Source organism: Trachinotus anak, unplaced genomic scaffold, assembly GCF_046630095.1.
Source record: "Trachinotus anak isolate AG129_WGS33_773 ecotype Australia unplaced genomic scaffold, CSIRO_AGI_Tana_v1 ptg000016l, whole genome shotgun sequence".
In the NCBI taxonomy this organism is placed as follows: domain Eukaryota; kingdom Metazoa; phylum Chordata; class Actinopteri; order Carangiformes; family Carangidae; genus Trachinotus; species Trachinotus anak.
Genome location: NW_027273867.1, coordinates 7,678,706 through 7,789,138, shown reverse-complemented (window position 1 = coordinate 7,789,138; position 110,433 = coordinate 7,678,706). Strand labels below are relative to the sequence as shown.

At 41.4% G+C, this 110,433-nt stretch overlaps 3 protein-coding genes across 13 annotated transcripts in view; 1 reads left to right on the top strand and 2 right to left on the bottom strand.

Moving 5' to 3' along the window:
• Window positions 1–16,816: 16,816 nt before the first annotated feature.
• Window positions 16,817–95,364, bottom strand: LOC139633499 (triple functional domain protein). Of its 9 annotated transcripts, none has more exons than XM_071499183.1 (63): window positions 94,936–95,364; window positions 75,620–75,670; window positions 62,395–62,469; window positions 59,425–59,539; window positions 57,562–57,754; window positions 54,858–54,962; window positions 54,421–54,617; window positions 53,527–53,773; window positions 52,626–52,748; window positions 52,016–52,207; window positions 50,036–50,167; window positions 49,214–49,444; window positions 48,368–48,490; window positions 46,685–46,876; window positions 45,861–46,030; window positions 43,033–43,207; window positions 42,405–42,600; window positions 40,135–40,301; window positions 39,877–39,996; window positions 39,567–39,758; window positions 39,336–39,485; window positions 39,102–39,216; window positions 38,471–38,586; window positions 38,210–38,332; window positions 37,901–38,095; window positions 37,662–37,777; window positions 36,736–36,802; window positions 36,427–36,536; window positions 36,107–36,176; window positions 35,721–35,810; window positions 35,537–35,629; window positions 35,342–35,453; window positions 35,033–35,223; window positions 34,565–34,666; window positions 33,371–33,400; window positions 31,973–32,115; window positions 31,733–31,832; window positions 31,370–31,613; window positions 30,966–31,073; window positions 30,423–30,616; window positions 30,151–30,321; window positions 27,385–27,480; window positions 26,908–27,056; window positions 26,736–26,802; window positions 26,404–26,507; window positions 26,234–26,303; window positions 25,509–25,598; window positions 25,315–25,407; window positions 25,078–25,128; window positions 24,907–24,984; window positions 24,550–24,741; window positions 23,818–23,998; window positions 23,450–23,716; window positions 22,848–23,356; window positions 21,784–22,031; window positions 21,504–21,645; window positions 21,386–21,413; window positions 21,104–21,266; window positions 20,791–20,912; window positions 20,611–20,689; window positions 20,196–20,396; window positions 19,868–20,006; window positions 16,817–19,585 (listed from the first exon to the last, which is right to left on the bottom strand). In XM_071499183.1, exons 1-63 carry the CDS (start codon window positions 95,003–95,005, stop codon window positions 19,028–19,030), a joined length of 9,333 nt encoding a protein of 3,110 aa, XP_071355284.1. In that variant the 5' UTR covers window positions 95,006–95,364; the 3' UTR covers window positions 16,817–19,027. The 9 variants fall into 9 exon arrangements, with proteins under 9 accessions (XP_071355284.1, XP_071355285.1, XP_071355280.1 ...); XM_071499184.1 differs by having other exon boundaries at window positions 21,504–21,642; XM_071499179.1 differs by having other exon boundaries at window positions 21,386–21,642.
• A 7,120-nt stretch (window positions 95,365–102,484) lies between these two features.
• Window positions 102,485–108,423, top strand: cfap90 (cilia and flagella associated protein 90). Its single transcript, XM_071499995.1, has 3 exons — window positions 102,485–102,701; window positions 103,177–103,293; window positions 107,439–108,423. Exons 1-3 carry the CDS (start codon window positions 102,585–102,587, stop codon window positions 107,616–107,618), a joined length of 414 nt encoding a protein of 137 aa, XP_071356096.1. The 5' UTR covers window positions 102,485–102,584; the 3' UTR covers window positions 107,619–108,423.
• Window positions 108,424–109,488: 1,065 nt separating this feature from the next.
• The window catches only part of adcy2b (adenylate cyclase 2b (brain)), a 47,540-nt gene continuing 46,595 nt past the window's right edge, over window positions 109,489–110,433 (bottom strand). For all 3 annotated transcript variants that reach the window (XM_071499991.1, XM_071499992.1, XM_071499993.1), the window contains exon 25: window positions 109,489–110,398. In XM_071499991.1, coding sequence (XP_071356092.1) covers window positions 110,246–110,398 — 153 coding nt within the window. In that variant the 3' untranslated portion in view covers window positions 109,489–110,245. The remainder of the gene's footprint in view (window positions 110,399–110,433) is intronic.

Here is a 110,433-nt window from a genome sequence, read left to right as displayed (position 1 = left end):
GAAATGTTGGTCCATCATAAAGGTGGATGGAGATGCTGTAAACATCCATCCTGCAGCCAGTAAGAAGAAGACCTGAAAATGTTTGTTTGGTGCCCCCAAGTGGTGGCGTTGAAAAAGACACTGTAGAGTCACTGAGACTGAATTAGATGAAAGCAGCAAGCAGGTTGCATGAATTTCAGCAGAATGGGCTCATTTTTCTCCAAACAAAACATTATGGCATCAGAATAACTATTTTCACATTCACATCAAAATTCCATGTATGGTGGCTTTAACAGATCATCTGAGTAGTTTTTTTTCTTATATCTGGCCCTGACTGTCTTCATCCAGAAGAAAAGTGAGGATCATATTTGTAAGAATATACAAGAAAGGAGGCTGGGGAAGACATATTTAGGTCTTTTTCTGGCTTCTCCTGCTGTCATGAGACCAGCAAATAAAAAGCTGCAGGCATGTGACATAACACCTGCTTAGTCTTGTCCCCCACCCCTTCTGCCCTCACCTGCACCTCCCCTCCATCCTGTGCCAGGTTCACAGTGAACAGGGTTAGCACGAGGCCATCAGACTCTCTGACAGGCAAACTAAACTCTCTTAAGTACTGTCATTCACACGCACGCCACTGCCGCCACCAGTCCACCATTCGCGTGACTTGACCGACTCACCAGCTCTGTGCTCCACCAGTCAGGCCTTTTCTAGTCAGCCAGGGCAGACTCTTCTCCAGGGATTGGATAATGCTTGAACCCCCCGCCCCCTGTCCCACCTGTGTCCAGCCTGTAAGCTATGACCCTGTGGCGAATAAGTGTGTGTGTATGTGTGTGTGGATGGCCAGACTGTTATTTTCAAATTCAGGATTGCTAAGTCCGCTGGTTATCATACTTGCCTTTTAGAGACGGTAAGAGGAAGGTTGCATGTCGGTTGAGTAAAGTCGAGCCAAGTTGTGGATTTAGAGGAGACAGGAGTGTGGCTGGAGGTATCCCAGCATTCCCAGTCCTCACAGGAGGATTCTTCCCTGTCTATCAGAGAGGGATGAAAAGCCACATCGCAATGGGTCACCGGGGGACGAATCACCGTCCTCTCCTCCTCTCTCAATTTTTAATCACTGTGCTACAATGCAATCCTATACACAAGTCCAAGTATAAGACTATACCAGTGTACAGTATCATTTGTTTTCTAAGTATGTGAAGCTATGGAGAAGACGTAGATCTAACACTGTACCTAGGTCACAGATCACTATGTATGGGGCGTTATGCTTTTGCTCATAACTCCATGTAAAATGAAGAATGATTTATTTTGTCCTTTTTTTCCATTATTTGATTGTGTGTATATTGACATTATTGTGTATTTTCTTTGGTTTGCCACAAATGACCTATATATATATATATATATATATATATATATATATATATATAAAGAATATACCACAATATACAGTATTAAATTAAGCTGTTTTTTTTTTGTTTTTTTTTAAGAGATCAAACTGGATTTCAGTTGTGCATATAAGCTGACAGGCTGACAGAGTCTTTAACTCTGGCAGCATCCAATTCTGATGCCATTTTGCTTCAAAACTACATCCTTTGAATATCCCCTCTCTGTCTGTCTGTCACATCTGACTCCACTCATTTACTTTCAAGAAACACTCCAGTAAATGTTTGGACGGCTATTAATCTTAAAGGTGCTATATGTAAGTTTTATACATAGCCAACATTAACAGCTGTTTACTCACCAGTCTAGAAGAAACATTGAAAGTTTAGAATCAAACTTTACTTTACTCACCAAGAGCTGTCTTCAGTGGTGAAAAGCAATTCCAATTCTTGTTTTGCTTCTATTTCTATTGCATCTTCCACTGAAGTTTGCATGCTAACAAGCTATCCCCAGCCCGTCCTGTGACGTAATGCTACTTTGTGATGGTGAGTCACTGTAGCGTCCAGTCTGAACTCAGTTCAGCGTGAGAGGACGATGAAGTAGTGCTGATCAGAGGGCGTAATCTAACCTCTTGTCTTGGGAACGCAAAAATGACTGAAGCTCTTGGCAAGCAATTATCACCACCACCACCATCACCCACTCCCGGCAAGAAAGCCTGTAGGAGAAAAAAACGCATATATATATATATATATATATATATAGCACCTTTAAACACACACACAAACACTAGTGGGTTTTCATCGAGAGCACACACACCCACTCCTAACCCTTGGGGATATTCTTAGCAGCTTTTGTACACCTTTCATCACAAGTAGTGATATTATACGCTGTAGCTCAAGAGGATTGTGCATTTCACTATGTCCATATACTCTGATTTTAAGGTGCATAACAAAGTTGTTTTTTTTTTTTTTATTCTTTTTCTTAACTAAGCCTATTCCTGCAGCAGGTGCCTCTTGTTTCTGAACAGTAACAAGTCATTAGTTGCCATCCGTCCACTCACTGCATTCATTTACAGTTAGCTGTGACTGTGAAACATAATCCTACTGGAACTAAATCCTAATGTCAGGTCAACATTGCATACAAGTCCCATCGACACTGGTGACTCACAGTGTAGGTGCAAGTAAAACTGACTCAGTGTTGGTTGTGTTTTATTTTTGGGTTGAAGTCATAAGTTGAAGGCAAATAAACATTTCAGGGAAAGAAAAAAAGAGCAAATGAACCGTAATCTTTTCTTTTTCTTTTTTTTTATTTTTTATTATCCCCCCCCCCCCCCCCCCCCCCCCCCCCCCCCCCCCCCCCCCCCCACTGTGCTTTGCTTCATTATGTCTGTACAGCTCCTGGATCTACATTGTATCCTGTTCAGGTATTTTTGTACAAATAAGGGACTGATATATTCTGTGTTTATTGGAAATTAGAATAAAAGACAACATTGCTATAAACCAAAAATGTGTGGACTGGTGATGTGTTATACTCCCCCTCCAAAAAACCCAGAAGTGAGTTTTCTTCCTTTTCAGAGGAAACTACACTATAATCACGGTTTTAGATTTCAGTTTTATTATTAGACAGCTAAAACTTTTAGAGATTGTATTGCAGGTGCCTGAATATTATAACAAATGGAGAATTGTTAATACCTGCAGAGAAGTGTGCAGCATAGAGAAAACTATTTCACCTAATATAAATGTTTGGGGGGTTGCACATCTTTGAGTGTACCCAGATGCTTTGAAGGGGTTTTATTTAGGGTCATATGATTTTGCCCACTTGAACAGAAGCTGAAATCTGGAAACGGTTTGTACTTGTGCATTGTCAAAAATTTGCTCTCTACTTTACATACAGTAGCAGTGACATGACATCAATTGCAAAAGTAAAACCATGTGGTGAAACATAAAGAGAGGCAGATACTGATCAGTACTTTTCTGATCCCTTGGGCAAATTCGAAAAGACCAAAAGACCAAACTGAGATGTTTCTTCTTGTAATCTCTTTGTATTTAAAAAGCTTCTTTTGCACTGTTTGATCAGGACAAACATCTTTGTAGCAACATGGTTCGCTTGTAGTTTATAACAGCTGGTAGTTGTCATAAACTACTAAAGGAGGAGAAGAACATTTCAGAGCAGTCTCAAGTTATTATATGTGCTTTGATAAAGGTGGGAAGAAAGTGTTCAGACCCTTTCAATTATTTCACATTTTGTTATGTTGCAGCGTCATGCTCAAATTAAAAAAATAAATAAATAGCTGAGGTCCCTCCCATTTCTGTTGATCATATCTGACATGTTTCTACACCTTGATCGGAGTCCATCTGTGGTAAATTCAGCTGGTTGGAAATGAGGAAAGACACACACCTGTCTCCATCAGGTCTCACAGCTGACAGTGCAGATCTGAGCAGAAACCATGAGGAGAAAGAAAGGATTTTGTCATCAAAGATCTGAAGGATACAAAAACATTTCTGCTGCATTGAAGGTTCCCAACAGCACAGTGGCCTTGATGAAATGTAAGACTGGTCGTTCTGGCTGAGCTTCATGGAGGTCCCGTGTGCAGATGGAATAAACTTCTACACTCCTGTCTCTGACCTCTGTAGGTAGTTCCTCCTTGTGGCTTGGTCTTTGCTCTGATCTGAAGGTCACCTGTGGCACCTTATATAGACAGGTTTACCTCAGGTAAATCAATCACTGACGTGATCAGGACACCTGTGAGCCGGTTAAACATCACAGATCCACAGTAATGCTTTTATTAACCTGCTCAGACTTGTTTTAATTAGAGTTAGCATTATTCAGTTCCCAGCACACGAGCTACCAAATAACAAAGTCCAAACCTCATAAGATTAACTAAATAAGTACACACTATATTCAAAAATAAATTAATTCACTTCTAACACAGTTTGACCACATTATTTGACTTACTTTTATGAACTTTGAGGGATCCAGCCGTCCATATTGACCAGCAGTTTCCTCGTTTTTGTTGGGCCAAAAGACAAAATTGGCGCACTCGAATTTCCAGTCCAGGACCACATCTGCTTTGACTCACAGATGGATTTCTTCCTGCCCACTGAATTTTGGGCCCGGGAACGGGTCCAGTTAAAGTCATAAAAAATTACATTTCTTATAGCAACTGCTGTAGAGGATGCTGATTTGTCTGAGAATATGGAAAATAAAACATGTACTTGAAAGAAATGAAAGAAATGCTGGATGAGAAATTGCCAGCTAGCAAGCTAGCAGAACAGAGGCTAACCAGAACGTGACCCAGCTTCGTTTTTTCAACCACACTGAATGTTTTTATTTGCAGTCTTTAGGTGAGTTTCCTTATCACCACATCTTAGTGTAATTTTATTGTCTTTTTGTACAAAGTAATGTAAGAGAAGTGCTAAACCCCTGATATTTGTCTGGATGAAGATTAAGCAATCTGCAGATTTATAAAAACAGGTGGGAATTTGAGACTCCTTCATAATTCTGCCTAAAAGTTACCGATGATTATACAACCAAAGCTTCAGACTTCACATCAAATCAACAACCTTTGGCACACATCTGTGGTTAAATCCCTGAAAGAAAAGAAGCATGACAATGTCTCCTTTAAAAAGTCATCTTTTATCGTTTTAGCGTTTTATTGTGAGACCAATAACTCCTGTAACTGTGATCTTAAACTGACTGTAAAAGAAAGTGATGAGAGCCATTTTCTTTCCAGAGAAGGATGAGCTTTAAATGAATGAAGATGTGTCTTTCCAAACATCTGGAATGACAACACAGGTAAAATGAGCCAAGAAAACGTCTTCAAATACTTTTGTAATTAATATCCAAATATCCCACGATTCTGACTGTGTCATCAGTGAATATCTGCTTCTATAATCCCAGGAGAAATTGTTGGAAAATTCTAATGTTGCTCTGGATCTGGCTGTTTAACCTGAGAAAAAACACTCTTTAGGGTCTGCTGCAGCACGAATGCAGATGAGGTCCTTCTACAGAAGTTAACCTTCACGTGGTTAACTTCTGTAACAATGGACCTTTGAAATAATCTAAAAAAAATGTGATTGGTGTGTTTTTGTTTTAAGATATTATCATTAAAATAAAAGCAAGACAACCTTGAAAGGACTTGCAGCAGTAAAAGTCAGCTTCAAGATCAACATCGGAAGCAGTCAGCTTTTACTTTGAGGCCTCTGGCAGTGACAGATAACTGAGACATCATGAAAACTAATGATCTGCATACACAAAGAGAGAGCGAGAGCGAGAGAGAGAGAGAGAGAGAGAGAGAGAGAGAGAGAGAGAGAGAGAGAGAGCGAGAGAGACCAAAACTGAAAATACAGTTTTTACCAATAAACCAATAAATCAAACCCCCAATGGAACAAACTGTTGAAGTTGACAGACAACTTTGCATGTGTCCAAATGAAAGTGAGAAGTATGTCAAACCATCTTGAACAACAAATTTTCTCAAATTATCAATTTAAACTCACCACTCACACAAAGAGGGAAGCAAAAAGCCACGGTGACTTCATCATTATTTAACAATATGTAACGATTTCATGTAGATAGATTAAAAAACCGACATATGCACTAATGTTTGTTTAAAGGTCCCTTAGACTGGATCTTACATCTTGTTTTTTTGACATTCTTTACTGGTTACTTGGTCATTGAAGGAGGTGAAAATAAAAAGATCTTTTATTGTAATCGGTTAAATTATTTATTTTGGGAAAGTACTGCTATATAATGATGTTTTCCAAGAGTCCTACATAGGTTTTGCTTAAAATTACCCTGGGTATTTTATTGAAAATGTGCACGGAGATTAGGAATATCCCCTAATCAACAGTGTTGGAAGACCCTTTACTTAGAAATATCAATACAGCGTTGCAAAATTTACTCCACCACAAGAAAGTCCTGCAATCAAAATCCTGCGTATGATTAATGACAGAGGACAGAAGAAAAAACAATGTTCTGATACAAAAATCAATTTTAATTTTTTTGTGAAATATTTGATAATTTCATGTGTTTGGGCTGATTATTATTCTTTAAACCACGTGAGATGTTTAGAGGGGAAATTTCTCTTTGGTGAAAGTGGTAAGAACTCATAGACATTTAAAACATAAGCCTCAAACAAGGAGCCTCAATCAGACATTGACTTTTTTGTAAGAGGTCACATGCCCAACATGATGGATAACAATGGTACAATCTTTGAAAGTGTTTTGTACATTTATTTTATGTTTTTATGTGTAACCTTAATCTGTGAAGTTACTAGTAACTATACAGTGCAAATGATTGTGGTGGAGGGCAATATTGTCAAAAGTACAATATTGCCCTCGGAAATGTTGTGAACAAAGTATAAAGGGTTGGTAATTGAGAGCATGAGCTGAGAGCAGACCTTTGGATCCAGTACACTTGGTATGTGTGTTTAGCCACAGAGCTGTTGGGACCCTGGGGTACCAGTAAGTACTTTAACCCATGAACACCATTTCTGCTTTGATGCTGTGACTAACAGCCCAGTCACACAACCACTTCCATCACAACTAACCGTGCAGTCATGCCGTTTCTGCTCTGTGTGTCGTTTGCCATTAATGTCATGTTTGTTTTTGAAATGTGAGACTATTGAGGTTTACAAGAACCAGAAAATTGAATGTGTTGTGAGTATCAAAAACACCAACCGTGTGGTTTGTGTCCCTGCTAAAACATGAAGGTCAGTGCATAAAACTTTCTGAAGTTGAGTCATGTGGGGGGTTTGTTTGCTTGTGATGAGAAATCATGGATTAGAGTAGATGGGATTGTTGTAAGCAGCATAAACATAAATCATTTCACACAGAGGAAACCTAAGTGCTTTACATTTCAGTAAAACCAGAAAAGATCTCATTACAGAGGTCAAATCTCTTTTCATCAAGGGCATGCTATTTTTTTCTGTGCCTAAAAATACAGAAAGTCTCAATTAGTTTTGTTAGTAAATGTCTCTCATGAATGCTGTTAAAATAACTTTGAAAATCCAGGTCAGAAATTTATAACCATCACAATATTCCTGTTCTTCCTCACTCCGCTCAGGGATAGGAAATTTAAGGAAGTCACTGTTCACCAAGATCATATAGATCAACATTTGTCTGTATAACTTTCTCTATACACAGTAGCTCAGTGTGGTTTACATAAGCAATAACATGTCTGAGTTTTGGTTGTGAGCGATTACCAGAACTTCCTTTAGCAGGACGAAAATCCTGATACAGGATTTTCATGATGAGACATCAGACACTGATGTTTTATCCTTTTGTTATTGTCGCATTTTCCTGTGCATCTTTTAGTAATAATGTACATTAACGTTTAGCTTTTGCAAAGTCCCATGTAATGAGGAATTTACAACAAAAGTCCAGCAGGTAAATGAATCTTTTAAATCTGTACCAGTGAAGACAGATGTTGATGCTGCTGGATCAGTGATGCCAAACTGAGCTGAGGCCAATTAAATGGGGCAATTTTCCAAGTGACCATACAGTACTTTTTGGCAAGTTCATGTAGATTTTTTTTTTTTTTTTTTTGCTATTCATATTTATCCTTGAACATGCACAGTGTGGAAACATGGCACATTTCTGTGGCAGCAAACATGTCTACATTGTCTGGCTGGTTGGAATGAATGCAGATGTTTTTACCGGTGGGGGGGGCGTGGCCTGAACTCAGGACCTGCTTCATACTTAAGCTAGCAACTAAGACTAATAATGGACTGCTACACAAATAAACCTAAGAATGTCTTTAGCAGTAATTACAAGCTGTACGCATGTGATGAACATTTTAGTGCAACTTTTAACAATCTCCGGCCAATCGTGACCTTTACCTGTCCTCACAGAGAGGTGATACAGGCTGCGCTGCACACATAGGCTGCAGTGAAGAATACAGTTCATGCACACTTACACCTGCCTGCAGAGCTGCAGATACTTTTCAATCAGACTTTCATGTGCTATGAGGGAAGTAGTAAATCCAGACTCAGGATTTACTGACAGAACTTGTCCTATATACATCTATTTTAAAAAATGTCCTGGTTCCAAACACAGCTTTCCTGACATCTGATTTCTTGCCATATTATTATGAGAATTCAAAACTATTTTAATTATGAAAAAGCTGAAAATACTCAGTTCTTGAATTCTCCATGTGGTTGAACTGACTTTGAGAAAAAATAGCTTTTATTGTGTAAATCAAATAACATATAGAATGTTTAAACACAATTAAAAGATACTGTGTTGGACAATAGAAACTCTTGTAGAAATAATACTTTACTAAAGCCTACTGACTTCAGATGTGACGCTGAGTTGTAACATTGAGCTTTTATAATTTTAGTATGTGGTTGATCCTGATGATTGGTTTGACACAACAAACACACTGATTAAAATACACAATATGCGACTGATTTGAGCTGGCAGATACAAACACACACTGTGACTTCATGTGAGACAAAAACATAAAGGCTGCTCCTCATGTGTTTACACAGACAAAATAATAAAAAGATGAAACAATGTTATTATCATTAAATGACTCCTTCAGGATTCCAAACCATGTAAAACATTACACATGAAGCTGATGATCTTCAGGACAGCAAACTGTAGAACTGTGACGCTGCTGCTGCTACAAATGAGGAGATGTTTGGAAAAACAGATAAAGACAGACAGTTAATAACCTCAGCAACTTCTTGAACAGGTACTCATCACTGATTCGTTCTAATAATAATAATATAAAGTAAATGTTTACTCGTCTTTTAGATAAGAGGTTTCACAGTGACTGTTGTCTCCTTGCTCCCTTGATCTTCTCTCTCCTCTCTCTTCAAGACAAATAATAGATAAGGGAGAATAACAGTTATTATATCTTCAACAATGGGATAAAAACTGATGAAGCCTCTTAGATGAGAGGTGAAACGTCTTCCTAGACAAATAACCAAGTCCAGTTGCTTTTGATTTAAAACTCCTTTGAGGTAAAGTGAATGTGTACTTATCTTTTTTTATGAGAGAGTCCTTGGTACTAGCTGTCTCCATGTCCTGTTGTCTCAGCTCCTCTTCTCTAAAACACAAATGGCAGATAAGAGAGAATAATAGGCATTAATTTCAGAACTCTTCAGATTGGAAGAACTACTAAATAATAAAGGAATAATATAGATTATTATGATAATAATGTAAAGAAATTGTGTATTTATCTTTTTTAATGACTTCACAGTGCATACTGTCTCCTCTTGTTTCCTCTGCCTCATCTTCTCTTTTCTATCATGAACACAAACAGCTGATGAGGAAAGAAACAAAACTTCAGGTGTTTGTAATACTTTCTACACCATAAACGCAAGTTATTGAAATTACAGATTCTCTGGAAATGACTACATACCAGTGTGTTCGTCCTTGGTGATGTTTCAAAGGAGAGTTTTTGACTCCCAGGTTTTCATCCTTGATGAATCAGGGTTTGTCACTCTATCCACAGAGATCATCACTGGCTTCTATTATGCTTTCTGTCTTCTTCTTCTTCTTCAGTCAGTCTGTTCTTCCTGCTTGTCATTGGATCAGTAGTATTGCAGCTTTGACTCTATCCCTGCAGCTGATTTGTTCCCTGTTGTGCTTCTTATTCCTCACTCAAACTAAAATCTGAGCCTTGGAGTCAGCAACGTTAAATAAAGTTGTATGTGTTTCTAGCTCAAGAAAAACACAATCAACCTCTTTGTTTGTGTGGAGAAGAATGAAGAGGTCCATCCACATCACTCCTGCTGTTCAAGGCTGCAGGGGAGACTGGTGATGTAGAGTTTCCAGTTCATCTTGCATGAAAAAAAATCAAATTTAAATTCCTTGAATATTTTTTCACTTCAACAGTGAATTTAAAAGAAGAAGAAATTCATATAGTAACACAGAATGATATACTTATTTTTTTGTATAAGATGATTAACAGTGCTTCTGTCTCCTCTCCTTTAAAAGACAAATAAAAACACAAGAGGAAATGACAAGTTAATAAGTTCACCAATGAGTTCCACAGAAAAACTATTGATCCAAGACATTCTGATAATATCAGAGAATAAATGTATACTTATATGTCAAGAGGGTTCAGAGTTGAATATTCCTTGAATATTTTTTCATGAGAGCTCCTATCTCAGGAGTTCTCCGTAGCTCCACTGTAGCTTCCACCATGTCAGACACACAGGCCAGCTCCAAGAAATAAAGTAAGGTGCAAGAAGCACCAGTGCAAGATGCACTGAAAATGCTGACCTGTGTACCACAACCATAGCGAAGAAAATATATACACATAATACAAATGTAGTCCTCAGGCAACCATATTGTTATGTTGCCACATGTCTACATGGGCCCCGGTGCAAGACGCTACCAGGGGCCTGCAGCAGGCACCATCAAGCCAGCTGCTTGTTCCATCAGCGGAGATGGCGTGGTGTTCTCCCTCCGCTCCTGCTCCACAAACGGTGTCTCCAACTGAAGGGAGCGGAAGGAGCCCCTGAACAGAATGACAGGGAAGTCCTCAGAGCCTGTGATGAGGTTGTGACACAGGCTCAGGGTGGTCTCCCTCAGAGACTTGATGTGAGTGGTGCTGAAAGGACAGTTCCTCAGGTTGGTTATGAACATCTGAAGGGCTTGTCCTGACTGAAGCATATCAGCTAAATGGGAAGAACAAAAAGGAATACATTATTTACATTAGGAAACAAAATATCTTTAGTTATGACTTTTAAAGCACAATAATTTCACACAGAAGATGAAGACTCACAGTTGGACTTATTGTAAAGATTATTCATGTATTTAAGCTTATTCATGTGGTTCAAGGACAGCATGAATAGTACGAACTCTTCTTTATATCATAAGTGTTAAAATACATTTATAAAGCACAATGAATTTGTCTATCTCTGCCACAATAAAATATAACCACTTCATTTCTATAATTTTATTTCAACATGATCAGATTAAAAGATGATGATTCTTTTGTTGTGAGGCTTCTCACATGGTCCAGAATTATTTAATAATGAATATTTTTTAATGTACAACTCAAGTAGCTTAAAGTAGAACTATATTTTTGCAGCACTTATGTTGACTGGTATCCCGAGCAGAGTTATGAACGTCTGAGATCCATGATACATGCCAGCTGCATTTGTGATAATTAGTACAATAAATCACTTTTTTAGTTATAAGGGACAGTTGAGGCAAGCATTTTTGCATTCATAATTAAAACTGATGTTAAAACTGCTTTGTTTATGAAGACACTGTGTGTTTAAGACAAAGATTTATCAAATGTATCCAAAGTAATTACAGTCATAATTCTGCTATCATGTTCAATAAAATGTAATGTTAGAAACAGTGAACCTGTGTTGATATTTCAGCCCAGCCTGAACAGTGTCAACACACTAACACACAAACACACAAACACACAAACACATCAGACGTCACACCGGACGTCGTCTCCATGGCGCCTGGAACATATAACAGTTTTAGCATTTTATGAAAAATGGCCCGGTCGCCATCTTGGTCCTATACTTTCAATGTTGAATTCGTCGACCCTGACCTTCCGAAAAAAAACTAGTTTTTCCCACTCACTGCCTGTTTGCTCCTACTCGTTCACCTGTCACTTGCCCACTCAGTATGAAATAAATCATCTGTGATAATTTCACACCGAAATAACCAGTTTAATGCAGGTGTGTTATTTTAATGCAGTTCTGGGGGAATTTTCTACCAAACAAAATAAAGTAACATGAATATTATATTTATTTATTACTTACTTTATTATCAAAAAGGTTACAATAGTGACATAGACCTATAAAAGAAATGTTCCAACAGGAGGTAGATGCCAGCAGTCAGCAGAAACCGGAGGAGGCCATGTTCCCCTCACTGCTACAGCTGCTTTCAAACCTCCAGATGTCACAAGTTCAGCAGAGATGTTTTCTGAATTCCGAGGTTTTACTTTCCAACAGATCAACACTTGGTCTCAACTGAAGAGTTTTACTTGTCAGCAGCTCTGCTCCTGTCAGTCAGCGCTCAGGTGACGAATGAAGTCAGAGTCCTGGGATCTGCTTTATATAGGGACACGTCAGTCCTCATCACCATGACTACCCCTCATCACCATGGCTACCTGGTAATTTAATATTTCGTTATATTTATTTAGTATTTCGTTGCTGTCTTTTTCTTTTTTTATTAATGTTAATAAATAGGCTGTATCTTACTTTTATTCCAGGATTAACGCTAATTAGTTAGTCCTTAACTGACTTGATGATTGAGATTAAGAAAAAAAAGGTCAGGGTCAACAAAAACTGGACAGCATTGATCCCATGAATCCGTATCTGCTGAGGCACATGGGGTAATTTAGCATCAAATCTCTGGAGAGTGGTTATTTTTTGGCACACTTAATACCAATTTATTATGATTTCAATGCCACAACCTAACTGAATAAAAAAACCCTCACACATTGTCCGTCTGCATCTCTTCTCTGAGCGTGTGTGAAATGAATGGATTAATCCGTCCAGCAGACCGATTTGTTCTGTCTTCAGGATATAAAAACATGAGGAACATGTAAACCGGAAGATTAATACTTTACCCTAGAAAGTGCATCTCGTCCATGCAGTTGGGCAAAAAAACCAAAACAAACTATTTTGGCTTCAGGTCGTTGATTGAACCTGTTGATTCATTTTGCCCTGAAACCCTCAAACTCTTGGAGAAACTCGTGTAAACTTTGCAGGACATGTTGAGGGAGGCGAGGTGTGGAGAGAGCAGTCTGCCCGGCGGTGAGAGCCTGGTCTGGCCCTGAGTGCAGCCCCAGCGACCCCCCTCCATAGCACACTGGCATTTTACCGTGACCGCACAGAGCCTGAGGGGCCGTGGAAGTGGGGCTGCATCCAGGTGCTTTCTGGGGAACAGCTGGTGTGAAGCCAACGCAGGCTGCCATTCATTCAGTCCTGTCTGCTGCTGCTGGTCCAGACCAGTGGAGGATGAGGGGCTCTGCCAACTGCGAGGTATACAGAAAAGTAAAGTAAAGAAAATAAAAAACAGTAAAGTTATCATGACACGAGAATGAACAGGTAATTATATCGCTTAAATGTCATAAAAGCAGGTATAACAGTTTTCCATTGTAAAGTTTTATCTTGGCACCTAAAAGGAGCCACATCATCTTTTATTTTGTTTACCAACTACTACTACTACTGCTAACTAATCACAACCTGTTAATCATTCTGTCAATGAATCAATTTTTTGTTCTAAATATGTTAAAAAATTATTTAAAATGTCCATCACAGTTGCTCAGAGCTCAAGGTGTCATCTTCACATTTTTTTTGTCCGACTACACAGTCCAAAACCTAAAGTTAATAAAATGCATTAACAATCATGTTATGACCATTAATAATGATATATAAAGGTGATACCAGGGATTGAATGTCAGTTTGTTTGATAAATTGCATAAGATCAGTCAATTATCAAAATGACTGTATGAATCCATCACTCCTCTCTACACTGGTTTTGTCTATTGGCTTTCATCAACATGCAAGTATTTACATACTGTCCATACAGGTTTAGGGACAAAGCCACCGGATCAAGATGCACTCAGTTTCTCTCAGGAATGAGTTTTTATTTTTTTATTTTTTTATTGATTACCTCTCATCTTTGTTTTGTTTAAAAAAAAAACAAAAAACTTGCCAGTGACATCTTTAAACTCTAACAGACCATTTCAGGTTTGATGCTGAAGCAACGGGAGGGTTAATCATTCTGGACAACACTGACATGTGTGTTGTTTATTTGGCACTTGGGTCCTAAGCGGTTTGTTCACAGACAAAGTGGTGGCTTTGCTGGTTGGTGTCGGACGGGCCCAGTGTCAACGTAAATGTCACAAAGAAAACTTCTAACTGATGAAGGATTCTTCCCTTTCGCTCTGTTTTGTTTCTTCACTTCTCTATTGCCCCATGTGCCTTCCACATGTTTCTGAATTTGTTAATATTTAATGCTGAAATACTTGGTCAATTGACGGAAAATAATTTGGATCACGGATGGATTTGGCAAACTGGTTCCAGCTTCTCATATGTGAAGATTTTCTGCTTTTCATTGTTCATCACTGTAAATGAAACGAAAGGTGGAAAGGTTCATGGGTCTAAAACTGTTGGCTAGACAAAGCAAAACTCTGAAGACAACACCCTGAGCCATGCAAACTTGTGACAGGCATTTCTCAGATTAATATACTGTATAATGGAAATAATAAAAGTGTTTTTTTTTAATTAATTTTTAAAATCTTTTTAGAAAACTGACCTAAACTCCTTCCTGTGGACAATCAAACAGGATCCTCCCTTGTATTTCTATGGTATAATCCATGCATTGAAACGTGCCCTGTCTGTCTTTGTTAATATACTTTTTAAGTAGTAGTAGTAGGAATTTGTCAAAGGTCTGTTGCCTGCATTTGACATTTGTTTTCAGCTCAGTAAATATGTATATGAGCTTAGTCAGTAGTAAAGTGTTTGAAGTATTTTTATTAATGCGACCTCTCATTTGACTTCTGCTGCAAAAATTACCAAAAGGTTATAAGATGTACAGTGACACTGTTTTTCAATTGTTCATTTATATGCAAAATAAATTAGTTTAATTTTGTATTTGTGTTTATCTGTTTACTGGCTACTAAACAGAAGTTGCAGTAATTCCTTGCAACACTTACTTAAATCATGACTTTTTCTTATTCAGGGGTTTCAAGTTGAAGCTTACAAGACAGAAACATTCCCCTGTATTTACTCATCACCTTTACGTATTAGTGGCTTCAGTAAATAAGACATTTAATTTCCTCATAATGTTTATGTGAAGAAACTTGAAATTCTAGAAATGTGTGCCACTACAGTTTGATTCAGTAAAAGTATTGACTAATTGTAAAATTCATATTGGAGCCAAAAGCATACGAAATGAGACTTGACCAGGTCTGGCTAAAGTCTGGATCAGATCCAGTACAGATCTGGGCCAGATTCAGTAGGGATCAAATATGGATCTGGGCCAGAACCAAAGCAGATCTGGTACTGGTCTGAGCCGGATCCAGTAGGGATCAAATACAGATCACCATGACAGAATCTTGATCTGGTCTGAAGCTGGCCCAGTTCTGGCCCAAATTCAAAAAGCAGATCCGTGCCGGATTTGGCCCGTTGTGCCAATGGACACAGGCCTGGGTCAGATATGTGGATCTGGCCCAGATGTTATGATGACTCCAGGCCGGATCTGGGCCAAGTCATATTTGCTATCTGGGGTGTTTTTGCGACTGTTAGAAGGTTGTTTACTTTTATATGACGCCGAGTCCTAACTGATGCACCTGGAGACCAAACATGGCGACCTTGGACTCTTCGCTCTGTTCCATTAACATGTCTGCTCTAACAAGCTCAAGTCCAAAGAGCAGTTTAGGTGTCCAATAAATTGTAGGCATCCTCGCGAACAGGTTTATTTATCCAGGGTCAGCACTGTACATCAGTTTTACGCACAAGGAAGCTTTAATAGGTTGAGGATGAAAAACAAATGGCCGTAATATTACGACAGACAAGACGGAGAGATGATGATGGTGATATTGCCTAATGGACATAATAATGTCCATCTATAGATAAAAGCTGACACCAACAAAATAATACATAAATGTAAAAGTCCCTTTTGTGCACATCATTAGATCATCTTCTCTTACTGTGAGCTAAGAGCCACTTGAGGGCAGTGCAGACATATTTCTGACCAGACATGATGGGGGACCACCTCTTTAAAAATATTTTTTGATGTTACTTCTTGAACACTGCCAAGAAAAATCAGGTTGTTTCATTCACCTGTCACAGACAATGGCCAAGCCAATCACATCAGTTAATACCAAAATTACATTTAAGAAATCTGATTATAGATCAGCCAGCATTAATGTTTCAGCATAAACAATTAAGCTAATATTTTCTATGAGGACTCATTAAATTTGGTTAAAGAAAATTTGACCAAGATATAGTGACAAATTAAATGATGAGTCATTCTGTTTGTGCTGTGGCCTTCAGTCAACAAACCTATGAGAGATTCTCTTCAGGAGAGTTTCAGAGACTTGTAGCCAAGCAGCACATTTTACAATTGAAGGGTAGATCAGTCATGGGGGAGCAGAGATGTCAAAGTTGTTCATCATTATTGTTTTTTTTAAACTCTTAAATATCAATATTGATATTGGCCTTAAAAATCCAGTACCACTCATAGGTACCACATATAAGATGACTCATTTGATCATTGAATGGATAGTTGATTTGAGTAAAATAATCAGTTTCATCACCAAAATGTCACCTGGTCATGAATGGTGCAGGTGGAAATGCCTTTTATCTCCTCTTATCAAAATTCATCTTCATATGTATGCTACTCTTCCATTTCAGCTGTAATTAAATCTGTGTAAAATGTAGCTGTTCAAATGAAAAAAAAAAAACAACTTAAAAAACAAAACCAAAACAAACAATACTTAAAGATAAAATGTCAAACAACATACATGTGTTCATTATGTTTAATTTTCAAATAATTGATGGCAAAATGAGAATATTTACATGTGAAAATATGTATGACCTGTACAAAAAATATACATGCAGAGATAAAAAAACCCCCATAAAAACAGCAAATAAAAATAGCAAACATGTAATTTATGAAAAGGGAGACAAACATGACAAATAAGGAAAAGACAAACAATGAAAAAACAAAAAACCCTAAACTGAGGTATCCAGTCCAAGTTTCCTTGTTTCAAAAGGTCTGTGCACACCTTTAAAATAAATAGAAAGGTAACAGAGGACTGTGACTTCTGTTCCTGGTAGAATCCATTTAAACTCGACACATCCTAACCCCCATACTGGATTCATGTATCGTTTGGTGGTTACACTATGGCTACCCTGCGTTTTCACTTCCAGGAAAGCAAACTAATCACGCTAAAAACAATTTGTTAGTCGCCGCTTTCAGGGTAGTTGTTTTTTTTTTTTACTAAAAGAACAGGAATTTATGGAAGAAATATTTTGGCAACAAGTATCTGTACATAAAGTTAGAACACCATTTAGTAAATGATGCACCACAATCTCCCATCAGCATAAATGTCTCTCAACTGTATAATCCCCTGCCTTTATATTAAAGGGCACATGAGACTAAATAAACTAATTGTCCAATGTAGTGTTTTTAACTAGTGTAAACAATCATTTGACATAGTCATAGATTATCTAACTCAAGTGAAACATTATCACAATAAAACATTTTTATTAAGTACTATAAAGCTAGAGCAACTTTGGTGTACCAATACTACAGAGGCATACAGTACAAAAAGTGTTAAATTATTTTTGATCAAACCATATTGATTGTAGATTTGTGACCTCTAACATGGCTTGGCCTGGAAGTCGTAACACTCAGAGATCAAATAAACACAAACTACCAGCAGTGCTTGCAGTACCAAGTACATGCTTTTCTCTAGATTTATTACAGATACAACAGATGTCTTCATAAATAGTTGCATAAAATGTTAAAGCCGCAACATTGCACATGATAATCAAACATAACATACAATGAGTGCATTTACAGTAATTTGTCTTCCTCTGCCTCCACATTCACTCCCATCTGATTGGCAATCACCACTGCCAGTTAGGCTCCGACAGTCTCTCATCCTGCCGTCCAAAAGCAGGAGTCCACTGTAAATGTGAGGGGGAAGAAGGCAGAAGTCTATATACAAGGTAAGGCTTAAACATCTCATATCTGCGCAACACAAGTTTGTTCTAGGAAAAGCAAACAATGGATGTCTAGTGTTTCTTCTCAGATTGGACAGTGCAGCATTGTTACTCGCAACATCATGGTCATCATGGTATCTTAGATTAGGTACATTATGTAAGCGCAGCCATCAAAAAGCTCTGATCGCACGTATAAATCAGTAAAGTCAAGAAGCTCAGTCACTGTCTACAGAGTCCAAAGTAGCACAGCAACTTTCAACTGATGAGCATTTTCTACAGTTATTGTTTTTTTTTTTTCTTCTTGGAAACGTAGAGACAGTACTTTTCCTTTCTATACATTGTTTCTATAAGAAAGGGCTGCTTTTCAAATGTCTTTGAGTTAACAGTTTAGTGTAAAAGAGCAAAAACGCACAATGTCTGTTTCCCTCTCTAGCAGCAAGAGGGAGGGCAGTTTGCTCTCAGCGCTATCACTAGCTTCATTGGCATCACTTTCTCCTGAAAGCTCTGCGTCTGTGCAGTGGTGTCAAGGCTCGATCAACTGGCTCTTCTGATCAGCTTTAACTCTTGCAAAGGAAAATAAATTACTTCATAAAGTTTTTTTTTTTGTTTTTTTTTTAGATTTTTGTTCACTTAACTAGAAAATCTGTTGAGTTGAATCCAGCAAGCAGCAGTAGACAAGGGCATCCATTAATTTACGTGTTAGGTGAGAACTCCGTTCTCTAGGTTCTGATTGGGTTAAGACCTCAACAGGTCTGTTTAATTGATAAAAGGACTACAGGACTTTAGTGAATCAACATTCTGTGAAAGAGGATAAGATCAGCATTCATTGTTTCTCCTTCTTTTACATCTAGACGACCAAGATGCTCATTTCCAAAGGAATCTGCAGCCCCTGTGGACACAAGCTGTAGTGTGTCCAGTTTTTCCTGCTGAGGTCTGTTCTGCTCAGACTGCTGAGGTGGTGAGGGGCTGGGAGTTGGTCTGGAATCATGGATCCTTGCTCAGGCCTCACACTCGGGGCTGAAGGCGACTTTGGATGAAGCTCCTGACGCCTCCGATGGGCCGGGCGTCAGTCTGGTGTTTCCTCCTGTCTATGAAGGAGATGAGGCGGGAGGTGTCCAGGCAGCCCTCTGCTCTGGCCCGGCCATCAGCCTGACCAGCCTGCAGCCACGGATCCTGAAGGCAGAGCCCGGCTGGAGGTCTCCTGCTGGGATCAGTCCTCAGAAGCAGGCAGACGAAGTCTCGGGCTGCCTGGCTGACACCCTGGAAGTAATCCCTGGGGAAGCTGAAGTCCAGCCGGCAGATGTTAAGGCAGGTCTCCTCGGCACTCTCGTCAAGGAAAGGGGAGGCGCCGCTCAGCAACACATAGGTCACCACGCCCAGGCTCCACAGGTCAGAGGTCAGCGACACTGGCTCTCCAAGGACCAACTCTGGGGAGGCAAACTCAGGACTGCCCAGCAGAGGGTGAACATAGTGGGCACTGTTGAGCTGGACAGCATCACCGAAGTCTATGAGTTTGACTGTTGGCTGGCCGCTGGAGCTGTGAGCCACCAGCAGATTCTCAGGCTGCAACAAGAGCAAAGAAAAAGTTAGTATCTCCGTTAGTCTTGTTTACTTGACTCTCATTATTATATATTAATTCCATCCATCGGTCACGACTCACTCAGTTTGACCCTCAATATTCAAAGGAAAACAAGGATCCAACTAAGACTGGAAATGCACAGCAAACACTCAGTCAATTCTCATCCAATTCTCAGCAAGAAGGCGAATAAGCGTATTTCACAAAATGTTGAACAATTCCTTAAATGTAGTGCTGCGGTAGGAGTGTGTCATGGTGAAAGTACTTACTTTTACATCCAGATGTGCTATCCTGCAGTTGTGCAGGTAGTGTAAAGCTTCTAAAACGTCCCGTAGGTAACAGGCCACTTTCTCCTCTGTCAGATTCCCCCAGCTCACAACGTAGTCCAGCAGACGACCTTGGTCAGCCCTGAAACACACATAAACGTCTAATAAAAGAAATGCAAGATTTATCTACGGTGGCCCCTGAGGACAAAACCCATACAAGAGTGAAAGCATAAATGTTTGGGGAAACAAGCTTCAGATCCAGAAATGCAACAAAAACTAATATGGAAAACACATGCAACAAGAATTATTACACATGCATGTCTGTACTCACATCTCCAGGATGAGGACGTAGCTGCTGGGGGTTTCGTACGTGTCTATGAGGCTGACTATGTGGGGGTGTTGGAGCCTCTGGAGCAGATTGAGTTCCTGAGTCACCCGGTCCCTCCTCATCAACTTCTTGTTCACGTGTTTGACCGCCACCGTACGTTTGGTGCCCTGGTGATCACAACGCTTGACAACAGAGAAGCGACCCCTGGTGAAGAGAAACAGGACGGAGGACGGACGTCCAGCGGTCAGTTAGTGTGTGTCATATAGTTCCTATGGTTGTCATGTTATTAGCAGAGAGAAAGCTGAATGCTGGGAGCTCGGGGTGTAACTGAAAGCTAATTTGGTGTAATGTGTTGATGAAATCTATACATGGGCACAGTACAGAATGACGATAGATAGTGTGAGTTAGATTACATTACCTTCCCAGTTCAACCACCTCAGTGTAGTGAGACTCAAAGTTGTCCTTCCAGCTCACTCTGATCCCGTCAGTGGACACAGCTGACAAATAACACCACAAACAGTCAGTTAATGTCAGTAAACTGTCAGTTCTCTGTGACAGAGTTGAAACTGTCTGTTTTATTTTGTATCTGGGCTCTTACCCAACACTCTGAGGCTAGCAGATGACGTTACACTGCCCAGCTCATTTGTGGCGACACAAGTGTAAACGCCATCATCCTCAGAGGCTACGCCAAGTATCCGCAGCGTCGCTTCACCCGTATCGCTGAAACAAACACACAAGTTAATGTACATTTCATTTCAACAGTAAACTGCTTTAACTGTGCTGCAACAAACGAGTGGCAGTCCTACTGCACGGTGCCATGCAAAAAAAAGATGATCTAAACTGCGGTCTGATTTATTATCTAATACCAAATGAGACTCCTGCAGTGACACTCTGTTTTGTTTTTTTTTTACCTGTAGGCGATGCTGAAGTGACCGTTGTTGGTGAGGTTGCTCTGGTTGGGTCCTTTCCAGGTCACAGTGGCCCGGGGTCGACCACAGACCTTACACCTAAGGGTGACACTCTCTCCGTTGTCACACGTCACATCACTCAGGGGTACGAGGAACTCTGGGGGAACTGGAAGGGAGAAAAAGTCAGAGGTAAACAGTCGAACAGTTCTTTTGATTATATATTTAATTGTTTTTATTTTATTTGCCGATTTGCAGATTTGTTGATTCCACAAAGTTCACACTTACCATCGTAGATGTAGTTTGGATTTAGAAGCTGAAAAGAAAAAACAAAGCATGAGTGAAAAACACAACGTGGAGCAGAAGCACAACTTAATAGTTTCCTCAGATGAACTGATGAACTCACCTTTACAGAAACTTTATTGGCCAGGCCATCTCTGGACTTCCTGTAACCGTTTTCCAGCTTGGTCTCTTTCTTTGCCTCCTTCTCCTTCTTCTCAGACTTTTTACGGATGCGCAGGGACGTGTGCCAGGATGAAGACTTCCTGCTGGGACAACAAACGGACTTGAGTCAAATCAAAGGGTTTAATTTAAACCAGCCTTTGTGGGATTGCAAAAATAATAATTCCTATCTGCAGAGAGCAGTAAAAATAATTCATACTGGTACAATTGTTCAGAGCTCTTACTTGATGGATCCGTCGGGACAATCAGGGACGATGGCCGAAGTGTGTCCCAGCACAAATCCGGGGATCCAGCCCTCGGCGGCGGGGCCCTGCTCGGTAGCCGCCCTGAACACCAAGAACATGTTTTGCTGGTTGCTGGCCAAGATCTGGACCACCTCGCCCTGAATGACGCTGATCTCATCCTCCTTCACAGCCATGTAGTCCTGGGTCACCAACATGGTGGATACGCTACTGCTGCTGCTACTTTCACTCTGCACCACAGGAAGGAAGCATGGACATGTGGAAAGTAGTAAGTACAAATTCATCTGGTTCATTGCAGTTAAGTGTAAAATCTCTTCAAGATTTGGAGGCAATAGTATGATAACACCAGAAATCTTTAAATCTAAACTATGGGATGAATTCTCAAGAGAAACACAGGTGGACCAGTTTTGGTGAGATAAAGCAGCAATAAGGTACAAGAAGTAGTGAAAACAGTCTTTAAAAAAGATTTAGAGTGCAGTGCAAGAAAGACAAAACACAGCGATTCAATATTTTCTTCTTGAAAAAAGTAAACTGGATGAAGAAAGGCAGGAAAAAGATGAAGATTTCCATTTCTTTGCTCTGCAGCTCCAAGCAAAGATGAGAGGAGGAACGTTAGCTTGAATGAGAGGATCTTGGTTGAGTACGTTTGTAGGCGAACCACAAACGTTGGAGGTTAGTTGCAGGAAAAGTAGATTTGAGTAACACACCATGAAGACAGCAGGAGGTGAAGAACGGCCAAGAGGAAGTCAGGTGTTAGTATAAGCTTTGTTAGAAGTAAGAAATCTAGAAACAGCCTCGAAAGTGAATCACTGAAGAGCTGAACGAGGTCCACTAGAGAGGTTTGGAACCTGAAAACATGTTGACAAACTTGTGCTAGAGAGGATGATGTTGAAGAGCAGTGAAGGTTGTCAGAGATGCGTAGTAGGGGACAGATTAGTAGCGCTGGCTGCAGCAGGACAGGAGACAGCGGGCAGACAGGACAGACCAGGCCTCCCTCTGCCTCGGTGTTAGTCGGAGCGGCACTGAGCAGCAGGTAGTGGTCTTACCCCGTTGCTCTGGGTGGACTGGATGGACTGCTCGCTGGCCGATGAGCATGTACTCATGCGGTCTGCCTCCTTGCTGTGTGTGGAGTGCCTGTGGGTTTGGCTTCCAGATCCAGAGCCAGTCTGGATCTGGTTCGAGTTCTGGCGGACCGGACTCTCTCCGGCCTCCCCGGGGAAGGTGAACGAGCCAGGCCGGCTGGCTGGAGAGCCTGGCATAGAGCTCCAGAATCCAGATCCGGACTTCTGGCCGGGGCTGGGAGGGGGAGGAGGGAGGATGTCTTTGCCAAAGTTAGGGGTGGCCAGGGGGCAGGCCATAGGGGGCGCGGCTCCAGGCCGTGCTTTGGAAGTGGGTGTAGAGGGCAGCGGCCCAACTGTGGCACGGGGGATAGGGGCTACAGCAGTGGCAGGTGTGGGGGTCTGTGCTTGGTCCTCTGGGGTCTGGCTGGGGCGCTTGCCCTGTGGGCTACCCCCTGGAGGGAGCAGGGGAGGAGGGACAGGACGAGGGGTTGAACCTGGACCATAAGCGAGCAAAACTCACACCTCAGTCACATCTTTCATTTTACCATACAAAACAAATTTCGCAAATACAGACAGAGCTTCCATACCTGACATCTTGTTGGGGCCGTCGGAGTCGGCCCCAGGGTGGTGGCGAAGGGGCTGGGGCAGGCGGGAGGGCTGGGGAATTCTTGAGGGCCGACGAGAGCCACCCTGGGGTCCTGAAGGGATGGAACTGCCCTGGGAGCTTCCACCTCCAACTGCAGGGGGTGCACTGGACCCACTGCTGCCTCCACCCGGCGCTGCCATGCTGGGTACGCATGACCCACCACTCGCCCCTACATGGTTCCTCTGATACTCTATTGGTGAGGTCAGAGCTGGGATGAGGTATAAAAGAGACAACAGCAAACATCTGGTAGACAGTTCCTTCTAAAATCATGTCCTGTGTGTGTGTGTGTGAGTGTGTGTGTCAGTGTACCATTGAGGAAGTTGCGTTGGCTCTCGAGTATCTGGCTGATCTGAAGGGTCCAGACCTCACGCACCCCTGGATGGGAGGAGTGAAGCACGAAGGACTCCACGGCACCATTGGTCGACCGAGAAGTGAGAATGAACTTACAGGGGTCACCTTCCACATTCTCCTCCAGGCCCAGACAGCTCACCTGCAGGGTGCAAACACGAGAGGCGTCAGGTGATTACTGAGATTTAATTGTCTTTTTCTTAGTTTAACAATTATTCATCTGTTAAACATTTTGCCTTTTATTCTCTTTCCTCATTTGTCCTACTTTTCCATGATATACAGACAAAGGCCTAAAGGTTCACCACCTACAAGAAACATGCATCTCTGCCTGCATCTTCAAAATAAAAGCTCCCACAAACAGCAGTGGAGATTCTGTTGATGTTAGATAACATTGCAGCCTTTTTCTCAAAAGAAAATGTGTTTAACTTTGAAATTACTCAACCAAGCAAGTTTACAACACTTGTATAAACATATATCTACATTTGCATGTTTTGTGCATGTAACTTTTATCCAAAACTTTTGCAACTTGCTCAAAGACTGAGTAACTGGTTAACTTGATTAACACAGGCAGAAGTTTCTCCACAAGATGGAACAGAAAGTGTTTCATCTGAGAGCTCGGTGGCCTGATTCCACTGGTGAAGGAGTGAGAGGAATCAGTAACGCACACCCTGTTGTACATCATATATCCATTACCTTAATGCTGTTCTTGTAGAGAAATCCTGGCAGGGAGAAACCTTTCTTTTTGTCGAGGGGCTCACTGAAGATAACCATCTGCTCAAAGAGGAAGACTCTCCTCTCCTTCATCCGGCCGAGCAGACTGCCCTCTGGGTCAGACACCATGAACGTGTCCTGCAGCAAAAGGCGGCCCTGAGCCACGATCTTCCCCTGGAGGGGGAGGTGAACACGTTGGGAAGATGGAAAGATCAGTTGTAGGGGAGGAACTGGACCAATGTAACTGAGAACTTAAGTGTGTGTTGATTCAGGCTTTGATGAGAATGCTGTGTTGGTGTAAAACATAATTTTACATCACAATTTAATATTATTTCTTACATCAAATCCCTGAAGCCGGCCAACATTCATCATGTCATTACACCTTTTTGGCACAATGCACATGACCTCCACTGCTTTCTGTAAGAGTCAGACATGAGCAGAAGATTGATGAGGTTCCTGAATATGTTTTTCTTGATCATTTAAGAAGAGCTTTAAGTTTTGTTATCTTACCTCCAACTCCATAGACTCCAGCCCAGCCTTTTTAGAGTGTTTCAGAAAGTCCTAAAACAGAAAGAGGATATATTAAGAAATTATAACTCAACAATTTACTCTTTCGAAAAGAGAAAGCAGAGACGTATATGCATAAACAGCAGACTCAGACAAAATGTATAATAATATGGATAACAAGAGAAAGAGGGGGCAGCAGGTGGAGCTGTGGCACCCCCTGCTGTACTGTAACACGCCAACCTTGAGCAGCAGCTGGTACTTCATGATCCTCTGGACTGGCTTGATGAGCAGGTCTGTGATCTGCAGTCTGTGTCCCAGCCGCTGCTTCAGGTCCTACAAAGTCAGAGGTTAGTTGAGAGACTGATAGATAAATGGAGGATTTTAGTATCTGATGTGTCTCTGAGGATTAAATCATCAAAATAATGGGCTCGTACCTCGTAGTAGGTGTCAATGTACTCTGAGACGATGTGCTCTGATTTGGGCTTGTTTTGACAGTACACTACGTACATGTTTAGTCTTCGTTCCTGGGTATAGAGAGCACACACACAATTACAACATGACCAAATGTATACAAGTAAAGCAGAAGTTGGAAATAAAATTGTTCCGATAGCGATACTATTATCAGTAATGCCCCAGATACTGCAGTATTGAATATCGGTGACTACACATGTCCACGCACTGATCCGATACCATGTAATTTATAAATAAACCCAGTTAAAACAGCAGTTTTCCTGAAAATCAATTCTTCTTCACTGCTCTAAAGCAGTAGCCTACACAGGAAGGTGTGCTGTGCAGCCACTGGCAACTACTAATATATAGTGATGAAGAAAGATTGATTTCAATAAACAGTGTAACTTTAGCCATTAGCCAAACATCAGCAATTTGGCAAAATGTTACACTGGAATGTCCCACCATAAAAAAAGCAACATGTACAGTAGGCAAGACAGTCAAATTAGATAATAAGAGATTCTATGGCATTCATGTATTTGCCATACAACAATGACAGAAATCATATCACATCCATACAGGGTCAGTGTACAGTTGTTCAATTCTTTTTAATGCACTGGTATCAGATCAGTAGTCGGTATCGGAATCAGTAGTTTGTATGGAAAAAAATGGGATCGGCACATCTCTAGTTGGAAAGTCACTGTGGACGAACCTGTTTGAGAAAGAGTGGTCCCAGTCTGTCAGGGTCCTCCAAACATTTCTCCAACTCCCCGAGGAAGAAGCTGAGAACGACAGGGAGAGGAAAGAGAAGGAAGTGAGATACTCTGCACGTGAATCTGCTCTGAGGAAGCTCAGTATCATCAGGATGTGTGCACCACATACTCTTTGTGCCAGTCGTAGATCTGGTGGATGTTGCCAAACACGATTTTGTCTTTCCCTTTCATATCATCAGGGACGCCCTCCTCCCTCATCCGGCTCATGTAGCCCTTATGATGGAAACACACGTTAATACTACTAACTTATAACAGGGAGTCTACGAAAGACAATTAATTCATTCCAAAACTTTGAGTGACATTTTAAAATGCCAGGTAGAATAAAAAGCTGAGCTCAGTTTGACTTACTGGAGAACTATTAAAAACTTTCATATTTTCAGATCTGTTTGACAGAACAATAATCTCAACTAATTAACCACTGCTCATAAAGCATCGACCCACCTCCACCACCAGGCCCAGGTCTCTGACATAATCTCTCTCCGTCTCCACCAACTCCAGCAGAATGTAACTACAGCACAGAAAGAAAGAAATAAAAAGAAGACAAATTAAAAATGTAAACAAACACCGAACATCCAAACATCACTGTACAGCACGTAGGTGGAAGCAGACATACTGTCTCTTCTTCAGGATGCTGGTCCTGCGTTCATCCAGCTCTTCCATGGGGGAGGAGGAGGAGAGGAGGGAGTTGTCAGAGGGGTTGAAGGAGGGAGAGCTGCTGTCGCCCTGTTCTACTGACAGAGAGCTGGGTCTGTCCTCCAGAGCCTGCACCAAGAGGAAAGGGTTAACTATCGTGTGTAAACCTGGGTGAAATAATGGTCAAAAGCTTCTCTGTTTTAGGAGAAGAGTGGCTTTAATACAAATTACAATTAAAATTATTACAAGTATTCATGCTAATTGATATAAATTCTATTCATTATCATATATATATAAAAGATAATATATATATATATATATATATATATATATATATATATATAAGATATATATATATAAGAAATATAAAAAACATTTCAAATGTAATGTAGCCTTCTGAAAGCCACTAAGCTGATACAAATTTCAGATGTGTTTTTGTTTTCCTCTGTTCTCCTACCATCTTGCTTTTGACCAGCTCCTCGATGGCGCTCACCAACTCAGCGGCACTGGGTGTCTCCGAACTGGATGGACGGACCGACAGACGAGAAGAGGTCTGGAACAAAAACAGAGAGATGAGAGGAGGGACAAAGAACAAGTATAAGAACCTGATAATCTATGCAACACAACAACCTGTTCTGCTAACGCTAATTCTGCTTGTTGGCTGGTGTTAATATGACTGTTCCTATAGAGAAAAAGGCGGCGTTTAAAGTAACAAACTATAGTTTAGAAATGACACAAGCTTTACTTCATAAATAAAATGACACAGGTCATTTAAAGAGATCCTGAATTACACAGCACATTCTCCATGTCTAAAAGAGACGATAAATACTCTTATATCTGTTTTAAGTGAAACTTGAAGGCTGATCGAACCCATCAATGTGAACCTATATGTAACAAGTTTAGTTCAAAGATGAACAGTAAATATTATTTTAGGGTTAAAGGTCATGCTTAAGGTTTGATTAAGATTAACTTCAAGATCAGCTTTTGTCAGTAGCTTGCGTTTTTAATTATAACTGAATATGTTACTTCAGTCATTTGTACAGGTCATGATTTAGTGAAGATGCTTGTTAAATGTTCAATGCTGTAATCTAAAGAGAAATTCAAAAAGTTGCTTCCACTAGTGAAACCCCAGTACAAGGGGTTTATAGATAAAGGTTAAAAAACTGCAAAGAAAAAGTATATGAAGTTTAAAAAACTGTCAGTGAAAAGGTAAAAACATGAGGCTGAAAGTGGGGTGAACGAGATGAAGTTGAGAAAGTGAAATGTCAGAGAATAGTGATGAGGAGAAGGTCAGGAAAAAAAAAGTAACGTTTGGATGGAGGATGTTTCCGTTGCTTTCTCAGGTGATGATGAACAGCCTCTGAAATAAAGAAAGGATGCTAACAGAGCGAGAATGAAAGAGGTATATGTATGTATGTAGATATAGTTCAGGAGACTCTCACCCTTGCTGTGCTGTGCTTCAAGACTTTCCCCAATTAGGTTTTCTGGGTGAGGCTGTGTGCCCTTCTGGCCTCGCCAGCGTTTAGAGATGCCAATTACTCGCATGGGTAATGAGGTTAACGCACAGAGGGTAAAAGGGAGATGAGGACGAGTGGGCAGGTCGGGTGAGGGAGGGGGGTAGTGAGGGGGTCGGGGGATGATAGGAACAGGAGGGCTTTTGAATTTTTACCTCAGTGTGGGGTCGTATTTAGATTGATATCTAGGGGAGCTGCCTGTTCAGCTGACAGGGAATCTTACCAACTCTCTTCTTTGTGTTTATATTGACTGTTGCTTCATTTTTAAACCTCACTTACCAACCTCCTCCCATCCTATAAACGATAAACATGCAGGAAAAAAAGTTGCAGTCCTGTGTTTTTCTAGCCAGGCATCATGAAATTCTAAATTTCCTCGATATTTATAGACGTTTATAGCATCATAGCATCGTAGCCTTCTGATCTGTGCTGACACTGGCAGAAAAAAACCTCCACACTGCCCTCCTTCTTTATCTACAGTTTCCCTTCATGCCCTTGCTCATCTGCCAGGCGACTCTCCATTACAGCGGTGTGTTGAGAAAACAGGGCAGAAAGTCCAAGTCAAAACAAGTGAAACTAAAAAAAGATGGAAAGAAAAAAATCCGCACTAAAGAAATGCAGGAATGTTTAAGAGTTCAGAAGAATATAAAAGTTAAGAAGAGTGATTTTTAGGGGACAGAGAGGGGTGTATTCTAAAAAGAAGAAAGTTAAGTCTAAAGAAAAAAAAGCTGCTAGCTTAATTTCCTTTCAATCTAGAGACTTGTAACCAAAGAAAAAAGGCTTCAGTAAGTAGCATTTAAAGCTGAAGAGTGGGGGGAAAAAAAAGAGAGAATTGAAGAATTGACTGAGGGAAGAGACAGAGGGGGGAGAGCGGGGCATTTCAGATGGAGAGGTATGGAAACTGAGACAAAGCAAAGACAGGACATAAATCAAGGTAATGCTACAGCATGGCAAACAGCAAACGATACCAACAGGAAACAAAACAAAAGAGAAACAGAAATTAGTGTCAGAGGCGTCTCCGCTTAAAGTCGAGGAGGAGACCTGCCTGAAACTTTTCATTGCTTTCTGCTTGAGAAGAGAGGGGAGAATATGATGCAACATGCCAAGATAAAATGTTATGCATAACAGAAACTAAGGAATCACTTAAAACCGTGTCAGGAGATGCTCCTTTGAGGGAAAAGTGGGAGAATAAAACTTGAAAATGAACAAAAATGTACCCTTCAAGAACTAAAAATCATAACAGCAATGAGACGGAAGAGAAACCAGTGTAAGTGCTGGATTTATCTTTAAGATAATCATCATGCTGAAAATAGAGGGACGGAGAAAAACAGATGTTACCCTGCTCATAAAGCTAAAAGAATATACATGATGTATGGTCTAATGGAAATTCACTGCTTCAGTCCTTCATATTGGCCCAGATATGATTTAGTTTTAGTCACTGATTTGACTTGAATTCTTACTTATTAGAAATAAAAGCTGAGTTAATAAACTTTTAAAAGTTTCTACTGCTGTAAGTTACAAGAACAATCTGAGAAATAAACTAAACTGCATTTTGTGGAAATTTTGTATGATGAGAAGTTTATAATTCTCATTGTCTTTATAATAGTTCAGTCATAATTTTCCCCTCTGACTCCTCCTGTCATCATCTTTGCCCATCCCTCTGCCTCCGTCCCTTTCTTCTGTCCCCACGGTAACGTCCTCTCTCTCCTCACCTTGTCATCCTGCGAGTCTGGCTGCAGCAGGCTGTGCTGCTGGATGGCCATAGGTGGAGGCAGTGGTACTGAGTCAGCACCTTCCTCGCCCTCCTCCTCTCCGCAGCTCTGCATGCCCGAAGAGCTGGACTTGGACAATGTGCCGCTCGACAGGCCTTCGTTACGGACCCTCTGCAATACAACAACACATGGATTGTAAAATAGAGATTAATACACAATACTGCGCAGAACGACACAGGAACTGCTCACTGGACAGAGTTGTATCTACCCACCTCCTCCACAGTCTCATCTTGAGGTGTAGCGGCACTGTCATCTGAGTCTTTCTGGGAGCCCATTGTCATCTCCCCACTCTTCCTCATCTCACGGCTCTTCTTGTGCTTGTGAGCAAGCTTCTTCACGTGGCCATCTGCCTTGCCGCTGCTTAGCCGACGCACTGGGCTGGTGAGCCACTTGCGCAGGGTGTTACCTGGGACATAACCCAAACACACCACACTCAGTTTGCTGCAGTATGGAGCATTAGCTTTAAACACACTGTACAATAAAGTGTCTTTTATCTGTAAGATTTTTATTTACATTTAACAACTGACATGCATCTCTATGATGTGAAAGATTTCTATCAGTACAGAGTGGCATAGTGGTAATTTTTCAGCTGCTGAAGAAGCACTGTTAATTGTTACTTGCGGGGGAATCTACTCAGTAACTTTTTTTAAAAGAAAAAATTGGAGGCTATTTTTGTGATTAAGCTGTAGTTATTGCATTTTTTAAAAGTGAATTTTGTAACAGACACAATAGACAATATGGTGCAGGGACCATACCAGGTCGTTTTGGTCCTGGTGAGGTGTGGGAGCCAATGCCATGACCAGGCTGAAGCGTGGCGGACGACCCTGGCATGATGGAGTCATTGCTGCACACTGACAGAGTGTCTGTGATACACAAAGCTATTGTTAAAATATTTATTTCATGTGGTGCAGACATCCACAAAGTATCAAAGCATTTTTCCAGCCCCTGTACATAATAATAACAACAACAACAACAACAACAACAACACTTTATTTGTATAGCACTTTTCAATACATGTAACAAAGTGCTTCGCATGAGTCAAAAATAAGATACCCAAACAAATCAAGGTGAAGTATAAATAGAACATAAAACAACCTTAAAACAACCTTAAGTGCAAAACACATACACCCTCCTCCCTCACACCACATACGGCACTGACCTTTGTGGTTGAAGATGCCCTCCATCTCCATGGAGGATCTGGAATGAGCGATACAGAGCATGGAGCAGGGCACCAGGCCCTCCTGGGCTGGTGAGCGGTCTGTGGTCCTGACCAGGCACCAGTCTGGCTTGTCGTGACAGCGCTCCAGAACCTCTACCGTCTGGCCGCGCCGCACAGTCAGCTCATTGCTGTTGCTGGCCATGAAGTCGTGTATCACCACAGTCAGCTCACAGCCACCGGAGAGCTGAGGAAGACAGGATAATCACTAAGACCTGGTCTCTTCAGGTGACACTTGTCCCAGATACAAGGTGTAGTGATGCACAATGATGTGAAATAGTGTCATCAGTGTGCACGTGCTCTCACCTTGTCGCTGTCCAGTGTGTTCTGAGAGGTGCGGGATGCCAGAGAGATGGTGTCTGGTTGGCTGCTCCCTTCACCCTGACTGTCCAGGTCCTCTCCATCCCTAACAAACACACACATGATCAGTTAAAGGTGGAAGTATTTCTGAAAGCCGGTGTAAATGAACCTCAGTGTGTATGCCCTCGTGTGTGCACTACTGCCTGTTTCCATCAAAATCTTAAATTGCAGGTGACTGATGTTTACCGTCGTCCCTTGTGGTGCTTGGCTGTAGTTGCTTTTGGAATATGAATGGGCTCCTTGAGAGCCCCTCTCAGGTGGATGGTGCGCTCCTGGATCACCTCCCTGATGTGTTTGATCCAGTCCTGCTTGTTCTCGATGCTCGACGCCTGTTAAAGGTCAATGACGGAGGGAGTTTAAGAAGCCAAGAGTTAGAGTTCTCAGGAAATTTAATTCCTTTGGAAATGTTGTTTCACTCTGTGTGGTTCACACAAGTCCGAATTTACCTCTTGTCATCTCTTATCAACTGAAGTCATTTGACAGGTACATTTTATTTCACACGAGCCCGTTCCAGCTGTGGACCCTAGAGCAGTGGTTCCCAACCTTCTGTGCCAATCACAGCCCTCTCCGATTAACTCAAGAGCCTCTTCATCATTTGAATTGAATTTATTTGAACCAGATGTTTTGATCCATTTGTACTACTAGCTACTAGCTTGGAGTAGCAGAAGCTGGACATCTCATCCATTTATCTGTAACCTTTAGCCGTTAACCGTTAACCACTACTTTCAGCTAGCATTAAGAATATCAGTTGTCTCTTACTTTTAGCTGTTGATATTATCCATTTCTTCTTTAGCTAACTAGCATTAACTTTTTTTTTTTTTTTTTTTTTAACTGTTTACAACTTGAACAATTTCAACCATGTATTCATCACTTTTAACTATGTTAACTGTTACTTTAACGGCTACTTTTAGCTAGCATTAACACTTTCAAGTGTTTGTTACTTTAGCTATAGATATCATCAATTTCTTCTTTAGCTAACTAACATTAAATATTATTCTAAAATGTTTATAACTTAAGCAATTTCAACCATTTATCCATCACTTTTAACTAACGTTTTCAACTCTTTATTAATAATAATTATTAATAAAGAGTTGTAATAAAGAATTAATAATTAATTGGTGTTACCTTTAGCGAACTATTTGAAGAAGTTATTTGTAACTTTTAGCTAATTTCTAGCTTACTAGTTTTCATGCAGTCTCAACACACAGTCTTCATGTGTCAAGCAAACACAATATGTGGAGATATAATTGTAATTAAATAGTAGTTTTAATTTCTGTTCTTTTTTTTTAATTTGTTGTGGTACTACCTAATCTTTCCAAATGCTCCATGCCAACTGTAGAAAGGTTCTCCCTGATGTGCAAGTACTCTTGGGTGGGAATCACTGCTGTAGACTATTTTACAACATTTCAGCCCCCCACCTTCGGTGGCACTGGATTAAAGTAAGTTTCTGCTATGGATCATATTTAATGATTTTGCCCATCAAGTTCCTAAACTCCTGTTCATGAAGGATAAGAAGTGCTAAGAGTTTGTTTCAGACTTGTGAGAAGTGGCTGAGGGCTGTGTTGTGGGATAGTTTGTACTCACCATTGCTCCATGTTTGGATCCCTGACTTAGCTTTGAATTTAAAATATAAAATAGAGAATTTCACTGGTTTGGTTTTAGAAAATGTTTACATGACATTTCTTATGCTGACAAAATGATTTGACATGGTAGAAACGTACAACACTGATAATTTGCCTTGACAATGTTCTGACGGCCAATTCATTGTGTAGCAGTTTGTAATGGATGGTCTGCATATGTGTGCGTGTGTGTGTGTGTATGTGAACATGTGTAGTTAGTAATGACACACTTAATTTACAATGCACATATCACATGACTGCCTCTTAGCGGTTAGTTTGATAGTCAATGCTCAGAATTCAATGTTAGGATTTTGGCATCATGCTGTTCCAACAGCTGACACACAAACTTTATGACAGTATTCAACAGGAAAACACACAGCAGAAGATTGAAAATAATTAATAAAGATTGAAAAAATCACTCAGCACTAACTAAATTTAATTTCTTCCTCCTACAACGTTTAAATCATTAAAAGATAAGTTTTCTGGTAGAGAAACATGGCTACTCGTCACTTTGGTAAAGTGGCAGAGAGCCAGGATGGATAATTGTGGGCGTTCAGGAGTTGAATTGGTGTCAGCAGCGTTGGTGGAAGCACGTCAGCCCACAGAAAGAATTAGAGATACAAACATCCACAGAAAACACAGCCCCAGAGATACAGATGTGCCTGTGTTTGTTAACGGATGGAACAAAGCAGAATTTAACCAGAAGACAGAGACAGACTGAGGACACAGAGAGAGAGAGGGGAAAGAAATCAAGGAGACAGAGGAGTGTGTGACTACAGAAAGCTTCTGGGACACCTTGAAGCTGCTCATGCAATTAAACAAGATGTCAGAGAGAGCAAGGAAAGCTGAGGGCATAAGAAGAAAGGTAGGGGGCGGTTGAATAAGAAGAAAGGTGAGAAAAAACTGGGTTAGACCGATATAAAGGTTTTCCAACATATTTGGCCTTTTCTTCACCATCAGATATTGATCTTTTCTCAGACTCACAGGGAAGTTTGTTTGATTACATATTGATTCTACAAACCTATAAAATATTATTTTCACTGTTATAATTTTGGGTTTCAAGATTTTACATCCCTATGGATTCTTCTTTTGAAAACCCATATCGGTCGAACCTTAAAGGATATTTGAGAAGGAATCAAAGAAAGGAGGTGTGTTTTACCTTGAGCACAATCTTGTTGTCAGATGTCGGGGTGCGTCCCACCCACAGAGCAAATTTACAGGGATCTCCTTCAACATGCTCTGTCACCCCCAACTCTGATGTCTGGAGAGAGAGAGAAGAACAATACGAGACAACGTCAACACAAGGTTACAAGGGAGCCGTTCATCTTCACTGGAATACGATGGCCATCTGAAATAATCTCGCTCCATATAAAGTGTGATTTCTTGAGACAATGGAGACTTGAGACTGTCTCAAGTGTTGATTCAAGTTGTGGCAATTAGATTTACTTGGATTTGGTAAAGAACAAGTAATGTAGTTAAAGATATGAGGCACAGAGAAACAATAAAAATGCAAATCATATCCTCAAATTGAACTTTCCTTGCCCTTCAAATACACAGCTCTTAATTCAGTTAAAGAAGTGCAGCAAAGACAAACTTCATTATGTTTACTTTACCATCATCTACTTACAAAGAGTTTGCTCTTATAGATGTATTTGCTCCTGCCGTTTGAGTCCTTGACCTCCTTGCTGAAGACGAGAGACATCTCAAAGAGGAAGAGGTGGCGCTCTCGCCCCTTACGGATCAGAGTCTTTGGATCCCAGACCTGGAACGACTCCTGGAGAATGAGCTCGCCCTGGGACTCGATGTTCTCATCAAAACCTGGAGGAAAGAGGGGATATAAGGAGGAAAATTCTAAAGTTGTAATTTGATAAACAGGTAAACATGCTACAGAAAAGGATCACAGCAACATAAATAACAAGCAGTGTGTGTTAATCACCTTCCAGCATGGAGAGGTGCATGGCATCGTTGGCTTTCTTAGGAACGCTGAGCATCACCTCGAGGCCGTCTTTGATCTCTCCTTTACCTTCTTCACAGCAAGTCAGCAGCTCCTAAAGAAACACACACAGAAACCATGACAACAGGAACCATGGAGATGGCAGCCACAGCAGTGTGACATGGTCCGGTGGGCTACCTTCAGCAGGAGCTGGTACTTGGTGATTCTCTGCACAGGCTTGATCAGGTAGGAAGAGATGGAGTTGGCCAGTCGGTGCCTCTGTTGAATTTCCTGTTGACACCCACACAAAGACGTGATGTCATAGGACACAACCGACAATGACAAATCCAGTTTCATTTTAATGACCACAGGCGGTACTCACATCAAAGTAGTTCCCAGCATGCTCCAGGATGAGCTGGGTGGAGTCGGGTTTGTTCTTGCAGTAGTTCACATACATCTGGAACTTATCAGCCTGGAGGAGGAGAGAAACGGGTCACAATAATTGTGACTGAAACTTGATGACTGAAGCATTTGAAGCATCTTTTATGAACATACAGTCATTCAATCATATTTAAAACCTACAACCTGTGAGCTAAATATGTGAAATATCTTTTAAGTAATTCCAGAAACATTAAGGATTTATGTATCTAAACGTCCACTGACATACTGTATGGCATTTTACTGAATGGCAGGTCATTCAGTAAAATGCCATGCAGTATGTCCACTGACATACTGCACGACAAATGACAATAAGCACATGATACAGACCCATGTGACAAAGCAATGGCCGACATCCTCTGGTAGCTGCTCGTATTTCTCCAACTCTTTAAGAAAGATGCTGACAAAACAAGGGAAGAGAGACTGAAATGTGAGAAACAGCAAAGTCGTGAGAGCTTTATTAAATGATAAGTGTTCCAAAATGAAAAATGAAACAAAAACTTTACTTTGTTTCAAAATTTGATTTTACTTTAATCCAGGTCTGATCTGTATCTGATTTAGGACCCTGTGATTCGTTCTTGTAAGCTTGGTTTAAAATTTAATTTTAGATAAATCAGAGAGTGACTGAGCTCTAACAATGTGTTTCTTACTTGTGGTGGAATTCATAGAGGTCCTGCATATTTCCAAAGATGATGTGCTCCTTGTTGATGATTCCTGGAGGAATCTCCTCAACTCCACTGGTCATCTCCCACAGGTAGGTCTGCATGGAGACAAGATTAATACACGATTAAAAAGAAATATAAAAAATATATAAAATAATAATAATAATAATATTAATAATAAAAAATAAAACCAATCAAAAACTTCAACAGGGTTCTGGTACATTTCAGATATCTGTGTGATTTTGTGCGTTGCACATGAAACAGGTTAATGGTGGTGGGTTGGGAGGCTGAACTTACATCCATACACTCCCGCAGGTCTCGTACGTAGGCTTTTTCTGTCTGAATCAGCTCTGCCATAATGAACCTACACACACACACACACACACACACACACACACACACACACACACACACACACACACACACACACACACACACACACACACACACACACACACACACAAAAAGACACACATGCACAATATTAGCAATTGTCATACTGTCCTCATCAACAATCATAAATCACCAAGCCGATAGCTCCCTTTCAGTCTGTCTCCTCCATCCATTTACGCTAATGAATAATGAAAGAGTTACAGGCCATAAAACTCCGTCATAAACCAGCCATGAATGAAGGAAATCATGCTCATGATTTGTGCTGCTCATATAAAATGACACAGCCTCCTTTTCCTGTAGATCCCATGTAGATTCATTTGTTCTCTAGTGGCGCTTGACTGTTGTGTCTGCAGTTCTCGTGCTGACGCAGCAGAGGGGCTGGTGTGTGGAGGAGGAAGTTTAAATCACACAAGTCCATTATGTATGTACGTTTACACTGAACGCACTCAGTCTCTTATTCAGAGCCACTTACAACTGTTCAGAAAGTGGGGGTTTGGCGCTGACATCACTGTTGACAAGGACACTGACGAGCACAATAAATGACCCTGAAGACGTTTTAGCAACCCTGTATTTCGGGCACTCAGCCAGACGTTTAATTTCTTATGCTTTGGGGCAATAAAACATTTCCAACAGGAGGAAAATGCTGGCTGGCTACCATTTGTTTATTTTGTGGGTGTAGCACATACTGCTCACCAGTGCAGCTGTTTGCCAAACAGTTTAATTGGGCACAACCTTTTTAATCTGCTTAATTACTCTGACCCAGCAATTTTATAACTGACTGAAAAAGTCATGTCTGATATCTGAAGTGTGACATGGGGGTGAAGACATACTCCTTTCTGCGTGCCGACTTGCGTTTCTCCTCGTTTAGCTCATGGGCAGCATCCCTCAGCTTGACCTCTGACCCTGGAGCTGTGGCTGGAATGATATCCAGCTGGAGGTCCTTGCTCTGACACAGAAGGAGACAAAGTAAGAGATGAAGTGATTTCAAGAGACAGACGAAAGAAGTGAAAACGTGGATTGGCCAGTGATCTGCGCATGTAAGCTCCTGCCAAAACACACGGCCACTCACCGCCTTGTTCGAGTCCGAGGAGATGCCCAGGGCTTTCTCCAGGCTGCAGCGGTACTTGTCCATGCGCAGGGAGAAGTCTCGGTAACGTTTGTCCACAGCCGTCACCCATTTTTTGATCTCGCCAGCGTGACTGTGGCCTTTCTCGCAGAAGCCGTCAGCCAGCTGGATCAGCAGCTTCACACGCTCCTTGGTTTGCTGAAGAAACGCAACAGAGAGAGAGTGTGTTACAGGCAAGCACACATTAATATGATTGTTTATATATATATATGTGTGTGTGTGTGTGTGTGTGTGTGTGTGAGCGAGCCTGACCTTGGCTGTGATGTGGAAGTCCTCATGTTCCTTCAGCAGCTCCTGTGTGTGGTGGATGCTGGAGCCAGTGGAGGTGTGTGTGGACAGGTAAAACTCCCCGGTGTCGTGAATCCACTCCAGAGCCTAATTACAAACAAAGGATACATATACTGTCAAATCACATGACAACAGGGAGCACCACATGTGTTTATTTGTCTTATTTGTTTCAACCTAAACTGAACTGTGTGATCATGATTGGGTTTTTTTCTTTTTTTTTTTTACCTGTTTGGCACTGCGTTCAAACACCACATACTGCTGACACTGGTCCAGCCGTCGTTTCCTCATGGTCCAGAAGTGGAGAACACGATTCTCTCTCTGCAGCAGCTCATTGAGGATGTCTGCACAAGAGAGACACAGAAAACAATCAGACATTCAGCACCCAAACCCCCACCATAACCCATACAGGCAACACCCACATCTGTTTAAGAGCTTTTCTGTCTTTGCATCTGTTGACAAGAGAGGAACTACTGAAGTCTGCAAGTTACTTAAATGTGTCATTGTAGTCTCTTCATAAATATTACAAACAGTGTTAATTTGTACAGTGGTGATGGGTCATATAATAATTGATTGAGTAATTAATTAATTAATAGTTCATCGTCTGTGATATATTTTGTTGATTTTATGAACAAATGACTACCTTTCTTGAACTTTCCTTCATATGCATTGCTTTAGAAATATATGCACAGATTCCACTGGTTGTAGTACAATTCTTGTTTGTTCTTTGTTTATTATTTATTTAGTTATTTATTATGAATTATTTTAACCTCTCTGCTCGTTTGCAAACTAGTTTTCACACACTCTCGGTTGATGTGTTTCAGCCGAGGTAATGTTGAATGTGTTTTCTGATACTCACTCTTAACCTGCTGTTCTGGTGCTTTGACGTGGCTCAGCATCCCGGGCATGTTGACACTGTTCCTGTGCATGTACTTGAGAAAGACGTCTGCATTTCTTCTGGCCAGAGTGCACGCCTGATTCAAAGATTAACACACACTGACATCAGACATCTAACTTGACGCGTTGCATCGGTTTGATGATGAATTGTGTGTGTGTGTGTGTGTGTGTGTGTGTGTGTGTGTGTGTGTGTTACCTTGAGGAAGGCCTCCTTCTGCTCCAGGTGTTTACTGATCATGGGGGTGACGTGGTCCGTTTCACAGTTGGGTCCCAGTTTGTCTGCTCCTCCGCACCAGTCCTCCTCTCTCTTATACTCCTGCTCCAGGCTCTCCAACACACTGCACACCTGAGCGGACAAACACACTCAGTCAGCTGTCTGAGGAACACTCCGAGTTGTGTTTTTGTGGAATTGAATGTGGTCTCCTACCTGTTCAGATGTCTTGTAAAAGGCCACAGAGGCGTTGACCAGCTTGAGTCTGTCCTCCATCTTCAGCATGAGCTGCTGCCAGTGGGAGGCCACGCTCTCGGCACAGTCTCTGATCAGGTCCATGTCGTAGTGGTTGGCCTGGAGCAGAGCCTCGGCCTTCTGCTGAACCTGCAGGGCACTCTGGTGGGTTTTCTGCAGAGAGGGAAGAGGTGAAGAGAGGAAGAGGTTAGACTAACCAAAAATAATAATTAACAAAATAAAATCTAGCTTCAGACAGTGGACAAGAAGCATGATTGAAACGCTGTCTCACCTCAATAGCGTGTTGAAACTGCTCATGCTCTCTCTGCAGTTGTTCGGCTTCCTGCAGGGAGCTGGCTGTTATCAGACCAGCGTTCAGCATTGACTCTCCGTTACGAATCCAACCCAGAACCTGGAAAAACATCAGAAGCTGTAATCATGTCTCCAACCTCCAACTGTATTTGAATCTGTTTTTCCTGAGAACTTGCAGATATCCTGGTATACTGTAGTTGCAACATCTTGCCCTGCAGGTGGCGCCCTGTTGTCCTACCTGTTTGACCTCAGCCTGCAGGTGCCTCAGCTGGACGCACTGCTCCAGGTGCCTGCGGTGCTGCTCAGCAGCTAAGTCCAGCTCTTGCTGTTTTTCATGGAGGAACTCCAGCAGGTCCTGGACTCTGGTGGCCATGTCGACATCCCGGTCACACAGCAGCTCCACACCTGAAGGAAAGGACACACAATCACTTTAGCTCTAGATAGAGATACACAGCAGACCTACTGTGTAGCTATGCTAGTGAACTTCTTTCTGCCTGCCATATATATTGAAATACTTTTATCCATTTTAATATATTTTCATAATATATATTTTTGAGTATATGTACTTTAATTGAGTACATTCTTTTTTTTGGAAACTTAGAAAGACAAATATTGTACTTTTGACTCCACTACCTTTCTATGAAGTACTCTTTACTCTGAAGCAGAGCTTCTAGTCAGCAGAATGAATTTTATTTTATTTTTGAAAATGTGTTAGACCATACACTGTGTTCATCACAGGAGGAAAAACCAATCACAGCCAACTCCTACGCTGTCAGTCATGTTGTGCTGCTGCTGCATTTTTGAACAGCTCAGTTTGAACCAGTGGCCTAAAGATGGCTACCATAGATAGATAGATACATAACTTTTGTTTTAAATGTTTTCTGTGTTCACCATGGCCAAACTTCATCACTGCCTTAAAAAGAAATATGAAAACGACAATGCCTCCTTTGTTGATTTAATTGTGTTTCTATCGTCTTTGCGTTATATTATACAAGGTTTTTATTCTACAGGTTCTACAGTCAGTCAGCCATTCAGTGGGTTGTTTCAGAGTCATTATGTTATGTAAATGTGGAACAATACAACCATGCACTGACATTAAAAAAATACTTTTGAATACTTAAGTGTTTTTAAGAGCAAGTATCCCAGTACTCAAGTAAAAATGTGACTGAACTTTCACTTGTTTTGGGGGATATATACTATACTTCTATCTATACTTTAACTCAAGTGATCGAGCTTTGTCCAGCTCTGATCATCAGTATGCTCTGATACACGTGACGTGATGTAACCATTCCTTGTGCGATTTTAGAGAACACCTATTAGCATGTGAGATCACAGGTGAGTTATTACTGTTGGTGAGTGGGCGCCTCTCATCACAAACACTGACCGGCTCTGACCCCCCGACACCCACACAGTATCAATATTAAACTAATGTAGCCAACACAAAAATCTGTGCAGCAACAGTGAACATGAGCTGTATCCTGTTTTCACCCTCAGCTGGATGATGTCTGATGTGGCGAGCAGATGACAGTCAAACATCTCTTCACTTCGCCACCTCATACCTCACCCTGCACTCGAGATATAATAGGTTTTGGCCACAGCATCACAAGGGGGCAGATGCACAACAGCTCAGAAAACCAGCAGGGTGTTTCTGCAGTATCAGAAGCTGCAGTTTCAGGACCCTAGTTTTTTGCGACACCACCACCTGAGGAATTGGACAACAGGAGCTTTATTTTTAGCCATCTACCATATTTATCAATAATACACGGCCTGAAAATGCAGCCTTGGGCTACTGCAGGAACACAATACTGACTGATCTTATAATCTGTTAGAGGCTGTGCTATATGTTGAGAACATTAAACTATAGCGCTGGGGAAATTCATATTAAATGAGTATAAATGTTAATTTTCTTGGCCATTTTTATCATTTATATATTATTTTGTACCGTGTACACTGTAGGCCTACTGGTAAGTTCACCTACCAACAATACAATCACATACAATTCGGGGAAAGTCAAATGTCAATAACATGTTCTCTCTCTCTCTCTCTGGGGGTCATTCACTTCTTTCCTTGTTATTGTTCATTGCGCATAAAAAACATATACAGTTATCTTGAATCTGTCCCAAAAGTCGTCCTTGTGTCTTGCCTCTCTACAATTTCCAGTCTCTCCAATTGCAAATATCTGGTCGAGATCGAGTGACCTCAAAGACCATAGCATATGATTCCATCTTTATTTCACCTTATAATTACCTAATTATTCCAATTACTCAAATTGCCCAATATGCAATCGTTAGCAACCACAAGACATTAAGTAGTTTTTGGATGGAAAAGATAAAAAATATTTTTGCTGTCCATGGTCCTAGAAATGCTGTTCTGAAATCAGCCTCCAGTACTGCAGGAAAACTGAGGGAAGGTGACTGTACACGATTTAATAAACAAAGTTGTTTGAAAGAGCAACGGCTGCCCTGGATGACGTGGTGCTGCATTACAGAGTCTGGGGAGCGCACTCACCAGAGGCCTGGACTTCATTGACGTACTGCAGCAGCTCCTGTCCCTGGTGGATGACATCAAAGGTGAGGTTGTTCATGGTCAGAGCTTTGTCAGCGTGGTGCTGCAGCCGCTGCTCGGCCAGCGTCAGGTCCTCTGTGTCGAAATCATTCATTTGACCTGTCAGCTCCTCGTTCCATGACTCCAGGTCAGAGATGATCTGAGGAACGGACAAAAAGATTGTGTTTGTCAGAGGTCACACACACCCCTAATATTTATGGACAATGCTGTAAGGAAACGGAATTGATTTTTTTATTTATTTTTTTTAAATAATACCTATAGTCACTGAAAAGCTCTTTCTTGAGGAGAGTCTGAGGATGCAGGACTAAAAGGCCCAGTTTTGTGTGAGGATAATTCATTTATTAACACTTGATATCATAAGACACAACACAGTGATGTCATATGACACCAAAACATCAAGTCTGAATGGAAGATTATTCTTATTTCTCTAGATTCTGTTTTCTGACCTTGCAAGTATCTAAGGAAAAATATGACTTCATTTCAATCAATTGCTCAAAATGTCACACAACACACTCATAACATATGTACAGTAAAAACTCAGACACACGCCCCTCATCCCAAGCAGACTCACGTCGATGGCATCCCTCTCGAAGATGCGGAGCTGCAGGAAGAGCTCCAGTTTGATCTTCCTCTCCTGGAAGAGTTCCTCCATCTGGGCCTGGGCCTCATCCAGCTGCTGCAGGACGCCCTCGATGTGGTTGATGGAGCTGTTGTGGGGCGTCTTGTTGCTGGAGATGGCCGAGTCCCTGGAACAGAAACACACAATTAAGAAATAAGCTGTACGAGGCAGAGCAGTGCACTTTCAAAAAGCAGCTATAAAGATACTGTTGGGATTGATCCCAAGTGGAGTTAGCTGCTCTTAAAACTGCTGCATAGCTCAGCCTGCAGAAAACCAGAAGATTAGAGAAGAGAGGCTGATTGAAATTAAATGGTGGAAGAAAATTAACCCGATGTCATTTTGAAAATGTGCATTTCAAAACAAAATTTTGGCTTTTCATGTTTTGATTTATCTTCCTTCCTTTTTAAATCTGGTCTCTTGTGTCATATTTTAGTTCCCTTTTTATACTTTTACTGAAAAAACTAATACAGCTCTTCACTCAAATCCCACACACTGTTTATCATTTTGCTCTCTTATATTTTAATAGAAACACAGGTTAAAGAAGGAAATAATACCAAGACATAAACAAGTGTGTAAGTGAGTATAGATAAATACTGTACTAATATACTGTATCAACAAATATCGACACATATAGACACAGATTTATTCAAAACCCTCCATAACTTTTTGATTAGGCATAAACTTATTATACATTAGATCCATGTAGTTTGTGTCTAGACTCTTAATCCACTGCACTGTAAGTACATAATTACATTATTACACACTTATTATTATTATTATTACACTGTGGCTGTATTGTTACTCATGCAATTTACATCTTTAAACCTTTGCTTCCACTGCTCCAGAGTTGGTAGATGTTGCTTATGGTCTATTAGAACCAGAACTCTGAGCATTTCATTTTTATCCAACATGTCTGTAGAAAATTTCCCTGCAATTGGGTTACATGGTTTGAAAGATAAGTCTATATTTAGGTCTGTTTTTATTTCAACCTTCACTTTATCTCAAAAACGACAGAATTTGGGGCAGCCTCAAAAATATGTGCAAAAACCTCCTGTTAGAGCACATTTTAATTCTCCTAATTTCATTCTTATATCAAAACTGTGCATGGAGGAGGAATCCTTTTATTCTTATTGAATGGGTTTCATTTTGGTATTCAATATTATTCCAGATTTTAGATGGTGATGCTTGTTCCTCATTTTATTTTCCATTTGCTTTATTTAATCTGTTTTGATATTTCTCGTGGTTCATGCAAAGTATTTTCTAAGCCCTGTTTTATAATATTAATGATGATCACATTTTCACATCCAGTTTATAAGGTGATTAGATGGGGAAAAAAAATAAAAACTGATTTTAGCAAAATCCAGTCAAAGTGTTGCACCTGAATGGTTTCATACTAAAAGATTTCCTCAGACAATCAGTTATATTGATCAATTAAAAACAGAGAAGAACTCATCATATTGATCACACTGGAGGTGACTAACAACAGAGAACGGCAGGTATTTAAATTTTAATAGAAGGCCAACATTGATTTTACAGAATGTGAAACACAGAGTCTTTAAGGTTAAAAGTGAAACAGGTCGAACAGATTCTGATTCATCCACCTGACAGACGCACACCTGCATGATGCATGATGCATGAACACACACACGCACATGCGCACATTCTGATTGGTTCCAGGTTGATGAATCAGTGTGACAGATGCACTCCCACACTCAAATGCACATTCATGAACACACGTGTGCACACATACAGTACAGTAAGTCACTCTCTCTCTCTCTCTCTCACACACACACATACACACACACACACACACACACACACACACACAAGTAAAAGGTGTGTAGAGTTACAGTTGCCTCCCTGGGAGACTGCCACACAATTAGACACGCGCTTATAAAAGCAGACTTATGTAAGAATTCACCGTGGAGCCAATACACCAGGGAGAGAGAGAGGGATGGAGCGAGAGAGGAATACAGAGAGAGGAAAAAAAGGGTGGTGGATGAAGAGTGAGGAAGAAGAGGGACTGGAACATCCTCTGTGTAAAAATAGAGTTGGAGAATGAGGGTCAACTGCATCCACCTCTCCAACACCTCCTCCCATCCTCTCAGCTTTCTTTTTTGGTTTTCATGCATTTCATTTCTTTCTTTTCAAAATTACCCTGACGGACTATTTCACTGCATATATTATATTCCTTTTACTGTTTACGCATTAAACCCAAACCTATGCATGTCAAAAACACCCTGCCAGAGCTCTATTTGATATCAATACTCAGTGACATATCGTCTGTATCATAGCTCAGTGGCACTTATCTACATCTTATATCATCTTCTGTTGGCCACACCATGTGCACTACTATCTTGTTTTCTTTCACTGCAGCTGGCTTCTCTTTTGACTAGTAGTTTAAGTGATATAAATGATTGGTCGGGGTCAGTTCATCCGTTTTACTCTGTGGTTTCGAGTTCTGCAGATGTTTTGCCTTCGACTGGTTTCACATCACTGGCAGAGGGGGATTACCAGAGTTTGTTTTCAGTATTTACCAATTCGTAGGTTTTGATTTTGCTCTGGTTTGAGTTGCAGACTGTTACTAAACATAGAAGAAGAATGCGTCCACAACTGACGTGCATATGTTGACTGTTAAAACAGAAATATAGGAGCTACATTTAAAGTTTAAAATAAGTAGTCTTCTCTCTTTATGCCATTTCATTTGCTTTTCACAGAAAGATAATCAAGCTTAATGCTTTGCTCTGGTTAAATTGTTAGTAAGGTGTATTGCTCTGTACCTGAGCTGCTGGATGAGGTCCTCTCCCTCCTTGATGACGTTGACGGTGACCTGCAGCGTGGTCTGCTGCTGCTGGCCGAAGCGTTTGATCAGATCTTGGACGGCCTCCACAGACTCTGCATAAACGTCATCCAGCAGCTCCTTCTGTAGCTCCTCCAGCCACGTCCAGAGCTGCAGGAGGAAAAGGTGTTAGTATGATATTTTTTTTCCCTGCAATTTCATTTAATTGAAAGCACACAGTGTTCATTACCCCATACTATGAACTGAATATGTCTGTAAAAGTCATACATATTTTATTTAGGTAGGATTGTGTGAAATCTCATTTTCCCAATTAAAAATATGTAGTTGATGGATAACGCTGGTCTGCACCTCTCAGACTTCTCTCTCTGACCACAAATTAGACACAAATTCACACTGCAGCCACACCTTGCACCAACATGTAAATAAACAGTTAGACACATTTTCCACAGCTTTCATATTTACAAAAGCTGGTTAATGATGGTCCACTGACCTCAATCAATTCTAAATCCGTTGCCTAAAGTGTTAAGGCAACCCTCAACACTGACCTCCACCGAACCCTAATCCTAAATTTAATCATAAATTGTCTTTTAAAAGGTGAGAATTGAGACAGATGTTCACAGTTAGAAAAAAATGTAAAAATGTGCATCTATATGTGACTTACTGGAAAAAAACAAACAAAACACATATATTCCATTTTATCTGGTAATCATTTCCCTCTTGCTCAGAGAGCTCTGTGAAAGCTCTCATCCACACAAACACACAGCCCACCATCCACTTCAGCATTATGTCATCCTCCCTGCCTACCTCTTTGACGTGCGTGTGGAAGGCGACAGACATGTCCAGCAGGACTTTGCGCTGCTCCACGCGGCGAACAAAGTCTTGGATTCTGTCTTCGAGCTGGTGGGCGGCCTGGTAAATCTCCTCTGGGTCGCACTCTCCCGTCTGGGCCAGCTGCTCGGCCGCCTCCAGCAGCTTGTCTGCATTGGTGTACGTGTTCTACACCGAGGCCGGGGACAAAGACAGAGATGGATTGGCTCAGGAAGACAATGTAATGCAAGCAGAAATATATTATATTTTGAAGATGAGCAGAGAGAGAGAGAGAGACAGCAGAGGCAGGGAGAAAATGAAAAACAGGATACGCATAAGACACAAACACTGACAGAGTCAGTGATAGCAGAGCTGCACAGAGATAACTACTGAGAGGAAATAGAGACAGAGTGTGGGTGAAGGTAAGATAAAGAGGAAGAGAAAGATGCTGCAGAAACAAATGTTATATTAAAGGTGGGATATCAGAAGGTTTATATTAATGTTTTCTGCTTAGAGCTGATCAGAAGAGTATTTGATACACAGCTCTGGACGAAGTACTTTTTTAAAATAAGGCCTAAGCAAAGGAATAAAAAACACTTCATTTCAAATATAGACTTGCATTGAAATCACTCAATGGGAGAAAATGGCCCCTGTGTTATAGGATCATATATGATATTATTGGATTATTATTACCGATGCATTAATGTGAAAGTACCAATTTACTGCTGTGGTTGGTTGAGGTGGAGCTTGAATTATTTTATATACTGTTTAGTAGTTTAATCTCTTAGTGTATTACATTTTATACACTTGTGGTATGTTCTGTATGTTAAGTCTTAACCTTTACACAAACTAGTAACTAAAACTATCAAATACATGTAGTAGAATAAAGAATTAAATACTTCCCTTTGACATGTTGAGTCGACGTATAACGTAGCACAAAATGGAAATATTCACAGTAAAGGTAGATTTTACGCCAAACACATTCCTGAAGATTGTTTTAGTTACAGCTAACACAGCATTTAGGTCATAATGTAAAAGTAAACAGTCATGAGGTGTTTCAGGCAGGTTTAGGGGAAACAGCTAGCAAGGCTGTGTAACCTTAGCTTAAAAGCAGCTACAACAGCCACACGTGATAATTCAGGAATAATGTTCATGTTAAATGTTAGTGTTGTTGCTGTTAAACAGCAGCACAAATAGAGAACGAAGAGTCATAAAGTCAGTGAACTACTCAGCAATGTAATTTTACATCACTGTCTATCTAATATGGCTGACATTAAACTTGAGCTAATGAGTTTTAGCTTGTTAATTTAGCTAACACTAGCTACAAGCTACTGCTCGTATCATGAAAGCAGAAAAACTTCAGTGGGTATTGAACTGAACAACTGCTAATGAACACTTCCACCTCCAAGAGGAGGAATGTTATTTCTTCTTTCAAAAGTTACACAGTCTTTCTTTAAAATTTAAGTGTTTAAAAACTTTACTCAACAATTAACTGAACTGATAAAATGGGGGAATCAGAATATGACTATAGATTTTACAGCTGCATGAAAAAAAAACTTGTTGTATGTGAAAAAGTTGCATCTATCTGGTATTTCAGGATCATACAACACCACTATCAACAGTGGCACACCAGCTTGACCCTAACAGAGAGTGAAAGAAGGAGAAATGGAGCTAAACTACCTGCGCCACTTCCTCAAAGTCTTCATGTCGTTTCTGCAGAGCTCGGGCTCGGTGCAGGGACTTTCCCACACCTGTGTGCTTGCTGAGGAAGGCCTCACCATGGTTTTCTATCCAGTCCAGCACCTGTGCAGAGAGATCAAAGATCCACAAAGTTAGTCACACGCTTGAAAACAGGCAGCCATGAGGGGGCGCTCTGAGGTGGCAGTTGAGCCACAAGCGCTGATGATGATCAGAGATAAAGAGAAGAGGAGCGACCGAAACAATGATCAGTATTATAGGAGGAGCTGCACTGAGCCTTTCCTCTCACACTCCTCTCCCTTCTCCGTGTCCTTCACAGCATTAATAGATGAACAGCATCTGCATGGACATATGACCCAATTCAACTGCCATAGCAACAGTTGCCATGGCAGCATTCTCAGGAATGCCCAGGATTTTTGGACAGTAAGCAACTGCATTATCATTTTGGACCATTTGATTAAGGCGTGCTTCATTGTGCTTGTTTTCAGGCCTTTATTTATGCAGAGAACATTTACATTTCAGGCATTTATCCAGCGTTCCTTTCCACAGGAAGGCATGATGAGCGCAGACGTAAGGTTCCAGCTACTTGCTCAAGGACATTTTGATAGGAAACATGGCTGCTGCTGGGATCAAACCCTCTATTAAGAGTACAATCCTTCTACCCAGTAAGCTACCCTGCTATTTTCAAATTACTGTCTGACCCTCTCATGTAATACTGAAAAAAACTGGCAACACTTTCGTCCTTGAAGTACCACGTGTTTGAATGAACATGTGCATGCATATAAACAAATACATATATACAGTGTGTGTGTGTGTGTTTGTGTGTACCTGCTGGACGTCCTGCTGAAAGACGCAGAGCTGCAGACGTTGGTGCAGCCGCACTTTGCGGTGCTGCCAGATGTTTTCCAGCTGTCTCTGGTGGTGCAGCACCTCGTGGATGATGTCCAGGACGTGGTGCACCGCTTTTGAGTAGTTAGCTGATGCTGTCAGTGAATCGGCACTGCCTGGGGTCAAAGGTCGCTGCAATTTGTCCAGCAGAGCTTTGCCATCTTGGCTCACCTGAGGTTAGAAAATTGATTGCATCCTTTACTTACAGCTACTACACAAATACACAGAGGTGAGAGGAAGATATAGGTATTTGACTTAAGCTGCAAATATAAACATCATCCAAATAGAAAAAGCTAAGTGAATGCTATTTTTAAAAGAAAAGAGAAATGAAGAAGTCACAAGACTGAATTAATGAGAATTACACTATGAAATTATATCTCACACTGTGTAGCGTCATTTATTTCAAATTAAATTTGCAGCAGAGTTGTACTGTGCAGAGGCTGATGCGAAAAAGCTTTTATTTGGACTTGATGCTATATGAAGATGCATTTTTCAGAGACTGCCAAAGTAAACTTCATTTTAAAAGTTTATTTTTTCACTAACAGAGAGAAGTTACCACAGTAACTGTGTGTGAATTATGCTCTAGTAACTTTTGAAACTTTGAAACTTCAATAACAAGGATGTTGTTGCAAATGTGTCAGTAACTCAAGCTGTGACATGAGATTTTAAGGGTTTGCTGCTGAATCTGCTTCTATGGACACATGCTGACTTAATTCATTTTTGCACATTTTATATCGGCATAAGTATCAAGTGCGATGTTACCTCAGAATAAGCAGCAGTGATGTGTTCGTACAGGCCTTGGTGATGGTGAATGGCGTCTTCGAGGTCTTGTAGCTCGGAGGGCAAATCCACCTCGCCGCACGCTTTACACCACGAGTCCACATTACTCATGTACTGCAGGGGAAGAACCGCACACTCACATTAACACAAACTGCTCCTCAGATGTAGAGCGTTTCACATGAGACGCATCATGAGACGGTGCTGCTGTATACATCCTTGTGCTCTTCCCAGGAGTCACATGTTAGTCAGACATACCTCAGCGTGCACAAATTCGCCCGAGGAGCATTTTCTTTACTATTCCTGGGCTTAAAAATGAAGGAATGTCTTTGCGTGTGGTTATGAGACTTTTTCAGAGGAATTATCTATGGCTGAATGTGCTGTTTATTGGCGTGTGGTGACTTCCTAGGACTTTCTGTACCCCCCTGTGGGTGGGAAGGGAAACAAAACAACCAGTAAGTCTGCTCTCAGAGAAATATCAAAAAGCTGAAGTGACCTCCATCTCATTATTTCCTTTCAAACATCTCTCCCATGATAACTGGAGTAAGATACAGGAGTAGAACAAAGCTTTAAAACAAGCCTCTCTGTATGGAGGAGAAAAGGTTGGGGTGAAACCTCTGGAAAAAAAAAAAAAGAAGCTGTTCCTATTTCAGCTCACAAGCATGAAAGGCGGGTCTGATGACGGCAATATTCCAGGTCGGAAAAGTCGTACCACCCATGTTCCCTCGTTGGGATTCTGTTTGTGTGCCTTTTCAGCCCATGAATCATTCCACAGAGGTCCGACTAATGAGCACAGACAGGAATAAGCAGCAGATAACAAACGCTTCACTATCATTGTGCATATGTTTATGTAAATATATGTTAATGCAATGCACGTGTGAGGCTTTTATAGATTTAATGAAGCCAAATGGGTATTTTACTACCCGGGAAGGGCGTGCATGTGTGTCCATGTGCATCCATTAGCACAATGAAGGTCAAAACCTCGATGGGTTCCAAAGGAACATCACTGAATTTTACTGAATCCAGTTCCCACCGAGCCTGATTTGGGAAACATAATCTCAATGTCAAATTAATATAAGAGCAAAGAGAGTTTTGTTTAATGAGGAAAACTAAAAACTACAGGTGAGATATTCCAGAGCAGTTACACAAAAATGTAAAGTTTTCGTCAGTAGTTTTTGATAAATAAACAACGATGGAGAGCATGCCTCTTGTTTATCTCAGATTAGCTTCATTGTTCTTAAACATGAGATAAAAGATAAAGATAAAATCATTGTCTGAAAAGAGGACAGTTTGTTTCTGCAGCCCTGTGCATGAAACTGTTGACTGGTTCTGACTTTCTTTAAGATTTTAAAATGGTTAATAGAGAGAAATGATACAACAGTCCCTGCATATATATAACACATCACCATGACTTCAAAATAAAAATCTGTGTCACACGTGGCTGGAAATTCTTGATTATATTCCCTGGAAACCAATTCTGATTATCTAATCATTGTTTAAGTCATTTCCATCCATCCAGCTTCTGCTGCTTATCCAAGGTTGGGTCGCCCTGGCAGCAGGTCGAGCAAAGTAGTCCAGATGTTTCGCTCCCTGGCAACATTTTTCAGCTCCTGCTGGTGGTTCCCAACATGTGGCCAGTGTGTTTAAGTCATTTTTAAAAGGAAAAATGCCAAAAAATTTGCAGGTTTCAGCTTCTCCATAATAAGATTTCTTGCACTCCTCTGTCTTTTGTGTTAGTAAACTGAATATCACTGGGTTTAAAACAATTATTCAGGCAAAACAAGCAAATTTCACTTTGGGCCCTGAGGATCTGTGATTTCACTATTTTCAGAGAGTATAGAAATGAAACAATTCGTCTGTTAAATATGTTGTCAATTCATCAATTAATTGATAATAATAATTATCTTTAGTTGCAGCCTGACTGTTCAGGCCTGATCTGTGTTGGCACATTTGTGTCGAACTCACCTGGTCACATTTCTGGTGGAAGCTAGCGGACATCTCCAGCAGCGTGCTGCGCTCGTCCAGCGCTGCGGCGAAGGCCTTCCACTCCTGCTCCAGCTGGCCTGAGATCTGCTTGATCTGCTGGGAGGCGTAGTGGCCTGACTCCAGCAGCCGGTTACCAACCGACATGATGCGGTTGATATTCACGTACACATTCTGTACAGCAGGACACAGAAGAACAAGAGGGGTGAGTGAGAATAGATTAAGAAAAAAGAGGATATGTAGAGGAAGAAATCTTAGATAGAGGAGGTGAAAGGCTCGAGGACAGGATGAAATTGAGCAATGAAAAAGCAAAAGAGGAGGAGGAAGTAAGGCGAGGGGCTATCAGGCTGTCGCCATCGCTTCTCGTCCGCTGACAGTATCACAACAGTTTCATAATGGTTGCGTAAGGCTGGCTTTAGATGAAGAACAGGATTACTTAATACCTGGTTGTGCTGCTGCTGCTAATGCGCAGAAAGCAGAGGCAGCTCCAAACACCCAAACACAACACTGGAGGATGACACTAAGTGCAATAACTATATGATTATACAGAGCAGGGTCTGGGCTTGTGTGTGTGTGTATGTGTGTGTCTTACCATGCAGTTCATAGCGAAGTGGTTGTGCTGGGTTTGCAGCTCTATGGCGTGGGGGTGGTTGTTGCCAATCTCTGTGTAGCCTGCCAGGAACAAACCCTTGTTGTGCATGATCCAGTCAAACATCTGAGGCATGGGGATGACAGAACAGACAGACAAACACATCGAGAAAAAATAAAAAATGGTCAGCCAGCCAAATCAAAACAAACATGCACAAGGAACGGGCGCGCCATTAACTTTCACAGATCATTGCAAGAGCAGGTAAAAACAAACAGCTGGCACTTCGCCGTGTGGATAGACCCGAGTGTGTTCGTGCACTGCTGCAGTGTGCTCATAGTTGTCATCTTTCCAGGCCAGAATACAGAGAAATGGACTGCCTCTGTTAAGAGTATCCTCTCCGGCTCTCCTAGAGAACAACTCGTGGCCTATGGTGTCCTAGCAACAAGCTCCTACTACTGCAGTGTATCCAAGACTGCAGCTCTCTCTGTTGCTGCAACCTGCTATTTTATTCTACTCACTCAAACATGGATCTGTGAATTTCTCTCCCTGTCTCCTTCTACTTTCTGCCGCAGCTGTCATCACCTGAGCTGTCTGGGTGGCAGCCAGACGAGGTGGCTGTGTACTTGCATATGTTATCCTCCACCTGAGGATGTGGTGGAGGGCGAAGCCATTCAGTTTTTACCTCCTGTTTCATTTGTGAAATGAAGTTTAAGCCGCCGTTTGAGGGCCAAAGTAAAAAGGACATGAATTCATACCGAGCATAAATCAATGCTCCTCTCTGGGTGTAATTATGTTTTTGTTTCTATCGGCAGTTGTCTGCCCTACAGTGATCACTGTGGTTATAGATTACCACTACATCACTGCTCGCACTGAGCGACACCCCCTGCTCCCTTCGTCCACCGACCTTCTCTGCGTCCTGTTCGAACAGGCGCAGCTGGAAGCACTGGTCCAGCTGCAGCTTGCGGACGTGCCAGGCCTGGTGGAGGTGCTGTCGGGTGGAGTGCAGCTTGTCCAGCAGCTGGGTGATCCGCGGCACCAGGCCCTGGGTGTCGGCGTTGCAGACCCCGCTGCTGCTACTGCTGCTGCCGCCGCTGCCGCCACTGCCGTTACGGTTGGAGAAGGACTCGCTGCTCTGGATGCGCTGCAGCAACCTGGAGGTGGATTTAATACATGGTTTAATGTCTGGGCTGCATTACTCACATCTGTGCTGGGCTTTCTTTAAGAGTGAAGTTTGGCATTGTGTTGTGTGTGAAATATGTTACATGAGAGACAGCAAAGAAAGACAGAAGTGAGATACAATAAATATATAAATATATATATTCAATATAATACTTGCAGGGATTGTTGTGAGCACTTAAAAAATGCTAATGTTATGTTCTGAGTCAAGCCTGATGAGCATGTAGCTTCAGGCTTTTTTTGTTTTTTTAACTTTTACATCATATTTTGCAGTTTTAGACTGTTTTCATGCCTGTGCACGAACTGTTTTTTGTGTGTTGTCTGCACATCTGCTGGCTCAAACTGCTCCTTGATGTGACAAATAAAGCATTTTGATCTGAATTGAATTAACATTTAAACTTCAAGCTGACATTTCCAGTGAGCGCACCGAAGGAATCATTTGCATAAAAGATCACAAAAGTCTCCACACAAGTAAAAATAAAACATGCAAAGGGCAGGACAGCAACAGTTTTTGCATGACTGTGCAACAGGAGTCAACATGAAGGACAGAAGGAATAAATGCTAGTTTATGATAGCAGATAGGAAAACATTTGATAATTCCAGCATCAAACTGTCTGCTCACCTCTGCCCCTCAGTGTCCAGCTCCTCTATCGGCGCTTTTATCACTTTCTTCTTCAGTGTGGCGTGCTCTTCTATCATCCTCCTGGCTCCCTCCAAGTCTTGGGGAAAATCTTTCCGTGACACAGTTTCCTGCATCTCCTCCAGTCGTGCCAACATCTGGGTGGCGTGACCGGAGAACTCCTCAAACGCCACACGCACCTGGACAAAGACACGGCAAAAAAATCTGAGTAAAGGCCAGAAAGTAGATAACAATGACTGACTCCTGTTATTTTTCATTCTCTACTTCTCATCACTGATAAATTCCGCCACTTAGTTTCCTGTCTTGTTCTCTGATTATTGATTATGGCTCTTGCGCATCTGAATGTCGTTGGGGATTTCAGGATAGATTCACAGATCAGGCAGCCAGCCTTGACTGACAGGATGGGAGGGCTATCTGACCTCTATCCACTCTTCGTGGTTGTAGTCCAGACTGCCATCGAAGTCCGCCGTCAGCTGGGAGGGGTCCACCACCTTTGTCAGGCCCTCTAATGACACCATGGTGGTCTAAAGGAAGATAGTGGAGGGAAGATATTAAAGACAGGGAAAGCTCACCTGGTAGAGCGCATACCATCAAGTCTCTCTCTCTCTCTCTATGCTGAACGCAAAATCACCTGGAAAAAATAACTCGAGAGAGAAAAAAATTTTCACTCAGCCCAGTGCAAATTTCTTGTGAACCACCGCCCCCTGCTGTGTCTCTTTGCTTTCTTGTGATGTTACTTAAAGAAGATAAGACCAACCACTTGCTCCTAAAAACTAACAACACATTTTTTTTTAATAACAGCAGAGTTGCAGAGATGTGATGTTTAGCAGAGGCTGTGTAACCGATCACTTAATACATGACTTAAGCACATTTTATCCTCTTCGTCCTGACATTTCAGCTCAACTATAAAAAACTGTGAAGGACATGTCGTGTTGCAAACTCTGAACTAAACACCTTGGCACAGTTTCTCTTTGATCCCCTCTGGTTGTCCTTCACTCTAGTCTGATGAAAATAAAAATCCTCTCCACACAACAACAACAACTGCATATTACAATATCAATATCAGAGATAGAGTGAGGAAATGTCTCCCTGTTTGGTTTCAGTGCCTCTGTGTTTCTGCTAAGCCACCTCCGCACAACACCCCCACACACATGTCCAGAGATGGATGGAGACGGAACGATAGCTAGATCGCTTTGTGTAGGCCAAACAATGCAGAGACGCACTGATGTCCTTGGGTAAAAAAAACACTGTGGCTCTTGCCAGGGGAAAATACTAATACCACGTTGTTCGCTATTGTTGTTCAAGTTAATTGATTTGTACTCTGTTGAATGGTGTGAGAGAGAGAGAGAGAGAGAGAGAGAGAGAGAGAGAGAGAGAGAGAGAGAGAGAGAGAGAGAGAGAGAGAGAGAGAGAGAGAGAGAGAGAGAGAGAGAGAGAGAGAGAGAGAGAACTTGTCAGGGTGGTTTGGGCGACGCTTTGCTCCCACAGAACCGCGCGATTCAGCAACAATCAAAACCGAGGTTGCAGTCGGCTCTCTGCTTCCTTTCTGCCCGTCTCAATTCAACAGGAAGGGAGGAGAGAGGAGGAACATGTCCATCCTCCGGTTTTCCATTTTTACAAAGCGAGGAGAAAATCCTTGATGCACATGCAGAGACAAACACACACACACACTTACAGCAGTAGCACCTAATATGAATATCCTGAGAGCTGATTGGTGGAGTGACTGCTAGCGGATCAGTTTATTCAGCCGTGGGAAATTTTGCACACATCGTGCATCAAATTTACTTAACTTGACTCTTCATACAACCTTCAGGAATCTTCATAAATATCCAAGTACACACATACAGTGTGTATGAGGTCAGGCAGCGATGCATGAGGGCGGACATACACACACAAACGTACATGCAGTGGATCCGTTCAATGGCTGCGTGGAAGGGCAGGGTAGCTGGTGATGACCGTAGCCTGCCCCGTGGCATCTGGCTATTCTATCAAATAATCAATAAGCTGTCATCAGACTACAGTGGAGCTGTGTGTGTACAGGCATGTGAGCAATCAGAGCAATTTCCACACCGGTGTGCTCACTCACACGGCTACAGTCAGAGGCCAAAGGGAAACAATTAAAGTTGCTGTATCAGAAACAGGCCTTTACAGTAACTGTATATAACAGTGCTTACACCAGCATGTGTGTCACTACTATGGAAGAGAGGCTGATCATTACCACAGTCATCAAGATTCTTTGATGACAGGTCAAACAGGAGGAAGGGAAGCTGGTATCTCGTCCTCATTAGGAGGCATTTATTAAGCAGGCTTCAAATCAGACAGGCGTCTTTACTCAGTGGAAAACACGCACTGTTTCATCCACGCCGTGGTAAATTCTACATGAGCCCATTACTGCGCATTTTTGTTCCAGGCTATAACTATGAAACAGTCAGAGCATAAAAAAATAAAAATAAAATCAGCCTGTTCCTCTGAGTGCATCATTAAATTAGCTGTGAAAACTCGTTCTAACGCTTGACTGACAGCGTCACAAACACTCGTCCTCGTGATTTGCTGCATGCTGGGTTTTTTTTTTTTTTTGGGGTTGAGTGTGATGAAATTTCTTCTCTGGTAGACAGCTGGCTGGTGATGTACGCATCCAAAGCCGCAGGGAGAGGGAAATAATGAAATGTGCCGACAATGAGCAGCTCGTGGGGATGGGGGGGCACAGCGGTTGTTATCACAGCTCAGCTGACAGAAAATTGAGGGAAAATGGTTGACTTTTTTTTTTTTTTTTTTTTTTACACATGATTTCAAAATGCCAAATGTAAAAATGGGACACTTAATTTCTCCATAACTGCAGGCTTTTAAAATGTATTACAGCGTGCTAAAAATATACTGTCTGTCCTGGAGGAGCATATAATTACATAACGACCGTCATAATCACAAGTTCTTTGAGATGCAGCTTTGAACATAAAGCATCAAGTGTGGCTTCTTTCCATTTAACAGGTTAAATACCATGTCTGCTACTTTTCAGGTGAAGGCAGCCGATAAAGTCGGCAGAGTGGAGGTGACATGGAGATGTATTTGTTATTGTAACAAATGCACCGCAGCTCAGAGAGGACCTGAAGCTTTTCCTCATCTCACCTCGAATTCGAACTTGGAGCTGCCGAAGTTGGTCCTCTGCTTCTGCCAGAAGTTGTCTGGTTTGATGATGAGGGCGACGTGGATGCAGGACGGGAACGACTCCTGCAGGATCTTCAGCAGAGGCTTGATGCTGTCCCACTTGGAGCCGCGCATATCAACGATGACCGTGAAGCCATGTTTACACACCTCCTCGCTGCGAATGGATGGGGGATCGAGGTCAGCGAGAGTGGGAGGAATTAAAGAGAAGAGAGGAGGAGGAGGGGAGGGAGGGAGGGAGGGAGTGAGAGAGAGGGAGGGAGGGGCAGAGAGAGAGATTGGAGAGAGTATAATCCAGGGAGAGAGGAGACAGATGACAGGCGTGGGAAAAGGATGAGAGAGGGATGATGGAGAGAGAGGAGAAAGGAGGGAAGAGAGCGACAGAGATGAAGAAGGGAAAAAAAGAGTGACAGAAGGAAAAACAATCAAAAACAGTGAGATGACGCATTTTCTATACTGTGAGAAGCCTACGCAGCAAACACACCCACCCACCCACGCACCCACACACACACATGCACACACATGCCCACACAGAAACCTGTGACGAATGACTCACAAATGTGTGCACAAAATAAAAATACAAATCAGCACATTTGTGCATCAGCAACCTCAAGTCCCTGTGGTGCTCTGCTCTGGCCGACATCGTTATCACATAACAAACACACACACACACACACAAATCAACTACACTGACACACCTGAAACTAAAATCTGCCGTAATTAGAAAAGATTTCTCTGTCACTTTGGCTGCATCTGTCGAATCTTTCCCACCAAAACCACTCATTTAATCCACAAACCTCGGCTGCTCCTTCACCTTCTAGTAATTCTACACATTAGAAAGATTCAGAACACTCCTCCATCTTTTTTGAGCTTCATTTTTTTTTAAAACTCAAATGTATCACTGCATCTCTAAATACCTCCATCCTTTTCCAAACCTTTCCCTCCGTTCCCTGACAGAAACAGTCTGTCAGTACATAGCCTGTGTGCAGCAGTGTGCAGATGTAGCCTTTCCCAAAAATAGAACACCTTTGGTCTCCAAAAACCACACAGCTGAGAGAGATTAAAATGTGCAAAACGTGACGTGATGAGTGTGAGGATCTGAAAGCCTTTAGTCAAAAAAAAAAAAAAAAAAAGGCGATTTACAGGGTATGTACTCAGATTTTAAAGCATGCAGAGACAATGTGATGACAGAGTTAGACGGAGATGAGAGTGGATGGAGGGAGGATGGATGGATGGAGGGAGGAGGCGGGTGCAGGATTATGGAGAAATAAACAGAGAGGTGGAGAGGAGAGATGTTTTACCTGCGAGGTGAGGAGCTACTCGTCCACAGTAACTGCTGCTGCTGCTGCTGCTGCACTGCTTCAGCTACTGCGACACTTTGTTTTGCTTTCACACACACACTTGCTCGCTTGCTCCCTCGCTCACACACACCTCCTCACACATGCGCTCTCTGTCTCTGTCAGTTTTAATCCACCCTCCCTCCCTCTCCCTCTCCCTCTCTCTGATCCCTCCTTCCCTCATTTGTGTTCTGATATACATCCCTCTCTTAACTCAGGCTTTCCCTCTCCGTCTCAGCATCTCACTACGTCTCCAAAACTGAATTTTTGGCAGCGAAGAAGCTGCAGCAAAAGAACTGGTCCTGAATTATTTCTCTCGCTGCTCCTCTCCGGCCCCTCACATGCTCATCTCAGCTCTCTCACGTGCTCGCTCACAGAGCCTCATCCACTCGCTCTTGTAACATGACAACACACACACACACACACACACACACACACACACTTAACTGCACTCACACACATCACAGAACAAATGTAATGAATGTGTAACCTGGGGATGCCGGCGAGGTAGGCGATCAGTCTCCTCAGGTCGTCCGTTCGTATTCTATCATGGTTGCTGCGTGATGGAAACGTTAACACTGGACCGCCACGTCTGTCTCTGCCACCTGAGGCAGGCGCACACACACACACACACACACACACACACACACACACACACACACACACACACACACACACACACACACACACACACAGCATTTGATTAGAGTAGGCACATGGATACAGGTGTGTATTTATGTCTCTTTTTGTAACAATGTAATAAAGCACCACACTGCTATTAAGTCACAGTGTCTGTTGAACAGGTAACAATGAAAATCAGTACCTGAGAGTTACATTTGTTTCACAAAATAAGAACAAGAACCTGACTGGAGCATAAAGGACATCACAGTAGCAACTTAGCTAATCCAATAAATGAGCAATAGGCTCCACAAGATGCTGAGCCTGCTAAATTCATCGCCGTTGGCAACACATGTTCAATTAATTTGATTAACTATTTGCTCTGCTAGAAATTCAAATAAAATTGGGGGGTGGGGGGAGGGTGGGACTGTTTTCCTAAAGGTTTTTGTTCATGTAAGTTCAGTGCATCTGTTTACAGGTACAAATCTCTGTGTTCATGTCCGAACACAACACAAGAGTCATGCTCGCACCTCTGTACTTAGGCACAGTAGTATTTTGAGCTAGATGCTAATGCTAGCATGAGAACATGCTCACAGTGACAATGCTAACATGCTGATGTTTAGCACTTATAATGTCTATCTCAGTTTAATGTGTTGAATGCTAACCTTTGCTAACTAGCACCAAATCCAAAGTACAGCTGATGGGAATGTTATTGGGGTTTTATTTGTTTTTGTTTTTTTTAAGATATTTTTTGGGCTCTTTGTGCCTTTATTTGATAGGACAGTAAAGAGTGACAGGAAAGGGGCAGAGAGATGGGCAATGACATGCAGGAAAGAGTCGGGCCGGTCCTGCTTAGAGTGTTTGCACCCCAACCGCTCGGGTTATCAGGCCGCCCTGCTGCTGGTTTTTGGTCATGAATGTCACTCAAAACTTTGCCCTGATGATGGGGCTGGATGAAGTGTCAGAGATCACCAGATTTATCTTGCAGGGATCATGAATGTCTGCACCACATTTCATAGCTGTCAGGGGGTCTCCAAAGTCAGTGAGATGCATCATCTGAGAACCACGAACATCTGAGCAATGTTTTGTGCCAATTCATCAAGCAGATGTTGAGATGATTCTTTGACCAGAGGATCACCAAAGCCAGTAGGATTCATCCTCCAGGGATCATGAATGTCTGTAAAACATCTGTCTAATAGTTGCTGAGATATTTCAGTTTGGACTGAGCTGTGCTGCTAAATATATTCAAATTATAAAAAGATCTGCTTGTTCCTAACACATGCAGGCTAAACGAAGGGTTTGTGTTTGCTTTAACCTTATATCGTCTGCAATTTTTGCATATTTGACATTTTGCATGTTTACAGTGTTTCTGCCTCTGTTCCTGAATCCAACCTGATGAATATTATTTTGTCAGTTTAATTGATAATTTGGTAACATTTAATGTTTACACTACATCATCACGAGACGGAATTATGAATTATCTGGGACTATAATAATAATATTTTGCTCAAAGCCCCTCGACCAGTTGCAGAAGCAGGGAGCTGCTTCTCTCACGTGGGAACTTGTAAACACAGGCTGACTGCGCTCAGCCCACAAATTAGTGAGTTCAGTTGGGTTGCTGTGCGCCCGTAGGCTCAACCCGGCTGCTCAGAGGAGAAAATCAAACGCTCACGTGGCAAGTAGGCAAACATGAACGCGGACGAACATGGCCGATTTATTAAGGGGCCAGATCTGGGATAATAGGCTTAGCTCATTTACCCTCCTTTTCACCAGCGGTTCCTCCTCTACCTCCCTCCCTCCTTCATCTCAAAGCCAATTATTCCACCAGCGACTACTATGGGATGCGGTAGCTGACAGTAAGTCATCTCCATGGTAATGCCACTCTGTCTCTCCCTCTCTCAACTTCTGTCTGTTTGTCTGAGTCATCGTCCTTATCATTGTGTTTCTGCCTATGACCTTTGCTGCACACACACACACAAGGGGACCGATGAAGAGTGTGCATATGGCGCGTGCACGTGCACACGTGTGCGCACACACACACACACACACACACACACACACTACACTTTGTTATTCCATTTGGTCCTGCTGTGATCCAATGTATGAAGGTTTTTCCAATGCATCTGCCTGCACATAGATACATGTGATAATAATACACACTCTCTCTCTCTCTCTCACACTCACACACACACACACACACATTTGCACAAGCTGAATAATGTTTTTGTGTGTTGTACAAATAATCCTGCTGGATGTTCTTGGCAGTCTATATCTCCAGCTCGGCCTCCTGTGAGATTTCCCTGGCACGACTCAAGTGTGTGTGTGTGTGTGTGTGTGTGTGTGTCAGACATGGTTGAGCTTTCCAAAGACACAGGCAGCTGTAGCTCTCTATTCTGATACTGACTAAACAATGGATGTCTGTGTGTGTGTGTGTGTGTCTGTGTGTGTGTGTGTGCATGTATGAGTGTGAAGAAGGGTTCAGGGTTACGCGCCTGGACCCCTGTGAGACCCTGTGATTTTTTGCAGACAAAGTGCACATCTTATTATAATGTCCACACTGTCTGTGTGTGTGTGTGTGTGCGTGAGAGAAACAGACTAAGAGAAGTTGCATACGAAGCAGTGAATGTGTGCAGTTCAGTACCTGGGAGCTGTGTGTCTATGTAAATTAAAGACTCCACTTCATGTCTCATTAGCTTTGTCTACCATGATCAGACAGCGGGGTTGGCAAACTTGTGAGACTAGACACACACACACACACACACACACACACACACACACACACACACACACACACACACACACACACACACACACACACACACACACACACACACAATCTTACCTGACAAAAAGGCAACTTTTTCTTTGAGGATGGGAAGCACCTCCATCGCTCTCATCTCCTCATTTCTCCTGAAACCTGGATGGAGAGGGAAAAAAAAGGGAAGAAGAAAAGAGGACAATCAGATTTGAATGAAGAAAAAAAAAGAAGCTTGTCCATTTTATGCCTGTTCCTTCCCAGTTCATCTGCCATTACTTTTTTTTTTCTTACGGGCAGATTATTTGGAACAGAGCAGATTTTGTCCATTTGTAATCTGAGATCTGCAGCTTTTAAACACAAGGGATTGAGCCTCATTTCAGATTGCTTGCATCATGAGGAAAAAAAGTCTCTCCCATAGCAGTCACACACACACACACACACACACACACACACACACACACACACACACACACATATGTGCTCCAAGAGGAAGCACAGAGGTTGTGGTTGGAGAAACAGTAATGGTGAGACAAAATGAAGCCAAATTCAGGGGAAGTGAAACAAAGAGCTGTTGTAGCTCTTGCTGTAACAGAGGTGAAATGGGGTAAAGCAACATTACACATCATAGACACCACTTCAGTTCCCATCAACTGGAGTTAGAACCTACCAACAAAAATACTGAAGAAATTAAGAGGATCCCCACGTGGTGAGTAGCTGGTGGATGTTCACATCTACCAGAGGTGCTGGGTGAAGCTTAAAAAAAGATACTGATGAGGATTAATTAGGAGTCTACTGCCATGCTAGCACCTCTGTGAGGCTGTACTGAGCTAAATGCTAACATTAGCATGCTAACATGCTCACAATGACAACATTAACATGCTGATAATTAGCAGGTATGTTCACCATGTTAACCACATTAGTTTTGGACATTAGTCGCTAATTAGCACTAAACGCAAAGTACGGCTGAGGCTGATGGGAAAGACATACGTTTTTAAGGTATGTGGTCATAAACAAGCACTGGGCAATTTAAATTTTTACCTGATGAAACTATCAGACAAAAAGTCAGGGGATAAAAGTTATTCTAGTTCATCTTGCAGGGATTGTGTATGTCTGCACTAAGGCTGAATGATATGCAAAAAAAAAAAAAAAAAAAAAAAATCATATTGCGATTGATGGGAGTCATGAGCTCAGTTGAATGGTCATTTCTGAATTTCACTTTCATTTACCAAAGAAGTTAGGGTTCCGGTGTATCTGGAGAATATGGTTTTTAGGTCTCTGCAGCACCACACTCTATGGTTCACTGTGACACATTTTACCTTTATCAAAAAAAAAACAAAAAACTGCAGCTCCTGCGATTTGATTATTGCATCTGGCCATGTGGTGATTTCAGTAAGCTCAGTCTTGTAGTTTTTTTAATCCTGGGCATTGTCAACTGACTGCATGTTCTCAATTTAGAAAATGAGACATCTCAGTTTTCAAAATTTCCCTCCACCTACACTACAAACCGCAGTCAGAGGATTTTCTAAATGGCACTGTTAGAGAAGGCCAACAAGCTGTCAGCTGAGAAAAATGAATATAAATAAAGTTACTTTACCCACTTCAACTCTGTTTGCCTTCTCTTAAACTACTAATCTGTGACATTTTCCTATGAATAAACGTCTGCTAGGACTTGCACATACCCACTGATGAATCACACAATAGTGGTTGAACCTTCAGTTTGCTTCATAAGAGGTTTAATATTTCCTCACCACTGACTCTCTAATAACTGCAGCTCTGTCTTGGAAAAGTCTTCTGGTTTAACAAGGACTGATGTGTTTTACATACTGGTTTGTCTGAAGTAAATGGAAGAGGAAGTGGATGGTTGACCATTACAAAAAAAAAGCCACAGCAACAACCTGAACTATAAACTATTACCCTATAAATGTCAACCTGGCTCTCAGGGGTATGACAGTGTCAACGACTCCGCCTCAGCTGTGCTGTTCATATTCTGTCAGAAGTGAATGGATGAGCGTCAGGAGATTTTCAATAAGTGAAAACCTGTTCAAACAACTCCTAAATATAGACGCACAATTCCCTCAAGTGATTAAAGTCACATCTCAGCTTCAACACACACACACACACATATACACACACACATATACACACACACATATACACACACACACACACACACACACACACACACACACACACACACACACACACACACACACACACACACACACACACACACACACACACACACACACACACACACACACACACACACACACACACACACACAGGTGGACAGAGCAGGTCCAGATTTTGTCCTTCAGACAGAGCAGAGGTCTGGTTCGTGTGACTGATGACCCAGACAAGTCATATTACCCCAGTGTCTTCATTTCTTTCACTCTGTCTTTGATTTTTTTTCCTCATAGTCCCCCTTTTCATCTTCAGCCTCAGAGCGAAAATCTTCACATTTAATACAAATTTGACTGAAATGAACTTCTCGTTTCTTCTTTTATGTCTTAGATAGAACCAGGAGAGACAGACAGGAAAACCAGGGAGAGAGTAAAGAGTCGGGGAGTGACATGCAGCAAATGGTCCAGCCTGCTGAATCGAACTGGGGATTCGGTGCTCAGGGCACTGCAGCCCACGTGGTCCCCATCCTGACCATTCGTGCCCCCCCACCCCCCCCCCCCCCCCCCCCCCACCCCCCCCACCCCCCCCCACCCCCCATGAGATAAGCTTCTCTCTGAGGAGTATTGTTCAGTGCACATCATAAACACCCTGGTCGATGTGTGTGATTTGAACTATTCACACAACAGCGTCAGAGAAAAGAAATAAAAGACATGATGTTATGTAATCCCTGTCTATCTCTACATTATAGTGTGATGGTGAACTGCTAAGACACACACACACACACACACACACACACACACAAACAAACTGTTACCGTGTATTACATAACAGCACAATAAGTACAATGTAAAAAGGGAGGAGTAACCTCTCTGTCGGCCTGTACTATTGTTATGATGCCAGTGCCCTCACACACACACACACACACACACACACACACATACCCCTCTTAGTGGATTGTTCTCCAGTCTCTGCTCTCAGCACGTCGCTGTATTTATGACTGTATGCTAATGAGATGCTAATTCTCTTCCACCACCGGAGGAGATCGAGAGTCGGGACTCGTGTCTATTTTTACTTTTCTTCCCTCCTCTCATTTGTCTCCTGACATCCCTCACTGTGCTACAAAAACAGTTACACATGATCGACCACATTTCCCACCGCGCTCCCGTACAGAGCGAACTTGTAGGTCTTTATAGATGAGGCATGAGAGCAGGTTGGTGCAGACAGAGAGCTCCTCCTCTCACACATGGACCCGGTGCTGCTCTCTATGGAGAGAGCAGCAGTGTCAACTAATGATTAGTTTCATGATTGTCGAGTGAATCAATTCTTCTCTGCTTAATCATGTGTTGATATAATGTCAAAAACAATAGTGAAAAATGCAGCAGAAAGGTTTTTTAAAACCCACTGGGAGAATTTTTGTTTGACATTTTATTGTCATTCAAATGAGCTTTTTTCCCCCGACCAAGCATTTAAAGGGAGTCGATTTATAGTTACACAGAGGGAAGACATTTAGGAAATTGATGATGTTATCCTGTAATCTGCTGATTAACTAATTAATCAACTGACAGTTTTTTTTTTGTTTCTAATCATGGGCCACAGAAGGTTTTCAATTTAATCAGATACTATAAAACAAACTGAAAGTAATCAGTCACTGTGGATTTTGGTGAGAACAGAAACATGTAGATTGTGGGTTTCCTGCAGTGTGTCGTCCCTGGTGAAGACGTTGTGCTGTTGTCTCAAAAATGTTGATGCATACACAGCTACAATTTTATGCTTTTCAGATAAATTTGTGAGCATCAATGCTGACAGGACACGTAACAACTGGGAAGCTACAGCAGCTACTCTCAATATTAAATCAGGTCTTTTAGGTTCCAAGCAGATTTTTATATTTGCATGAATCTAATTTGTTGTTTTAATAAATTGCTCATTAGACAAAAACATATTTTAAAACCATTTTCATAATCAATTAACCATTGAAGTCATTTTTGAACATTTGTGATGACAAATCTGAGCATTTGGTGCTTTTCTTTGTCTTATGCGATAGAAAAGTGAACATCATACAAACAGTCTGAGGACATCATCCTGGATTTCAGGAAACTGTCATGTGTTTTTTTTTTTACAGAAATTTTTTTTTTTTATAGAAAATATGATTACATGAGAAAATCAGCAAATTAATTGATAATGAAAATGATCATTAGCTGCTAATTAGCAAAGGCTTTATTTTCATTATTGAATCTATAAATGATTCTTCAGTTGATTAATTGTTCAGTATACAACAGGTCAGAAAATATAAAATCAGCACCACAAATTTCCACAGACCAATGTGGCGTCTTGAAATTGCTTATTTTTGTCTGACCAACTGTCCAAAAGCCAAAAATATTTATTTTAGTATCACATAAAACAGATAGAGGAACAAAACCCTGATAAAGTGGAGCAGAGAATATACAGCATTTAAATAAGATAAATGACTAAAATTATTTATCAATTACCAAAATAGTTGCTGATTGTTTTCTTATGATCAACTGATCAGTTCATCAACTTATTGTTACAGCGCCACAGAGGCTACAAAACATTACTGGCTCCCTGTGTCACTGATTGATGATTTGAAATCAGGAGAAGCTGAGTTGTCTGAAGAGCGTTCGGGTGAATTACAGCTTCCACACAAATGGATCAGTCAGCATCTTTTTACCACGGAGCGATTCATCTTCTGAAGAAAGGACTACCTTTGAAGTTGCCTGCAAACTTGCTGTCTGATTGGCTGGCTGCCAATGAGCAGGAGGATAATCAAAGGTCAATGAAAAACCTAATGTTGACAAGATGACAAGAAGGTGATCACAACACGTACATGTGTGTGTGTGTGTGTGTGTGTGTGTGTTGAGGGAGAGACAGCACACAGTGAGCACTTTGTAGAACAGTGTGAATTTGCTACTGTATAGTAACATTTAACAGCCACTGGATTAAGGTCTGCCCAGACACACATGATCCTCTGTAAACCCCCCAAGAGACACACACACACACACACACACACACACACACACACACACACACACACAAGAAAACCTTTCCCTCCTTTCCAAAACCCTGTTTTTCCTCCTGTGCTGCAGATCAACCACAGTTTGACTCCGTCCATGTGAAACTAAATGATATTTTATCTGGAAATATATGAACATGATGACTTATTTTCTATGACTAGCCTGACTGTGAATATTATGGTAAACCTCCAGTTGAGGTATTTAACTGTGCTGAAGTGTTTTTGCGTGGATTTTCTATTTTACCAAACACAAAAAGGTAACTGTACCCCACACAGACGCATCACTTCCCTGTGCTCTGCAGTGCTCTGGGACTGGAGAAAGTGGCACAGCAGCTAAATATAGAGTGGCCAGGTCACACCCACCCAACACACACACACACACACACACACACACACACACACACACACACACACACACACACACACACACACACACACACACACACACACACACACACACACACACACACACACACACACACACACACACACACACACACACACACAGGAGAAGGAGGGTTTTCTGGATGAATTATGAAAAACAAATAAATAAAATAAAGAAGTGGTCAAGCAAAAGAGACACTACTAAAAAATGTGTGCGATAATGACACATGTCATTGTGTCATAACTCGGCTGAGAGTGTGAGAGTGAGGGGAGGGAATGAAGGTGACAGCAGAGAGCGAGGGAGGGAGAGGGAGTGGGTGGGAAACGACAGGTGGACAGCCACACAGAGGGAGGAAAGACATACATGGTAATGATATATGGACCAATCAGTCACAGTCAAACCTGTCAAACACATACTCATTTCATTCCCTCCTTCTTTCCCTCCTTTCTGTTTGTCGTCTGAGCACGATGAGGAAAGGTGAAAATTAAATTCACCTCTCACCGGTGAGACTGAAGGATGAGAGGGAGGAGCAGAAATGAAGGAAATGACCTCATGGTGGATGTATAATTGCCCCACATTCACCCACACACTCCTGGACGTGGTATTGTACCTGTCAGCTGGATGAGGGCGGAGCCAGTTTGGGCATAGCGCCACTTGTGATTGGTTGCCCAGCAAGTCATACTTGATAATTCTTCCACAAATTGTAAAAAAAATCCATAAATTGCTGTGGATTTGGCTTCATTCGCTGGTGGAGAGACGCAGTCCGCTGCTACCGTCAGCTAATGATAGACTGATGGGCCGATGTGCTGAAGGGTTCCCAATCCATTGCGGGCACAGTCGCAGCAGCTGAGGCTAATCCTGGGATTCCTGAGGGGAGATATTCCAATCCAGCAGACAACCAAAACCACCCATTTGGGTGCCGTCTACACGTCCATATGGAAAAGCTGGTGCAAACATTTCCAAGTAGAAACAGAGCTATCAGTGCAGACTACTTCGCTGTGCCCTAGCAAACAGTGTGGATGTGCACTTCACGTAGGCATTAGGTGAGCTGCTAATCTGCCCGTCTTTTGGATCGGCAGGATCCTGGAGGTAATCCTCAATGTGGAGGAGGAGCAATGATTATAATATGCCTGCACTGCGTTTATGCACCCTGAGAAGCTGCTTAGCATTAGGAGACTGGAGGCTGATGGGGGAAACCCTAACAGTGCGGGAGAGGCTCAGATAAGAAGCCAAACCCACATCAAAGTCTTTCATTGCCTGCTATCACTCCAGTGGCCAACAGTACTGCACTGAAGAGCGTGCACATCTGGATGTGTCGAAATGTGTCAGTGTTTAGAAACTTCACCCAGAGTTCATCATGATGGTGAGTGAAAGTGCACAAATATGAAACCTCCAACTATTTCAGAGCAAATACACTGTAAACCCTGAGCTGATGTGGCTGCTTGTCATTTTTTAAGTCCATTATCTCAAGGTCACAACTTCATTAACTTCTACTGATTAAGACTTAATGGTCTCTACTATTGAGAGATAAAAATGGCTTTATGTTGCTCACAATTGTTTTAAAGTCTGTTATCCTGAGAAAAACAATGTATTTCTGTTGTTATGTAGAAATATCAGACGCTGTTCCTTCATGATTATGATTAAACACCTCATTAATAGAAAACAGCTTCCAGACCATTTAAGCTACACTCTACACTTTAATTCACACAGCTGATTATGTCAGCAGGAGAAACAGTTGATCACACATCACTTTCTACTGAAGAAAGACAACTGTAAACTAAGAAACATTACAGCTGATGAACAGTGTTTTCATCATTATATCTTAAGAAACTAAATAATTGAATAATTGTGTTTGGGGAAACTGACTTAAAAACATACATATGATCACAACAGGCATCTAATTTGCTGTTTAGAAAACAGTGAACACCTTGCAACACTGTCACCTGTTCCTGATAAAATTTTTTCTTTACTGCATGAAGAAAACAACAATATCTGGAGCCCAAATGTGCTCCACTAGGTACAGAGAGGTGGATAAAATGGTCTTAATACAATAAAGAAGAAACGGTGATGTAAGTAGATGATCCTCTGAACTCAGTCTGGACTCTGGACACTGGACACTGATTCTCTGATGTGTCAAAGTCATGATGTTGAGATACTGTGTCTCTATAACACTGGTACAATAAGACAATAAGTGGGTAGCACCACCAAGTGGATCAGGCCCACTGAGTAACTTTATGTTCTGGATTCATTCTGAGTGCCTGAAATTTTAAATACTATGACAAATTGTGGCTAAATATGCAATTTCATTACATTCCTTATTTCATCCATAATCAATAAGCCATTAGCAACAGCTGAAGAGGTTATTATTACCTAGTTGATGATGTCTAAATTCAGGAATCCAAAGAAACCAAAGTCCATTGCCGAGCCCTAAATTCCCGAGAATAATTTAGTCTCCAAAAGCTGAGGTGAACTGTATTTTCCAGGAAGCTCGTCCATCCAATACAACACAAACGCACCATTAACACCAGATCAATGTTTCCTAAACCAAAGTCAGTCCCGATATTTATGGGGTCACTAGTCCTGTATGAGCTGGGTAGTGGTGAAAGAACAACACTGCTACACTCCTCAGTGAGAAGGAGGAAAGGGATGAGAGGGAAATGCCAGAAATGTTCACCATCCTTTGTGTGTGTGTGTGTGTGTCAAAATATGTCGACACTCTGCACACACCTCAGAGGCTTGAGACTTGTAGGGGCCTCCCAGAGGTCAAGTGGGCATTACACTGGCTGATACAACAAAGTCATTTACCAACAACACCACCACAAGTCTCCCCCAGAGAGATTGTGACAAATACCTCAGGGAGGGGGTGGAGAGGGAGTGTGTTTCTGTGTTTATAATAATAAAAAAAAAAGAAAAAAAGAGGGAGAGAAAATGCAACAGCTGCTTGGACACGGACAGATGGACGGGTGGTGGTACGGGTGGGCAGTCAGCTGAGGGAGGGGGCAAGTTGCCTGCATACCACAAAAAGAGCGAAGCACACACTCGCAGCATCTTCCTTATCAGATTAAAGAGTTACATACAGGCGTAATCTCATAATGGTTCCGCGCGCAGCTGACTTGGACGTATCTCTTCTGAACCAGCTGTTATGGGTCAAGAGAAACCAGAACCGTGCACATGTGTGCATCCCTGCATAGTTGTGGACTTCCCACATTCACGGCGTGCCTGACATTCCTTGCTGAGGGTTGTGTGGGAATGGCAGGAATTCCTTGAGGCTGAGGGAGTGGACAGGAATAGGGCGTCCGTGACCTGGACCCCCTGACCTACATCCTGATCACTGACACTCCCAGAAGCCTGGATAGAAAAACCTCGATACTGTTCAGTGTAGTTTTATTTGACTGCATGCTCATTGTATTCATGAATACTACGACTGTTTTACTGTGGGAAACGCTGAAATGGAATCAATTTGATTTTGACACTTAATATTGATTAACTAAAGTATGCATGAACATGTTTTATGTTTTTCATGGTGTAAATTGTTGTTTCAGAGGCATTTCCGTCCTGACAATAAAAACTCTAACGTGGAAAAGTTAAACTCAGCTTGTGACAATCTTAAATCGGCCTAAAGTGTGGCAGTAAATTGATCTTAAAAAAACGGTCAGGCTTTCCATTCTCTCGTGCCACATCTGCAGTTTACAAAGAAATGATGGCAGATTCACCATTGAAATGTGTAGTAATTTTTCAAACAGTGGATCCTTGATTTCAGACAGAGGTACAGTCAGGTCCAAAAGTCTGAGACCGGCAAACGTTTTCTCTGCTGCCGAATGTGGTTTCTTGCCAGGAGAAGTTGGTGAGTTTCAGCCATTGTTGCGTTTACAAGACAAGAGATTATAACACGCCATCTGAGCAGCCCTACGTCTTCAGGACAGATTGGAGGCTACAGTGAGTCGGTATTGGAAAATGATGACACATGCGCGCTAACTTCAAAAGACATGATAGAGACATGAGTTCACACTGACGTTGCTTTCCACTGCTGGAGATAGCTCTAAGTGAGTAAAGGAATAAAGTTTGATGTTGAACTCACAATGTTTCTTCTAGACTGGTAAGTAAACAGCTGTTTATGCTAACGTTAGCTACGTAGCAATAGCTAAACTTACAAACAGCTCCTTCAAGCTATTCCATAGACTTTTGCCCGCTTTTTTTTGAGTATTGCTCTTACTACAGCCCCATGCAAACCATTTTAACATATGGAAACATCCAAAGCCTGACAGGCCCGTCACGCCTTGTTACAGTTGCTTGCTATGATCGTACAGTCACTCCTCAGGACAGGCGTTCAGGAAACAGTCAGTTACTGCCAACCTGGAAACATGGAGTCCTGTTTACCAGTGTGTCAGTGAAACTATCGGATAGTGAAAAGGCTACAATCCCACTAATCATAAATTACCAGTAAAGCCTCTTTCACACTGGACAAAAAACCGACTCACATCCGGCTTTTGTCTTCACTGGGAAAAGGTACGATCGACTTTCACTCTCAGGTCAAATGAGTCATGGGTATTTAGCGTCCCTGTTCAAGCAGGGCGCGAATAACATTCAGTCCGTGTTGAGTTTCAAGAGACTGGCCTCCATGCTGCTTTCAACTGCAGTGCGGTGCGTTCATGATGTTGTGACACACACACAGAAAACAAAACAGAAAGTGGTCCCGGGAAACCTTTTTTCACAGGTTTACCTGGCTTTAACAAACCCGCATGTTACACATTACTTTGAGTCTGAGTGACAGATAAATGCTGAGTGATGCATGTGCCTCTTTTCCTGCGTTTGAGACATAGTGAGGACACACTGAGGATGCTGGGAGAGCAGCGCTATGGTTCATCAGTTCTATTCTCTTATTGTGTTTCCTCCTTTATCTTTCTCTCAACACGACTCATCTGCCTGACGTCTGTGGTTGACACTTCCCATGTTCTTTCTTTCACATCATGAACTCTCCATCTTCTTCTTCCCTTCTTTCTCTGTGTTATAGTTGTCATTTTTGTGCTTTGTGTTGTTGTTCACAGTCAGTGACACAGTCTCATTCATCTCCTCCTGCCTGAACTATCACGAGCCTACTTCACTTCTGTCTGGGAGCTTCAACCTTTCCCCGCTGTCCTAGTAGAGTGGCTCTGATTGGCTGCTGCACAGCTCAATGTTGCCCGACTGGACAACACAGCAACCAGAAGGGCTGATCTGATTGGCTGTTGTGATCAGACACAGCTGTGGCACTCTAACAATGCACCAACTGTGGGTACAGCTGGCATCGGCTCGGCCACTGTACACACACAGACAAGTAGGTAACTAGCGAACAAGAATGAACATGTAATTACAGCCTATTGTTTCATCTGATGATAGAGCAATATGTACCCATATTTTTAGCAGCCAATTGTGCTAATTCACTATCAATCTGGGACGCTAAACTCTCCACTGTTAGCTCCTTCAGGCAGAGAGAGGCAGGTTTCACTGCTTCTCTCTCTTTTTTTTTCTACAGCCTGGCACCCCTGAGGTTGTTGGGTAAAATCCTTCCCAACACCTCTGGAGCAACTTCTCAGGTCAAGTGTCTGGTTCGACCCAAGAGAGACAGTGTGGACTAAAAGGTGCAACTTTTGAAAGGGACATTATTTCATGCTGCATAAAAAAAAAAAAAAAAAAAAAAAAAAAACAGACCTCGTCGATGAAAACGGGGTATCATTATCTCAAAACGTCAAGCTGATAGCATTAAGTGATTGAACAGTGCACCCTGGGTGTTTGTTTCCAGTCCACTCAGACTCTCCGTGTCCTTCCATTTTCTTCTTTTTGTCCCCAAATCTGAGATCTGGCCCCGGAGAGAGAGCGAGAAAGAGTACCATCTTTCCTTTATCTCCGCCTCTTTCTGTTCTCTCCGTCCGTCCAGACCTCTAATAGCAGGGTAGGCTAACCGAGCGAGAAGCAGGCCAGGGTTACCCCAGCGACCCAAACACAGCAGGGGAGGACGGGAGAGGGAGGAGAAAAAAAAAGACAGAGAGAGAAAAGAGGGTTTGTTATTGGTGCCAAGAGTTCATTTGTCCGGGTCTTTTAACGCCACCTGATCTCATTCTGACAAACCGTGACGAGGCAGAAAAACAACACCAAGTTTCACACATAAAATTCTGATACTAGAACAGACAGTAAAAAGACTCATTTCTCTTCCATACTTCCCTCCTGTCACTGACTGAGATTCAGCACAACACACAGTGAACTGTTTGACACTGTTGTCTTGTTTTCAGCTGTTGACTCCTGCTGCAGTTCACCGTCAACAGCCAAACACAGCTCTGCCGGCTGCAACCCCTTTTCCTGCCTTAGCACCAATCTGCACGAATACGCCATCTGGAGGTGACGCTGACACTTCATGCTGCAGAATGCAACTGATTACTGAGGATTTACACATATTCAATGACAAGAGGGTTTAAAGGAGATACAGTGATGAAATGGACAAGCCCACGGTGCTCTGTCTTTGCAAAGCACTCTGCAGCACATCTGTCAAGGTCCAAAGGCATTAACATTATTACATAACAGCACTGCCCCCGCTGCCTCCCCTTGCAACCCATTCCTCAGCTGCCCAGTCGGACCAGTGGTTGAGGAGGCCAGGCCAACAGATGGACAGGCCTAATCCTCCACACCCTCCCCTAAACCAGGAAGTGATAACTGGCAAGCAGCAGAAAGCTTCAGAAAAACGCCGCCCTGTCAGCTTCTCGCGGACGAGCCAAACTGTGTCAATGAAGCCAAGTATTGTCTAGATATAATTACACTCATGTTGTTTTCATCGCCTGTTTCTGTGGGCGCTGGAGCTGTCTCCATCGAGGCCCCCGGGGCCTGGGAGCAACCTGCCAACTCTCCTGTCCTCCTTAATATCTAGGGTTTGAGGGTTGTGATTTTTTTTTTAAGGCAGATACCACTAATACTGTTTGACAAAAGCTATTTAAAGTCAAAAATGTGTGTGTGTGTGTGTGTGTGTGTGTGTGTGTGTGTGTGTGTCCCATTCACAGAGGAAAGCATAGGCCATGAAATATTAAAACTTCCCACTGAAGCACAGGCGAGTAATTATCTTAAATATCTAAGTGGTCATATGTCTCCTCAAAATGTCACATCACAGAGGACAGCACTGACTGGCAAATATCAACACTTTCATATGACTACACAAACCAACATCATAAAAAACTCTTAATAATAAGCTTGGTCAATACTGGGACAATAAAAAGGGAGACCAAGTATGACTGAGTGGAAAGGAAACAAAAGAAATGTCATTTTAGGATGATGGAAAGGCTAACTGAGCGAATAAATCGTAATGGGGGGAAAGAGCAGTAGCGACAGGAAATATCAAATCTCAAATCAAATGATAATGGAAAGAGAGATGGGGAAACGGAGGGAAGAGGAATGAAAGCGACAGACACCATCGACTCATCATGGAGAGGCTGCTGTCTGATGGCGGAGAGAAGGGAGGGAGGAGGTGGACACGAGGAGGGAAGGGGAGTCAGGCAGATGTGATGGTGAAAAATAATGGTGACAATGACCTGTCTTTGTTGCTGGGAACACTGAAATATTAATCGTGTGTGTGCGTGGATGTCTGTGTGACACTCTTGTTTCCAACATTAATATAATACTCACCCCTCTCCCGCCGTCACCACTCACAGTAAACAAAATTAGACAAAGTGAGGATAGACCAACAGCTGCAGGATTGTGATTCACTGTGTGCAGTGTGTTTGGACTGATGTATGAATGAGTGTTTGTTTTACCTGCTATCTGGCTCGATACATCTCCTTTTGTCTCTTTAGGGAGGGATCCATCTGTAAGCACAAGCAAAAAAAAAAAAAAAGAGAGAAAAGAAAGAAAATTTATGAACTGTGTGTTATACAACAGAATTAAAATTTGACCCTGCTTCACATTTTCAATCTGGCTAATCAACAAATATGTTTTATTATAATTCTCTGCAATTATTTTGGCAATGAAGCAATGAATCTTGGGATAGATTGGGCCACAAAAGATCCACCTGTCGGAGCCTTTTTTTCAGGAAAAGAAGGCAGCATTTGAAGGAGCCTTCAAAATGGGACAGCGTAGTCGCACCGCTTCACATGCAGCCTCTGAAGGATGCAGCCTTGACTTGAGACACAGCTAGTGACGAACACTCTGATGCTCAACAGGTGTAGGGGTTACCTTGTTTACCATTTTAGTTTCCAGAGTTAACGTGCTAACATTTGCTGGTGGCGCTCAAAAGCTCAGCCAAGGCTGAGGGGAAAGGAAGGTGATCAACCACATTATACTTCATCCTGAGACAAAAACAACAAAAAAAACAACAACAACAAAAGAACCACTGGACTGATATTGCCATTTACGGAAGTGTGGCTAAAAAAAAAGGTAAAAGCTTTACAGCAACATTTAAGGGAGAAGGGAGCACAAACAGAGCTGCTGCTCTCAGAATAAGGTTTTTGCATTAGCTAAAGGCTGATGGAAAACTCCAACATTAGTTTCTTCAGTAAAGCGAAAAACCAAAGTAGCAAACTCATCTTACTCACAGGAAACACTCTGGTTTGCGACAAACACAGTCTTCGTTTTCAGAAATCTGAGCACAGCTAACGGTGCGAGACAAGAGGCCAACACTTGTCTCCACCATGTTCTCCTTCAGTTCTAATCATTAGACCACGATACCTCATCTTGACATTTTCCCAGCTTGTTCTGCTTACGCTGGACCAGTGCACGCAGGAGTCATCTTCTCATCACTCTATAACTCATGACTGAGACCCACTGGTCTCTCAGCCAACACAACAATTGGCCCATTGATCCACCAGCCTATAGCCTGTGTGTGAGAGAAGCTGCTGCTGTGAGTGAGGGCAGCCTGCGGTCAGTGTCATGTGCTGTCAACATGTAAACAGGCTGGACACTCGGCTGGTTGACTCAGTGACACATGCTCCGTCTGTCCCTGTCCCGCTCTGACTCAGGCTAACTCCTTCCTGTTTAACCTCACAGAGCGCAGAGCGGAGCTGCTGGTTGTACTGAATATAGGACCTGAACTGTCAAGTGTTTATGCACCAGGATATCCACACTGCTCTGAGGAGAAACATGTAAACACACACTCTGAAAAAGTTCAGGAAACTTTTCACACCAGCAAAGAAGTTCAATTCTGCCATATTTAATGACTAACTGGAATTACAACACTCCTTTATTTACTAAGAAATCCCTGGATTTCACTCAAACATCAGTGCTATGAATTTCTGGACTTATTACAGTCCCACCATTACTGCTGGACCAGGATATTTTGGCAGCAATAGCCGAGAGTCATAATGAAGTAATTACTTGAGACACACCTACATGAGTAGAGTTTGCATTAAAGCAACAGTGTGACCTGCTCTTTGGTTTTCAGTTGACTCAGGATCAGAAAACACCCCCCTCCCCTCGCTCACATGCTTGCACTTGCAAACACAAAGGACAGTGATCCGACTCACTGCATGTTCCAGTCGGGTCAGTGAAGTGAGCCCAGTCCCAGGTCCGTGCTCCAGGACTGGGCTCACTTCACTGACCCGACCCCGAGCACCAGAAACATGATTACCATCATACTGCTGGTCCTGAGAAGTCCTCACCACCATGACGAGCTTTTCAGAGCTGCTCAACTCCGCCGTGAAGGAGAGCAAAGACATACAACGGCGCGCACATGCTCGGCGTCTGATCGATCTTCAAGTCAGAATTTCTAGTTCGAAGTGAGTTTCCCAGTAATAATTTGATATATATTGATGGATATTGATGTGAAAGCTGTGCACAAGCTGAAAACTTTTGTTTCCACAGATATGATATAAATGCAACAGTAGGGCTGGTGAACACTAGAAATAGGGGGGTTGTTTGTTAATGGAGGGCCTGGGAAGTATCTGCCTTGTTAAAAAGCCCTTGAGCAAGAAACATAACTGTGTAGTGTTATGTGTAACAGCCCCTGACCTCTGACCTTCAGTCAATATCCTTGCATCATATTATATCTCCCTGCTGTTTCCATTTATCAGCTGATCCGGTCATTACGATACAACTGTTCTCTCCGTGACAGCTGGTTCCTCTCTGTCGTGGCAGAGAGAGTGGACTTCCTCAGCACACAGCTGGGATTTAGCAACACTTTCCTGCTGGCAGTTTGCATTAATGAACATATAGCAGCACAGTACACACAAAACTGCACATGAGCAAACTTGCAGGCAACAACTGCCAATGCCACAGGGGCTCAAATTCACAAGGAAAAGCTCTCACGCACAGACACGGCATGGGAAAGCAGAGTCGAGCTTCAGTGGAGAGAAGCACAATGACCTCAAGGGAATTTTCTCTAAAGCTGCGTACCTGGGAGAACTTCACAGAGAATGAATGAGATGAAGGAAAAAGCAGGGGAAAAAAAGGAAAGCAGGAGAGGGAGACCAAACACTGACATACTTCACATATTTGCAATGCCAAAGACGTCCACTTAAGCCACAGTGTGCAACAACGTCAGAGCCGACTACAGTAGCGGTTACCCGCATCTTATCACTATCTAAACAATAAGACTTGTAGCCGAGCCAGAAATCAAACACGCACAGACAAAAGGGAGATAAAACACAACGCACAGCAAGGTCCAACACAGTGGACACAACTGTATGTGCGTAAAGAGACACAAATACACACAGTTATGAGCGGAGGCTTTTCCTCTGAGATGTGGCCGTTACAGCAGTGGGTTAATCCAACCACACACAGACATGCACACACACCCAGAGCCAACTTTGTTACAGACCATAGTAGGATAAGCCCACCGCTAAAACGTCAGCTGAGCTGTTTGGATAAAGTTAAACAGATCACTCTCTCACACACACACACACACACACACACACACACACACAAATCTAACAGACACTGAGGAAATGACAAAGCAAAAAAAATGCAATAGGCCCAATCCCATAAAACATCCAAACTCCCCTCTCTCCGAAACGTGCAAACACTCAGATACCGTGAACTCACCGAGGCCTCAGCTGTGTTGAACACTGCCTATACTGTATCCTACACTCAGCTCCCCTCCACAGACAGCTCCCTCTTGTCCCGACACACGGTTTCTGTCTACGAGCGCCGCGTTAACACAAGACCACCCTTTCTGTGGGCCCCTGCCTTCCCCTTCTCGGCAGGCACACTCATCGTTTGACTCATACACAAAAAGGAAAGACCCCTTTTCATTTGAAAATACCTATTGTGTGGCTCACACTCACTGAAGTGAGGTGTGAGGCACAAAAACAATGAGCAATACCGTGCTGTCAAAGTTTTCTTGGAGAGTGTGGTGGTATATATATACTGCTGTAGGGCTTTAGCAAACATTTAAATGTCAAGGGCCATGGACAACACATTTAACAACACATCACCTAAGGGATCAGCCGTCTCAGTGGATTTGTGTTGCTTGGCACAGAGCTGTAGGTGGTGAGATAACAACGAGAGAGTGAAACTTGCAGGATGAATGGCGTTAACCTCTGAAACTCGCCGTCAAAGTTGACAGTGTTAATGAAAGAGTTTGGTGTTTTTGTTATCTTGCTCTCTGTTTCTGGAGCCGAACGCTCATTGCTGTGGTATTTATGCACTGAACTTCCCATAGAGAGGAAACCTCTTAGTTAAACAATGTGATGGTTACTGTGACGTCGTCGTCTGTGGATTTCTGTGGAGTTTCTGCAGTTGGTGCTCTTTTCTTTGTTAGTTCAGCCGCCGTGGTCATCACCGCTGTGCCAGCCTTTGCCACGGGAAGAGACAAAGTCTGCCTCAGATTGTTGCTCTGATCTTAAAAGATTACTCCACTGATTTTGCTTTGGACAGTTTAAAAAGAGGAGCAAAACTGATGCAGCAGAACCAGACAGATTTGTTTTTATTCCACGTAGTCTTGTCAAAACCTGTCGCCTGCATTACCCACAATGCAACTCAAAAGCCAGCAGTCCGAGATTCTGTTGTATTATGCTAGTAGCAGCTAATGTAGCATCAAGCTTTACAGATTCAAACAGCTGGGAGAGTGACAGCTGCTGTTCGTTGTGAATGAGACCTGATCTGGCTTTGCCCTACAGCCCCAGCTCCAAACACACCCAGCTACAACCTTATGCAAATATCCTCTGACACAGTGCGAGCCTCAGCCAGTAACTTTTAACTTGAGTTCAGTGTGAACAGAAGCGAGAGAAGCGGTTACTCCTCCACTCCGCTACGCGAATTCACTTAAGACAAAACAGGTGAAAAGCTGATTGTCGTGGTCTCTTTTCAACACGTGTGTAACAACTTACAGGACAGAAAAAAGCCAGAGAACCACACTCAGTAAAGCGTTTACCTCTGCCAAGGCCAAAGAGTCCTACATGTCTTTTGTTCAAGGAGCTTTATGTATTTATCTTTAATCCCTGTGCAAGGTTTTATTACCTGATGTGTGATTTGATTTGAGGATGACACCTTTTGCAATTTCATTGTCCTAGCACAATGACAATAAAGTTCTTCCTACTTTGAAATAAAGACGTCAGCATTTTACAATTCATACAGCTCTTGTATGAATTGTCTCATTGTTATATCACAACTGCTACTGAAAGCACTCCTAAATGCTGCTGCGGCCATATGCAATGTTATTTACCATTAAATGAATAAGTAGTACACCTCTGTGTGTGATGCAGATTCAACATTTTCTGCCACCAGATTCAGGTTATTATCTGGATCTGCACCAAATCTGGATCTGCACAATAAATAAGTCAGATTTTTTTACATCAAGATCCAAACATTATTTATTGAGAAATTGACGAAAATGTTGCAAAGTGTTCTATCACACAATATTTATGAAAGTGATGTAAAAAAAATCTACACCACGATTTAATGAGGTCTCCTGTGGCCCATGCCCCAGTTTGTTGCAAATCAGCTACGTACTTTTTGTGTAATCCTGCTAACAAATAAAAAAAAAACAGACGTGTGAAAAAATAAGCTCATCTGTGGGGAGAAAGAGGGATTGACATGCAGCAAAGGGCCCGGACTGGATTCCAACTCGGGCCACTGTGGCAAGGACGGAGCCTAAATAGTAAGCACCCTACCAAGTACCCCACCAGGGCGCCCAGTATAACAAAACTTTTAACAGACAATCATGATCCATGATCTGAATTGTGATCTTTCTTCCCAATTCTGAAATGTACCATAGAGAATATCCAGACTCAAACCAGCCAAGAGACTGGGCACCATTTAAAACACAATACTGCTTTAAAGAATAAAAAACAGTCTTGTGCATCAGCATCTTGAATCTGACATCGTCCAGTTTAAAACAGCACAATATCCACGTCAGATATTACGACCACCCCACTCACCTCTTCCCATCACTTGCTACGGTTATCGTATTTTTTTCGACTTCTCTAATCCGTCGCTCAGTGATAACTGTTTACGTTTCAGGACCTGATCCCAGGACCTGAGATACACAGGGTTTCCACCAGTGTAAGCTCGGTGGGTGCGCTCTTGGCTTTGTTTCTACCTGGAAGATTTAGAAGTATATCCTCTAGGAGACAGATGAGGGCTGAATCAGGAGCGACCGACACCAAAACATCTTCCTTGAGAACTGCCAGTTTTATACAATGAAAACATAACAACATGGCAACACTGGGAGGTTACTATATCGTCATTGTGATATTGTGGTAGATGAAACAAAGCTAAGCAGAAAGACAATCAGGAGCTTACCTTCATCTCATCCCCGCCGTCACTGGTTGAAACCTTAAATTTACAATTGTTCATTTTATCCTCAACACCAGCTTCTTGTTTGACGTCACAGTCACACAACTGTTCAGAGATCAATTACCTACCCACCTACCCAGTTCTTCTTCATTCCATACATAGTTGAAACATGAAATACATTAATACCTGCGCACCCAACTACTTTTACCATCAGCCGCTGAATCAAAACTGTCTTGGATACATGAATCTACCGTAAATCTATAACCAAAACTAAACTGATGCTAGACAGGAGCAGACAGAATACAGAGCTGTTTATTCAACCAGTGCTTTTCTTTTCTGATGCTCAAGACTGACTTTTTTCTATTAACCCATGTTGTTCTCTGCTCCCTGTTAGACACTGTAGCCAAGATGAAAAGGCCTGGCTATGCACCAAATATCAAAACTGAAGACCACTGCTTTAACCATTTTTCCTGAGGACCTCGGGGACCCCCTCCTCAAGGACCTCAGCAGTATGTAACCTTTGCTTGAACACACAAAAGGCCTCTGACTGTGATGTTTACAGTGGATCAATTCCTCTCAGTCACTGGCTCTTAGCAGGAGAGAAAAAGGGAGTGAAAAGTAGTCGGAGGAAGAGACAGACAGAAAAGAGAAAGTGAGCGAGATGGGGAGGGCAACAGTGAGATAGCAGTTTTGAATGCACTGGAGACCCAGAGAAAAAAGGAGTACAATGGTCTTTCAGGACTTGTCCTAGTTTGGTTCACTCTCTCCCGCCGTCTCTTTCTGCTCTCAAAATAGGAGCAGGGACCGTTCTGGCAAATCTTTCACACTGATCCTAATCAATTGCCAACCAATTCAATTCTTTCACTGACCACTTTCATTAACCAGCAGAAACTCTGTTAACACAGCTTGACACGCACATCCACGCTTCTCCTCTTCATTATCTGTGCGAGGTCTTGCTCTCTCTCCATCTTTGAATTTCACAGCTTCTTCTTGTGCTTTCTCTTCCACCTGCAAAGAATAGACTTCCTTATTTCCCTCCAACAGTACAATAAAATCATTCACTCTCTCCTGAGGCTTATTGTTTATGCTCCTCTTGCAAGAATGCGTGAAGAAAATGGTTATCTGCACACATGTGTTCATGGCCACTTGCAACCTGCGCTCCCCTCCCACTCCCACTCCCGCTCCAACCTACCTCCTGTTTTCTCCTTTATCTCCATCTTCTCTCCATTTTTCTCTATGCCCCCTCGACTCTTTTCCCTCTCCCGCTCCAGCTTGTTTTAAGAAGGCAGCGGCGGGGCGGCAAATTTTCCCCGAGCTCACACCAATTAGCTATCACGCCGGAGAAATTACCGAACGAGAGCACAGCAGATGAGAGGAAAAAAAAGTGGGACAAGCTCCTTTTTATAAACACACAGAGAGGCGAGAGGTTTGCATATGTGGGTATTGTGCGTGTGTGTGTGTGTGTGTGTGTGTGTGTGTGTGTGTGTACTGTATGTGTGTTTCAATTGTTCCTAAGAGGGATTTAAACAAGATGAAAACTCTTTCACTTACACATTCGACAAACAACCTAATACTTCAGTTCCCTTGCTAATGCACTAAGAGACTACGTTTGACTTTTAAAAAACTTTTATCCAACAGGGTAAAACAGAACCAGCAAAGGCCAACTGACACTTAATAGCCCCATTTTTACTCCTGAAACTGACTGTAAATACTTTGTTCTGCTTGATCTGATTCACAAGTATTCTGACTGATAATCGTGTTAGTACGTGAGCGTGAACGTCTGCTTTTTCATTTTGGTTTATTTTTCTAAGTAGACTGGAGCTGCACAGCCGGTAAAACTTTCTTTTTAATGCATCTAAATGCAGCGTTGTGATCTACTCAATGGCCCATATCAGGATCACAGGAACCAGCCATCGCTGCACTTATCAGCTGGCCTTTGGTCTTATCTCGTCCGTCCCTGGGCGGCCCGTTTGTGTGAGCGGCAACGTCTCCCGGACAGCACAGGGTATTACCGACCTGGTTTACATAGGCCCGCTGGTAAAGACATAACGTAGGTCAGACGGACAGACGTGGTAGCTGTGGTAACCATGGTGACAGACTGAAACCCCAGCCTTTTGTGGGGGACATAAAAAGCAGAATAAAACATGCACCAGCAGCACAGAAAGCTGTCTGTATTCTGCATGTTTCATGTGTGAGTATAAATTATCGATGTTCTCTGAATGACACTGCTTTAGTCTGAAAATGACACATGGCTTGGTCCTCATCTGGCTTCGTACCTACCCAAATGTGTCCATATCACTCAGTATCTGAATGTGTGGTCAGGTTTGTAGTTTTCATCAAATAGTTCCTGAATCAAATCAGAGTTTTCCCATTTTCAGACTGTATTTTATTTTGGTTAATTTTTCATACACGGCTCAGCATATTTGGAAATACCCTCATTCACTTTCTGAGGTGAGGAGATTAATATCACTTTCATGTCAGTCTATTAAAAATACAGCTACAGCCAAGAGATGGCCAAGTTTAAAAATGACAGCGGGATTGTGTGGCAGCCAGTGGAGACTGTAGGAAGTCACTGTCTCCGGCTGAGAAATAGTCCCGCACGTTTTTTCATTTCAGTTTTTCTACTGATTTTGGGACTTTGTTACTGTCGGACAAAGACAGGTTCACTGGCTGGAGCTTCATATTTCATACAGACATGAGGGTGATATCAAACTACTCAACTAACATTCGGCAAGAAAGAGAATAAACATTCCTCAAAACAATTCTGGAGCTGTAGCAAGTAGTTGATTAACTGACATTGACATAATCTGCAACTATTTTCATAATTCATTTCATTTCATTTCATATTAGTAATTTTGAAGCAAAAATGCCAAATATTTGTTTTTAAGTCTCTCAAATGTAAAGATTTTTTCTACATTATATCATGGTAACTTGAATCCCTGTGGGTTTCAGACTGGACAAGATCTGAGAGACTGTAAAGGACATTTTTCACTGTTTTCTGACATTTTATAGACTAAATGATTCATCAAGAAAATAATCAGAAAATTCATTAATATGAAAATAATTGTTAGTTGCAGCCTAAAACAATTCCTTTAACATCAAGGAGGTTAAAAGAAAAAGGGGTTTTACAGAAAAACACATTTTTAGTCCTTAAAATTGTTATTTAGAAAAATGGTATTGGTAAAGAAACTACTCAGGAGCAAGAGTAATTTACAAACTGTTTACAATACTGTTAAAGCCTCTGTGTGTGTGTGTGTGTGTGTGTGTGTGTGTGTGTGTGTGTGTGTGTGTGTGTGTGTGTGTGTGTGTGTGTGTGTGTGTGTGTGTGCGTGCGCGTACACAGTGACCTATCACAAATCCACACACCTACCTCCCTCTCTCCACCTCCACGCCTACGCACAAAAACACACACAGGGTAATCCCAGAGAATAAATACCAGATTAGGTCAGTGTGAGTAATCCAATGAACTCTCACCTCTAACATGCCTAATGCTGTTAGAGCTGACAATATCACACTCACACACACTCTCTCTCTCACACACACACACACACAGGGACAGGGACTTGCACTGCTGCTGCAGCTCTGCTCTTAAACACATCATGTACTGTATATCTTCCTGTTGAAGTGAGCAGATTTGTTGTTAAAACAGTTCTTGGCCAGTCTGCTTTCCCACACACTCCACGCCCTCTCTGAGAGGATCTGCAATCTGCTCCCTATATTATTAATAACATACCGACTTTCTGGTGTCATAGCATTCTATATATTTATATATATTATTACAGCGTTTTATCATCAACATGTGCGATCCTATTAAATCCATTTCTGGAAAGACTTCACTGCAGCATAATAAAACACACAGGGTCAATGTTATTCATCACCCTTTTCAAATCACTCCCCAGACTTGTCCTACCTCATTGGTAAGCTGTTAGAGGCCGCTCTTCACATCGCCATGTACGGCACATCCAGAGAAAGACAAAACTTGTTTACAAGCATCTGACTAACAGGGAAGTGAGCGTTGTTCCCTGTGAAATGCAATCTGCTGGTTTTTGTTCTGGTTTCGGCGTTGTATTACTGCGGTATGCCTAAAAGTTTACACTGACATCATACATGCTTTGGGCTACTAACAACTCCAGCGTTCCCATTCACTTCACTTCATGGCTTTTGATGGCTTCGCTCACCGTGTTCTGATTGAAAAATTACAGTGTTTTGTCTAGCCAGGCATCTGTGGGCTAGGTTTTCCGACCATTTCTGCTGTGGACCCCTGTCTGTGAGGTCAAAACATTTTTCCCCTCTTTTACTGTTACCATGGTAGTCCCAAAAATCTTCAGTCTGCATTAGTAATTTCTCTAGTTGCATTAATAAGCCTGTACCTCATTACTTGGTGCAAGAAAACTTTGCAGCTGATTTCCTGGTCTGCATTTACAGTTGTGCTTATCAGGTTTTAAGACCTCATAAAATGTCCTCACCACCTCTGTTTGAACCACAGTAGCTTTAGTGTTAATAATCAGTCAGGAAACTGCATGGTCACCATGAGAAACTTACCTCCTGGCTCACCTCGTGACATTTATTGTACGGCACATTCAACAACAAATAAAATGAAGCAGGCAAACCAAAGTTTTCACACTGGAAGAAACCATTGTTATTCCAAAGTAAACCTAACCCAGATGACCAGTCCTTACAAGCCTGTGATATGACACGCAGATCAGCAGCAAAGGCCTTGAGCAAGATGATGTATTGTGCCAGCTTGGCGTCAGGTTTACCACAGAATTGTTTAATCAATTTTTTTGTCAGAGAAAGTTAAAGCAGCTATAGTTGATGTCTATTCCCTATTCCCTGGACAGTTTAGCATCTTTGAGCTCACTGTTTTGGTTTTCTGACCCACAACTTTCACTGTTTACTCTGTTTACTCTTGTTCACTAGCTCTCTTTTGTCAGTGACAGGCAGCTATTTTCAGTGAAAAAATCTCTGAAAACCAACTGTCTGTCTGCAGAGGCAAAGTTAGCAACTAGCTGGTGAACATAGTGGTGCGTTGAGCAGCTGCAAAGACAAATATTTGCTACAAGATGTAAAGGAGACCAAAAACAAAGCTAAAAGGAAAGTGAATATTGGACTTGCATTCAGCAAGAGAGACAACTCCCAATTAGTGCTAATGTTGCAATGATTTGACAGCACATTCACCCTGTTAGCTGGTAATATTAAGAGATAATATGTCAGTGGTGAAGGCAGGGTGGTGCAGTGGTTAACGCTGTAGCCTGACAGCATGAAAGTTCGGGGTTCAAACCAAATGTCAGCTGAGATTGGCTCCAGCCCCACCCTCCCCCCCTAGATGCCAGAGGTGTGTTTACAGCACATTTTAGCTGCCTCAAATTGGCAAAAAAAAAAACAAAAGAAAAATTCTGTTAATGTAGATTTCAACCCAGTTAAAATGTTTATATGGTGTTTTTTATATAATACAAGACATACCATAAAGGAAATAAGCAGCCGACACAAATGACTGTGTATTTCCACCATCAAAAACAGCTTCAGACAGCCAGGGATTCATCCCTCATATAACCAAAGGAACCAATCCCATCAATTTATGGGGACGGGGGGCAAAATAAACTCAGAACCTTGTTAGCACAGAGAGCAAGAGTTAGCATTAGCACAACGACTAACACTGTGTCAGCCACTGCCAGTTATAAGCTAGCAAACAACATAAACAAATAAAAGATACTAACTGCGTTAACTGTTTATATATGTCTGACTCATCACTCCTAAACAAACTCTTGAGACTGAGTCTGACCGAGGCTCAAATATAATAATCTCAATGTTTCCTCCTCTAACCGTCTTGATACTCTCTGCTCTTTCACCTGTCAATGCAGCACTAGCAGCGGTGGTAGGCGGGGCATAGTATGTGAGTAAGCATAGATGTGCTTCCAACTCCAGTTCTACTTTTTTCACTTTTTATATGGGAAAACCATGTTAAACAAAATATTAATAATAGACTATTTTACATACATTTAAAACAGGTCTGGAGAGTAACTTTAAAGAAACTAATACCTAAAGTAGGAGCTGCTGAAGAGAACGCGCTTTAATTCACTTCCCCCTTATCGTCCCAGCTGGTCTGAGATTTGGAGCTTTTGTTATGTCTGTGCTGTGATTCTTGTTTGTTTGTTATAACTTTTGAAACCTGTCCCTCTTTCAGACTAGAGCAAGCCTTATGAGTGGGCAGAGTTTCAGTCACATGATGTGGAATAACAGTGGGTATTCCACACAGTGATTTGTCAAACATAACCTTGGACGTTCTTCCATTCTGGCACAAACATCCATTTTGTATCAACTCTGTCACAGACTGTGTGTTGCTAATCATGATCTGATGTGTCATTCCTCTCGATGATCTCAGAGACTGGCAGCTCTCTGCGTCTCAATGTTTAATGATTTACCAAAACTTTGATCACGCTGCCACGGCCTCCAAGAGATTATAATTCAAACAATCCTCCCGTGCAAACTGACCTCACAGCCGATTGAGGGGGTTCGGCTTTGTCTGATGGCTGTAATCTGCCTTTAAATTTTAATGTACCTGCACCTGTTACTAGGGGCGAGGAAGATTATGTGTTTACACAAGGGCTCATGGGAAAATGAGAGCGATTTAAATAATTTACTCTTTGCTGTTTATTAACCTGCTGGTATTTCCTACATATTTCTGCAATTTTCTCTGCACAAATATGGGATCATGACAGAAAGAGGTTGTTTTTCAGGATATGACAGGTCAGCAGATGACCTGGGAATACTTTTTATTTCCAAAACAAACCATTTTATATGTTGATGAAATCCCTTTAAATTTCCATCTTTATCCTCATATATAGATGGGATGTTTTTGTCTGTGCCACTAATGGACTCCAAGTGCCTGAGCTGCTGGTCTTGTTACCATGTGCTCAATGTTCATTTTAAGGGATGAATGCCTTTCTTACTGAAACATCACATTTTAATACCACAATAAAAGGAACAGTTAGAGTAGAAGGGATGTTTTTCATCCCTATGTTTTTAGCTTAATCCCAGCCCTTTCTAAAAAGCTTTTTCCCCAGCCATCCATTTGCTCTTTGATTGAAGCTGCCTGGCAAAATAAAAGGCAAAAATCTCATAACCATCATCTTTCCCTCCAACTGGCTTCCATTTATTGTATTCATGTCGCTCATTTGCACAACAGTACAGTTACTTAGAGGTGTGTGTGGTACCGGACACATTATGTGTGGATGAGTAAAAATGGCCACTGGCTGTGTGGAAGCAAGAACGAATGTGGTACGCCGTGACCTTAACAATACAAAGACAGGCAGAAGACAAGATGGAGAGGACGGAGACGAGGTCAGCGAGAACGGCGAATTGAACACAGCGCTCATTTGAGAGTGAGTCAGTGTGAAAAGCGATCGAGAGAGAACAGCGGCTGCATATCACAAAGACCCTTGTACAAGGAGCCACATGATTTCTGAGTGTCGAAAAGCATTACTCTCGATTACTCAGCCTCAGCTTCTATAAAATTCCCAGTGCACTGGAAATAAAATTTCCATGTGCTCTGAAGACAATCTGCAGCTAAATTCTGCTCATTTTTTCTTCAAGAGTAACTGCACCTAGACGAATGTATCAGACAGTTGGATGTTGTGGTGGGTGATCCAAGCATGTATATAAATTTGTTCTGTTTTGCCATTCAGTTTAAACCGGGGTATTGATCCTTAAACTGCCTTTAATGTAAGCATGTTCCAACACTAAGTACCAACTGATACTAAAGCTCTCTTTTACCCAGAAACTGTGCTTGGAATTCATCAGGATTATTATTATGTAAGGTGACATGGGGTAAGGTATTTTTATGGCATTATAATACATTGGCAGCCCATTAATACTGAATTACAGTAACTGATAGAGGAAATACTGAATTTCGTGATGTTAAAGAATATGTGGATTTGTCGATACCAGATTCACTTAATAAGGTCAGAATCTGTAACAATACCTCTTTGGGGTATCGGTTCAGTGCATCCTTAATCAGTCCCTTTCATATTTCTGGGTGTATTATGCCATTCTGGATAGGAAAGAACCCAATAGTCAGTTTGGATCTGGCCCCAACTTGGTAAAATACCCAGAATTGTTTGTTAAGCTCCGCAGCCAGTGGATCCCTTATTGAATCTTTTATTCGTGTTCTCTGTTTAGTTTGTCTCTTTTGCCTCTTTCAGACACTACAGGCATCAACAAAGAAAGGCTAAGGCTAATGACATATCAGACACGTGATAACTCAACAACATATTAACAACAAACACGGAGGACCGGCTTAAATGTTCCAAAGTCAACAGAACAACTGCAAAATGCAATATTTGCAGGAGGACACACAACAAGTCCAGGGTTAATAAATGTCACAGAGCAGTCATGCAATATATGGTGAAAGCCCCACCAGCATTCAGTGCAGTAGTAGTATGGTTTAGGTTTAATAGTTTATTAGTTTTGTTTCGGCAATAAGTGTAACAAAAAGACAGATAAAAAGATTTGATGAGGGATTCAAAAGGATTCAGATTTGCTAAAATGCTATTGAACTCCCCGACTGTGGACAACGTTGCATCGCTGTTTTATGATGTGGTGACGTAATCTAATTCGTCGGGTTTTGTAATTTGCTGGAAACGGCCAAAAACACACATTCCTCAGAATTTCTCAACACATTTTCAAGAAAATTTTCAACATAATAGATACTGTTGCTCTGCTGCTTTGATTTTGACCGTCACTTCTCACTTCTTTAAATCCTTCTCTCCGTTTCGCAGTTGGAGGCTTAGGTTCAAATACCATGTTTCATACTTGTTTTGTTGGCCGCTTTTCTGTGATTACCGGTTTCGAACAACCTGTCAAGTACAAAGTAAGAACAAAATCTATGTCACTACAAGCCAAGCCTTCATTCATTCATTTGTATAGATCTATGATGCACCAATCCTCTGTTTACTTCAATCCCATAAACATGGGATGATAAAAGAAGTCTGCTTTGTGTAGCACTAGGCTTTAGCCTGTGCTCTGCATCTGACTTGGCAGCTTTAAGCCTGGAGGAAACCTTTACTGAGGGACCTCAATCAGTCTCCATCTCCTGGATCAATATCCATTAGTCTCAGAGTGTGTGTGTGCATGCATGTGTGTGTGTTCAGACATCATCCTGGGTGAATGGGCCTGAGTCATAAATGCAAGCTCTGGATCAGATTTCTCCTCCTCTCCTGCTTGTCTGGTTCACTCTCTTTCTCCCACAAACACACGTACACACTGATGCTCATTCAAACATACAGACCGACCTTATGAACGACATGTTGCTGCCTCTAAACATTCATTCATGGAGGCCTGGCAGTGCGGGTTGCCTTTATTTTTTTTTTTCCACTGTGCATAATACCATAAACTACCAACAAGTAATAACTGTATGAAATCAACACTAAATCAGCCTCTTAGTCATCAGTGCAGCCAAATATATGTTTGGTGTGGAATTACTTGATGATTGACAACATGCCACAACAAAACTCCCCCTTTCAGATCTCTGAGGCCTAGGTAATAATTCCAGTCTGGAAGACAGGGGATACAAATGGGAGGGGGGGGGGGGGTTTTCCTTTTTTAAATTTTTATTATTAGTTGTCATTTTGTCATTTAGCATCAGGACGGAAAGGCCCAACACGAGTGAGTGAGGGAGGGAGGGAGGAAAACATAAAACACATCAGCGAATCAACGGTCAGAAGAGCAGACAGAGAAGAGCGAAGAAAGAAAAGAGGGAGGACATGGGGGGAAAACAAAGAGAGCAACGCCAAAGGATGGAAAAAGAGATGAGGATGGAGCTGGGGATAGAGAGGGGGGAAAAAAGTGTAGCCTGTGGCAAGACACTCGAAAACCTGTGCATGTCAGAACAAGATTCCCAGATCTATGAGGAGGAAGTTCATGAGCAAAACAAAGAGGAGGGGAGCGCCGAATGTGACACTCAAGCCTCCCAACAAGCTTATTGTACAAAGCTAGTGTTAGGCGATCTATACTTAGGCCTATAGTGGTTTCACTGCTGGTTTCACTACTGAGACGACTGATTCAGAACAACACCTTCAACAAGGATGGTCTGCTTAGAAGTGTTTTGAACCAACTGAAGTTGAGAAAAATAACTGGTGATTATGTACAATATGAACCAGAAATGATGCTAAAAATGAGCACAAAGGAATAAAAAAAAAAAAATCAGATCCCCATTTGCCAAATCCAGTCTTATATTTACAGTAAATATCTGTCCATAGTCATCATTATCGCATACAGTAGGTGGTCCTGTCAACCACTGTCCTGTTGTGCTCAGTGAGATCTGCTCACCACCAACAGGGCCTGGGTCTCACTGCAGAAGCATCCAACAAAAAGCACAGATCAACGAGACCAACTGAGAAAATCTGGGTCATATTTAGCATAAAGGCCAGCTGTTTGTGACTGCAACACATTCAGTAACGCACAATTCAGTTATCAGTGCTACATATAGCTTTAGAGCTGTAAAGAACTGTCATATAAAAAAGCAGCTTATGATAGCTTTTTGTTAATAAAACTTCAATAATTGTTAATAAAACTTAAATAATTGCAGTTAACTTAGTATACAAATTGTATACTAAATTGTAAGCAAGTATAAGTATACGAAATTGTATACTTACTCCCCCTAAAGATAGACCATTTTTGGTAAAATACCAAGTTTAAAAAAACAATTTTGGGTTAAGATTGTGGTTAAATTAGGGAAAGCAGATTAAGATTAAGGTTGCTGTCACATTACTGTGACAACTGAGAATGCCTCAAGTACAGATTGGCCTGAAATTTAAATTTCATCTATTTGACAGCCAGTGTTAAAATATTCTTGTGATTCAACAGTGCCAGCGGAAGATAGTGGCACGAAATGTTCATTCATGATCCTTCAAGTGTGTTTTTGTCATCTACAAACACAGATTTGTTTTCATTGTATCCAGAATTTCTCTCTTCTATTAATTCAGCAGCAGCAGCAGCCCCACCACTGCTAGAAAAATGTAAGTGCAATAAAACTAATTATCTATGTCACTGTTTCTCTCAAACAAACAAACAAAGTTAATATGTGGTATTATAATACTGTATTTGTAAATAAGAGATATTTCTATACTACAAACTAAAACTGCAGCAGATGGGCTTATGGTAATAAGAAAAGGAGGCATGTAAAAAAATGTAATTATACAACACATTAGCAACAGATCAGATTAACATTGAAGCAGAATGGCTGCAGCTGCGCAGCATCAACAAAACACACAAAGTGTGGTTGCAAGTGAGTTTCAGGATGCCTCTTGCTTCTCTGCCTAAGAGGAAGCCATCAGATCAGCTCAATACGAATACTGAGCTTCACTCTGTGGCTTATTATCTCGCTAGACACAAAACCACAGGAGCCAGAGGCTGGATGTCAATACTCTGCATTCTCCTCCTTGTTTACACGCTTCTAACTGTACTAAATCTAAGTTCTACCACAATGGTCCTACACATGACAGTGTACTAGAACAGCCAGTGATTTGGCTTATGAACAGTAGACACACAGTGAATTATCTGCTTTACATTTTCTCTTATATGCAACTGTGTAATATTTAAGTACCACACACCTATGCACATATCACCAAGAAAATTTTACTTGCAACTACCACGATACACGTACGACACAAGTAGCTATTGGTTCCTGGAGAGGCTTGTTTTAAATACATGTAATTCGTACAAGCTAGCAAAGCAAGTGGAGTAGACATGACATCAGGCACTGGATCTAATTCACTGCCTGCAGTCAGTGAGCAGAGCTAGAGGGGGATCTGGCATATCCAAGTGCAGCCCACAGGCTCATCAGCGTTTTCATGTCAAAGACCCACAAATAGACGGGCCTTCGTCCACTGGTTCAAAATTTCATTCAACTGTATCACAGACAACCCCATTTAAAAGTGCACTGTTGTTATATACAGAACCTGCATTAATATTCATACTGTACCTTAGGTGGGGGCATGAAAATCAACATCAAATATGCAATCTTTACACTTGTTTTCAAGTGCAAAGTCTGCTGGGTAAAATAAAACTTTAGCTTACGTTTATGCAACCCCTTGAATCTCTGTAAGGACCCCTGAAATTCACAGTTTATGAGCCATTGTTATGAAATCACTGTAGGCCCGTGTTGGGACTTCAAGTCACAGTCCTTGCTGATAAATTAGCCTATTTAGCTAATGTTAGCAATCTGAGGGTGAAACTGGGTAGCATCTAATAATGTCCAACAGTAACAGTTTAGTTGTGTATGAGTAAATCAGTGTGCCTGACTTTTAGGGGTTTTACTCCATCCAGCAGATCGTGATGATGATAAAAAGCAGCCTTTTGGCCTCGGTAGCTATGTTACACGGCTAGCTTACCCTGCACAGTGCACACCCAGGCTAAATGTGCCACGCCATGTATTGTTTACATAGCTTGCACGCTGATGCTATTTTTTGACCGAGTTAACGGGATAGTGAATTTAAAAACAGACACAGTACTTGTGTTTGCGGCTAATGAGGCAAATAGCTGTTCAGATACACACCAGCTTTGTCATGTCACTGGCAAGCTAGCAACGCTAAACTAGCTAGCATTTGTTAGCAGACAGGATTCACCAAATCTGATTCAGGATTCACTAGCTTCCAGGCTAGCATCGGAAGCTAATGTTGAATCCAGTTAGTGAACGCACAAGTCCATTGTCGGACAGCCCTGACCTGCTTCTTCTCTGGTTTCAACAAAACCTCAAGTCACTCCACTGGATTTGGAGAAATATATGTCACCCATGTGACATTTCGTTTGTATTAATTATAATGACGCAAAGTCGCTTTGATCCACGAGTTGTGCCGGGCTTTAGCTGGACGGAAAACATCCACTTGCGGTTCCAATGTTTTTCCTTTCCCTCAACGTTACCGGTTCCAGTATACATTTCACATCCCAACTTTGACAACAAAGAGTGGTCTAAGAGAGTTTAAGTACTACCAGGGAAAGGGCAAAACAAAGAACAATGTTTTTTGAAGAAAAGTAAAAGGAAGCTAATCAAGCTCTGGCACATCCAAGAGATTTGTCCGAAGATGGAACTCGGACAATTAGCACTGTAGCTAACTCTGCCTGGCTACACAGTATGGATGGGCTATCTCATGTAGTTATGAGAAAATATTCAAGAAACCCATTTTCAGAGATTTCCACAACTGCACTGGCCATTGCTATTTGTCGTACACTTCGTCTATGACAACGGTTATGAAATTAATTGGTTAAAACCCGACCCTAAACCTTTACTGCCTGAGCCCCCAAACAGCCTACATGGACGGGAACAATGTCCCTCCCGTAGCTGGACCAAAGGGAGCAGCTCCCAGTGGAGCTCAGTCCGACCTCTCCCACTCTTTTTCGGGCTTACCGGTCTTCAAAAACGGCGGTATGTCGCTGGCGTCCTTCGTCGTCTCCTCCGCTCCTTCCCCGGAGCTCATGGCTGCCTCAACCCGAACCTGGGGCTCAGTAACTCCCGAGTAAATCCCCCAAAAAATCGACAAAAAGACGGCACCAACAAATCACTTCTGTCCCGACAAAAGCGTCATTAAAGACACACGGACGGTTACGGTGACTCGTAGTCGCTAGCAGTGCCATCTGCAGACCTCCATCTTGGGGTAACGTAATTGGAAACGATCAGCCGGGGGCACCGGGTTCCTCCTCGGAGTGGAGCCGAGGGGAGAGTCGCTGTGGCGCTGAGGAGGGGGACGGGAGGGGCCGGGTCGCTGCTCGGTGAATCTCCGTAAGCTTTCGGAAATGAGCAGACGGTGGGTCATCAAGAAACGACGGCGGTCACTGTGTGTGTGTGTGTGTGTGTGTCCAACTTGCAGCAGTGAAACGTTGGGCATTTGAAACCAATGAGTCATGAATCAAAAACACACGTAGATAATAACACGGGATATAAAGGCTGTCAGTTGTGATAATCCAGTGAATGACAAGCTCACAGGCCATGTGTAACTCGAGCTGTCTATGCGACACACGCTGGTGGGGATAGATTTAACAGACTGTGATTCATCTATTGTTAATTGTTTCTGCTGTGCTGCCATAAAAAGTAGGTGGACGCGAGTTGCTCATACTTAAAAAGAGGAGTAGTGAGAGTGGTACAGTCTGCCGGACACAATCCAAGCAGAAAAGCTTAGCGCTGAGCTTCTGGTCTGAGCTGTATTACTAATGCCATCTGCTGGTGTAGACTGGAACTGATGCTTCTGCCCAGTCTCCTTCCAGCGAAAATACAAAAATATGAAATTTGTGTTGATCATATTAATGCTTCTTCTGCATCATTTCACTGCAGCTCATAATCTCCTCGTTGGCTGGCCAGCACCTCCAGCCGCCCGAGGACACAATCAGTGAATCCCCATGGAGGCCGAAGGTGTTGAGTCTTGAATAAATAAATAAGACACTGTGAAATAAATACATGGTGTGTAATATAACACTCAAATAATCCAATGCATTTTTAAAACTCAGCTCAAATATTTTTCTAAATATTACAGTTAAAAAAAAACAGTGTAATGCCATCTCATTGATAAATCGCTCCACTATTTGCTACTACATTTATGTATCACATTTATATATTGATCAGTGTAGAGTAAATATTAGTTACACCTTTCAGTATAACACAATGAAATTCAATCAAAATGGATATGAAGTTGAATCAATTAATCTGAATTAGTATAAACTATACAGTATCTTATAAATTAACAACTGTAACAAACAAAAAAAAAGGGATAAAAGGAGTGATTATGAATAGAAGATGGATAAAATAACATTTGATAACACTAAGTCAAGTTTTAGAAATGTTTTGGATTATTTCACAATTTCATGCTTGTAATACATATTTTGTATGTATTTATTCATAATGTTTATGTATCTCATAATATTTTCCAACTTTGAACACTATGAGCCTCCTTTTATCCTTAAACGCAAAATGAGAATCCATCATTGTGTGTGTTTGTGTGAAAAGGTTGCAGGGTCAATTAGTTCCACACTGACTAAAGCCCCGAGTCAAAGCAAGGTTTACACTGCTGTCTTTCTTGTTGTAAACAGCATTCAGAACAATCAGGATGATGCTGCTGCTTGTTTGAGGATTACTCACTGATGATCCTCAGTTTGCAGGTTGTATGTTGCTAGGTGACCTCCAGGGCTTCCTCAATTAATGTCAAGTAAATATTTCAGGAACAGTAGTTTGTTCTAGTAATGAGAGCATCACAACATGGCTGCATGATCAAAGTACTTGGACAAGTAACACACACACACACACACACACACACTGCTCAAAATGTTCCGATTGATGTCCAGTCAATGAAAATGTTGATATTGATTAACAAAGCCACCGATAGTAGAGGGATTTACTGATGCGATGACATTATACTGTCATTTGGTAACTGGGGCTCAACATGGAAAATGACCTTTAGCTGTAATGCATTCATTACAGTCAGTAGAGGTCTGCAGATTGGCTTTATTTCTGCGATCTATGCAGCTGTTCAGCTGGACTGGTTCAGCACAGAGATCAGCCCAGCGGTGATATTTGAATGCAGGTCTACAGTCTATACGTATAATCATAATAAACATTATCATGATTGTTATTTTACCAACGTTGGAAGTGAGACAAGGAAAAAAATACTCATTTTACTTTTTTCACCATAATAACACTAAAACTTACAGTTTATAACATTTATCATCAGATGTTTCATAGGTTTAGAATTAAAATAAGGAAATTAGATGCAGCAATAGAGAATAATACTTCCCAGAAACCAACCAATGGAGACAATACAGCAAGAACTCACAAAAGAAGTCAACATTTTGAGAAAAACAGATGTAGGTAATAATGGTGAGGTGGGGGGGTAAACCCATCAAAGTCAGGACAGCCATGTGTCTTTACACAGAGCAGAGTTATATTATTTTATCAGCAATATTTAATGATATTGATTTATAGGAAGAAATGCTACATTAAAGTCATTTGTGAGTCTAAGTGTGGTTTAAGTAACAATGCTTGTTTAAAAGTAAATAGATTTTTGTTAGTTTATATTAACAGTAATTTTCCCTTCAGTTGATCACTGTATTTGGACATGCACCTCTACATGACTTACACTGGCTGCCTGTTACATTCCACATTGATGTTAAAACTCTGCTTATCACCTTTACAGCATTAAATGACCTTGCTCCAAATTATATTATAAATCCCGCATGTGCCTGGGCATTTGTTTAGATCTGTGGATGGAGCTCTGCTGAGACCTACAGTAGGTATACTGAGTCTCAGATAGTGACTCAGGGTGACCAGGTCTTTGCTGTCAGAACAGTTTGCCTATTGAGATCAGACAAGCAGCACCATTAGTGTCTTTTAAAACTCTTCATAAAGCATTCTTTTACCAGAAAGCTTTTATAAGTGTTTGATATGTTGTTGTGTTTTATATTCCCACTATACAGACAATTTGTGTAACTCTACTCTGCTTAATGAGCTGTTTGTTTTTCTTTTTGTTAATTGCTATTTTTAAGTCCTCTGTTCAGCACACTGTAATTTTGTTTAAAAAGTGATATATAAATGAAGTTTATTATTATGAGTTTATCCACAGACTGAAGTGGCATACTACAGTGTATCGAGGATATATAGAGTTTTAGTGTATAATGTTTTCTTTTCAGAAGTTTGTATCAGGTCCCACATAGAGATATACATAACAGACAGATGAACATCATACAGAGCATCTAACACTAAAGAGCAGTTCAAACTTTAGGGTAAAACTATGCAGCTTTTTCTAACAATGGCCGCCAGGACAGATCTGACAATTATGGAATAATGGCAAATGATCAAACTGTCATGTACCAGTAAAACAGTAGCACAACTAGAGAGGAGTCATTAAATTAGTGAACTCATTCTAATGTTAGTTACACAGCAATGTCTCTCTAAAGTTGAATAACTAGCTAACATTAGCCACAGTAATCCACTGGTCATACCAGACCGAGTAAAGCTGTAGCAGCAAAAGCTCTCAGTGCTTTAAATTGAGCAAGGGTGCATTTATTTACCACTGATCAGTTCAACTTTTAATTTAAAAAAGACGAGTGTTATTTATATATATTTGTTCTGCATGACACTGGCATTTCACTGCCATCATTGCTTTCCAAGACTTCTCAGATACTCTGATCTACAGCTGTTTCTGTTTCAGCTCCACCTCCTCCTCAGTGTCAGGTAGGCAGGTGGGTAATTCATTGCCTTGCTTCCCATGTTTTGTTTGGCAAATGAAGTTCACCTCCCTCTTTTAAATCTGCCTCATGTACACATTGATGTATTACTGGTCCTGTCCAGCAGGGGGGAGGCTGACACTAGTGATCAACTGGCTTTCCACAGAGGGAGTATCATTGCTGGGCAGTCAAACAATGAGAAAAATCTCTCGTCTGCTCTTCCCCTGCTTATATCATATCACTAAAATAAACATCTCACAGTTGTTTGCCTCCACCCACCAGGCAAGTTGCAGTTTACAGCCATGTCTGTCCAGACTCATAATATATGTAGTGAAGACACTGAAGGGATTTAATGAAAGGTATTGTATCATAATTAGTGAATGAGTTTTTGAGTTATGACCAAAAACATGTTTTCTAAGGTGACCATGACTTTGACCTTTGACCTTTTATCACCAAAATCTAATCAGATCGTTCATAAGTGAAAGTTTGTCACATTTTGAAGAAATTCCCTCAAGGTGTTACTAAGATTTCATTTTCACAAGAATGGGATGGAGAGATGGATGGACGGATGTATGGACAACCCAAAATCATATAGTGAATACTCTGAAGTGATTTAATAAAAGGCATCAAGTGTATTCTGTCATAATTAGCATATGAATTCTTAAGTTATGGCTGAAAATGTGTTTTGTGAGGTCACGGACACTTTTACTACCCAAGTCTGATCAGTTCATCCTTCAGTCCAAATGGTTCTTTGTGCCAAATTATAAAAAAAAACAAACCCGAAGGCGCTCCCAAGATATCGCATTCACAAGAATGGATCAGATGGACGGACAGCTTGAAAACATAATAACATCATATAAAACATAATAACAAAGAAAACAACAGAAGGTAAAGTAATCACTAGTTCATTTTTGTATAATGTTTATTTTAGTTTAAAGGCCTTATTTTTTTTTGATAAAGCCCCAGAAATCAATTCTAATACTCCAGACAAAATGAACAACAATCACATTTAAATTTAGGAAAACAACCTTCTTAGATAAGGAGGATTGTCTACTCAAAAACGTAGTTCATCACCTTCCTCAGGACTGCGTGGCTTCGTCAGATTTAACTGACAAGTGATGGCAACACAACTAAACAAAAAAAAAAAAACCCACAACTGTCATATCACTTCATATCAGTGCATAAAGAAAGAGCAAAACGACAAATACAGAAATCTCGGGTGTAAAATAACTGAAACTGATTCAACTACTCAAAATTCTCTCTTATCTCTGTTGGGCCTCTTGTTGCTCGCAGTATGAAGCTGATTGAGAAAATGGGTCAGTGTCTAATAGGCCTGATGGGGTTCCTGGGTCAAATGTGTTGCTTTTCACAATACATTTTTTTCTTTTTAATATTGCAAGTTTTTTTCTCCATGACCATGGATATCATCTGAATGTCAATATTATCTTTAATTAGATTTTTATGGATCATTTGTACTTTGGGTTCAACAACTTATTATTCACAGATTTTTTTTTTTTTACGAGGAATCTTCATTAGCAGCTGAAGCTGTGTGCCTGGCTTCAAATACTCTAATAAATCAAATACTGTGCTACTTTGAATGACATAAAACATGTGCAAAAGTGACAACACAACAATTAATTCCACATTAACAAAACATGAGCTGTATAAAAATATACAGATGAGAACAAGGCTCGCTAACACTGGTCGCTTCTTTTAATAACTCAGGACCATTGAATGGCTGACCCCTGCTTCAGGTGACTCCATTCCCACAGTGACTCCTGCCAAATAGCAATATATCCCTCTGAAATGTCAGCTGTAATTACTCCTGTGCGCTGAGACAACCTATGAAATGAAAAAAAGCAGCTGGTGCTCATGCTCCTCTCTCTCCTGCCTCTCTTTTTGTCCACATATTCCCAACGCTGATTCATTGGCAGATGCATCAGAATCTGTGCTCCCCTGATCTCAGTGAGGTTCAGAGCTTTCTATTGTGTGTGTGTGTGTGTGTGTGTGTGTGTGTGTGTGTGTGTGTGTGTGTGTGTGTGTGTGTGTGTGTTGTGGTCTGGGCCAGTGCACAGCACAGTGAGTGGTGTCCTCTTATTGGCCACCCCCTGCTGCTGGTCTGTCATAACTACCTGGAGGGAGAGAAAAATAACAGCAGGTGGGACTGACGCACACACACACACACACACACACACACACACACACACACTAGTGACAGAGGCAGCCTCACACAAACACAGGATCTAAAATGCTAAATTATCCCTATTTTGTGTGACACAAAATAAAATTACAGAATCTAATCTAATTGCGTTTATCTGTTGGCCACATCACTCCTTTCTATCAAAAATACCCATAATTCTATTCTGATGTTTAAAAAAATGACAGATTAAAGCAATGGTTTGAACCATTCATATTTGGCATACAGTCATGTGTGGTATCAGTCTACTCTTGGCAAGAAAGTGAATAAGCCCCAAATGTCAAAATGTTGTAGCAGCTTTTCCTGTTTCCCCACTGGATTCATTTTGCCAACAGTAACTGGAGGTGCACCATCTGTATCTCCACATACTGCAAGGGGGTGAGAGATTATTTATACTTTATCTGAAGCCTCTGCAATTGGACTTTGTCACACATAACTGAACGACATATTCCACACAGTGCTTGAGGCATAGTCTGTCCAGTGTTATAAATTGATTCTGCTGCTGAGTTACACTGCAGATGAAGTGGGAGAGCTTCAAAGGGGCTTCAAGGGACAAGTGTTATTAGAATAAAGGGAGACACTGGTTGCAACTATCCTGGGATGTACTATCACTTTTTTTGATTGTCTGTTGTTGACAACATTTGCAGTAATTCCAGTGTGTACAGTATCAGCCGACAGACCATTTGATGAGTATTTTTCTTTGAATATCAGCATGCATTTAATCGGTTAAAGAATTTAGGTCAGTGTTTCTACATGTAAATACACCTGCTGACTGTAACTTTAGTTAAAGATAATTGAATAAGAATTAGCCACACACAAAGAACTTATATATTACTATTACTTATATTACTTATATTACTTATATGGACATGTTTGAATGTAGTCATTCATCAGGGGCACAGTAAGCCGACTTTCAAACCAGTTTCATATACATATTGGAAAATAAGAATCATATTGGTCTCCCACAAGTTTAAAAAAGTAAAAAAAAATGAAAGCTTTATCAATAATTGGTGGTAAAAGTGATGCAAATTGCAATAATTCTGCCTGTGGCTTTCTTTGTTTTTTTCCTGCAGCAGAAGTAACTGTGTGCCTCCATGAAAAATGCGTGCAGTAATAACAATATCCCTCCAGGTCAGTAAAGTGTGGCTTTCAGCTAAATCAGTTGACATTTTATGATTAGTTCTAATGATATAAAAGAACAGTAGAAAAAATCCACAGAAACGTTCAGGGGCAAAAAGCAGTCAAGGGAAATATTCCCTATTGGCTGATAGTTTGGTACACCTGAATGTATCGTGTGTTGCAACAGCCACTATAAAAACATTAACTGTGTTTTTAGGGAATGGACATCAAATTAATTTCAATTCAATTCAATTCAATTTGATATGAATAGAGACAAATCATAATATAAATGATTTGGTCTTGTGCAGAAACATTTCAGTCAGGTGGCATGTAGCTCTTTGAATCGCCACGTTCAGCACTCAGGAGCTCTGAAGTACAGGAAAACAGAAAAGCAAGTGAAGGCCGCATGAACTCCTGTGAAGCGGGTCGGTAACCTAGCAACCACAAACGCCGCGGATCCGCTTGGTCTAGCTGGGGATTCACTTTTCTGAGGTTTTATAACCTTTACCGGGTGATTTGTGGCCAGGAAGATGGACGTATCACTCCAGGCACAAAGCAAACCGCTTTCTACCTTGTCTCCCTTCAGTTACATCCCACCACGACGAAAGGAACCAAAAGAAATGTCCTATTTTAACAGGGACTCAAAGGTAAAGCGTTAAAATAATCTCGATGCTAATGTGTTTGACTAGCTAGCTTACGGCTCTTAAGTGAAAATATTTAGATTTATCACGCTACTGTGACGATATCACAACAGAAAATGTGTTCAAATGCGATTCCCACCGGTCACAGAGTATACACATAGCTAATAATATTTGGAGACATGTGTTCCAGCCGAAGGAAGTCAGGGAAATTAATTAACTTAATGCTAATACTAAGTGCCTCATTCGTGAAAGGAAATCAGAGAAGTCCTGACATGTATTTAGATGCAAATTTATGTCTAAAACCTTTTCTTCTCTTGCATCAAGAAGTTAAGAAGCACAAAAGGAAAAATGATAATACACTATTACCATGTTTTTAAATTGATAATTGCTGTGATTGTTGCCCAAAGTGGCAAAAGTGATCTTGTTCTGTGTGAGGACAGGCTTTGAATGCTAAACGCTTGCTCTGTCTCCTCACTGGTAGGCCCCAGAAGTCTCCATGTATGACCAAGTGTACCACCAGGCTGAGGGTTATGACATGAAACTGCGCCGGGATGACAGAAGACACCATAAAGGAAGAGGACTAAACATAAATGATGAGGTAGTGATCACACTTGAGTGACTATTTTACTTCTGCTGATGAGCCCATGACAATGACCTTAATTTAAAAAAAAAAAAAATTAACTCAGCAATACATTACACCTGTTCCAGACACTAGAGTTACACTGAAAGACTATACTGACTTATCAGTAATCTGATCAATCATGGGCCATTTTTGAAAAATGTAGCTCTGTTGGTAAACCAAACAGAATCCAGTATTGATCAATAAAAACTTTGTTGCTGCGGAAACATAACTCTAATTTCAAACGAGGCAGGCTTGAACACATTGTATGTCTGTAAAATAAAATTTAAGTAAAAAGGAAGATAGAAAATAAATAAATGAACGAGCCATCCAGCCTTAGAGTTACAAAAAGTTAATTTCTGACTCGTAGGACAGTTGCATACAAAACACCCACAGTTAAAGCATGACAGTGCCCATAGACCTACAGGTCAGATCAGAGACCTTTGCTGTTGGGATGCAACTAATGATTATTTTCTTTTCTTGATTATTCAAATAAATGTTTTCTCTATAAAATGTCAGAAAAAAGCAAACAATGCTTGTTATAGTTTCCCTCACCCTAAAATGATGTCTTCAAATGTCTTCTGTTAATAAACCAACAATCCAAAATCCTAAGAAAATCAGTTTATTTTTATATATCATGTTTGACAAAGAAAAGTATTGAACCTTCACATTTGAGAAACTGAAACCTGCAAACTTTTTGCTTTTTAGCTTGAAAAATAGCTGAAGTGATTATTTAATTATGAGCTTAAGAAAATGGTTGTTCATTTTTTCTAATTCTATTTTTTAATTTTCTGTCGAATGACAAATTAGTGCAGCTCTGTTGTCAGCTAAAATCCATGAATTGTACCCATGGCAATATAGAAACTCACACACACACACACACACACGCAAACACACACAGTGCACACCACTCAGGGCTACAGACATACAGTGCCAAGAAAAACTAAGTAAACCCAGTAACAAGTATAGACAAATACAATGTGCGTACAAACTCATCACAAAATATGTGTAAAGGTGTTTAAATCTGTAATTATTTATTAATTTTTTTAACAATGAATCATTGTTGAAATCTGACTAACTGAAATTCATATACATATACATGAAACACACATACTTTGATTAAAATCATGCTTTCCTCTTGAGTTGACCCACCAGTGCTATTAGGGATGTCTTTCAAGAAGACAAATCCTTTTATTTGCCAAGTTTGCTTTTACACACACAGGAATTTGACCTCTGCATTTAACCCATTTAACCCTGTAGGCAGCCACAGCTGCAGCGTCCAGGAAACAGTTGTTGGTTAGGTGCCCTTCAGCCATAGATATTGAGGGAGGGAAAAGTGCCATTCATTCTCTCCCTTCTCACATTTTCTCCTGCTCATCCAGGGAATCAAACTGGCAACCTTTTTAATCACCAGCCCTGTCCCTAACCTCAAAGCCACAGCTCCCTCTTAAATTACACTCCCTAGCAGGGGTCATATGTTGAAAAATGAATGCATTAATTTTATGACTTTTTTCCTTATATTGCATGTATAGTGCACATGAGCACATGCATAGGTAAACCTTGCACAGTTGTTTTGCAGGAAGATGCAAAGGAAAACGAATGAAATGAAAACTAATACATTACAGTTCCCTTGTTCTTTTGCAGTTCTGATTTCAGTGGATGCTGCTGTAGAGCACTGACCTCCTGTAAACTTGGCACACAGACCACTGATCAGTGCATTTTAAGCACAATCACTCTACTTAGCTGATAATTCACCATCATCACTATTTCCTGAACCTAAGCAGAAAGTCCTGCTTATTCTTGCAAACACAGAACTTTCCAAGCTTTAGATGATACTGGCAGTAACAATTTTGGAGTGTTTTATAGTTGACAACACCAGTATATTATTATAAATTAATTCTAAAAGAGCATACAGTTAAAATTGTTCCATAAGTCTGTTACCAATTTTTTTTTACCATGACACATATCTTTAACTTTTATGACATTTGTTTATTGCTCATTTTGAAGCTATCTGAACTCCATAGAGTAATTATTCATGTCAAGAAAACTAGCTCACAGTGAGTTTCTGGGTCACTGAAAGCAGAGCGGGTGGTGAACAAAGCAGCCACGCACACACTGCTGAGTTTGTAATTACAGTGAGTTGAGTGGTTGGCTGTCAGCTCCTGCTGAAGTAGGACATTTCTGTTCCAGTATTCACATTTAAATATGAATTAAGAACAATGTATAATACAATTCATAGGATAATAGCAGTGTGTTACTTTTTCGTTCCTGTTTCCACTTAAGTTCATGAACATATAAAACCCCTGCAGTCAGGAGCAGGCACTGTCTGTCCTGAAGTCAGAGGCTCTCAGTGCTCAGACAGCACACTGTTGCCCTGGGAAATACTGAGCAATGCATGTACTTCAGATTTTCCCAATATAACATGGTGTAGCTAATAGTTTCATTTGCTGGGATTGTTTCCACTTCTGCTAATATTGCACTGTATTACATGCACTGGAAATGAAGAGACAAAATGAACCTTAAGGCAGAGAAGTAGATGAAAAAATCTTCTTTTTGTCTCAGTTATGACAAAGTTACTTTGTCTCAACTGGAGTGATTATGATTTTTGATCAGAGCAATGCATCGGAAGAGTCTCCAGTTTAGTGTAATCATAGAATATAGCAACTGAAGTCGTACACCACTCGTCGCTCTCAGTGCCAACACGCATTCACAAGTTTTCAATCAACACAACTGCACCTGTAAGTACAGAGGTTAATAGAACTGATAACTACATGCGACATACCTATGACAAGGGGATATCAAATGATATACACAACATCCTGAGCAGACTGAAAAGACAGTTTCAGTCCCGGATAATCACACAGGCCAGAGCTGAAACATCGTTTTTATATTAAAATCACAACTTGTATGATGGCCATTTTCAAATGAAAGAACTGTGATTTTAAACATTATGTCTTAAGAAATGGTGGTGAAAGTTATAGTGACTGTGACTGTGTAACTAGCTGATATTATAACTGTCCATAGCAGATTTAATTAGTTGTCATCACTTTAATAATTAATAAGTACAAGTTATACCATTTTTAATGTCATGGCTATTAATGATGTTGAATTCTGAGTTGTTTGCTACTCCACCAATGTATTACCTTAGCTACTAAATTTGCATGGCTTGGGATGGTGATGGTCAGATTGGATTGCCATGAAATTTTGTAGACATTCATGGTCCACAGTGGTCCACTCTGAGTTTTCCTCTGGCGCCATCAGCAGGTTGACATTTGTGGTTTTGAAATGTCTCAGCGACTACTGGATGGATTGCCACAAAATTTGGTGGCCACATTCATGTCCCCCATGATGACAAAGTGATTGTTTTGTTCAAGCCTTTGGTTTATGACCAAATACCTGCAGAACTAATGCTGTTGCCATCAGCCTCAGCTAGTTTTTGTATTTAGTGCCAGTTAGAAGATGTTAGCATGCTACTACACAAAGCTAAGTTGGTGAGCATTAGCATGTTAGCACTGTCATTGTAAGCATGCCATGACCCTGACATTAGCATTTAGTTGAAAGCCCTGCTGTGCTGCAGTACAGCCTCACACAGCCACCGGCTGTAGTCTTTGTCTTGTTTCTATAGAGCGTTATGTGATGTTGCTCAAACTGACCTGCACAAGCAGCTGCATAATATTATGACTCCTTTCATTTATGCTCAAACCTATCATGTTTAATGCTGTGCTGACGACCAAAAGGTTTTCAATTTTAATTTATAGAAAATAATTACAACCACAATCACTACATTGGTCTATGTTATAATAATGTTGGTGAGACTAATTCTGTTAATAATGGCCTGGTTTGATTAGGACATACACAATACCTGGAACTGACACATGTAACTGGAATGCATTCAACATTAATGTAATTAATAGTATCACGTTTTCCTGTGATGCCCTGTGAAAATGTCAGCTGATAATGGATTTCCTTTATTTATTATACCTGACTCCTTAATTTCTGAAAACAGGTTATATCATTAGCATTATGTAGAACATGTAAGAGTGCAACATAAAACTCATGACTAGCACAGCTGTAATATTTACTCAGTATCTCACTGCCTTATTGTCCCCCTCACTCACTCCCAGGAAGAGTCCCGAGCTGTACCGGTGCTCTCCTCTTCAGAATACGGCCGTCGTCCTGTTCCCGTCCTCTATGAAACAGGCCGGCAGCACGCACGTGTGGCTTGCATAAAAGCTGAATTTTTCATGAAAAATGGGATCATCTGGAATGTGGCAGAGGGATACGGATCAGTGGCCCCCCTTTGAAAGCCTGAAGTATTTCAGCATGAAATCAGAGTGCCCTCACCGTGAAAGCATTGAATAATAAACAAGTGTTGTAATGTGTAGATTTCACGTTACTTAGTCTATATTAAAAATTCAAACATTTAAACCATCATTAAATCAGATGAAATTTAATTATGATATATATCTTTATTAAGGACTAGTAAATTGCAACACAAATAGTTATTTTAAGTGACACAGTATCAATCAAAAGACCTTAAATAATAGATAAGAAAAGATTGAGATGGTGACTTTTTCCAGGAACCTTAGGCGACGTCAGTAGGAACATCACTGTAAGGTTCAGGTGGTACAGACTCTCTAAATCAAATGTCTTCTAGTTACTGCAGCTCAGTATTGCAAATGATATCAAAGATCAGAGACTGGGTGTTCACATTTCTTCCTTCATTCTTAAACTGACTACCTGAACTACTGACTACCAAACTGACTATTTGAAAGTATATGATTGAAACGCTGAACACAAATGAGATCACTTTCCAAGCCAGTCTCAAGTACTTGAGTGAACATTCTAACCACCTGCTGCTATGAAACTTTTAATACTTTTACTACTTTCCCAATAACTCAGATTTTAGCTTCTGATTCGGTAATGATACAGTAATGAAAAGGGACTTTTGCCACTTTACCTTCCACATATTTAATCTCTCCTCTGCCTCTTTTTGTGTATCCCTTACCTCTGATTTGCAAGTTCCTGGATTCATTTTGTGTATCAATTCTGAACCCACGCAACTGAGACTAACCGCTTACATATTAGGATCATTTTTTTGAGCACCGACATCTCTCATTTGCCTTTGTACTCTGTCAGAAATAGACCTCTTATTCTCAGAAAGGGTACAGTATTTCAATCTGTTTGTTGTTGCAGTGTTTATTTGATAGGAGCTAATGTGCAAAGTGGTGTTTCAAAAGTAGAAAGAGGCAAATTGCTGAGCAGAATGAACATGTCATGCCAGGTAATATTTGTTCATCAAAGCCTTCATAAAATAATGGTTCACACCTCAAACAGCAGACTTATCGTCAGAGATTTCTATTAAGTCCTAAAGTGCTCTTTGTATTTACCATTCAAATAATTTCTGTTCATGTTATGTTTATTTCACAAGAATAATTATACACATGTTCTGTTCATATTTACTTTCTTAAACTCTGTTTAAGTTCTGAAGTATTCACACATAGTATTAACATTGACAGCTGGTATTTGCGAGGCATTATTTTGTATTTAAAGGAATAGTTAGACTGATAGCACTCTCATATCTGTCAGCTAAATATGAAGCTAAAGCCAGCAGCTGATTAGCTTAGCAAAAAGACTGGAAACAGCCTGGGTCACTATTAGTACAAGTGACCTCAAACCAGCACCTCTAAATCTTACTAATGAACATGTTCTGTGGTTGTTTGTTTAATCTGTACTGTGCTGTTTTCCCCTGTTTCTACTCCTGCTAAGCTAACTGGCTGCAGGCTCAGACAAATATCACAGTGGTATCAATCTTCTCATCTAACACTCCACCAGAATGTGAACAAATGAAGAATGAGAGTGAATTGAGGGTAATTCCCAAAATGTTGAACTGTTGCTTAAAAGAAAAGTATAATATACTATTGAAGATACTATACACACTGGAAACAGAGCCACTGTAAAAAAAGAAACAAGTATTACTAACACATTCTGGTCTGTTTGATGGCTACAATAAATAACAATTACCAAAACAAAATCTGTTTGTATTCATTCAAACTAATGATCGTTCAAGCTTTCGACTCTGTTTTAAGAACATCCTGTGAATGTTTACACAGTTTAATTCTTTCATGGTGCACTTGTGTTTAAAGCTCTAAAACAAAAGACGCATAGAAAATGTTGTCATTTATATACAAATGTTTAATGAATAACAAAAGGATGGCAGTGAACATTTACACACATTGCTGTTGGTTTGGTTCCAGATGGATCATAAAAAAAGAAACCTCTACTTTCCTCTTGAATCCTGTGCCTGAGTCCACCTACTCTTCAGTGGGACACAAACGCAGCTCTAAAGCTTTAAATACAATTCACAGGTTTTGGCAAACTACTCATCACGCTGGCAATTTGTCTTTATCAACTGCTCTATATGACAATAAACTATTGTAACATCCATTTGAAATAAAATGGAACAAAACTGGCTCACAGTGCCAACCAGGCAGATATGAAAAAACACACAGCTCGGCAGGCAGCTCAGTTTGCTCAAGTATAAGGCTCTGAAGCACTGCAACACTGGCAATTGGGTAATTAGCTCCACACCACTACTACTGTACAGATGGGTGACTGGTGTCCTTGAGAGCTGCGCTAATTTAGCAAACCCCACTTTAGTCAGGCACTCCTTTAGACAGTGAAGAGACTCCTCAGAGCGAAGTCCTTGTTACACTCGAGATGTGAAAACCACCCGGGGTGCAGCGTTGAAGGACCGTGGTGGCGCACCTCGGCCCTGCTCTACCTTGTGGTGCTAAGGACAAAAGTTCTCGACATTTGTCTACTGTATCCGTTGCACTGTTGGCTGCTGGTAATGGGTTTTAGTTACAGAGCATGACAACTTGTGTGTGATTGTGTTCTCAAGTCTATTTGTTTGGTTAGTGTGGCATGCTCAAGGCATCACAGTCCCTTGTGACAGAGATCGGGTCATCTCCGTGTGAACAAAGTAGGTCTTCAGCTCACCTTTGCCCTTCACATTGATGATGCCCCGACATGAACACATGTACCCTAATACTGACAAGATATGACTCGTCTCCTCTGTTACCTGTACGGACAGAAAGATGTGATTAGTTTACTACC

What these genes read in the sequence shown, in the direction of transcription:
- cfap90 (XM_071499995.1), top strand. Translation starts at nt 102,585, where the DNA reads ATGGACGTATCACTCCAGGCACAAAGCAAACCGCTTTCTACCTTGTCT. An exon ending in ATTTTAACAGGGACTCAAAG is followed by an intron (nt 102,702 to 103,176) that starts GTAAAGCGTTAA and finishes CCTCACTGGTAG; the next exon opens with GCCCCAGAAGTCTCCATGTA. An exon ending in GACTAAACATAAATGATGAG is followed by an intron (nt 103,294 to 107,438) that starts GTAGTGATCACA and finishes ACTCACTCCCAG; the next exon opens with GAAGAGTCCCGAGCTGTACC.
- LOC139633499 (XM_071499179.1), bottom strand. Translation starts at nt 95,005, where the DNA reads ATGAGCTCCGGGGAAGGAGCGGAGGAGACGACGAAGGACGCCAGCGAC. An exon ending in AAAAGTTGCCTTTTTGTCAG is followed by an intron (nt 59,540 to 62,394) that starts GTAAGATTGTGT and finishes CGCCTGCCTCAG; the next exon opens with GTGGCAGAGACAGACGTGGC. An exon ending in TGTCCCGACGGATCCATCAA is followed by an intron (nt 21,643 to 21,783) that starts GTAAGAGCTCTG and finishes TTGTCCCAGCAG; the next exon opens with GAAGTCTTCATCCTGGCACA.